The following is a 139243-nucleotide window of genomic DNA, read 5'->3' on the forward strand; positions in this document are numbered from 1 at the left end:
CCTGGGGCCTTTAGGTGACCGCCTTGGTCCCCGAGGCCATGCGCTCACCGGCGGGAGGTCGGGACGAGACACGAGGAGGCAGATTCTTGCACTCTGGCCCACGGTCCATGGTGCAGTGAAGCCCACGGGTGACACCGCACGGCCACTCTCTGGCGACAGTAAAGCGCCCCGCTGAGCCCAGCCGGCCCCTGGGACTGCGAGGGATGACGGGGCGGCCCCTGAGGGACGTCCGCTGTGCAGCGGTGCGTAAGTGGAGTCGATGGCGGTGGTCCACGCTCCGCTTCCCGCAGGGCTGAAATCTGCAAAAAAAAAAAAAAAGTCTCCCGTTAAATGTCAAGGGGAGATGACGTGCAGGAGTGTGCGTTTGAGTGTGCGCCGCTGGGGAAGGCTCCTGTGTCCAGCCACCTCTACTCCGCTGTCCCTTCTGAGCTATTTGGAACTAAGAACTATGAGCCTGCCGGAAGCAGCAGGGCCCAGAGATGCGGCAAGCTTGAGGGGCCGCAGCGTGACCCCATGGGCGGTCCTTCGCAAGGACACGGAGCTGCATCAGAACAGCAGCGAGCCTTCTCTGAGGAGAGGCAGGCGGCCCCAAGCTCGAAGCCAGCAGTGGCACAGAGAAGCCACTTAGCCCAATCACCTAGAACCACAAGGAGGGGCCCAGAGCCAACGTCCAGCCTTGGACGGTGGGAGGGGGGGCTGCAGGCAGGGTGCTCACGCCGGCACCATGGGGGCGGCCCCTCCCTACCACACAAGCATCTGCTCCCAGGGCAGCTGGAGGGCCCGGCTCAGGCGGGCCCAGAGCGGACACAGTCCTGCCTCAGTTTGCACAGCAAGCCAGTCGCATGGTCCGACCTGCTCCTGCTCCTGCTCCTGGGTCCTGGTCCCCATCCGGGGCTCCCCCTGAACCCTCGCATCCCTGCCGATGTGAGGGGTGGGCCCAGTGGGCTCAGAGGGGGGCAGGAGGGCTGCCCCCACTCAGCATCCTGTCCCCTCCGGCTGTAAGCACAGCTGGACGCGGTCTGACTGGCTGTCATGGTTGTCACCTGCCCTGGTGGCAAGCCAAGGCTGTTACCGCCAGTGCCATTGCCATGGAAACCGTGAGTCAGGGCCACGCTCGGCAGAGCCAAACATGCCAGGAGCTCTCAGGGCCTCTCGCCTGCCAAGGGGAGAGGTGACGCCTGCCACGCGGCATCTCCTTGGGACTCATTAACGGGGTGGAGTGGGGGTGACAGGGAGGGGGCGGGGGGAGCACAGGGGAGGGAAGACGAGGGGAAGAGAGAGAGGAGGAAGGTACAGTAACAGCGCAGCCTCGGGACTGGCTTGGGGGCCGCTGAGCTCAGACTGCACAGGGGGAAGGGTCTCTCCCAAATCTGCCCGAGACCAAAACCTGCAGATGCCAGTGGGGAATCGGGGAGCTTCTGGATCACAGGGTTCAGCCTGGGAGGCCACTTGTTTCCTGGGGTGCAGGATCACACAGTGGGCCCAGGGAGACTGGAGGAGAACAGCCTGTCCCAGCCCGTGAGCCTCCTCCTAACACCAGCACCTCGTGGACAAGGCGGGTGGGGGCCTGCTGGCTCCAGAGGGGGTTGGATCCACACAGGGAGCCCCCAGCCTGGCCCGGGCCCAGCAGAGGACAGCCCCCCACCCCGATCTGCCCTGGGCACCCAAGTCGTGCTGGCGGGTCAGCTGGCAGCTTCACAGCACATGGGCCGCCAGGTTCCCAGGCTAGCTCACGTAAACCCTATCACACATCCTATGGTGTGGCCCTTCCTGAAAATAGGAAGGAGCCCACCCCGGGGAGGCCCTGCTGTCTGCAGACCCACAAGCCCCTAGGTGAGCTATAGGCGAGGGCTGTTGGTACCTTCTTACCCCGGGTGACATTTCTCTCAAGTCCTTACTGATAAGGGCCAGGAGGTGGCTCACCAAAGCCTATGGCTCTCAGATGGAGAGGGAACTGGGCTTCGAACCGAAGACTCAGCGAGTCCCGAACAGCGTCGTTAGCCAGTCTGCCACCAAGCAAGGCTGGGAGGCTGGGCTGCCTGTGGGAGCCCAGAGAGCAGCCTGCACACTTCTGAGGCATGGGAGGCTGCTGGAGACTGTGCGGGTCTGTGGGCGCCCCCGGGACAGTTGTGGAATGCCATGGGGGACAGATGCCACCCCCTCTCTCTGCCACGTGGTTCCTGAGCCTCGGGCGGGGGGGGGCTGTGTCCCCTCTTTGGAGTGCGTCCACACAGCCGGAAAGAGGTGCTCCAGTCCCCGTCGCAGGTTTGCTGAGCAAGCAGCAAAAAGTTTAATGAAATGTCTGGGTTCCAGGAAAGAAAGCCGAGCCTCCGAGGCCGGCTCCCTGGGACAGAGCTCCCTGGGATCCGCCTTGCTGATGAGCCGAAGGCCCAACTCCGAAGTCGTTACGTATCTCCTAATTAGAGCCGACCCCATTCTCCGCCGCCCACCCGTGCGCGTCCCGCTAAGACCTGGCGGCGTTGTCCTCACGCGAGCGCGCTGGCCGGGCGGGACGAGCGCATCCTGAACGAGATCACATCTCATGTATGTTTAATGTGCTGGTCTCGGCGTTTAAAATGCGGCTCCATTAAAATCGCAGGGAGGGAAAATTGACTCTCAGAGCTCAGCGTGGGGAGAACAGATCGCCGGCAAAATGAATAATATATTAACAGAATAATGATGTTGCTTCTCATATTAATCGTATACATCACAGGATTCTCGGGCTGTCAGCAGAAGTTAAAAAACAAAAAACCAAAAAAAAAAAAAAAAAAAAAAAACGACTTCCAGTTTTCCAGATTGAGAAGCCTGAGGCCTGAAGGGCATGGGAGCTGGTTGTCTGGTGGCCACGCTGGTTATGAAACATGCCGATGAGGCCGCCCAGGACCCGAGGCTTCCCCCAGAGGTGGCAGTGTGTCATGGGAAGGCCGCTCCTTGGTCCCAGCTTTCTCCCCTTACTATTTTCCCAGGATAGGCGAAAGACGAATGAGAGGGGGTCCGTGGCCTACTGGCCGGCAAGGCAGAAATGTATCCAACAACGTGATACAAGCCAGGACAGGGGCCTGCCCAGGACATGGCGGCAGCCCGGGGTCAGAGCTGGGTGTCCCCTGCCCGCGTCCAGGCGTGTTTGAAGGTCCCCACCTGCAAACGTGTGTTCAGTGAGCATTTGGCGAATCAGCAATTACCGCCCAGCGCTCTTGAAAGAGAGGACGAAGGTGCTATAGAAAGGTGCAGAATCGGCCAGGTGTGGGGTGGGTGTGGTAAGGGCTGATGGGGGTGGCCTACGCCATCTGCATGTACAATTTCAGCACAAGAGCAGAGAATAGAGAACCCAGTTTTCAGAAAGTACAGACCAGAGTCAGGGTACATAGGGCTCACTGTGGGGAGGAAGTGGGAGCAGAGAACTGCCCTCACGGGGACCAGCTAGAAACTGGGGCTCAGGGCACCCCAGGAAAATTCCTCTCAATGCCCTCAGAAATGCTCGCCGTCGGGACTCGGCCACCCGAGTCCCCGTTGCAGGCCCCTGGGGACCGCCTGGGTGTGAGCTGGCCGCGCTGACATCTCATTATTTAGAACACGAAGCAGCAGAAATCAGACAAGGAGTAGAAATCCTGAGTCTGACAGAAAGCCCGACCTTACCAGCTGTGACATGCGCCCCAGGTAATCAGTCATAGTCACTCACGTAGGCGCGGGGCCAGCCCGCTCCGGGAGTTACCGCCACTCTGTGCATTTCCACGCCCGAGAGATGAGAGGGACAAGGACCTCAATGGCAGGGATGTGCCCGGGGCAACCTGCCTGCTAAGTGGCCAGGGTCATTGGGTTACCGAGCACAGGTTGACTACTCCCCACCCATCGGCGCTGGGCTCAGCCAGGTAACTGGACAGTGGGCTGGAAGCAAGTGTCAGGGGAGGAAAGACTCAAAATGCCCCCACGCAACTGGGCCGTTCCCTCCCTCTTGTGCCCTGAAGAGCACCTCCCCCAGGGGGCTGCAGCCCCATCAGCCTGAGCCCCCATGAACACACCGGGGCGGCCCTGAGCCCACCTGCAGCCTGGGGGGCTGGTTCCGGGGCCCACAGCTAACCTGCAGGCCCATCAGTGTGAGCATAGCGCTTACCACTGTGACCCGCTGGGTCCCGGGCTGGTGTCTTACCCAGCATCGCTGTGGCAATTCGTGGCTGACAGAGTGGCAGAGCCAGGACTTGGGACAGTGTTGCAAGGCCCCGAAGCCCCGGGGTCATCACCACGGGGTCCTGGTAGGAGGGTGGGGGCTCACACATACCCGCCAGCTCTTCCCGGCTCGGATCCCACGCGAGGTGTTGTTCTCACTCCCCTGTGCCAGGGGTCGGCTCAGCGTCCCCTCAGGAACAGCCAGACCCCCCACTCCTGGGGGTGGGTCTCTGAGCCCCAACCAGCGGTGGGCTGCATTTGCCCCGCCCAGGGAGGTCAGCTCCCAGCGGGCCCTGGCTGACGGTAAGGGACAAGTGTGTTGAGTCCGGAAGGGTGGGCCAGGCCGGGGGTGAGTGTGGACCAGGCAGAACCGTGAGCAGATTCTAAGGGTGCTGGTGCTCGGCCCGCTGGCTGGGGGCTCGCATTCCAACCCAGCCACCTCTGACATACCCGGTCTTTCTAACGAGCGCCAGACCATGCCCCACCTGAGACATCCCTGGCGAGGCATCACTACTGGGTCCTTGATCGTGCTTAGGGGACCTGTCCCCAGATGTCCACAGCGGGGGAGCCTGCACCCACCTCCGGGGTGGTGGGGCGGGGGGGAGGGCACTTGGGGCAGGCGTGGACGTGCTTGCAGAGCTCAGCAGGGGTGAGGACTCAGCACATCTGAGTCACCGTGACTGTGGCTGTGGGTACAAAGCCGGACCCCCTTCTGTGCCGCGTGGCCCGCCCCACCATGGTGGCAAGGACCACATCTGAGGGCGGAACTCTGCCCAGCAGGGCCAGCCCCATCCTGGGAAGAGGCAGGTGGCAGCACTCAAGCTGAGAGGTAAATGCATCCATGGCAACCAGCCCGCCCCCCAGAGGGGGGACACTGGCTTCAGTTCTCCAGGCCCCGGGAGAAACTGGGGCGTGAACCACAGCGGCTCAGCACACCGGGTCACACGCTCCCCGGTCCCCCGGGCTGCGGTGGAACCAGGGCCGGCCGGGAAAGTGGGCCAAAGCGCGAAGGCCTCTCTTTGGTCCCTGTGCACTGGAGGTCGCGGGGAGAGAGCTGTGAGCTGTGACACGGATGCCAGTCTCGGGCCGTGGGGACGGGGAGCAGGCGCGTGATCCCGGAGGTTTGGGGGCAATGCCGTCTCCACGGGGAGGAAGAAAGAATTCCTGGCAGCTCCCGCGTCAGGAACACCCAGCTCTGCTGGCCAGGGCGGGCTGACCATCGACACCTCCCGCACCCTGCACAACGCTGCGGAGAGTCTAGTCTCGCCTCCGGGTAGGAACGTTTAGGGCAACCAGGGCTCAGGACAGCAGCTGGCCTCGATGTCACCCAGCGAGGCAGGGACGAGCTGGCCACAAAACCCATCCATCCTGCTTCCGGAGTAGCCTCTCTCCACTTTGCCAGTGAAATCAGGGAGAGTTTTTAAAATCCCAACGTGCAGGCCCTGCCCCAGGCCGATGAAATCGGGGTGGCGCTGGGGTTCTTCCCAAGTCCAGGTCATTTCACTGGGCAGGCAGCCAGGATCTCTGCCGGGTCACCGGCCTGCTGCCCGGCTGTCTTCACGCGTCAGCTGCGAAGTTCTCGACACTGCTTGCAAACACGGTTCTTCTGAAACAGCTTATGAACCTCCTCCCCATGATCTTGCCCACACCATTCTCTCACTTGGCAGCCCGCCTCTTCCGAGAAGGTTCGAGGCCAAATCTAAACGGTCAGGAGTTCCAACAAGGAGAGAATGTCCTCCTTCCCTGTCTCTGGGCAGCCTTGGCTAAGTGACCGCCCTCCCTCCAGTCCATGCCCCACCCCTGGGGTGTAACCTCTGTTCTCTGCTCTCTCCCGGGCCCCCACTGGCTGTCCTGCCCGTCCTGGGCGCCGAACACCTCCATCCATGCCACCTCCACCTCCCGACTCGGCCATGAACTCCACGTCTGACATGTCCTCGAGTCCCCAGTCCCTGGCACGCCGCCCCCCAGCCGAATGTGTGAGTGCTGAGGCTTCCTCATCATGACGATGACAATCAGAGGAACTTGGGAAATGCACGTGGACCGCCGAGATTTCTCCACTGAGAGCTTCAACTCTTTCAGACGCGGCGGCCCTCGCCGATGCCATGGACGGATCTTGGAAACCCTGCATCCGGGAGGCGGCTCCGCGGCGGGGAATTGAAGCCCCGTGAATGTTTGTCCTGTGAAAACTTGTGTGTGGATAGATACCTTTGGGTCATTTTAAGACAAATCTCCACTTTCTTTCATCATAATGTACACAAATTGTGCTTTGCGGGTGCTATGTATTGAAATTGTCCCCTAAAATTCATACATCAAATCCCACCGCCCGATGCGGTGGAGCTCATTTTGGGGCCTTTAGGAGGTATTTAGATCATGATCCCTCATGAGCGGGGTTAGTGCCTCACGAAAGAGGCCGCAGGGAGCCCCCTCGCCCCCTCTGCCATGCGAGGACACAGCGAGGTGATCATCTTTGAAACAGGAAGGGTCCTCGCCAGACGCCAAATCTGTCAGCACCTTGATCTTGGCCTGTCCAGCCTCAGGACGGGGAGAAATCAGTTCCTGTTATTTACAGACCACGTGGTCTGTGGTAGTTTGTTCTAGCAGCCGGAACAGACTAAGACAGAGGGTCTGGAAAAACAGCAAACAGCCACCGCGCCCCCGGACACCACGGACTCCGTGTCGCCTTCTGAAGGCAGAGGCAGGCCGCCGCTGGTCAGACCAACTCCAAGGCGAGCAGCAGCGTGGTGGGGCGCGGGAGCCGAAGGTCAAGGTCAAGGTCGCACAGCTTCCTGTCCCCGTGGCCGTGGGCACGGCCTCCGCGAACTCACAGACTCCCGTGAGCATCCAGGGGCTGCCTGGGATTGGGGGGCGGGGTGTCCGCGTGCAGCGCCATCACAGGGTGATGGGGGGCCCCGTGGGGGTGCCTGAGGCGCCCAGGATGGGGACATTGGCAAACACCGTGTGCGGCCGGCCTGCTTCCTGTGGAGAGGAGCGAAGCGGAGGAGGAACGATGTGGGCTGGGCCGCCACGCGGGGAGCCCGGCCGCGCTGGAGGTGTGACGAGGGGGCCGGCACCCGCCTCGCCCCTGCGCACGGCGCGAGGGTCCCCTCTCCGGCAGCCTCAGCGCCGACGCCCGGCCCCGGTGGCCGTGAAGTCCGCGGCCGCGCCCACACTGTGTCCCTCAGGCCTGCGCCTTCCTCTCCAGGACGGTTTTCTCCAGCTGCCCGTCAAGGACACGTGGCCCAGCTGGGGACACGGCGGAGACGCGGGGCAGGTCTGTCGACAGAACCGCCCCTCACGGACGCAGCCCGCCCCCCTCCCCCCGTCCCCCCGTCCCTCGCCCCCCGCCTAGTCCCCGGCAGGCCCACGGCCTCGCCGGGCAGCCTGGTCAGCGGCGGCGGCGGAGGCCGCGAGTGCAGAGCGGGGCCTCTGTCCCACCAGGATGGGCAGCTCCGGGGCAGGCCGGGACAATCTGCACCCCCTCGGCCCGCTGCGTCAAAGGCAGGTGGAAGGTCAGAAGGTCAGGAGGGGTTAACGGAACATCCGGGGTCTCAGCTATGAGACCCTAGCTCCGAGGCGCACTTGAAGGAGCGCACCTGGTCGTATTAAAGGGCAGCGCGGACAGTCCTCGGCTGCTCCTGGACCCATTAAAAGCCTCATTTTCGTTCACCTATAACGTTATTGGGCTCGTTGGGGCTGCTCATCAAACAAGCCTGTCTGGAAAAGGGTGGATAGTGGATTCTATTAACATGTCTTCTGGAGGCAAAGGCGTTAGGTTTTATGGTCCCCTGAAGCGGGTAGATCTCCTGACCATCGCTGAGGTCATCAGAGGCGACCGGTGAGACCCTGGGAGACCAGCTGTCCGAACGCCCCGCCCCATGCATGGGCCTTGGGGCCTGCGGTGGGTCACTGCCCACATCTGCAGGAGTTTGGGTAAAATTTTCCATCCCAGGGAGCCGCCGGCTCACTCTCGCGTGGCGCCGGCCCCCCCAATTCCCAGCTGCCCTGCCCTTCAGCCACGCGCTGGAGCCGACGTGTATTTTTGGAAGCGTGTGTCCCGGGGCGGAGCCAGGAGAATGTGGATAAGGGGTGGACAGTGCCTGGGGACGCAGGGCTTGTCAGGTGTGAAAGGCGTGGAGATGATGGGGTGGGAGGTGCTCGGCATGGAGAGCCAGCGTCCCAGCCCCGGTAAGGAGTGCGGAGGGGCACCCGGCCTTGCCCTCGAGGTTGCGGGTCTCCTCTGCTGGATAAAGCCCTCGTGGAGACCCGTGGGAACAGGGATCAGAGTGAATCCCTTGGCATCGGGGCCGGCTCTGCACCTTCGCCGCTGAGTGTCTTGGAGCAAGTCACATAGCCTCTCTAAACCTCGGTCTCCTCATCTGCAGAATGGAGGTCACCCGCCCCCCAACCCTGCTGCGGGATGCTTGGCAGGATGAAAGCAGAAGGAAGCACAAAGCATGTAGCAACAGGCCTGGCTCGTGCAAGCCCCGAGCTCACGTCGACTGTTAGTGCCATCATCACAGTCACGGCGAGGCATGGCGTGGGGAGGCTGGGATGGCAACTCTTCCATCTTCATCCCACAACCGAGGGGCTCCCGAACCCCTGTTAACCAAACAAAGGGAGGCTTGTGTCCCACCCATGATGACGGGATGGGCATCTCCAACAAGAGAGGGCCTGGGTGACCCCTCCCGCACCCGTGACCCCCACTGTCCCCATCGAGGTCCCCTGGCTGCAGTGGAGACTCTGGAGGGAGCAGCTCAGGGACTCCGTGCAGGACTGGGGGACTCGGAGGCCTTGGGACAGGGGCAAAGTTGTAAAGGGCTGAGACCAGACAGTGAGGAGACAGGAGCATCCACAGCAGTAAACCAGGCAAGGGATGCTGGTGACTTTACTCTGGGGGGAGAAACAAGAGGATTCTGGGTAAATGAAAAGGTTGCTGATGGGATTTGTTGACAAGTAGATGTGGCATTTGAAAGAGGGAGAGAGAAAGAGAGAGAGACAGAGAGACAGAGACAGAGAGAGGTCCAGGGTGACCCCAAGGCTTGGCCTGAGGTCGGGCGGGGGAGGGGTAGGCTGAGTGGGTTTTGAGAACCGAAGCTGAAAGGAGACCAGGGGTTCGGCTGGAGCCCCTGGGAGACCCCCGGCAGCCCATTCCTGGAGACAGGAAGGGGCGTGACAGGCAGGGAGGTGGAGATCTGAGGGCCGCTGCCCACCACCCGTCTGCCTGCCGAGCGTCCCTCTCCAGGGAGGGCGCCCCTCGGATCCCCGCCACAAGGCCAGGGTCTCCCGCTCCTGCAGAGGTCCTTGTGGGTGAGCACGTTTCCCAAGGGAGAGAGAAGAAACGCCTTCGGGGAAGCGATCTGCGTGAATCCTCTTGGCCAGCAGATAACACGGCCCTGGACTTCCAGCGACCCAGCAAAGAGCTCCCTAGAAGGTGCGTTGCCACCTGGCCCTCAGTGGGCCCCGTCCCCCGGTGTGGCACCTCTCAGCTCCGAGCCTGCGTGTTCATCCTGCACGAAGCCACAGCAACCCTGGTGAGAGAATCCCTCTCCTTCAGAGATGAAAGGTGACAAGCCGCATCCGCCCGCCCGCTGGTGGCCTCGCATCTCTGCCTCTCCATCCTCAGCGTGTGGCTTGAGCTCTTTATAACTCATCGGAAAAAGGTCACCCATAATGAGCTCCGCGCTTACTCTGCAGCTGGGGCTGTCAGTGCCCCTTCACGAGGCCCGCATCCCGGACGAGGACCCTTAGATCTTGTCATCCTGAGGCTGGGGATGAATCACCTATGAGTCAGGAGTCGGGCTAAGCCTGCCCCCCCCCCCACTTCCAGAGGACCAGCTGGGTGCGAGCGGGCTGGGCCGGGGGCTTCTCTTGATCCCATCCCACATCATCCTCCCCTGATGCTGGAAAGAAGGTGCCCACATGCCCTTCTTGCAGATGTGAAAACTGAGGTCCCAGGAGGTTCAGGATCTTGTCCAAGGTCATTTTGTGGGTGTCTAGCAAAGAATCAATTTTATCCAAAGAGAGGTCTGGCCTTTGTCCTCAGCTCCTGGGAAGGGGCCGCTAAGCCCTTGGAAGGCTCGGCCTGATAAGAGTGTCTTTGTTTACCCGGGGCCTCGGGCCACCCCGAGAAGTCTAACCATGTTAGTGGGATGGAGCTCTGGGCCACACGGCGTCAGCCTGGCAGCCTGACTTCCCGAGGGGCTGTAGGCTGAGGTCAGCCACGTGAGCATCAACCATGTCCACGTGACAGAGCCCCAATAAAGATTCTGGACACCAAGGCTCAGGGGACTTCCCTGATGGGCAGTGCGCCATGGGTGTTGTCACATGTCACAGCCAGGAGCTGTTGGCGCTGTCCACGCCTCCGCTGCGTGAGGACGACCGGAAGCTCCGCCTCCGCTGGGCGAGGACAACCCGAAGCTCCGCCCCTGGAACCCTCCTGGCCCCTGGCCCATGAGCCTCTGCCCTTGGCCGACTGTGATAAACCACGACCCCAGTGAGTTCCGAGAGTCCTGGCTAATTGTTGAACCCGAAGACTGCCTTGGGGATCCCCGAATTTGCTATTGGTGTCAGAAACGAGAGTGGCGTTGGAGACCCTTCCCCCGCCGTCACCTGGCCGTCCTCCCTGTGCGTCCTTGGCCTCTCCTCTTCTTATAGGGCTTTGGCCGCTGGATTAGAGTGTTCCCGAATCCAGGATGATTTCACCTTGAGCTCCTTAACCCATTCCACCTGCTCAGACCCTATTTCCCACCAAGGTCACGGTCTCAGGTCTGGATGGATGTGAATTTTTTGGAAGAGACGCGATTCAACCCACCACCCAGACATTTCCTTAGTAAGATCCCATCCTGGCACCCGATTGCCGGTGGATGCCCTACCCCACCCTCTGTACACCGGGCACTGTGCTGGGTGCTGGCGCTACAAAGGTGAGCCACCGGACACCGGCCCTGGCCTCGCGGGACATAAGGTTTGGGGATGGGGCAGGTGGGGAGGGTCAGGAGGTGTGTGGGGGCACCAGGACACCTCCCCTCGGCCTCCGGGCAGGGGCTGTGGCCCGGCCCTTCCTGCCAGTGGGAGAGAGACCCGGTTCCTGGGCCAGGCCCTAGCGTACGTGCTCGCGGGGCTGTCATGCTGATGAGAACACAGACACCGCCTCTCGGGCACCCGAAATAAATGAAAGAGAGCCGTTCCTGGCAGGGTCTGCTGAGGAACTCCGCCGCAGGGATGAGAACTGGCTGCAGCGTCCAAGAAATCCTTGAATGGAAGGAGATTTCCAGGACAACACACCTCTAGGAAACGGAACATGTCGGTGGGGAAGCTGGGAGGGCGGGGCAGTGAGCCCGCCGAGCGTGTCTGGGCATGTCTGTGGATCCGCCCGCTGTGCGCGCACCTGCCCGAGTGTGGCACAGGCGTGTGAGTGTGCAGGCGAGTGTGGGGAACCCAGCCGGAACCGAGACATGGGCTTTTTCTTCTGCCGTTTGCCCATCCACTAGCCTCTCCCCTCACCCTCACGCCCGCCGGCCAGCTGGAGTCACCTTGTCCTGATATATTTCAACAAAATTGGCCTTGGCCCCTGTCCAGAGCCTGGGAGGGCCGCCAGCCTCAGGGCACTCCCTGGGGATTCTCCGCGGGCTGCCGTGGCTCTGGGCCCGCCTGGCGCTGCATTCCGGCTTTCGCTGAATCCTCCATCTGCCCCGCAACGCGGAGCCCGGTGCCAGCCATGCCTTCCCCAGGCGTCACACGCACAGAGCTTCAGGGACTTGCCGTGTGGGCGGCCTTCTCCCCCGCCTCCATCACAGCCTCTGACGTCCTTACCCTGAATCAAGGCAACGCCGGCCCGGGAAGTGCTGCCGACCCTGCCTCTGGGAGCTGTGCTGGACAGACGTCCTCCCTGTCCCCCGTCTGACCTCACCAAGGCTCCCGCCATCAGAATGGCCCGCTGGGGTTGGGGGGGGTTCCTAAACAGAGACAGCCCCTCCCCCCGCCCCACCCTGCATCCCTCCAGTGCCCCACCCGCACCCCACATGGAAGCTGCTTGGGCCATGACTGTGCCCCCTCCCGGGCCTGCTCTGGGGATGCTCCCGGCTCTTCTGAAGGAAGTCCCTCCCTTGGTCTTTCTAGAAACAGCCTGGAGAGACCTGCTGATATGTGCTCCGACCTTGAGCTTCAGTGGTGAGAATCCAAGAATGCATATGCTGAACCACCTGCTCTGAAACCCCTCACTTTCTGAAGGGAAACTGAGGCCAGAGAATAAATCAGCTTGCCCAAGCGACGTTGTGAGTGAGTGGTCCCAGGGAATGGGGAGCCCACATTGACTGAACTGGTCCATCTGAAAAGGGAAAGCGTGTTTTCTATAGTGGAATCTAGGCAGTCTGACACTTCATTCATTCATGATCATTCATTCATTCATTCATTCAATAGTGCTATGGAATGCCCAGTCTGTACTAGTCCTCGGACACTGGGCATAGAGTGATGGACAAGATAAACATGGCCCACGCCCTCCTGGAGCTCACCCTCTACCTGGGAAGAAAAATCAAACCATTAATTGTGACAAAAATGTCATGATTGGGACGGGGAACAAAAGAGGGTGACGGGGACCACAGAAGAGGGGCAGCGACCTAACAACGAATCGACATCTAAGACTCAGCCAAGGGGCCGGTGCGGGGAGGTCAGGCAGAGGAGGCAGCAGGTCGAGGCTGGGAGGTGAGAGGTTTGGGAAGACGGCAGTCAGTCTCCCAGGAAGGCACCCCCTGGCCACACGTGGCTGTTAAAGGACAATCAGTGAAAATTAAACAGAATCAAAGACTCAGTTCCTCAGTGCTCAAAAGCCACACTGCGTTAGATGGTGTTGGGGGGGGGCGGGGAGGCAGCGTACGGGACGTTTTCGTTACATCGGAAAGTTCGTATGTCAGCCTGGCAGGACCCCAAGTCGTGCGGTCCGTGGTGGCAGCCATCAGCCACAGGTGGCCTGTGGCCAGTGCCACTGAGGAACTGATTTCCTAACTTTATTTCATTTTAATTCATTAAAATTTAAAAACGGATCTTTAATTCAGTCATTGGACGACTTTTCATTATATTTGGAACGACTCGGGTATGTGAGTCTATTTTTCCAACTGTACATTTTATAAAATCTAAATACAGACCAAGCTAAAATATGCTGTAAGAGGAAAACACACACGCCAGATGGCAAACACGCGAAACGAAAAAGCGAAGGTGCATCGTCTCGTTAATAGGCTTCATGTTGCGTACGTGCTAAATGATAATGCTTTGGTTACATTGCGTTACGAGACATCGTTACAGTCATCTGGCCTGTTTCGTTCCATTTTTAAAACGTGAATGTTAGAAAATCATAAATGACCTGTGTGGCTTGAGCTTTTTCCCCATGGGACTGCACAGGACTAGGGCTTAGAGGAGGGGTGGGCAGCGGAGGGGGATGGGCAGCGAGCTGAGAGGCCTGCAGTGGGCAAGGAGGTTTTGTCGGCTTGCTCCAGAGTTTGAACTCCTTGCTGGGCAGTGGGGAGCCGCAGCAGGTGTTTGAGCAGGGCGATGCCTCAGACCAGCTCTGGGGAGAATGGGAGTGGCGGCCACCTGCTGGAAAGCCACTGTCATCGGGCTTATTAGACACGCTCGTAGCTTGGCTTAGGATGGTGGCTGTGAGGATGGAGAGAAGCTGTCTGTCTCCCTTTTAAGGGGAATTTATGGGCATTTCACCCAAACCTTCTGCTTTTATCTCATCGGCCTGTAGGGGGGACTTGAAAAGTTATTCAGTCAGACTCGCGCTGGTCCGGAACAGAACAGGGACCCCCATCCTGAGGACAGTGGAAAAAGCAAAGGCTGGGTGGGAAGTCAGGAAGGTTCAGGGAAGACGTGGGCTCCGAGGACCTCCGCAGGCTGCAGGTTTGGGCAGGGTGGGCTGCTGCCCAGGACCCACGGCTGCTGCGAGCCACACAAGGTGACGGCCAGAAGCTGCTGGGAACAGTGCCTGGCTCACTGGAGGTGCCTGACGGAGATTCACTGAACAGTGCGGGTTTAGCCGTGTGAGCCGTGAGCACCCGGGATAACCTTGGGAAGAGCAGTTTCGGAGGGACGTGGTAGATGGAGAGGGCAGTGAGGCCTGAGTAGACGCTGTTTTTTTCCAGAAGCTTGGCTGGTGGGGAGGCAAAGGAGAGAGGGTGGTGGGAGGAGGTGGGGTGTCCCGTTCAGCCTTGAATCCCAGGACCCAGCAACGTTGTTATCTTCCCCAACAGACAGACGAGAAGACTAAGGCTGCAAGAGGCGCACCTGCGGCCGGCTGGGATTCCACAGGGGGCTGAGACGGGCCTGACCACACCCCACCCCTCCGGCCACAGACCCCACAGGTCCCTCCGCCTTCCCACCCTTGCCCTCTCTCATTCCTTCCCGGCATCCTGTTTTTCTTTAATTAGCCAGCTCTTTGATAATCATAGTCAGCCTTTTATGAACTAGACAAACCAAAGCTGCAGGGTATTTTTTTTTTTTCTTTTAACAAAAGAGCTCATTGAATAAGCAATGGGCTTCTCTGGAACTATTTTTAAAGATGGAGCTGTTGGCTAGGCTGTGAGGAAAATCACAGACTGCGATCTCCTGAAAGTCAGCCAGCACAGAGGGACAAACAGATCCAGAGCTGGTGGGCACCTCAAGACCCCACACACTGGCCCTAACAGAAGACGGGGGGCCTGGGTGTGACCCCTAGGACACAGCTCCGCTCTGCCCCGGGGGCGCCCGGGGTGCTGTTTTCCCACAATACCCTCCCTCTTCTGCAGTGTCCCCAGCCCAGTCCCTTTGGCCGAGAGATTCTGTGATCCATCAGCCCAGGGCCCCTCGTCCAGCACATTGCTGGCCTCTGCGGTACTCCGAGCTGCACGCTTTCCAAAAGGAGGTCCCATTTCTTTGCCCACCCTGTCCACTGCTCCAGCCAGACCTTCCTTCCTCCTCCAAGTTTCCGCCTCCGATGCCCACTGGTGAGTTTTGATCAGCCCAGCCCACCCTGAGCCCCGCGTGGGCCTGGCTGTCCGTACTTGGGACATATTGGGTGTGTACACATACCCAGCTCCACCCAGGGAACGAGACCTCGGACCTGGTCCCCACCCTCTGGGAACTCCAAGATGGAGCCAACGCACCTGGGGATGCAAATTCCACACCTAATTCCCAACCACTTCCGAGGCCTTCTTTCAGGGAAACTGAGGCTCAGAGAGGTCAGTGGCCAAGCTGGGGCTCAAACCAGGGCTCTTCGTGTCTTCATGACTCCAGCCTGCTTTTCAGAGTGCAAGGAGACCTCTCTTCCCACACTAGAGACCTCCGGTTCAGGGGACTCAGGGTGTTCTGCAGCTTCGTGTGAGGACGTGCCTGGGAGGTGCTGCCAACTGGATTTTCAGTCGGCATGGGGCGGCGGTCTGGGCCTGCCTCCTCGGCCGCAGACCAGGCTGGTAACCACTGGTCCTAGAGGCAGTAGCCGTGAACGTTCACTGGGTCCTGACCGTGGGGCACGGGGCACAGGGGCCCTAGGCAGGCGCTGTTGTGTCCCCCGACAGAGACAAGGCAATGAGACTCAGAAGAGCAAAGTGACTTGTCCTAGGTCACGTGGCGTGCCCAGGTCTGAGCCCGGCTGCCCTGCCTGGCTTACGCCGCAGGGCTGTTGGGAAGATGCAAGAATGGGGGAGACAGGGCTTGAACCCTCCGTGTCTGCTCTTGGCCTTGCTGTAAGGTCTCCTCCCTCCTGATTCTTGGAGCCTGGACACCCCTGGGTGTTCAGAGCAGCCCCTGGGCTTGGCCTCTGTCTTCCTGGTCCCCCAGGACAGGTGGGCCCCTCTGTAGGCCTGAGGAGGAGGAGCCCAGGGCATCATGGGAGCCAGCAAGCCAGGAGGTCGAATCCTAGCCCGCCAGCCCATTCCCCGACTCAAGACCTTGGGCGAGCTGCTCAGGTGGGAGAACTCACTGAGCAATTAATTTATTAACTTGCGTTTCATTCCTGTTGCGTTTTTCTCCTTCCTGGTTCCAACCCGAGAGCAGGCCTCAGTGTTGCTTTGCCTCCGGGTCTTCGTATCAGGTAAGCATGGCTTCCTGGCTTCTTTGGCGAGGGCTGGATGCAAGGGGACGTCCCCTGGGATGGCTCAGCTGTGCCGTATTCCTAGGACCCATCGTCAGGTCTCGTCCGTTGAGGCAGGAAAGCACTTTCCCCCCCACGGGCGTGAGTCCTGCGTTAACCTAAGACAGGTGGGCAGCTCCACGTGGCCCGCTCCACCCTTTTCCGCTCCAGCCATGTCCGCTCAAATAAAAACAAACGTGTCAGATAAAAACCATCTGCTCTTAGGAAAGGAGACTATTCAAAAGGGAAAAGGTACTGCAGGGGAGGGAGGTGGGGACCCTGGCTGGACCGCAGGTCTGCAGGCATCTCGAGAGCCAGGCGACTAGGGTCTCTCTTCCGTGGAAGGGAGGAAGGCGTGCAGGAAGACCCTGGGGCGGGGGGTGTTGCTGGTGCCGGGGGCCCGGAGAAGGCGCCCGCTGGGATGTTTGCTGCTGCCTTCACCGCCCCCCAGCTCAGAACCCGGGAACATCGCCCTGGGGAGCCCGAGCCCAGGAAGTGGAGGGGGGCGGGGGCCGCTCCTGGTTTTCCTGTGGAAGAGCCACACGCGGCCACCAGAGCGCGGACTGCCGCCAGGAGTCGGGGCTCTGGGGCCTCTTCTGCGCCAGGCCCCAGCTGGCGGCTCTTCCTGTGGTTCTTGGCTCCACGTCGGTCATCAGGGGACTGGAAGCCGCAACACGCCGGGCCTCGCTTCGCAGGTGGCTGCGCTCCCGGCCCTTGGCACAGTGACGTCTGCTGAATGAATGAAGGGTGAGCCTGCCGGCCAGGGGCACGTGATCAGACCACGTGCGGCCGCCCAGGGGCCAGTGCCCTAGCGTGTCGCACGGGAGAGGTAAGCGGGCGTGGCTGGAGTGCCGAACCGCGGGTCTGCACGTGCTGCTAAAGGTTGGGAGACGCAGCGGGGCGCAGGGGGCGTTGAGGGTTTTGAGCCGATCCGACCTCTGTTTGGGGCCAGAGGCTGCGGCTTCTGCTGGTGAGAAGATGCGACGCGGCTCCTGCCCCAGGGTCAGGCCAGGAGTGGCCCAGCGCCTGGTCAGAGACCCACTGGGGACCTGGGGCCGAGGGTGCCAGCCAGAGACTGCAGCCGGAGCGGGGACAGTCTGGAAGGAGGCCTGGCCTTCCATTCCCCGCTCAGCGGCCGGCTTTCTCGCAGACGGGCTTGCCGCGCCCCCTGCGGGCCATTGCTGGAAGCACAGCAGGGCTTGGGCGGCGAGGAAAGAAAAAGCAAAGCCAAAGCCCCGCTGCCCTCACTGAGGGCTCTTTGCTGATCAGTCAGTCTCCAAAACGCTGGCTCAGAACCCGCCTCTCCGGACTGAAGGGCGCCCCGCACGCCTTCGCTCGCAGCGGGCCTGGCTCTTTCCGCTCCTGCTCCTGGGTCCGCCGAGCTCCTCTCACTCAGAGGCCCTGGGGTCCCCCTCACTGGTCATCGCGTTCCGGGTGATTTCCGGTTGGGCCCGTGAAGTGAGTTGAATACTGTCCCCCAGAAATCACATCCACTTGGAGCCTCGGAATGTGAGCTCGTTTGGAGATAAAGTCTCGGCAGATGCAATTAGTTGAGGATAGGGAGACGAGATCCCCCTGGATTTAGGGCGAGCCCCAAGTCCAGTGACTGGCGTCTGTCTGAGAGAGGAAGGAGTTCGGGGACAGCGGGAGAGGTGGTGTGGAGGGGGCAGTGACGCGTCTATGGAACGCGGAACGCAGAATTGCCCGCCAGCCAAGGACCAAGAGCCAGGACAGAGGCTTGGAGCTGGCTGTCCTTCCAAACCTCGGGAAGGGATGGCACCACCAACTCCTTGACCCCGGACTCCTGGCCCACAGCGCTGCGAGACAGTACATTTCCGTCCCTTTAAGCCACCTAGTGTGTGGCAGGGCGTTACAGCAGTCCTAGAGAATCCCTGCAGCCTGTTCCGAGACCTAAGGGAAGAGCTGTGGGGTGGGAAGGCGGCAGGGAGGGGCTGGGAGACCCCGTGGAGCATGAAGGGCCTGGACCTATTCTTAGAGCCACGGACCGGGACACACAGCGGTCCAGCCGATGTCGTTAGAGGCCACTGCACGGGGGAAGGGGCAGGGGAGCCAGTGAGCAGCCCCCCCCCCCAGGGGAGGAATGGTCCTGGCAGGGGAGACAGCCCAACGGGGTGGGTATGAGGCGTAGTCTAGAAAGAGAGCGGATAGGACCAGCTGACAGGTTGGATGCGAGAATCAACATCTCCCAGGTGTTTAGCTTGTGCACCCAGGGGTGGGAGGTGAGGTTTCCCATGAAGGAGAAGCTTCCGGAGGTTCCGGTCAGAGGGCAGGCCTGAGGAGGATCCTGGAGCCCAGTTCTAGATGGGGGGGTGGGGGTGGGGGTGGAAACGTCAGGTGGGCACGAAGCCGGGCCTCACTGTGGCTTTGAGTCCCATCTCCCGAATGACTCACGCTGCTGCGTAGCTTTTCATGGGCTAACTGGGCATTTACATAGCTTCTTTGGAGAAATGTCTGCTTAAGACCTTTGCCCATTTCTTAATTGGGTTGTTTGCCTTAGTTGTTGAGCTGAAAGCATTCACTCTTTATACTGATCTTGCAACATAGAAAAACTGACTGAGTCACCACCTAAGGTCTCGGGAGCCAGGCTAGGACTCACATCCCTGCTTGCTCAGCCCACGTCCCACGTCAACTGCAATTAGATGATTTTTGTGGTTGGAGCTGTTGGCTCATGCTGACCTGTGGGCACCTCAGAAAAGCAATTAGGAAAGAAGAGATGAAGAAGAACAAAGGGGATCCCCTCTTCTGAAAGGACTTCCCACGGACAAGAGCCCTGGGAAATGCCTCGTCCTCCTGGAAGGGCTGAATGTTCTGGAAACTGACTCCCAGGTGGGCTGCTCTGCTTCTGTGCAAGCAAGGACGTGCCTGTGGCATGTGCAGCATGTTCACACATGTGCACAGGTGTGTGCATGTCTGTAGATGCCACAGCGGACATGTGCACAGGTGTGTGCATGTCTGTAGATGCCACAGCGGCCAGGACCCGCGTCTTCCACGCCCTTTCTGTCTTCCTGTGGTGCCCACCAGCCACTGCTGGAAAGGGACAGTGGGGAGCATCGCCAGGCAGGGCTGCCACCTGCTGGTCACTTTGGGCACTGCAGGCAGACAGCCTGTGCGGGTCTGGCCTCTGATCTCACGGATCAGATGCCCAAGGTAGCAGCCTTCGGAGCCCCTAGAAGGATCCTTTCCTCTGGCCAGAAGAAAGCAGAGTCCTCTTTCACCCCTGTGTCCCTGAGGATCTCTCTAGGGAACAGCTACAGGGGCCCCAAAGCCTTCTTAGCACCGTGAGCCTGTCTCCAGTCGGATCAAGCCCTCGGGATAAGGTTTTTAAAAGCATAACATGAAATGATAGCATTACAAAGGAAGCCAATTATATTGAAATACTGATGCCAAAATAGTGATTGTACTATATCTGCTTAGCGATGCAGGATCTGGTTTGGAGGACTTCCTGTTGGATGGATGGGGGCTGTGATGAACGTGGGGAGGTGTATGCATGTCCTGTGGCCACCGAAACACACCACAGACCGGGGGCGGAAATCTGTTCTCAGTCCTAGAGGCCGGCAGCCTGGGATCAGTGTGTTTAGGGGTGGAACTGCATCCCTCTGAAATTCAAATGTTGGAGTTCTCACCGCCAGCCCTTCAGGACGTGGCTGTAGGTAGGGGTAGCGCCTGTAAAGAGGCGACTGAGTTAAAATAATGCCCTTAGGGTGGCCCTGACCCAGTCTGACCAGTGTGCTTATAAAAAGAGGGGCTTAGGACTCAGACACACTGAGGACACTGGGGGAAGACAGCTGTGTACACACCAAGGAGAGAGGCCTCGGGAGAAGCCAATCCTGCCGGCACCCTAGCTCTAACTTCCAGCCTCCAAGACCGTGAGAAAATAAATGTCTGTTGTCGAAGCCGCCCGGGCGGAGGGCTTCATTCCGGCAGCCCAAGCGGACTGAGTGAGGCGGGCATACCTCGGACATGTTTTGGATGTTGCCTTTGATTTGTAAAGAATGTAAAATTTGTGAAGCTCGATAAAGCAAAGTACGATGAAACGGGGTGTGTCTGTACCCGAGAATCCGCCCCAGGCCTCGTCCAGCTGCTGGTGGCAGACGGCTGACCCCTGAGTGAGGGGTCAGAGGAGAGGTCCGTGTGGCAACATCCGTCTCACACGCCAGTGACGCTTTAGTCCTGGGAGTTCCCTGGACGGCTTTGCTCACTCGCTCCCTGAGCGGCACAGTGGGGGCGGAGTCCATTCCCCCCCACGTCCATCTCGGGGTGCATTCGCTGGGCGCTGGGGGCTGGGGTGGCAGAAGAGAAGAGGCAATGAGGAAAAACTGCCAAAACTCTGGGAGAAGAAAAAGAGCTTAGGAAGGGTGCAGACCAGACGTTCGTTCGCAGCTCAAAGTGTGGTCCTCAGACCAGCAGCGTCGGCAGATCCAGAATCTGTTAGAAATGCAGAATCACGGGCCCCACCCCAGACATCCTGAGAGAGGCCGTGTCCCTGAACAAGACCGCCCGTGGTGTTCACATACGTCCACGTGTGAGAAGCCCTGCTGGAGACCAGGGGTTCTCACACTCGAGGGTGCACCGGAAGCCCGGGGCTGGGGGAGCACAGGTGGCCAACCCCCTCCGCAGGCGCTGATTCGGAGCTGGGGCGCGGCCCAAGGATCTGCATTTTCAGTAAGTGCCCAGGTACAGCCAACATCCCGCTCTGATCTAGGGTGGGCCCAGTGTCAGACTTGGCTGCACGCTGGTCACCCAGGGGCACTCAGACCCTACTCCAAGAGACCTCGTCAGAGTGTGATCAGTCTGGGATGCAGCCCCAGCAGCGGCCTAGGAACCACCGGTGCAAAGCACTGGCCAAGGCCAGCGGCCCCAGACGGCAGCTCCGGCCCGTCCACGAGGCCAGAGAGCACATCAGGGATGTCCTGCCATGGCCGAGAACCCCTCAAATGTCCAAGAACCCCTCAAATGCCCGTGCATAGAAAAAGAAAGAGCCTCGAGGCGCCTGGCGCAGGCTTGGCTACACTCAGGGCACGCAAGCTTTATTCAGCAGCAATGGCGGCTTCATGAGAATGGGATGCACAGCACAGGGAAGGCCGTTTACTGCACAAGGTCTGGGCGCGACCGATGACAGCAGCAGAGCTCCGCCCCTCAGCCCTGCTCCCCACCAAACAGGCTGGGCAGCTCCCGGCACCCCTGCGCGGGCAGACGGGGCTTTGTGGTGGTCCCCTCTGCACCCACCACTGGCCCTCTCCACCTGCTCCGCCTGCCCCGCCTGCCCCAGCCTCTGGGCTGGCAGGGAGAGGAGTGTGGGCTTGGTTCCCCGCCCTGCCTCTTCCTTCTCAAGGCCCCCCTGGGAGCAGCTGGCCGCACAAGGACACCCTCCCCTCGCCCCCCGGGGAGGCCGTGTCCCCACTGGCTCGACTCCTCTTCTGCTTCAAGGGCTTTTTCCTCAGTGGTCTCAGGAAAAAGTATCATTTATAAAGCACTTTGCACGCACCCAGCCCCCAGGAAACGGGCAGGGAACGGGATGTCCTTAGAATGGGACCCGGCAGCCACAGCGGCGGCATGCAAAGGGAGGGGCCAGGCCCGGGAGCTATTGGGGCCAAGTGCAGAAGGTCCGATTTCACCTTAGTTCTAATTCGGGGTCCGTCCCAGCAACCTACTGAACTGATACAGAGGAAATCACCTGAGACGTGCGTGACCTGTGTGCGATGCGTGTGTGGCCTGTGCGTGATGTGTGTGTGCACGTACACACCTGTCTCCATGCACGGCCTTTCGTCACATAGCCTTAACTGTCGGTGACCGTCCTCCTAGCTCTCTGACCTGGGCGGGGCAGCCTGGGGAGGAAAGCTCGGCTCCCGGATGGGCAGCAGACACCCCGAATGTGGGAGGACTGCGCCAGGGGCGGCCTGGCACACCCGTCCAGAGGAGGGACCTCGTCCAGTGCCGGGTCCCGCCTGGGGCCCCTTCACAGGCGAGGGGTGGGGCGGGGCTCACCGGGAGGCGTGGACAGCAGCGGCTGGACTCTACAGAGGGACGGCTGGCTAAGGGGCGTGACCGAGGCGGCTGGGAGCAGCAGCCAGACTGTACAGATGGATGGCTGGCCAGGACGGATGGCCCTGACTCGTGAACACCCCCTGCTGGGCGGCGGGCGCCACCTTGCCCAAAACGTTGAGTCGGCAGACAGTTAAAGCCGGGCCGGGCGCGCCGTTCACACCGTGTACGTTTTGGCGGACTTGTAGAAAGGGGGCAGCAGCCCGTGGCTCCCGCGGACGACCTCCAGGTACTCAGAGGGCGTCTCCAGAAAGAAGGGCCGGCAGCACGTCTGACAGCAGCACTTGACCCCGGTGGGCGGCTCCAGGTTCTTGTCGGACATGGGAGAAAAGTCAAAATCAGCCACCTACGGTGAACAAAACCCCCAGGGGTCAATCCCGGCGCTGGGAGCCCCTTCCGGTGGCCACACGGGCCCAGCGGCCGGCGGCGCCACGCGGCCCTCCACTGTGCCCTCGGCTTTCCGGCTCTCGGGGGCTCCCTGTTTTAGTTGCCTTCCCCCTTACCAGCTCACGGGCACGGCTACCACCAAGGGGTGAGCACGGGAGGCAGGCTGGACGGGAAGAAGCCAACTCCTGGTCCGTGGATGCCTCTTAGGCACGTTTGCCCCAGCCCTGGGGCCTCGCGCCGCTGCCCAAACCCCTCCCAGGCCCTCCATCCTGGCCCCCTTGCCCTCCCACAGACCCTCTGCGTCCTCATCCTCTCCGGGCCCAGCGGTCCAGGCCCCGCCCCCCGAGCACCCACCTCCACCATGTCCTTCTGGTGAGTGGCATGCCTCAGGGTGAGGTACATGATCAACGCCAGCACCATGGTGATGAGCGTGGCACACGGGAAAGCAAACACGGCCGGCTGCATGCCTAGGAGCGAGAGAGGGCGAGGTCACGGGCCGGGGTAGAGGGTGCTGAACGCCAGCGCTCAGGCCGCAGGGGGCGGAGAACAGTGAGCGCCCGCGTGAGCCTGTTCCGTCTGTGCGCGCGCCCCAGCTCGGCAGCCCCCCGAGGGCCAGCCGGGACTTCACAGAAACCCGGCTGGTGCACGCAGGCGCTTCAAAACATGCCCACGAGCACCGACGGCGACTCTCGAGAGGTGCAGCTCGCTCCTAGTGAGCAGCACATGCCACGGGCGACCGCGAAGGACTTCCAAGGGCGCCGCGGCTTCCGCCTCGCTCTCCCGTGGGGCACCTGCGCCAGGGATGGGAAGCCACGCAGAGAAGACACGCGAGCAGCCCCGTGGCCTCCGCCAAAGCCCTTCACCGTCTGGCAGTTCGAGGGCCACACACTGATCCCGTCCTCAGGACGCCACGTGGCAGGGCAGGAAGGGCCCAGGGTCTGGAGTCAGGCGGTCCTGGGTTCGAATCCTGACTCCGACCAGGCTGCCTAAGGCTAGTGCTGACCCACGAGGCTGCCGTGGGGATGCGGCGAGGGGAGGTATGAATGCCAGGTGCGCGGCAGGTGAGCGGCGAGGGTGAGTCCCCCTCCGCCTCCCGCTACGTTCCCTGCACACGGGCTCCACCAAATGCCATGAGGACCTGTGTCCCAAGAAGAGGTGGCATTGATTACCCGGAGCGCCTTCTTGTCCACAGAATTCAAGGGGATCACAGGCACTTAGTGCCCGGGAGGTGCTGGGGGAGGCAGGGGCCAAGCCTTCCCCCTCCCCGAGAGCACCCACAGTTCAGTCTGCCGGGCCAAGGTCGGCCAGGGCCCGGAGTGGAATGCGACGTCTGCACAACTGTTTAGAGGGACTAAGGAGACTGGAAGGGACAGTGACAGCATCTGGTGCACTTACAGGGCCAACCCTGGGGACAAGAGCCGCCGGGAGAGTTTCTCCTTTTGTACGATTCAGGTGGGACCTGGCTGGGCACCTGTCCCTTAGGGGTCTGGGATCCATCTTTCTCTACATAAGGAAGTACTTTTCCGGGGTCACAGAAGAGTCCCCCTGGAAGTGAAGGATAGAACCCGATGCCATCATCGGCTTGTGCCGTGACCGTAAGCCAGGCTGGGCCTGACCATGGCTGGAGGGTATCCCAGAGGGGCAAGGCCGGGCGTCCTTCTGAAGGACGGAGACTGTGCTGCACACTGAGCAGCTCGCGCTCTCCCTGGGGGTCCGGCCGTCACCGTGGGGGACGCTAGTTTTGGTGGTGGTGACAGCGCGGTGTTGGAGACCAGATGCTGGGGGGGCAGCGGGGGTAGTGGGGGTGGGGGAGGGTGCATCGCAATCGTGGGGCCGGTTCCGTGAGGGAGCGTTCGTTTCGTGTTGGAGACGCATGTGACATTGTCAGTGATGTGGGAGGGACATTGACAGAGATGGCGGTGGCCCTGAGAGGGCTGGCAGTGGGGTGACACTGGGGCGGCTCAGCCGTGAGGGCTTTGGTCCGGCCGGCTGGCGCGGGGGCTGGCGGGAGGGGCGTGGGGCCGGTGGGAGGGGCGTGGCGGGAGGGGTGGGGCCGGTGGGAGGGGCGTGGCGGGAGGGGTGGGGCCGGTGGGAGGGTCGTGGCGGGATGGCCTGGGTGCTGGCCGGAGGGGTGTTCACCGCAGGGCCGACGGGAAGGGCGCAGCGGCGACGGGGCCGTCTGCTGGCTCTGGACGGTGGTACGTGTGGTGCCGGCCGCGCTGGCCGGTGGCGTTTCCAGCAGTGCTGGCGTCGAGGGTGTGTTGGCAGGACGAGTGGGGCCAGGGCTGGTTGTCGAGGCGGAGGCACCAGTGGGATCTGGGGGCGGGAGGCTGTGAGTGGTTAGTCGATGGTGTCGCTTGGGGCCAGTAGGGTTGTAGATGGTGCTGGTGCTGGAGGGGCGGCTGGTGACGGCCTCGGCGGCGTTGGCGGCAGAGGGGACTGCCGCCCGCGTGACTCTGCAGCAGAAGGGCAGGTGACACTTACTGGAGGGCCACACCTGGATCCTGTGGTACTGATGCGTTTTGCTGATGACGTTCTGGGCCCGGATGCTGAAGCAGTAGTCCCCGGGTTCTCTGAAGACGTAGGTCAGGTTGTAAGCCGTGCCGGCCACGGACACGGGGTGGCACTCCCCTTCCTCCAGCGGGAGGCATTCGTGCTTGAGACGCCAGCACAGGGTCAGAGGAGGGCTGTGGGGAGACGGCAGGGCACAGAGTGTGAACGCAGGACAAGTCTGGGAGGGCCAGGTGGCCGTGAGCTTCAGCGTCCCTTCCGGGACAGCACTCCTGGCCTCTGCCTCACACCTTCCGGACCAGAGAACAGAATGGTGCCTAAGAGACGGCCTGGGATCCCGACGGGACGCCCGGCCAATGGAACCAACGGGGACGCCCGTGGCGTGCTGCGCGGGCTTTCTGGGGGACGTGGCGCTGGAGCGGGATCTGAAAGGACGAGGCGGCTTTCCACCGGCGTGGAGGGAACGGGAGCCTGTGGCGTTGTCCGCCCGCCGACTCAGAAGCTGGAGGACGCAGGTCCCTCTGCCGAACGCAGAACGAGAATTCCCATTTCACTCACCTCCCCAGGAAGTTCAAGGTCACTGTCATCTTCTGGAAGTTCTGAAGTTGGGTGGGTCCCGAGACCTGGATGCCTCGAAGGGTTTCTGAAAGGCAGAGAGGACCCTGTAACCTGGCGACTGAAGACAAGTGACCACCACCCTGTCCTCCCCAGCCCTCCCCCAAGGGCAGCTGCGAGTCGGTCCAGGGCATGCCTGGCCCCTGCCTTCCTGTCCGCAGCAGGCGCCAGAGCCCGAGTGGCTCGGAGTCCCCCAGTCCCCTACCATCCGTGCCGCGTGCGCGAAGGGCCACCCCATTAGTATCACCATAGCACAACCAAGAACTCGGCTGCGGTGCCTCAGTGGCCCCTCACCAAAGCCAGGGAGAGACGGGGTTCTGGGTCCCATCCCCGTGCAGGACCCTGGGGCACAGCCCCCTGTGCTTTGTGCCCCCGACCAGAAGCCAACATGACGGGGGGAATAAAAAGCACTCCACCTGCGCCAGCCCTGCCCCCCGACACCCACCCTGTAACTTCAGCGAGGTGGAAAAGTCGCCCGTCTTCTGCGCGACACCCTTCCCAGCAGCACCCAGCGTCGCCTGCTCCCATTCGGCCACCACTCTGAGCTTCACGGTGGCGGCTCCAATGATCGAATAGTTGTAATACACCACAGAGTCTTCCGTGATCATCTGGGTGCTGTAAGGGGACAGGGAGGGGACAGGGGACTCACGTGGCTTTTCCGAGTCGGGGTGGGGGGGGCTGTATGGCAACTCGCTCGGCCACCAACACCTCATGAGCAAACCCGTCGTCACAGCGGCAGCGCCCAGAGCACGCCGGGGCTTGAGGTGGGCCGTGCTTGGGAAGAGGGGATGCTGGTCGTTTTCGTGTATGTAAGTTACAGGTGGGAGAACTCCCAGCAACAGGTACCCATCACCTACCAGGAAGGTAGGAATCTGGGAGAGGCCGTATGTTAGAGACAGGCAGAGTCTGGGGAGGGGAGGGGCACTAAGTTTGGAGTTAAGACGCATCTGGCTTTTCTCTCGGCTCCAGATTCCTATCTAGATAACGCTAAGCCTTATTTTCTCATCTGTAAACCAGAGAGGATCATAACCCACCCCCACCCTGTCACGAATTACGATACAATGTATAAGATGTGTAACATCATGCTTTTCCCCTTCATTTACCTGAATCACTTTTTTAAGAGTCTAATAATAAAGAAAATCTTTATGTTGATTTGTGAATGCTTTTTATATATGAAGTTTACCAAACCTTTATGTATTACATATCTCCCAAATATTTTTCCCTCTTTAACCTTTGTCTTCGGTTTGACTTACTTCTTTCACACTCGAATTATAAATCTGGTGATGCCCAATCTAACAATTTTTCCTTTACAGTTTCCTCCTCTGTTTTTCTTCTTAGAAATGCCTTCCCCACTGCTAACTTATCCAATGGCATAATCACCTACATTTTGGCCTAGTCCTGGTTCATTATGTTTAATTTTTAAAATCTATCTGGAGTTGCTTTTGTTTGGGATCAAATTGTTTTTCTCCCAAAGAGTTAGCCTACTGCCCTTGCACCATTTATTAATTTACCTATATTCACTGGCTAGAAGTACCACTCTATAATTTATTAAATGAGTATATAAACTTAGGCTGTTTCTGCCTCTTCTATTCTGTTCCATTGAGCTGCCTTGCGCTGCTGCAAATTATCTGTAGACTTAAAAAAAATACATTTATGTCTGCATTTCCAGTTCCTCTCCCTATCCCCATTCATCATCATTCTGCTTTTCTGATCTTTGTGCCCCTTCTGACAACACTGAGAAATTTTCTCTTCGTTTTTTTTTTTAAGTCTTTTCAAGTTTCTAGTACAATCTGTGGTTTCATCAGGCACCTCGAAGGCAGGTCCCGTGACTGGCTCGCCACCTCGTTGCCATACACCCCGAGTTTGGCACAGGGCAGGTGCTCCGGGCATGTCGAGACTGTGAGCAGGCGAAGGTGGGGGAGTATGAAGCACCCTGCGTGGGACAACGGGGCCACTGCCGAGGGCCAAGGCATTGGGGGCATCGAGGGGAGTGAGTAAGGACGTACCCATCTCCGAAGTCCCAGCTGTAGAGAAAGGAGGCCGTCTTGAAGAAGTTGCTCGGGTCATGGAGGATGAAGGAGATTTTAAGGGCTGTCTTGGCGAGATAGTTGGGCCAGGGCAGGGACGTGTTCTGCATGATAACAATGTTCCCCGTGAGGGACTCTGGGAGAGAGAGACCAAGGGAAGGTGAGTCCACTGAGGTGGCTGGAGGGCGGAGCCAGCGGGCAGAGCGGCCTCTTCCCCACCCTGACATTCTGGCTGTCACAGCTAGGTCGTGGCAAGGGGGGACCCTGCAGGTGACTGCATCCGGAGGCGCATGCCCTCCGAGTCATCGCCCTGCTGTGTAGGCACTGTCGAAGACTCAAGGCAGGTGTGACATGCACAGCTTCACTCGGCATCCCTTTGACCAGGACCCGAAACTTTCTAGCACCAAAGATGTCCAGGACCAGAAGGAAAGGCGCAGGCTTTGGAAGAAAATTTGGAGAAATATTTCAAAGTATTTGGATGAGCCTACACAAATTAGTAGTTCTATCGATCACATCTCCACACCTAACGTGCCGAGCTGGGTGAAGACCTTCATTCTGCGGCCATTTCTCTAAAAAATATTTAAGAGCTGATTTTTCTCACTGTAAAAGCAGGGAGTAAGGCGTGCTCGATAAAGCTTATCTGGAAAATGCCGAAAAGTAGATTGAAAAGAAAGGAAACAGCCTATCGCTCAAATACAACCACCGCTGACATTTTGAAGAATGTCAATGTACATGGTGCACTAAACACAGCTGATCAAATTGGTTATAGAATTTTGTGTTTTGCTTTCTAAAATTTTACAAACGCACGTGTTCCCCCGGGACATTACAAACTCTTTGTAAAGGTCATTATTACTCATTGTACGAGTTCTATCGATATACTTATCTTCTCCCCTTACGGTTGCATAGTTAGCTTGTTTATATTTTCTATTATAAACACTGCGGTGAGATCCTTTGTGCATAAAGCATTACCCAAGTGGAGGTGTATTTCCCGAAGATAAACTCTTTAAGAGACTGGGAACTCCAAGAAAGCAGGGACTTCTTGGAAGGAGGGAAGTTGGGGGAGAGAGAGAATGAGAATGAATGGGCCAAAGAGTAAAATAATTTATAACCACTGATACATATAGATCAGCTGCTCTCCCAGGGGTTGTATTAATTTATACCCCCGTAGCAATATGTACTTAAGTGTCCATTTAAGCACAACACTGCCAGCAACAGGTATTACCATTTTCTGACATTTTCTGATCCTCCGTTAACTCCACCGCCAACAAAGAAGGAACCATGGGTCTAATTTGCATTTCTGTGATTCCTAGCCAGGCCGGCTGTTTCTTCTCTGCACCAAGAGTCTGGAGGCAAATTAGCAAACAAGGAAGGTCCTCACCTGTGATGGAGAGGACGAGGAGGCTCCTTGCCACCGGCTGGCACATCCAGCAGTTGGCGGCGGTGACCCAGACGGAGACAGGGAAGTCCCCGGGCGCGTTCCCCACCGCACGGATGGTGGAGCTGAAGGCCTCGTCGCTCTTTCCCGTGAGCAGCAGTGGGGTGTGGAGCCAGTGGAAGCGGTAGGAGTGGAAGCTGGTGGGCAGGACCAGGCTGCCATTGTCACTGGCCACCAGGCTAGCCGTGATGCTTGCCTCGACGCCCGTGATGGCGGGGCTGTCAGCGGCGAGGTGGAGCTCGTACAGGCCTAGGAGCCCAGAAACAAACGCTGCATTTCAGGAGGGGACGTGGCACCCTCTGGGCTAGCTTCTGTTATTCTCCTTTACAGGTGGAGAAACTAGCCCAGGCAGCTCAAGTGACTTGTCCAATACAGTGTGTTTTCTTGCCAAACTGGATTTAATTCAAGAGCGATTGACACCAATTTATACAATGTTCTTTCCATGTCCCCGGGTCATGTTACAGAAGATATGTGTAGCATGGGCCCAACCTGACTTACATCTTAGCTATGAAAATGACTGCTCACACATATCACGGGGACTTGAAGGCAGCTGCTGCTAAGAAATGCCTGCCATCGCTCACTCTTTGGACTAGTTCAAACATCAAGCAAAATTCCAATCGGTAACACAAAGCCGAGCCTGTTAGAGGCCCACCGCCTCGATAGTGGAAGAACCAGCCGTGGGAGGGAGAGCCAAGCCAAGCCAAGCCCCCTTGCCTCTTGATCTGAATTTCTAAATCTGTAAAGTGAGAAGTTCTAGATCCACAATGTCCAATACAGTGGCCACTAGCCACCCGCGGCTAATTAAGTCTCGAGTAAAAGCAAGCGAAACTGAAAACCCACTTTCCTCAGCCACACTAGCCACATTTCAAGGGCTCAGTGGTCACATGTGGGCACCATTTTGGACGCTGTGGATTTTGAGTATCTTCACTGTCACAGAAAGTTCCACTGGGCCTCACTGCTCTAAGTGACTTCGGGATTCCTGCCAGGGACTGCTGTAACTTCTGTGATTCCAGTTGGGTCGACTCCTTGGGGAACTTGAACTACTGGGGACACATCTCTTACAGGGAACCCCGGAATTAGTCTTGCAGGTTGCTACCAGAGAAGAGACTTCAGCATATGGGGCAGAGGCCAGGCTAGAGGTCTTTTAAATGACACTCCCTTCCCGCCCCCTCCCGACCACACCCAGGGGATGATTAATCGTAACCTGAAAACAAAGAAAAGTAGAAATATTAAAACATTTTACTAAAAAGTAAAATAATAAGTAACAACTATTGTTACCATATTTGTACATTCCCTACTATTTTTTAAAGTCATGCCCTTACTCTGAGATTATATATTCTATTGGTTTTTTTTTTTTCCCAATTCTGTATCATAGGTATTTTTCTAAGTTATTAATTCTTCAACTGCTTTAGAAGGCCACATGATGTTTTACCATACAAACAAGGTAAGATTCTAAAACTAAGGCTTGCTTTCACCATACAAGTGATCCATGTACATAAGAACATTGAAAATGTCCTATATCCTGCCTCCCAAAGACCACGCTGAGGCCACGTGGCTGTCCTCATGTCTCTTTTTCATGCATAAAACAATACTGAATTGCTTTACTTGTTTTATTTCCACTTGATAATACATCCAAAACATGTCCGTCCGTGGTTGGACTGATATGAATTTCAGCATTCGCCTGCTAATCCGGCTAGCTAACCCCATCTAGCAACGTGAGCCGTAACTCTTTTCCTGTCGTTTGTGGTTTTCCTCTGCAGGTGAGATTTCCGAAGGGCCAGCGTTTGTTCTGGGTAGACGTTGGTTCTGGGTAGAGAAGTTGAGTCAGAAGGAAGGAGGGAGAGGCTGCCAGCCCTAAGCCAACTCACTCCCATTCACCTTCAAGCGCCTTCTAAACGCTGATGGACCCCAGCGACGCAGACCTACTTTCTGGGCTCCAGACCTGTGCCGAGTAATAAATACAAGGGCCACTGACCACGTGTAATTAAGTTTAAGTCTGTCAAAATTAGTCAAATTTAATGAATACTAAAAATTCAGCTCCTCGGTTGCGCTAGCCACATTTCCAGGGCTCGATAGCCATAGGTAGTTTGGTGGCTACTCTGCTAGATGGCAGAGCTCTAGAACATCCCCTTCATCACCCCAAGTCCCGCTGGATGGCACCGCTCTAGACCCTCTGGATCTCTCTCCTCCAGGGACCGACCGTTGCCTTCACCCAGCACCTGTGTTGGGGTTAGAGGATCTGGCTGTCCCAGGAATCGACCCCCAGACCGCTGCCACCCTAACTGCTCCTTGGGCACCCTCCCCTCCTCTTCATCACGTAGTCAACGTTGCTCAGGGCCATGCCACATCCTGTCCCTGCCCTTTGGCCTCTAGTCCTGCCCTGCACTCAGCCACCCCCAACAATGGGCTTCCAGCACGGGTAATCTGATCACGGGCCACTCTCAGGGTGAAACCCAGATGCACGTGTCGGTGCACCCATACTGTAGCCGGCCACTTTACCTCTTCAGTTCCCCCCATGCTGTCCCCGTTGCCCTCCTCCATCTATCTTTCCATAGACATCACCTCTTCCAGGAAGCCTTCCCTGAATGCCTCACCTCCTTGGTGCTCACCTAACAGCCTGAGCACACGGCTGTCACAACTCCATGTTCAGATGATAGTTTCACTGTCCCCACTGCACTGCAAGCTTGTTGGGGGCTATAGTCACCTCCATCTCCCCTGTGCCTAGCAGAGTGCTTGGAACATAGTGAGTGTCCAACATTGCCTCTGAGTGGCCCCTGGAGAGAAGGGTGTGGCAGAGGCACCCGCCCCCCTGGCAATCCCCCAGGAGACTGTTCACCTCGGGGATATGGGCTGAACCCTGTCCTCGGGCCCCACCCCCACAGGGGCTGGGGGAACCCAGAAGCACAGGTCATGCCTCATGAGACCTGCTGGACTTGGCCACCGAGCGGTGAGTGTCCTCTACTTGGCCACACAGCCGATGGCAACGCTGCCTGCCCTCACTGCTCCAGCCTTTCCCCTCGCCCGTGTCCCAAAGAGAGAACTCCAGATGCTGTGGCAGAAGCTTCCCCAAGAGGAAGGTGCGTATTTTCCATTGAGGGACCCAGTCCCCTGATCCCCTGGGACCACGAGCAGATTTGCACCACCCTGACCGAATTCTATTCTATCTCCCTCTGGCCAAGAGACAGCATTTGGCCAGAAAGGTCAGAAAAAGGTGCTTGGATAAGAGGCCATGTCTTCCCTTCTCCCTCTGCTCCTGTTAACCCCGCCCCCGGGCCCCTCTCTCGCCCAAGAATGGGGGCTGATGTGAGGCTGGCAGGTGGCAAGGACATTCGGCTGGCTGCATGCTAATGGCCATCCAGCATCGGCAGCTAGACTGGCGCGTGTCAGCACGACGCAGATCGGTTGCCAGGGGAATGGAATCCGGAGGGCAGCAGGATGGGGGGCGGGGAGGAGCAAAGGGTGGGGGAGGGGCCATGGCTACTGCAGACTGCGCAGATACTGGCGCAGGTCCTGGGAGAACCCCACCTGTCCAGACACAAGAAGCCTCCAAACGCGCTTTTTCTCAAGCTTTCTTTTATCTTTTTAGAGCAGATGTTTCATAGCTTCTGGGTGACACTGGGAAGTGTCTATGTCCTGGCTGAAATGGACCGTGAAGGCTTTGCCACTTGTGGCTGGAGGAACTAAGCCCAGGTCCTGTCTACCCTACCCATCCAGATCCATCTTTCTGAGATTGGGGGCCCAGATGCCACAGCCTTGGAGTATGCAGTAGCCACGGAGGGGCTTCTGGAGTGCCACAGGTGCCGGGAAAGACCGAACGCTGGAAGGGTCACGGAAAAATGCTTCGTGGCCACTGCTGCAAAGCTTGAGCCCTGGGAGCAAAAGCCATGAGCAGGCCCGAGGGCTTCGGCTCACCGCACCCTCGTTTTCCCTGACAACACCGCATGAGGGGCCCTGAATATTCCAGAAAAGGGCTGCATCGGTCTTTCCCCACTGCACTTGTTGACAGCCCCAAACACTTCCCAAGATGCCTCTGAGGTCGGGAGAACACCACCTGGAATTAATTAATGGTCCAGGGCATGGGCTTCCGACTTCAACCCCTGGCGGAGGAAGCCCTCTGCGGGAGGTGACCCAAACCCCAGGAGGGGTGGAAGGGGCGACCCAGCCTTTATTTTTCCCCTTTGGGTTTCCCCCGACCCCATTCCCAGCAATTTGACCATATCCTGGATGCAACAAGGAGGCTGGGGACTACACATGACTTCCAAATAATTAATTCCCCCCTTTTTTTTTTTGGATAATTTAGGCCACATTGGTCATTTTAGATACATGTAACCTAATGGACAAGAGACCCCACTTCCATATGAATTTCTAGGGCAAAGTAAGTGATCCTGACCAAGCACAATTCCCACAAAATTCTCTTATTTCATCCCTGAGATGTAAGTTTTTTTATTTGACCTTCTGGCTTTTATCGCACAAAATTGCCTTCAATCTCTTCCTCTCTCTCCCATTCTTTTAAGGCGGGTAATGGAAACTGTTGGATAATATTTAACACCCCTCCCATGGCTGCCTACGTCCCAACTGTCCCCCAACAACTCTCCAATCTGGGTCCTTTTTTTTTTTTTTGTCACCAAAATAAGGCAGAAAAGTTGGTGGTGGCCTTCTGGCGGTGGGCGGTGGGGAGGGTAGATGCGCGGCGGGGGACTCGGAAGTGGGACCCGAAGGCCCATGTTCGGGGTCCATTTTGGAAATCATTCCCGGAGAGGAAATGGCAGACTGGCCTCCTGGGCTCCAAAACCGCGTCCTTCCCGAAGTCAACACAACGTGGAAAGGCCCTCCAGATACGGCGACATCTCAAGGCAAAAGTGCTGCTCCGCGGGCAACCCGGCTGCGCCTCCTGGGAGGCTGTGGCGCGGGGCCCGACCTCGCACCTTCGCGGTCTCCCCGCATCGTCCTCCCCCACTCCCGGCGGCTGCGAGGTCCCCAAGTATCGGGATGGATGCGCGGGCCACGGCGCGCGGTTCCCAGGGCAGGGCCCATCTGGAGGTGGAAGCGAGGGGCGCGGGGAACCCGAGTGGCGAGGCGACTTCTGGGGAGAGCGGTGAGGGTTGAGAGGAGAGGGTCTTGCGGCGCCCAGCTGGCCGTGTCCCCTGCGCAGGGCGGTGCCGGGGCTCGGGAGAGGAGGGAGCTGCGCGCAGGGCGCACGGGGCCAGCTCCGGAGCCCGGGCTCGCGGCGAGGCCCCGGGCGCGCCACGGCTGGGGGAGGACAGGCGGCCGGCCCGCGCGGCGCCTTACCTGCTGCCACCGCAGCCGGGGCCCAGGGCAGGAGGCAGGCGAGCCAGAGGATGCTGCCGACGCGCGGCCAGAGGGCCGGGGCCATGGCGGCTCCGCGAGCGGCCGGAGCCCGCGAGGATGCGGCTCGAGTCGGCTGCGGCGGCGGCCGGTCCTCGCTCGGGGACGCTGTGCCGCAGCCAGCGGCGCCGACCCCGGCCCACGTCAGCCGCTCGCGCCGCCTCCCTGCGCCCCTCCCGCCTCCGTTCCCGCGCCGCCCCTCCTCCCCGCACGACCCGCCCCTCCTCTCCCCACGACCCTCCCCATCCGCTTCCCGGGGTCCGCTCTGCTCCAGTCCCGCGCCCCTCCCTCCCTTTCCCGCATCCGCGCCTGTCGGCTCTGACTCAGTGTCCTCAGAGGGGCGCGAAGTGGCGCAGAGCCGCAAGAAGGCCCTCTTGGGGCTCTTCTCCAGGTGCCTTCGCCGCTCATGGCGCGCACGGCTTGGAGATGCTCTCATTACTGAAGAAGGGTTGAGCGCCTACTGAGTGCCGGGCGCGGGGCGAGCGGCCTGGAAGCACCTCACATCCCTCCTGAAAAGAGGAGCTTGAGGTCAGGGCCCCTGCGCTGGGGCTGATGTCATGCCTCAGTTTACCCTCTCTGCGCTTGCTGTACAACGGGGTCTGGGCTCATACCTGGAACTGCCATGATGTTGCTGTCACTGACGGCTTTGCGAAGCTCAGAAAACCGCGACGAGGAGTGACCAGGCAGCTTCTAGGACACTCGTTGGCCTAAAGCAGTCATTTCCATCTGCCTCACAGAGCAGAACGCGTCTTCCCTCCGGGCCAGACATGTCTGGCCTTCAAGACTGGATACTGGCAACCTGGCTCTGGTCTCAGCAATGCCCGTTTTGCTCTTTCCGGGGCGAGGGATGGCACCCCCAGCCCGCAGGCGGTACACAGATTGCACAACCCATTGGCAAAGCAGCCGTAAAGGCCCTTGTCTTTCCCACAGCTGTGGGATCTGCCATCTATCTTACTGTAGTGGAGCGGGAACAGATTTGATTGACACACTCCCTCCCCCCCCTTAGGAAAGTTAAAAGTACTAGACAGATGTCACTTCCCAGTCGCATCAGTCACCATCGTGGGAGCAAACGCCAGGCTTAGAAACCAGAAGACTTTGGACTCTCCCTGAGAGTTATATGACCTTGGGGAAGTCACTTTCCTCTGTGCCCCAATTCCTTTTTCTTTAAAACGGAATAACAAACAGTCCCCACCCCAAGAGCCTGTTGTAAGGATAAAATGAGTTAGTGCTTTGGACATAGAGTAAGTTCTCAATCGTGTAGGTAGATCAAGCCAGCACTTTGCAGCTCTGTCCAGCCACACCCGGTAACCATGGTTACAGAACCCTGTTAGCATTCACCACTCCATAAGGTCCAAAACCTGGGTGTGCCTGTTGCTTGGTTAGGCGCAATGCCCAAGGCCAAGGGGAACACCACCCAGTGACCGAAGTTTGGTTACAGTGTTAACTGGGATGCTGGATGAAAGGTCGAAGGGGCAGGGGTCAGGAGGCCGCGGGCGGGATGACGGTTCCGCGGTCTCCCTCTTTTTCCCATTATCTCCGACATCGGACATGGAGGGGACCATACCGGATAGGTGCAGCAGAACTGGCCACGATGGGGTTGGCTGTGGACCGCAACAGAAAACAGGGTGGTGCCCTCTCGTTAGAGAAAGCTGCCGGCAGGGCAGGGTCCCTGTCTCAACTCTTTTTTTTTTTTTTTTAATCTTTGAAATATCTCGCTCCGGGCCCTTGGCCTCTTAGTAGTATTTTCCAGAATTTATTTTTTTCTACCCTTAACTTTCCTAATAAGGACTCCCCAGTTTGAGATCTTTACATACTGTTCGTCCCTTACACCATCCCTCAGTCATCCAGTCTTCTTTGGTCTGAGGGTTCCCTAGGGCTAGTTTCTCCCGAATGTCCTTTTTCTGGACCACCCTTCCAAAAATAGCACCCCCTCTCACTCCATAACTTCTTCCTTGTTTTATTTTAATTCATAGCACTTGCGGATACTCGGTGGTATATATTTATTTGTTTAATCTGTGTATTGTCTGAGCCTCTAGCCCCCAACACAATCTCCTCGGGTCAAGGACTTTGTGTTTGGCTCAATCGCAGTGGCCCTGGGAATTGCTCAATAAATAATTAATCTAACGAATGGGCTTGCTGATACAATTTGTTCCATTTTTTTTTTTTTAAGGCAGGTGTCTTTTTATTTCCTCTTGCCAGAGAAAACTGGCACTTACAGTTTTCCAACAAGTGGGAAGAAGCTTCAGCTAAGCCGCTGCAGGGCTGCCCTCCCTAGATGTCTGACATCTCCCATGCACTATAAATTATAAAGCTCCGTCATGTGCATTGTTTCCTTTGATTATCTCAACAAAGCGAGGCTGACAAGGAGCATTAGGCCCATTTCACAGACAGGCACAGAAAGAGGAATTGCTTGCTTGAATCTCTTGGGAGCCATGAAGCCACCAGGGCCTTAGTTCTCCTTGTCATTTATGCCTGCCTGACCTTGTGCAGGGGTTCTTTTGGGTAATGTACTCGTATTGGGATGGGCAAGAGTCTCTTGAACTTCCCCTCATCCAGGATCCTTTGTCTACTGATCTCACTGGCTCTGTTCTCTGCAGGTCAAGGCCATGGAGGTGAACGTAGAGGTCTCGGAACTTGTGCGGAAGCCCTGTGTGCTAAATGGTGGGGGCTGGCCTCTAGGTCACCATCCTGCACTGTCAGGCCTGGAAAGGGCCCCCAGATGTCCTCATTTTACAGGTGGAGAAACCAAGGTTCAGAGGGAAGCAGTGAGCTGGTCCAGGACTCACATGTGTAAAGTGAGGTCACAGGTATTCAAGGAGAATGTAGCCGGGTGCCAGAGAGGACAGACAATAAACCATTCAGTCTCAGGCGTGTGTGTCAGCTTCTTGTGAATTTAAGGATGATCAGAATTTTAGAGATTTCTGGCATCTCGTTTAATCTTCCCAATGATCCAGTCAATTTCATGCATAGTAAGGCTACAGAGACTATTAAAACAAAAGAAGGTCAATTCTACAGGGAAGCAAAATACTCTAGAATTCTCCCATCCTTACCTGTCTGAGATTTTTAACATTCTCCGGATGGGAAAAGGATTTGAATGGCCAGACATTTGATTCAGAATTCCTTGAGTTCCTGTCTTTAATGTGTCTGATTCTCATAGGAATTATTGCACTGAATTGTATACACACAATCATGTATGCTATTATAGTCAAAGCTAATTTTAAAAAATGTTAATTCCTTAACTACAGGTTTCTGTTGTAGAAAACAGATTACTTAAGGTTTACCGTCTTAATCATTTTTAAATCTATAGCCCAGTGAAGTGTGTTCACATTGTCATATAGCAGAGCTCCAGAATTTTTTCATCTTCACAACTGAAACTCTAAGCTCATAAAACAACAGCTCCCCATTTCCCCTCCCCCTAACCCCACCGGGGCCAAGCCAAAGATAGATAGGGGCCAAGCCAAAGATAGTTCTGACTGTAAGCAATTTTAGCGTTTAACCCCTGGCTAAGACTAGATCACCTTGTTCTGTGGGCTGTTTTTCTTCCTTAATAGATAAGCAATAGGCAATATTTGCCAAGATTGACAACTTGGCTTTTTCCATCAATGGAGCAGAGGCATGTCTGGACCCAGGCTCAGGCCCTGGTTTTCGTTTACTCAGCCTTTCCGTTTCAGTATTGCAAAATAACACTTCAAGAAACACAGATTCTCAAGAGTTTTGGAGATGGAAGGGAGCTCTGCCCTGTGGGCAGGCAAGTGTCTTCATCTCTGTCCCCAGGACCTTGCACCAAGATTCTTAGTTTGGCGCCTTTCTCTTACCCACTTGAGACTCAAAAGATGACGTGCCTTTCAGGTAGTTGCTGCTAAGTGATGATCGTGTCATAGGCAGAGCATGGGCTTGTATCATAGGCTGAGGGCGAAGGTTCCAGCCCTGAACATGGGGTTGGAGAGGTAAAGCCCCTCAGATGGCCAGTGTAGCAACTCTTGCTGCTTGGGGTTGCGCAAAGGGGTGACTGGGCCGCTCAGACACTGCAGGAAGTAATGCCGCATTTCCTGTCTCCTGGCTTCTCTCTCCCCAGACCTGGAGGCAGAAGCCAGCCTCCCAGGAAGGAAATTCCCTGTCCCGGGACCTCATAGACTACTATGCTGCACGGTGGACCATGGGGAGGGCAAGGGGAGTGGCTCCCGCTGGCAGAAGGACCACCAGGCCCATCGGAAGGCGCCCTGGACCATTCGAGATCCGATCTGTTCGCCTAGGGCCTGAGACTGGACACAAAGGGAAGACAGACCCTAGGAAATGGATCCCACTGAGAGTGCATATAGTGGGATAGACTGAGTTCAGATGTGATGTCTTGCTTGCATGGTATCGTCAAAGAACTTGAACTCGTTGCCATTTTAATTATGGGAGGTTTCAAATAACCATTAATATGTTTGGCTTCTGTTAAAAATCAAAAAGATCTGGCTACATGGGACCCCTGAGCCCACAAAGGATTAGGTGGCTATGGGTGGGGCGTGAGCCACTCAGCTGGCTCCAGCTCCTGCCCGGCCCCTGCGGACGTCTGCACCCACTTCCCCACATACATCATGGCTTTTGAGGGGAGGAGTCGACCTCAGGGACAGAAAGTGATTTGCCAACAGAGCCGGCATTGGAACCTGTGCCTGTCCAGCCCACGAGTGGCCCTTCTCCCTTCTTAGACAATGGCCCAGGATGAGAATTACTATCGAGATACCCCGAAACGGATTTGGAATAAGATCAACATCTGTAAGCGTCTTCACGCAATGGAGTGGCAAGCCTCCGTTCATTCTTTACAGAATAAGATGGAGGCTGAGTGACTGGTTTATACCTGCCCCAGGCCGAGGCTTCCTCCTAGGCCCAAGAAGCTGGAGCCAGGGTTTAAGGCAAGGAGGGGCATGGGGTGACAGATGAGGCTGGCCAAACCCCAGTCGCTAGGGCCAGGCCTGCCTGACTTGGGTGACAGGAGGTGATGACTCTCCCATGGCAGGATCGCAGGCAGGGTGGGGTGGGCACTGGCAATATTCTTAGTCTCTGTACTGTTATCCTCAGTTACTGATAATACAGAAATCCTCTCATCCGTAAGATTCCTCCTACAAGCACCTAAAATGTCTCTCCTCAGTGCTTCTAAGGACTTAATGCTTTTACATATTTCACATAAAACCCTGTAAGGTGTGTGGTTTCAGCCTCCTCTTACAGGTAAAGAAAACAGGCTTGAGAGGTATCAAGAGGGGAGAGGGACTGAAGTCAGGTCTTTCCAACAACCAGTCCTAGGCCGTTACCTGTTCCACACATCGGGGCAGGATGGGAGTGTCCCGGATACCCTTCCCCTACAGGACCCAGCCTGCCCAAATTCCAGCAGACTGGTCACCAAGCCCCGTGAGCACAGCCTTTAGGATCCAGTCTGCAGGCCTCCGCCCTTGGCCTCACAGCTTTTGTCCTTCACAGCATCCCAAACTCAGGCCTTGCACTAGGCTGACTCCTTACCTTCTTTACCCAGTTCAGGTGCCGTTTTAGGAAGTTACTCCCTAGCTAGCCCCAGGCTGTTAAGTGTCCTGTGGTCCAGACTTCCTGTAGCAATACCCTTCACAGTCATAACTGACTTTTAATCTGCTTGATGTCCCCTACTAGACTGGGTGTCCACTCCACATCTTGGCTGTCCCCCAGAAGGTAGAGTTGGGCCAAAGCTGGTGTTCCTTACCACCCCACCCTCGTGTGGGCTGACGGGCCCGGGCACTGAGGCTTGCTGTTGACCAACTGTATTACAGGAAGTGTTCCGGGACCACCCTCTGTAGCTGCCCTCACCGGGAGGGCGAGTCCCCAGCGCAGTTAGAATTCAAATGAGACCACATCCGAGTTTTTGGCATTTATTGTGCAGTACCTCAGATGCCGCCAGCACAATGTCACGCAGTCTGCCCCTGGCAACCCCGAGGGCCCGGGTCTGCAAGGCCCCTGTGCTTTCTGAGCTTTAATGGGACTTCGCTGTCCCTCATGGGCCCACCTCTCAGGCAGCAGAGGAGGAAGGGCCGGAGGTCCCCTTCCGGAGCTGCCGGAAAGGAGTGAGGGGACATGTCAGTGGACAGCAGGCGTCAGGCACGGCGCTCAGGCTGCCCGCTCCGAGGTCTGGGGCAGCTGCAGGAGGAGGGCACCACGGGCACGTTTCAGCGGCTGGTGCGAAACGCCGGCCGTCACTAAGGACGCAGTGTTTTTCAGAGGCAAGTGAAAGCGGTTCTGGAGAATCTGGTGTTTCCTTTAGGGAGACGGGCCAGACCTGTGTGATTTCCATCAGCACCTGCAGAGGCCTGGGGGGCTGTGATGGACCCATTTCACGCCCCGCCCCCCCCACATACACCCCGTCTTACAGCTGGTTCCACTGCATCAGCACAAGCTTACAGTGGGCAGTTCTGGGCACCAAGAGGTACCCCAGGAGGCCTCCTGGGATGGGGAGTCAGTCCGAGGTCCCAGCGGCCTCAAGAGCCCTCCCGCCCAGACCGTCCACACATCTAAGCTCCGGGCCAGGCTGGCCTCTCCTTACTGGGATGCCAACAGGTCGTCGAATGGAACAGCAGAAGCCATGATTTCATCTGGGCGACCCTTAAGGACAGATGCCCCGCGCCAGGGTGCGTGGTCCAGGCACAGGTCCTGCCAAGCACGCAGGGCAGAGCATCCCTCTCGCCGTCTCTGTCACAACACGAGAGCCACCCAGACACTCAACCCCTATTCTCACGCTTAGCAGGGCTGGGAGCTGCAGAGGCGGGGTAGTGGGGGGCACAGTGTCGCCCAGGCGGATTCGGCAACCTCCCCTTGAGATGAACGGCTCCAGGTGACCCCCGGTTCCCAAAAGCAGTTACCTGGCTCCTCAATCACAAAGTCACAGTCCAGCACAGCTGGGAAGGGCGCAAGGTCAGGCATCCAGCTCTTAAGTAAGGCCATTCTTTGCCCCGCCCGGTCCTGGTAGGAATCGGAGCAGATGGGCACTGTGACACTCCGCGTGGCCAGCGGTCCCATTAGTCACAGCAGCGCTGAGGCACGCCCACAGGCCAACGGTACGCACGTCAGAGGCGGGGGGCGGGGGGGCCCGGCCCTCGGTGCCCCTCGGTGGCCTGCGTCTTCTCGTGCAGCCGGGACCTCTCAGGTGTGAGTGATCTTTAAAAGCAGCTCAACTAGATAAACTCTTAATTCAAGTTCACCTCCCCCCACGGGGGGCTTTAAAAACCTCTACCACGTAACAGCGCTTGACAGTCTGGAGGCAGATCTTTGTGAGAAGGGGGACCCCGTCACCAGTGCTGGTTCCTTAGGTAATTTAGGTGCTGGAAAAAGCGGGGGGTGGGGGGGGGTGTTCATAAACATGGAAGTCAGGTTTCCCAGCCTCTCAAAGGCAAAACGAAAACAGTCAGAAGTTGCAAGGCTCCTCTGAAACCCAAGTCGGTCCTTAAATTCTTAAAAGCAGACAAATCAGTTCTTCATGCAGAAAGCAAGTCAGAATTTCAGAGATGGCGATTCTGTCACGGGCACTCGCAGCCCGACCCTCGCACGCGCTCTGGACATTGGGTGCTCCCCGCCCCCCACCCCCCTCCCGCTTCCTGCACTGGCCACAGAACTGAAGCAGAATGTCACACGAAACAAAGGCACGTAATCGCCACTCTCAACGAAAAAGCACGCCGAACTGGATATCTGCTCCCCCGAAAAAGCCCCTTTGTGGCTGGCGATGATTCGGTGGCCTGACAAAAAGGCTCCTTTGTCTGCAGTGAGGAGAAGTGTCGGTGCGGAGCCCGTCCTCAGCCTGGCAGGTCACAGCACAGAGGAGAATCACACAGACTGCGTCCTGGAGAGAACACTGGGAATTCCGTCCGGCTTCGCTGGAGCCGGGGAACCGAAGGGTCTGGAAAGGCTGCGTGATGCACCCCGGCTCCCTGCTGGCCGGTCTGCTGGCTCCCATATTTCTTTACTGGATTTACAGGACTGAAATTTCCTTTCCGAGTCATCTGTCACACACGCAGGAGAGGTTCCTGTCCCCTCAGTGCACTGGGCTGAGCGGTGCAGTTACACGTGATCGATGTGAAGCACTATGTGAATTACAGTCCGGAAGGGCAGGGGGAAAGCCAGCCCTTTGTCCCGCCGCCCCTCCCCCGCCGGTAGGTCGTCGCTTTGTCATTCATGAGTCCAGCTATTTTCCTCGAAGACCCAAATTTTCCATGACGATCACCTGGCGTTTTAGTAACAGCACCTGGAAACAGCCTAAACCTATAGCCTGTTCCTTTTATACGTAAATAAATAATCGCGACACAGTTCTGAGGCTGGCACCAGCTCTGGGGGGGGAGGAGGGTGGTCTTTCCAGGAACGTGGACCCCACCCCCGTCCGACTCATGTAAACATGGATGGCACTGCCATGCTCCGTGCGAGGGCAGCAGCTTGTGTCTCCAGACTGGGGGCGAATGCCACCTCCCCTGTAGTCACGGGAGGCTGGGGGCCAGGCCTGGGCCTGGAGGAAGCAGGGAGGTTTCAGAGAGCTTGCCAGGGTCTCCAGGTTCATCCTGGTACTTCTTGAGAAGCATGTCCCAATTAGAAAAAAAAAAAAAAAACATGGAAATCACCTTCTTTTAAAAATGATGCCCGGGGCCAGAGAGGAAGAGACTGCACAAGGCCGCGGGCCAGCTGGGCAGAGCTGCTGCTGGAGGACAGTATGGGCCTGGGTGCCAGGGCCCCCCCGCCGTGCACGGCCAGAACCTGCCCGCCTGAGGGGCGAGAAGTGCCAGGAGCGAACGGTCGGGGCTGGGAGCACCTCTGGGAGCACCGAGCCTGCTGGACAGCTCACTGAATGGGTCAGAGGAGGGAGCCTTCGCTGGGGAAGGCTGGGCCCACTCCCAGCCCAGAATGAGCCAGGCAGCACCCTCGCCCACCCCTGCCTCACCCGCCTCCCTGCTCCGGCCTCACGGCCATCTCCCCGGGAAGGCTTCGGCGTGGTTCTCGGCCTTGCCCAGGCCCCGCTTGGAGGAGAGGAGGGCCGTGCCGCCACGCGGCTCCCACCCCAGGTCCGGGCTGGTGGAGCAGCAGAACCGGGGTTCCCCGGGCTGGGCAGTGAGCGAGCGCCCGCCGGCCTAGGAGAGAAGCTCCAGGAGCAGTTTCCAGATGTGCCCGGCGCCGGGGTCTGCGAAGCCGGACCCTGCAGGGGCGATGCTGGCGGCCAGGAGGAAGACCTCCCGCTGGGTGTCGACAGCCTGCAGGCCCAGCTCCTGCTGCAGCTCCGCCACACCCATGGCCTCGCTCAGGTCCTGAGGTGAAACAGAGAAGCCGGTCGGAGCAGCCCACAGTGCTTCCCAGCACCCCACCGCCCCGTCATCCAGGAAACACTCTGTTCCTGAGTTTCTTTAGGGAACAGCTGGGGCCTCAGTTCCCAGAAGCAGCCTCTGGGCCCCGTGGTCCGAACGCCCTTCCTCGTCAGCTGGGATGAAACAGCACTTCCTGTGTGTCAGGCACTGTGACAGGTACTCGGTCTTATTTAATTCTCGCAGTCTGCACTTCACTGATGAGGAAACCGGCTCCGAGAAGCTGAGGTCATTTAGCCCAGGAAATGGGGACAAGCGGCAGAGCCACTCTGAGACTCGGGTTGGTGTGATGCCCAAGCTTGGGACCCTTAGAGGAATCCTAGCTCGGTGTCCTAAACCCTAGTGGGGTCTTACAGTAGCGTCCCTTGCAAACAAGAGCCTTACTTCCACCGCTCTGCGACACCGGCTAAGGGAAAAAAGGGGCCACTGCGGAGCACGGCGGGTGAGGGTACGTTTTCACTTCAACCCTGGCGCAAGATTAAAATGATTCCTCTTGGAGCGATTCATGGAATGCTGGGACCTCAGCTGCTGTCTCCTGTAGGTTCTAAATTGCTATACACAGGATGGTGCCGTCGCTCATTGTCCAACCTGGGGTAGTTCCGAGACTCAAAGTGGCCACTATTAATAATTACACCAGAAAAACAGGACTGTCCCAGGCGGACCAGGACACATGATCACGTATTTACAAATGATTGTCAAGTTAATTTCCCACTAGGCAGGGGGAATCTGAGGTCAAAGGCGCACAGCTTCCATCTGGCCAGGTTTGGAAACACGTCCCATGGCTCTTGGACACACGGGCATAGGCCACGGAAAATGACAGGCCTCCGCGCTGTGGCAGCTCCACCTGGCATTGAGGGGGGCACCGCAGGCGTGAGGGTGGCTGGGCCCGAGGCGGCCCTCTGGCGCCCAGCGTGGTGGTTAAGAGTGGGAACTTCGAGGATGATCTGAGTTCCCGGGTCCTGACTTTGTTCCTTTGGGCACAGAAGGGTCAGGGCAAGGCCTCTGGTGAGGGTTTGGTAGGACCGAAGTGAGGCCGTGATCGTCAGGTGCTCAGCCCTGAGCCTGGCATACCGTAAGCAGTGAATGTTAGTTACTATTTAATCTGTTAAAGTCTTAGCATTTCCCAGTGTTAGCTCTTCGATCTAGAACCAGAAGTCACAAGGACAGCGGAATGAAAAAGGCACAGGGTTTGGGGTTAGACATCCCAATTCCACTATTTTCAAGGTGTACAACTCTGGGGAGATTACACAGTCCCAGCGTCAGATTACCCATCTGTAAAATGGGACTGGTGTCCCATACCTTTGAGGGTCAATGGAAGCATAATATCAAATGTCATTCAAAACCACACCTGGCATCTAGTGGATACTTAAAAAGATTATTTTTCTCATTTCTCCAGGATGACAAATGACGGGGAGGCAGAAGGCAAGGCAGATAGGATGAGGACAGAGCATAGGCAGAAAAGGTGGGGACAGCCTCTCCGTCAAGCGCTCCAGGTCACGGCCTGGGCCCTCCCCAGGGCAGCTGCTCCTGCCCAGGCCTCTGTGGATCAAGCCCGACCGGCCTGAGCCGGCCTCCTGTGGCCCTCACCTGCTTGTTGGCCACCACGACGACGGGCAGGTCAGGGTCCTTGTCCAGCAGCTTGTGCAGCTCCTGCCGGGCCCAGGGCAGCCGTAGCCGGTCAGCCGAGTCCACCAGGAACACCAGCACGTCCACCTCATTCACAAACTCCTTCCAGTAGAAGCGCAGGTTCTGGCTGCCGCCGACTAAGGAGAGGCCAGGGGTCAGCTCAGAGCCTCCCCGGGCCTTGGCACCCAACTCACAGCCCCACTCCAGCCTGCCTTCCAGCTGCTCAAGGACCCACCGGCCAGGAACCAGGAGCCGGGAGCCAGGGAAAGATGGTGGATCCTGGGTTTGGCTCCAGCTGACAGCTGGGGCTCCCCGAGCAGTCGCTACCTTCCAATATCGGTCTCCCCCTCACTGAATTTACCTAACAGGTCGCAACAAAACCCAAAGGTACCAAATGCTATGCACCTTCCAGAGGACTGGTGTACAGCAGGTGCTTACCAAACAGTACTCTCCAGTTCTGCCTGCTGCCAGTTCCTAGCTTCCTCCTGGGTCACGAAGGCTGTGGTCAGGCCAGGGCCGCCTGCCCCGCCTGTGCCCAGCTGTTCTCCGTTCTCTTCCTCTTGTTCAGCCTGGTCGCCCCATTTCCTTTCCCTAGAAACGCCATACTCGAGCCTGCCACCACAGAGCTGCCCACGGAGCGTCCCCAACGTGGACTGTGTTCCCCTCTGTCCCTCTGCTCAGCCCCCACTGGTCACTGTGCATCCTGGTGTCTCTGGTTATACTTCTGACACTTGCAGACTCTGAGCTCTTTGAGAGTTAGAGCTGTTTACCTCTGGGTCCCCCCAAAGCCCTCAGCACAATGCCTGGCACATAGCAGGCACTCAACAGGTATTTACTGAGTGCTTACCAGGTGCCAAGCACTGACCTGGGTGCCGGGGAGACGGAGGGGAACAAGGCAGGCAGGGGCCCTGCGTGCGAGGAGTGCCCCCCACGCCCCCCACGGCCAGGAAGGACACTGCCACACCACAAGCTCGTTTCAGAAAGGAAGGATGCAAAGCAAAAGGGGCTGAGGGGCGGCTTTGGATGGAATGGTCCAGGAAAGTCTCTCTAAGGAGGTGGCATGTGAGCCGAGTCTGGAATGAGAAGAAGGAACTAGCCATGGGGAGAGGCAGAGAAGAGCAGAGCGAGCGCCACGTGTTTGAGAAACAAGTGGCCGGGGTGGCGGAGGCACCACCAGAGAGGGGGCGGCGGGGAGCTATGACCGGTAAGGGTGGCCAGGGCTGGACCACGCAGGGCCGGTAAGGCCACAGTGAAGCTGCGGGGAGCCCCTTACAGGGTTTTCATCAACGGTGACATGATCTGAGAGATAACACTGGCTGACACCGGGGACAGGAGTGGAGGCAAGAAGACCCGCTGTAGTACTGAGAGGTGACGGCGGCTTGGACCAAGCAGGCGGTGGTGGAGGTGGGGACAAGTGGACAGACCAGAACGTACTGCAGGATAAGGCGGACGGGACTAGCTAACGAAACGGATGTAGATGGGGGGAGGGAGGCGTTATCAGACATCCGCAAAGGCCCGTTCTCGGCTGGGCGAGCTCCAGCACTGACGCTGCAGGAGACCACAGCAGAGTGGGGGTGTGGGGAGGGAAGGCCCCCCCAGGACGTGAATGGGAGAACCGGGCTCGGATCCCGGCTGAGTGGCCCTGTGGAAGCTGGACTGGTACTGGTCAGACCCTCGGTGAACATGAAAACACCAGACCCCTCCTCCCAGGGCTGGAGGAGGGGGCACCATCCCTGCCAGAAGAGTGGGCCTCAAGTGCAGGACCCCCAGCTGACCCTTTGTGTGTCCCTGGGGAAGTCTGTTGAAGGACTGAACCCCAGATGAATATCAGTTTGCTATAAGCCAGGAGGAAACATGCAGCCAGGACACACCAGCAAGCAAGCGCCCGAAATCAGAGGAACAGTGCCCATTCAAGCCAACAGGCCCTCGGAGTCTGACCCCCTGCCTAGCGCTTAACCAAACCCGCCCAGTGTTTATGGGCTGAGTTCTCTGGCTGTCGGGAAGTCCACCTGTCCCTCCTCACTGAGTCTGGCTGGACACAGGCGGCTAAGTACTGCTGTCCTCTCTCCGAATCCCAAGCCTAACACCAAGGGCAGGGGGCTGCTCGGACCATCTCTGATGACTCCCTCAACAAGCTCTCCCAGGTACTGGCTTGGTCCTACCCGTCTGTATCCCAGGAGCCTAGTCAGGGGTACAGGCTGGTACGTGGCAAATACCGCAGCAGGAGAGAAGCCCTGACTTAGCGCGGGAGTCAAAGAAGACGTCACAGGGACGTCATGCTCAGCCTAAACCTTGAAGGATCAGTTTTAGTTTATCAAGGGAAGAAGGGCTTTTCAGACAGAGGGAACTGCTTGCAAAAGACAGAAAACAGCACGTGTCCTTCAGAAACAAGCGCCGTAGCACGGAGCTTGCCCTCAAGAGCCGGGTCCCCATTAGCTGGGTGAGCTTAGATAAATTACTTAACTTGCTGGGCCTCGGTTTCCCCGTGTATATAATGAGGGTAATAACTCTCCAGGTGTGCGGAGTTGCTGGGAGGGTCTCATTAAGGACAGTCATGGGCCGCATAATGTTGCAGTCAATGTCAGACCACATATATGACAGTGATCCCAGAAGATTATTAGGGAGCTCAGTGATGTCACAGAGCGATGCATTACAATTGCCTACGGTGTTCAGAACAGTAGCATAATGCACAGGCAGGTGGCCTGGGAGCAACAGGCTACGCAGCACAGCCTAGGTGTACAGGGCGCTGGACCACCCAGGTGTAAGTGCAGTGATGTTCCGATAAGGATCAGATCCCCTTCTGTATTTCTGACTGTATCCCTGTCCTTAAGCAAGGCGGGACTGGAATGCCTGCCAAACTGGCATATGGGAAACTTTAGCTACTGGTATCTGTGTTAGGAAGGTGGGCTTCAGCAGGGCTGAGGGACATCAGGACCAAGCTGGAGCTGCCTGTTCATGAAGGGCCTCCCACGTCAAAACACGGAGCTTGGACTTCGCGCTGTGCCCCAGGGAGGCGGGGGAAGGATTTCATGCAGGTGCGTGCCCTGCAGATACATGTATTTTGGAGCGACGCCCAGGCAGAGGTCCAACTTGGGTCCAACTCAGTTGATAGGTGAACTGTGTGTGTGTGTGTGTGTGTGTGTGTGTGTGTGTGTGTGTCGGGAGTCTGCTCACTCTCTAGCAGGTCCACCTCGAAGTCTTTGGTGGGCAGCCGCACGGAGTTGAAGCCCCAGGTGGGGACGTGGCCTTCCAGCGGTGGCTTCCCAGACAGCACGCGCAGGAACGTGCTTTTCCCAGAGCCGTCCAGCCCCAGCACCAGCACCTCACGCTGCTCCAACTCCTCCAGCGCCGGCTCCTCGTCGTCCTCGTCCTCGGGCTGCGGGGCACAGGTCAGGCTGTGTGGCCTCACTCACCCTCCTGGCCCTGTCCGAGGGCGGGCTGCAGGCCACAAAGCGCCCGTCCCTGCCCTCCAACCGTTAAGGGTAGGCAGGCACCGCCTGGTGCAATGGGACGAACGCGGCCTTGGAGTCCTGAACCCCCAACCCCGTTTTCCACGCTTTCCCTGAGTGACCTCGGCAAATTCCTCGTGTCCGTACCCCAGGGCCCTAGGTTCCACGCAATCGGGGGACAGAACCTCTCCGCGCCGCGTGGCCACGGACTTGCGGAGGGGGCGGGCGGGCTCTCCCGGCACCCGGCGCGCACTGCGCAGGCGCCGGACGGGGCGGGCTGCATCTCGCGCGGGCCCGCGGCCTCGCCCTCCGAGCTTCGCCGCCGGGGAGGATGCCCGATCCCGCGGCGGCGCCGCGCCCCATTCCTCGAACGCCCACCCGGCCCTCAGTTCCGGGGCTCACAACGGCCCGGCTGCCCGCGCGGGGCTGCGGGCACGCCCTGCACCTAGGCGCGGTCCGCCCCTCGGCCCCCGCGCCCCGCGCCCCGCACTCACCTCCCACTCGTCCCAGTCGGGGAAGCGGGCGGGCTCCGCGCCCCACCAGGCCTCGCCGCGGTCCCAGCGCCGCTCCCGTCCGCGGCCGAAGTAGGCTTTCCAGAGGATGAAGAGCAGCGAGCCGAGCACGGCCGCGGCGCCGCCCAGTGCCAGCACCAAGGGGCTCAGCGGCCGCGGCGCCATCGGGCCGGGCGCGGCGCGCGGGTGCGGGCAGCGCAGGGCGGGCCGGCCGGCTCGCCGAAGATGGCCCCGCTGCGACTGCCGCGGCCGCGCCCACCCACCCAGCCAGCCCGCCCAGCCCAGCCCAGCCCAGCCCAGCCCCGCACTACAAGCCCCACAATGCACCGGCACCGGGCCGGAGTGCGGGGACCTCCCGCCGGCTCGGCAACATGCGGCAGGGAGCGGTGGGCGCAGGACTGGAGACGGGGGTACGGGCATCCACCGAGCACTTGCTATGTGCTGAGGGGCTGGCTCACGGCTGTTCTCGGTTATCCCTTAAAACACTGCGTCGTAGGAGGGAAAACTGAGTTTCAGGTCGCACCGTAGGGCATCGGTGTAGGCTGCATTCAAACCCAAGCGACCTGTTTCCCGAGCATCCCGCACGAGCTCGGGGAGGATATGGCTGCAGTAACTTATCTAATTTGTGATTGTGGGGCTTTTTTTCTTCTTCTTCTCTTTTTTGAGCACCAAGTGCTCATTGGAGATTTATTTCAAGGTGAGAAATATAACTCCAAAATTGTTTTCGGATGTCATCTTTATGAAAATCATATCTTGCCATAAAAGAAATTGACAATCTGTGGTGCAGACATTTAAACATACTAATATTGATTGTACAGTGTTTTTTTTTTTTTTAATTTTGGAGCCAATTATTTTAGGACTCAGTTTTTTTTTTTTTCGGGGGGAGAGGTGTCCCTGAAAGACTGTGGACTATTACATTTTGAGGTATGGGGGGCTGGGACGTCAGTATGTGAATTTTGGTAGGACACAATTCAGTCAGGGACTGTCCCTACCTCCCATGTATCCCAAACACCCAGCATAGTGCTTGATAAAAGTAAGACACAAGAACACGTTTTCTATCTAACCAACTGCCCCACATCAGCTGCGTGGCGTTGGCCTGGTTCCTTCTGTCCTTTGCATCTTAGTTGCGCCATCTGTAATATCAGATTGGATAAGTGGGTTTCTAAGGACGGTTTGACAATTGATTCTCCTTAGTTTCATCAATGAAGTCTTCCTCTTCACCACTAGAGGGAGTTGCTGCTTCCAGGTGTTTTTCGGGATTGTGCCTTCAACTCTCCTGTCCCAGGGATATTGAAAATGAAGGAGATGAGGCTGAAGACAGCCAACAACCAAACTATGAGCCAGACACACTCTGTTTGGGGCTTGAATTTTAACTCTGCTGCTCTCTAACTGAGGTACCTTTGCCAAGGTCCAAATGGGCAATGGAAATGGACAATTCCTGAGCACTGCTAGGTAGAATGCCTCATCTATGATGACTAAGGGGCGGTGAGAACACTGGCAAGTCTGGTTAGGGAGTGAATCTTTCTGGGGGCTTGGACTGACCAGAGATGGCAGATGTCTGCAGGAAGTGAGGTGCCTCCTCTCCCATGAAGTAGGAATCCAGGATGATATGGGCATCCAGAGTGGATGCATGAGAGATCCTGGTCAATTCCAATTTTTGAGGCTCCAAGTTTATTAAAGTATGAAATGCTCAAGGAAGTGCAAAAGGACAATTCGGGAGTCAAAAACATTTAGAAAATTAGTTTCCTGGTAAGTGTATGTTATAAACAACAATACATACCAAGACAGCCAGATCTCCTGGTCAGCCACACACAGGGTCCCTTGACGGTTGTCTGCCCCCAGGCAAGAGCTACACAGACTTCAAGGAAGAACTTCCTAATGGTGCTGCCGCTCTTAGGGAAATAAAGTGACTGCACAGAACTGGAAGCAGGCTTGGCTAAGAACCAAAACCAGAGTCAGAAAAAAAAGCACAGAAAAGAGGTGGAGCACAATCTCTGTTACCACAAGAGATCTGCCCGAGGAGCTGAGAAAGATGGGCTGAGCTCAAGCAGCTGAGAAGCTTCGGTCTTGTGGATTGGATTCCATTGTGACTGACTGAACCCTCCTCAGTTATGCAGCCAAATCATTTAGAAAACTAGTTTACTTGCAAAGAAGGCTTCTAAGAGAGTCTAGGCTTCAAACAAATAAGCTCCCCGATAAAAAACCAAATACAATATCCATTTAAAGGGGAAACCCCCATAAAATCAGGAAGGTTAAGAGTTTACAGTTAGTCTGTCCTTTGTGCAAAATAGCACTTTTCTCACATGGCTACCCTCTGTCTCAATCATGACCTCGCTTCGGACATCAGTGCCACAAAAGGCACAGGTAAAGTTTGTCGGAAAGTCCATAACTTCCAGAAAGTCTTGAGTTTTCCATTATTTGGAGATAAGAGTGAAACAAGGTGATCCCGTCTTCTGGTTTACATAAGGGTGCAAAGTGCCGTTTTCTCTCCTGCTGACTAAAGTGCGATGTGTAACCCTTCCTCCTGATGGAGGAGGGGAAGGCAAGGTGTCAGTTTTGCTTCCACAGAGGGTAAAAAATCATGGCATACAGTATTCTAAAATTTCCAGATTAACAAAGTAACACCTAACAACAACAACAAAATCACACTGCAGTGTAATCGTGATAGTCATAAGCTAATTATAGAATTTAGGAAAGACTTTAATTCGTAGCACACTCACGAGTGGTGGCCTGTTAACGGCACTCAGGTTTACAATTGCCTGAGGAAAGTCTCTCAGTCCTGCCAGTGGGCCAGACAAGTGTCAAATGCTGAAACCTCAGTGTGACACCCACCCCTCAGGCCCCATCTCCCTCTGGAGATGAGCTGTGATGGCAAGCTTGGGGCGTGGGGTTGAAAGGAACATGGGTAGATTAGTTAAAATATTCTTTTACTTCCTAAGCTTTGACGCTTTATCGTATTTGTAAACCCTATAGAAAAAAAACGAGCCTGCCTTCAGGATGCGACATTTGAGCTGGCACCTCTTCCAGCATCACTTTCCTTAGTGTAAAAGGAGAATGACATTAGGCCCGCCTCGCCTAGGGGAGGCAGATGGGGTTTGCTCCTTTTTTTACTTCTGTATGAACTACGCCTAACCCAGCTATTTCTGGAAAAGGGTCCCCTCTCTTTTCATCTCTAACTAGCTTACGTGCTGCTAAGATCCTGGGGCCTTTCCGATCATGGACTACAACTCCCAGCATGCTCTGAGGGTTTTTCCGGGCCAAGTCTCGCGGGACATGACGCGATCTTGAGAGGCTTTATCACCGAGGCCGCCGGCCAGCTGGCCGCTGTCGTTTTCTAGTCCGTACCCGAGGCCTTCGGTGTCGCCACGGGTACAGCACCGCTCACACCATGGCTTGGGGCCAGACCGCGCCACAGGTTCTCGGGGGACGTGGGTGCTCGGAGCCCCATTAGTGCCGGAGCTCGGGCTGCAGGCAGCTGCGCGGCGGCGAAACAGGTAACTAGATGGGCCGGGCCTGGCGGTCCCCGGGGCTGCGTCCTCTGCTCATCCTGAGCGGCGCGCCCCTGGCCGCCCACCACAGCCCTGGCCCGGAGCCTCTCCCCTCCCCTTTTCCAGGCTCTTACCTTGGCCGGTCTGCCCTTGCGTCTGTCGCTCCACATTCCGGGGTCCCCAGTGGGCCTTCTTTCTGATGATGCCCCTGCAGCCCAGCCAGGCACTGGGCCTCGTCTGTACTTGATCAAACTGGCCTAGCCCGGGACCCCCGTACTCCTCGCCCTCCCCGTCACCTCTTAAGCCTCCTACTTGCCCTGCCCTCGGGGAACCTTGGGCTCCTGCGCGGCTCCGACCCTCATCTCATTCTTTCCCTGCCTCGTAGGGTGGGACAGGAGGTTGAGTCAGACTCGGCCTTTCAAATCCTGGTGGCCTTGTCTTTTATTATCCCGTGTGGGAGATGCTTGAGGTCTGCGAGGGAGGGGAATGGGAAGTGGGAGTGGAAAGGGATTGTCTGGGTCGGAATGCTCCCTTGATCCAGAGGATGGCTGAACTTTGGATTCTGCGGTACTCTTTAAATGAAGAACTAACTAGCGTGCCTTCTGTGCTCCGTCAGGGTAGGAGAGCAGTGTCGCAAGCTGGAATGCAAGTAATGTGGCTTTCTCAGGGCTTCATTTGAACGCCCCTGTAAAACAGGGGTAGAGCTCCCTGTCTTGCACATGGGCCACTTATCCTGTGATCCTGGACAAATCACTTATCTCCTGACTTAGTTTCCTTGTCATTATTAAATTGGGGATAAATAATGCCTGCTCTGCAGGGTTGCTGCAAGGGTTCAAACACAAAATAAGAGTTGTATAAAACCCCTATAAATATTAGTCAAGTGTTAGCAACAAAGAATGCATTTACCTTGCTGTGGTACCTAGCCCCTTGCTGCGGGTTAAGTTGTTTGGACCATGAGCCCTAGCTTAAACACGAAAACACAAACAAACTTGTAATCCCTCTTGTACGACTGTGTTACGGGGAAAATACCTGACTGCACAGGGAGGTGTTTGGCAGACCGCGAAGGGCTGTACCGATGCGGGTCGTTTGTTCTTCGTAGAACCTCTGGGATGGACGGACTCTTCCTTGGCACCTTGGCTAATGTGCTGCACCTGGACGATGCTCCTCATTAATATCTGCCTCTCAGCATAGTCGTCACATTCCACTCCGGTAAGGTGACCTTTTCGCCAGGTGTATCGTCTTTGTCATGTCATAGGTGTTGACATCAGCCACAGGTGTGGCGAGACCTTTGACTTTATCCTTTTTTTTTTTTTTTTTCCCTTCCATCATGTTTCTTACCCGTTGGCTCTTTTACGTGTGATTCAACCTTGTAAATAAGCCATAAAACTGTGTGTGCCTGTCAAAAGAACAGCATTGGAGCTATTCTTTGGTGTTCACTGTAAGAAAATGCTTTTTGTTATTTTTATTAGGTGGCAGGGACTCAGCTCTGAAATCTATATAGAAAAAGCACCTGGATCCCAGTCTTTCAATGGCTTCGAGACAATCAGAAGTGCCTGGTAAACTTAATTCTTTTTGGTCAAGTCATGTTTTGCCCTTAAACCATATGTCGATGGTTATTCTCTGTTACCAGGAGAGTATTTAGATTTAATGGATTGGCATCATTTAAATATTTCCAGCCAGGGTATGAACCCAAAATCTAACTGAAAAGAGACCAGTCATTTCCCTCAAGGGTGTAATAAATTTATCACTTTTCTAGGGCATCAGATAAGAATTCAGAAGAAATTGGGTTGTTCTCGTAGTATGTACCAAAATGATTAAACTCACTTCGTTTCTTAGGAGATATGGGGGACAGGTGGAATGGAGGTCTAGGCAAAAAGGCGCCAGCCTGGTTTAAAGGCAACGAATTGAACTTGGCCATGAAAATGCTCACAGCAGCATTTAATGAGTCTGGGTCTGTATAGAGCAATCATTTTTGGGTTACTGAAGTCATTGATCCCACCTTGGACTTTTTAGTGGGAAGGGCAGTGATTTTTAATCTAATCTGAATCACTCAATTTTAGATAATCAGTGAAATACAGAGGATAGTGCCTATTTCTCGGGGCTGTGGTAAAGATTAAATATGTGAAAATGTGAGTTAAAAGGTAGTAGTGAATAAGCACATACTGCCCAGAAAATTTCGGGGTCTCTGTTTGTAGGAATGTATATCCTAGTAAATATATTAGCTGACTTCATTTTAAGAAGGCTGTTGGGATGGCACTTGGGAGCCTTTAAGATGTTTTTGAAATTGCTCCCAAATTAACCGGCGTGATCGGCGTCTCCCCGTCTCCCAGTATCGATCCCTCTCCAGTGTCTGACTTCATCAGCTGGTGTTCTAGTTTGTCTTTCGTTGTCGCGTGGTCACCATCAACTCCTGTGTCTGGCCCAGACCTTAGCGTGGCACTCGTCCTGTTAACACCTGTCGCGTGGGGAGCATGGGGCAGTGCCCGTCGCGGGTGACGCTGGCTGAGACGCCTTCTAGCCCCCACCACGCATACCGGTTGGGTGTCGCTTGAGATCTGTGCCTCAGGTTTCTAAGCTGGAGAATGGGAAGGATATCTGCTTTATGAGGATGAGGTAAGATGACGGATGTACTTACTTGGCAAGGAAGAGCACTTGGCAGTTATTATTTGCTCGTGTGTTTGTTTTGAGATAATTCACATACTATGAAATTCATCTATTTAAAATGAATAATTTAGTGGTTTTTACTATACACAAGGTTGTGTGGCAATGACCACTGTCTCATTCCAGAACACGTTCATCACCCTAAAAAGAAAACCTCATACCCACGTGTGGTCACTTTCCACCCCGCAGCGTCTCCCCCAGCTTTGGCAGCCACTGATCCTCATTCTGTTTTTATGGATTTATTAGTAATTATTAATAATAGTAATAATCCTGGTAGCTGCTTGGTCCCTTTGCTGTTTAAACAAAGTGTCTTTGCTGGTTTTGGACTTACTGCCCCTCAAGTCGGTGTCTTGGAGAGTGATTGTATAATTTTAGCAAAAGGCAAATGTCATGCCGAAGGCAGGATCTGGACATTATTAGTTCTGTTATGAAAGGCTTAGTAAACAGAACGAACTCTGCTCCCTAGTCTGGCAGAGCCGAGTGCCCTTGAGGTGGGGTGCCCGCCCCACCGCGGGACATTCCAGTCAGTTCCAGCCGACGGGACTGGCAGGACCAGCTGGCAGGGCTTTCTGAGAGCAGTTTCTGCGCTGGCGATCGGCTCTGTTGTTTGTCATCCAGAACATGTGAAACAAGTGATAACCCTGGACAGCATAGTGTTTTAAATATTTCTTGTTCGTCGCGCTTTGTTTGCCTTGGTGAGGTAGGGAGGCAGAGGATTGGCTGCTGTCCTTATGAACTCGGGCAAATCAGTTCACCTCTAGGACTGTTTTCCTCATCTAAAAACAGGAACAAGAACTTCAAGTCTTCAGTCTTGCATAAGTTGAGAGCGTTGGCATTGCGTAGGGGCAGAGTCCATGGCATAAAGAACACAAGCTTTGAAAGCTCTGAAAGGATTGGGTTTTGACCTTACTGCACTTTGAAGTTGTGTGACCTTGCTCAGGTAAATTTACATTGAACTTCGGTTTTCTAATCCATGTAAGTGGTTTAGGGCTACTAAATGGGTTCAGAGGAGAATCCAAAGAAGGAATTAGCACTACGGATTACCTTTCCTCAAATGGGTTCTGGGTTCGCTATTCCAGAATAGGAGTGTTTCATCAGAGCTTTCCTGCCGACAGGTCAGTTTAGAGCTCTTAGTGTGTTCACCCGCTGAACCCATCCTGAGAGGTGTCTCTGTTCTTAGCTCTTGAGCCCAGTGGGCCTCTGGGCAAGATGTCCCTGCCCATCGGGATGTGCCGCCGGGCATTCAGCTATGATGACGCCCTGGAGGACCCTGCGCCCATGACTCCTCCTCCCGCGGACATGGGCAGCATCCCCTGGAAGCCAGTGATGCCAGAGCGCAAATACCAGCACCTCGCCCAGGTACCTGCCCCCACGGACTGCCCCCCACCCCGGCAAGGCCTGCCCCCTCGCTCTCCTCCACAGCCCCGGGAGCTGCCCCGGGAGCCGAGGCGGCTCCAGGCCGCCGCCAGTCCCTGTATGCGTTTTCCGTGCCTCAGCTGGAGTCGGTGGGCCTTTTTTACTTTTTAATTCAAACTGGAATGGCCACGTCTTCTACCTGAGTCTCCTCTGTCCTTCCCCCTCCTCACCCCACCTCCCAGCGTCAAACGCGGGCTCCTTGGTCTGGCTCTGCGCGATCCCGGGCCGGCCCGCGCGCCTGCACTGGTCCAGCCTTGCGCGTTGCCTCATTTTGAGCGCTTCACAGGGAGTTTGGTGCCTCGAGGTCTGGGCTTCAACTGCTCCATTGCCTGGAGCGTTTACAGCCCGCGTCCTGGCCTCCTACGCCTCCCTGACAAATGGTCCCGATAGGCCGTAGCACAAACATCTCTCCTGTAAGGATTTTCCTCCATCCTCCCAATGAGATGGTCGCCTCTCCCTCTGAGCTGTCCACTGCAGCGTGGGCCTGTCACAGGCCCCGTGTTACCTCGTGACCTTCCATTAGCGTCTTGCAGGCAGGAGCTGTGGCCAGTGTTGAACCCTAGCTTTAGTATCGAGCAGCGGACCTGGCATAAAGCAGGTTCCAGAAAAACACTCGTCCTGAGTGGGGGAAGTCGGCTCTCTCCGACGTCTCACGCGGCCCGCCCCTTGCCGCGGCCGCCTCCCGGGGCCTTCTCTGTGAGGGCCGCCCCCTCCTCCGGCTCCTCGCCCGCCCACGACACCCAGACCGCCACGCGCCGCGTTGCGCCCGCACCTGCTCCCGCGGCCCTTGCGTGCAGTCCAGCTGCACGGGACCGCACCCGCTCGTCGCAGGCGTCACTGCTGCCTGCAGGGACTGTGCCTCTGTCACCTTTGACTCCAGTCACCAAAGATGCGGGAAAGGGGGTACCGTCACCTGAGTAAACTCGGCCTGCCTAGTTCACATGCGGCCATTTAACCTGCAGATGCAGTTTCACTGAACTTTGAGCTGAGGGACAGCTCCGGGCGGGACAGGAAGTCCACAGGCAGACCTGGGTGTGAATCCCCTGATGGTCTACGTGTTGGCAGTGACCTTGGGCAGACAGCTTCGCCCCTGAGCCACAGTTCTCCATCTGAGAGATGGGAATCCTTTTGGTGGAGATGTCGTGGGGGTAAAATAAAGGATTTGACACATACTAGGTGTGTCCCTGACATATCAGGACTCCTGGCTCCCAGCGAAACTGTGACTCAGTAGAGCCGTGTCATTCTTCCTTTCTAATGGGTCCCCCACACCCCTCCCCTTAAGCTCTCAGGACAGGGACCTCCTGTCTACAAAAGCGTCCCCTACAGCCCTGCGGGAAATTCCCGAGGCCCGCCGTCTCATGAGATCTGACCCAGTCAGCTCTCGAGTAGCGAGCATTTTGTGTAAAGGGGACTGGCCGAGCTGGGGGAGCAGGACCCTGGCGGCCTGCCCGCAGCGCCCAGCCGGTGGCCTCGGAGGCGGCGGCAGGGAACGAGCAGGCACGGCGCCTGACAGTGCTTCGCAGGGCCACCGCCCGCCTCACGAGGCACAGACCGGGCCTCCCGTTGGCCCGTGCCCGGCCGGGGCAGCTGACGGCGCTCGAAGGACAGCCCGGCCTGCCGGTCGGCGCCCTCTTGCCTTTGCCCTGACGTCTGCTGCCTTCCGAGGAAGGGGGCGGAGACGCGCGTCTTGCTCCGGCAAGGTCACCGTCGAACAGCACACATCCCGGTTTGTGTGGGGCCACAACCTTCCGCACTGTGCTCCCCGCTTTCTCACTTCCTTCGGCGACGCGGAGGCAAAGAGCGAACCCCGTTCTCGCCTCCCTGCCAGTCCTGAGCGCGGATGACTAGGTGGCGAGCTTGGCTCTCGTGGAACATTGGGAGCCACGTAGACTTAGTATTATTATTTTTTTAAAGATCATTCCTTGAACCTTTAGAACCGTGGTCCTCAAAACGTGGTGGGGGGGGGGCAGCAGCATCAGCACCACCTGGGATTTTGTTAGAGATGTAAATTCGGGAGCCCCACCCAAGCCTACTGAATCCGCTCTGGCCCAGCAGTCTGTGTGACAGGCCCTCTCGGGGATTCTCATGGCCTGGAGGCAGGAGCTGCCTAGTGAATGCCGTGATGGGTTGAGCAAAAGCCAGCCTCGGGCCTGGACGAGGTTGGTGCTTAGCAGAAGGTTGTAGTGTTGTCTTTTGGGACAGATGGGCTGGGAAGGTCCCTCCGAGTTTCAGATTCTGGCTTTCCCACTTGTATAAATTTGAGATGTTCATGTAATGTCTTTATCTCTTGTCACTCTGGATGGTACAAACCCTCCCTTCAGGTAGTTCCTTAGTATCACATTCAAGGGATTTTAGTAGCTTCTTCCCCCAAGGCTGGGTGTGTGATTCCCCAGCTCTGCTCAGTGCCTCCTTGCCTCTCTCCTCTCGAACAGGTGGAGGAAGGAGAGGCCAGTGTCTCCTCCCCTGCCGTGACCCTGTCATCGGCCACTGACAGTACGGACAAAGTCCCCGTGGTGAAGGCTAAAGCGACCCATGTCATCATGAATTCTCTGATCACAAGTAAGCGCTCTGCACCCTCGGAACAGAGTGGAGACGGGGCAGCAAGAGTTTAGGGGTTTCCGCAGGCCCGCCTCGTTAGCCTGTCCGGCACGCGCCTGGCGGGTGTCAGCGTGGCCGCCGAGTCACCAGCACCGGAGCTCCGCTGACGTGGAAGCTTTGTCTCGGTCTCGGTCACGGTCGTGCAGTTCTGCCCGGCCGACAGGGCCTTCATTCCCCGCGTCTGTGCGGCCCGGGGCAAGTTTCTTAGTGAAGGAGACTGGCCAGCAGCTGGAGGGAGGGTTAGATGACCCGGGGCGCGCTCAGTGGCCAGGAGCTGCTGCTGAGGGGGGACACTCGGAGCCATCCGTCACCTGCCTGTTATCATTTTTTAGTTAAATGTCTCAAAGTTGTTCTCCTTCCTGGACCTTGATGCAGGTTTGGTGTGTCAGGCTTCCTTAGTCTGACTGATGTGTGATTTGTAGTCCTAAGGAGACCAGAAGTGAGAGCCTGTATTTCTTTTAGAGCCGTGGTTCTGGAGGGCCCCTCCAGTCGCTGTGGGACACTAACGGTTATTAGACACACAGCTCCGCTTGTCAGCAGCAGCCTCTGCCAGGGACAGGGCATGTAGCGGCACAGTTTCGAAATCGGACGCCCTTGTTTATCTGCTCTCGGGGGCATCAGTTTGTCTTAGGCAGTTCCTGGAAAACTCGCCCAAGAACCAAAAGTCCAGACTCTTACTTGGACTTTCTCTTAATCACATGGAAACACACCGTTTGAATCAGCAACTGCTGCTTGTCCCTTGCAAGCTGGAGCCCATGCTCGGGCAGAGCGAGAGGCCGTCGTTCTGCAGGGCGCCTCTTCCCCATGGAGAGTCGCGTACAGCGCGCAGAAGGTTCTGACTCCCCGAGTGCTCTTGGTACTCTGACACTTACGTGGCTACTCACTTCCCCACACATGCGTGTTGTTTTAGAACTGCAGATGTTGTAGACATGCCTTTTTTTTCAGTTAATACTGCCATGAGCTTTTGATGTCGCTATAATCTTAAAATTTAAAAAAATACCTGCATTTAAAATCTTTGTAATGGGGGGACCGTGATGCATTAAACCCTTTCCTGCCTTTTAAGTTTTTAGTTTTTAGTAGCTGGAAAACATCTTTATATTTATTTTTTTCCCCTCTATGGTTCTATTTCTGATGGAAATAAAGTCCCTCAAAGGGAATGACTAAGTTGTAAAGGAAATAAAATGTCCCTTCGAAGGGAGTGACTTCATAAAGAACATCTGTCATGTGGACCAGTCCACAGGTGTCACATTCCTGTGTGTAGGGGTGTGTTAATGTGTGTGCAGATGAAGCTAAAAGTTCAGCTGTCAGTCATTCCACAGTATAACGACTGATTACGAGCTGAGCCGGTCAGGCTGAACTGGTCAGGCTGAGCTGACGCTGAGTGGCCCGTGGGCCACACCGGGAGAAGCACGTTCGGTAGAGATACTAGCTCGGTAGACCTTGGCTAGCTCAAGGCACGTTCTCTGCGGTTTGGATCCCATTGGTACCTGGGTGCCATCCTGCTGAAATGTGGCCCGCTTCTCTTCGGTGAAGTCTTTGGGTGGGTCTCCTGGGAAACTGTATTTGGAGAACTTCCATTGTTTCCAAATGTCAGCTGGCTTCTCCATGCTGCGTTTCTAAGTACAAAGAGAGTGTCAGTGCTCAAAGAGGAGGAAGACAAGGAGTGTGCCCCTTCGGGAGTGACCTCCTGGCTAGAGGACCTTCGCGCGAGCCCCATCACCACTGCTCTGGGGAGCCCTGCTCAGGTGCTCCGTGTGGCCACCTGCTTCTGGGGCGGGCGGCGGGTACCTGCGTTGTCCTCCGCCAGCCTGCAATGGGAGTGACTGTCGTCTCCTGTTCCCAGAACAGACCCAGGAGAGCATTCAGCGTTTCGAGCAGCAGGCGGGGCTGAGAGAGGCCGGCTACACCCCCCACAAGGGCCTCACTACCGAGGAGACCAAGTACCTGCGGGTGGCAGAGGCGCTCCACGTGAGTCTGCTTCTCGGGGACCTAAAAAAGCCAAACCCTCGTCATGCGTAGTTTGAGATGTGGCTGTGGTTTAGCAGTTGCCAGCTCAGCCGGTTGGGGCTGAGTGACGTGGGGCGACCCGGGCAAGGAACCAGGACTGCCGCCCCCACCCCGCTGCGGTGGCACCGCCTGCTTGTCCGTCACAGAGCCAGGGCGTCTGGCAGGAGGGTGAAGCGAGCTTCTGCACCTAGGCGTGTGACGGGTGTGAGCCCGGTCGGAACAGCGGAGCCGGCGTGGGTCACTTCGTGTCCCAGTGTTCGACCCTGAGGGGGAGAGAGGAGGGTCGGGCAGTCCGGACAGAGGTGACACTTGAGCTGGCAAGGAACGCCATGCTCTGTGTTTGCTCTTTAAAAAAGTTAAAAGCAAATGTAGAATCGGAATGTTTTTGCTCTTTTATTTGTAAAATTGCAATAAATGAAGAATAATTTTTGGTAAGGTTAACGGTGACCAAATAGTTGTATGAATAAAATAATCCCAGACGACTGTTCCAGGGACTACCACTTCATACTTAGTGCTGCAGAGTTTGTGCGGCACTCGCGTTCACTTAACCTTCATCTTCATCCCGTGGGGTGGATACAATTTTTTGTGTTTTATAAACGAAGACCGAGGTCCACGTTCATACGTTTAGCTAGTCACAGCACCTGAACTCAAGTTTCCTGTTGCCCTTTTCTGTCTTGGTCCCCCCGCGCTCCGGCGTTGTCCCTGGAGTGGGGGAGAGGCGGGTGGGAGGGGGCGTGCAGCCGGCGGCCCGTGGGGGGCCGCGCGGGGTCGTCGCCGCCGGTCGCACTTCGTAGTGAGCATCCCAGAGGATGTGTGCACACTGAGTTTAAGAACCAGTGCTGTGGGGAGTCAGGGTGCCAGTTTAAGCTCTCGGACAGCACAGGTGCTTCTAGAGAGGTCCCTGGCACTGACAGCTTCCCAGGATAGGTGCGAGAATTCCTGTTGAGTAATTCCCCGCGTAACAGTAGGATTGACTTTTGCCTGTTACCGTATCTCGGCCTCAGGAACAGAGCATGCGGCTGGCTGAAATGCCAGCTTCCGTAAACCGATGTGTTGAGTGTTTGAGAAAATTTGGTCACGGTTGTTTGTTTGGAATGTAGCTGGGCTAAACGTGGGCACACTGGACGTGGTGCACAGACAGTGCGGGACCGTGATCTAGGCGTGGGAAGTAAATTTGTCTCCCCCCCAGCGGACCGCTGGTCCGTAGTCAGAGGTAGGTGTACAGCGGAGGAAACCCTGAGCCATGGCGACGGCGATGGGAGGGGAGGGTGGGCGTGGGGCAGGCGAGGCGGGGGAGGAGCGGCCTGCTGACCGCGGCAGCAGAGGCAGGGAGGGGACCGGCCAGGCCCCGCGTCCCGGCCCTTCCGCTTGCTGGCTGGGCGAGCGAGGGAGAATTAAAAGCTCTCGTGTGGTGTTCAGTACAGAGATGCGGGAGAGGCACTGCGGGATGAGTGTGGTGTTTTGAGAGAGGGAAGCTAGCACGGCAAGCTCAAGGGAACGTCTGTCCTGTCATCCAAAATCGTTCCGCCTGTTAGCGTTTTCCTTTTGCCCGGACTTGGTGTGAACCGGGGTGTTTCTACCCAAACTCTGCCATTTTGCATTGGCTCCGATTTTTAAAAAGTCTCTCTTCTCACCCACCTGAACAGAAGCTAACATTACAGAGTGGAGAGCGAACGAGAGAAGAGAAACAGCCGGCCTCGGCCCAGTCCAGCCCCGGCGGCACCCCGCACTCTTCCCCTAAGCAGAAGTCCAGGTGAGCCCTTCGCGGGGCCGTGCGGGACAGGCACCTGAGCCTGTGTGCCCAGAGTGAAAGGGGGAGTCGGCGCGAGACACCCCTGGAGGGGCGGGAGGAGGCTGTACTAGGACGAGTCTCATTCTTTCTCTGCAGAGGCTGGTTCCCTTCTGGGCCCCCTGCAGCCTTACCTGGCCCGTACCTTAGCACCATGGATTCTGGAAGTGGGGATAAAGACAGAACCTCGGCAGATAAATGGAGCCTCTTTGGACCGAGGGCCCTCCAGAAGTTCGACTCGGGTAAGGCGGCGCCTTCGGAGAGAGCAGTGTGGCGGGCGTTTTACCGCGTGCTGGGAGCTGCCTCCTGATTTTGAAATCCTTTGCTCTGGTGTATTTTTGCAGGAGGCTTTGCCACCCAGGCCTACAGAGGGGCCCAGAAGCCTTCGCCCATAGATCTGATCCGCACGCAGGCCACCCGAACAGCTGAAGACCCCGCTGCCTTCAAGCCGCCCAAGCTGGACGTCCCAGTGGTGGAAGGCAAGAAACCAGCACCACGCACCCATAACCTCAAACCCCGCGACTTGAATGTGCTCACGCCCACCGGCTTCTAGAGCTCTCTCTCCCAGGGACTCGGGGTAGAGGGTGTCTGGCACCCGTTTCCTTTTTACCTTGGCTCTGACATGAGAGAGGTTTGGGGGCTTTGTCTGTCTTTTAAACCACTTAAACCGAGGCTGGAGCCGGAGACAGAGTGGGTTGTTGAGAAACAGCAGTGTGAAGCGTGTCCTGTGCGGGGGGCCATCGAGTGTCGTGTTAGTTTAGACTGAATACTCCCGGCAGTGAGGTCTGGGGCCTCGTTGCTATGTTCGTGTCATTTAGCCTAGACGAGACTGACCGCTGCTTACTAGGTGAACGCTTGAGTCGCTCCCAGAGCGAGGCCTGGCCCGCTCCACCGCGAGCCGGTGAGCGTGGCCGGCTGCGGCGCACAGGTGTTCGCTGGCCCGCTGGGCGGTGCCGCTCTGCGCTCCAGCCCCGGCAGCCGGGGGACCTGCCGTCTGTTTGAGATCGGGCACGTGCAGAAGCCAGCCGCGGTGAGGACCCTCTCCCTGGGCCCAGGAGGAGCCGCTCTCCGGCGGGGCTGGTCTTCCCTGCGGGGCCTGAGCAAACGTGGGTCCCGCTCGTCCTTTGTAGCACTTGAAAATGAGATTAATTTAACTCCAGTTTGGTTGAAAACTTGCTAAGGGAGTACATTCGGCCTGCTGGTGCAGTGTAGGTAAATGGACTGGAGCTTTTTTAAAGTGAGGAAGGCGGGAACGGCACGTAGGTGATAGCCTTGAGGTTCCCGTGAGGGGCCAGGACGCGAGAGGCGGGAGAATGAGAACACTTTGGCAAGCAGTCGCGCCCCCCAGATTCACTTCCCCAGGGGGGCCTCGTCCTGCATGAGCACGGAGCTCCCTCCTCCCCGTGGGTGTGGTCGGTCTCAAGTCCCGGCGGACTTGGCTTTGGACGGGAGCACGTCCACCGCAGGAGCTGAGCTGGCCTTCGGTAGCGAGGCCCCGCAGCCTCGGACGACCAGACCGTTAACTAACTTATTTGTCTTCTGTTAGGCTTGCACTCTACTTGTTTTGACAATAAAAGTCCGTTCTGCTTTCCAGGGTGGACGACTGTTTTTTTTGCCCTGTTAAGAAGTCACTCCATCCTGCCCACTCACAGTCATGAAGCCCGAGTGTTGAACTTGGTATTTTGAAAAACGATTGCCTCTTTATTATGTCCTTTTAGTGTCGTTCGTATTTGTTTTGTAACACACTCATCTCTTTGTTTCTGACCTCCCCTCCTCTCCCCCATTACATTAGATCTTAATACACTGGCCACAGAGCCAAGTTCGTGGGCAGTACAGCAGGTCTTACATCGACATTTGTGTTCCGTTAGGGAGAAGTGAATACGTCTCTTTTTCGAAACAGGTCGTCAGTACCTTGAGTAACAACATTGATGTCTAGAATGTGTTCAGCAGAGGGATTCTTTTTCACATCTTGAATGGAAATGTGAAACGTATAAGTGCATGTAGTATTACCTGTTTCAAAAAAAGTATAGATAAATAATTTATTAAAAAATATATACACCTTGTATATACTTAAGCCATATTAGAGAATAGGCTAAGATAGGATTATAAAAAGTATTTACTGAAGAGAAAGTTGTTATAACCTACAGATAAATAAGATAGGTTTGGTCCTATAAGATTTCTACTTTTTTCTACATTTAGAACTTCCCAGTAGTCGCAGGTGGAGTTCAGGAGGTATTCTTGGTGTTGAGGGCGTAGAAGGACCTCAGGGGCTGCTTCAGGTCCTGGGGGGAGGGCTCCGCGTCGGGGTTCAAGTCCGCGGCGTAGAAGAGCAGGAGCTTCAGCAGGTGCACTTTGTCTTGGAGCTGGGGGACGAGGGGCTCCCCCAGCATCTGGACCAGGCGGCCGCGGAAGGCCTCGATCTGCTGTTCCACGTCGAGCACCGTGATGTCGTCGCCTTGCTGGGGCTTGGGCTTAATCCGTTTGATGATTAAGTCTTTTCGGTCGATCACTGAGCTCCGTAAGTGCTCTGCAAGAGGGAAAGAGTCAGGTGACTGTGCCGAATGGCTTTTTAGTCCTTTCTCATTTAAGACGATGAAGTCCCACTTTGGTAGGTAGGGTCTGGGCAAAGACTTGATTAATTATGGGGATACAGGGCAAAGGCCACGTGAGGACCCGTGGTCATTCCGTGTTCAAAAGGTCCATGGTTCTTGGTTCTCTCTGGTCCTCAAGCTTTTCATATTAAAAAAAATTTATATTACATTTTAGTTTTTCCCTTTGTTGACTTAAATAGTGAATCTCTATTAAACAATGAAACTATTTAAAATGAACATAACCACTTGAAAAATATTCATGTGAATTTTGGATATCTTCAGGGAGATTAATCCTAAATATGGAAGAATTGCAAAGAAATGTTGAACATTTACTTATTAAATATGTGGGTTTTGGTTTATTGTAGTAATTCCGTTTTAAAGGAACCATTTGGTAGGTATGATAAGATAGACCAAAAGAGTAAATACATTTCTGTTGAGAACAAGGGTTCTTATCATGGGAGAAGGGATTCAGTTATAGAATAGGAGAAGAATTATTATTCTCTGGGAGCCGAAACAGGTATCAGTATTAACTCACATACTTTTTAAAGTGAATGATTTGCCAGCTCTTGCCAGAAAGGGCCTAGAAGCAGACACCCCAGTAGCAATCAGCATACTTAACACTCAGATCTTGGTTTCTTATACTATTCCTCACTCCCCACTGAGAAATGAGAAATTTTGGGTAGAAAAAGCTGATTCCAGGACCATGGCAAGGAAATTACAAGGTGAACCTAGAACACCTTTACATGGAAGTAAGGCAGTGCTTACCAACTGAGGGGGGCGCGTCAAAAGGACGAGGGAGCCAGCCTGAAGGGGGCTCCTGTTGGCCAGTTTGGGGACAGTGTGATCATAAGAAATGACAGAAAACGGATTATAACATTGAATTTTAAAAAGCCCTGAGTCCACAGTTAAAAACAAAGGAGAGGGAGAAGGGAAAGGCCCTTTTTCCAGAAGGCCAGTTAAGAAATGTAATAGAAATGTATAACCAAAGTAACCAACCACCTTTCAATCTAACATAATGATTGATTTAGGTAGGAACCATCAATGGATGCTACATCTTTGAGTGAAAGGCTGAAGAGGATATTCAGTCTCAAAAGTTTTACCCTCCGAATACTGACTAATAAATAAGAACAACGGCGAAGTCTGATAGACACTACCTTAACCAAGTGATCAAACTCAGCGTCACCAGTAACGGGACGTCAGGCGCCCAGGGAGGAAGGAACGTCTCCATCTAGCCATCTAGTCAGTGTCTTTGGCAATAGGATTTACGTGAATCCGATCATGAGGAAATAATTAGACAACCCCAATTATGGGACGTTTTACGACATAACTGGCTTGGGCTCTTCAATAATGTCTGTATTATGAAAGACAAAGGCTGGAGCTGTGCTAGATCAAAGGAGACCAAATAGTTCACCGCCACCACCACCACCACATCACATCATCATCACCATCGTCACCATGGTACCGCATCACCATCGTCGCTATTGGACTCCCCACCCTAGGAAGTCACACTGAGCTCCTGTCTTCTCTGCAGATCTCTTTCTCCATTTCTCTGCACGTGAGTAACGGAGGACCCCTGGGAGTCATCCTTCAGGCTTGGCCACCCAGGTCCTGTCCAACTGATCTTCACGGCTCTGTGGTTCCCTCCTATTCCACCCACACCCTTGGCACCAGACCGTCCGCCCCACATCGGGGAGAGCAACCTGACTGATTGAAAACCACGTCGATGGTCTGTCTTCACTCCTGGAGTCAAGCTGACGTTCCCTAACCTGGCCCGAGGCCCCTCGCGCCCCGTCCTGTCCCTTCCTCCAGCCTCGTCTCTGGCTGTTCTTCCCTTGCTCACTACGTCCCAGTCCTGCTTAGCTTGTTCTGTGTTCCTTGGACTCACTAAGCAACTTCCCGCCTCAGGGACCTTGAACCTACTGTTTTTTCCTTCTGGAAAACTGCCGTCCTATTTGCCAGGCTAACCCCGGAACTTCATATTTCAGCTGAAGGACCACTTCTTCAGAAGGCCTTCCCAGGTCCCTCCAAAAATAGATTCGGTCCTGATACTTTGTGCGCTTGTATTTCCCTTTATAGCATTTAACTGTAACTATGGTACCTGTGGGATTCTTTAAGGGCCATCCCTTCAGTCGGCAGTAAGCCCCAGGAGGGCAGGGGCGGCGTGGGGCTTACCGATGCCCAGCGAGCCAGGCGGAGAGGCAGGCAGGCAGTAAATATCAGTTGCCTGGGGGAATGTCTGCAGTCAGCTGACCTTGCGAGTGCCTGCTTTTCTCCCCTCTGTGGACTGGGCTCACTGCGGGAAGGCTGTGTGTGTGACTCTCCTCGGAGCACACTGATGCTGGACATCCGTGGGCCCATCTGGCTAAGCAGTCCAGCGGAGTGGAATTCAGGAGAGGCGTGCATTTTGTTCATTTACAAACATTACGTTTATGTCCCTAGAATTCATAGTTTCAAGATACGAGGACTATTCACAAGTATCAGGAAACCTGGCGTATAGCAATTTGTGATTTTGCTCATGCTCCAACTTGAGTTGCACACGGCTGTGGAACGGGGGTGGCGGGGTGGGGGGTAGCTGCTCGCAGCCAGAGAGCGGGAGCTCAGCAGCTGGCCCAGCGTCCACACCTCGGAGGCACTGCGCTGCCGTCAGTGGGAACATTTGTAAAATGTGGAGGTTTGGGATACACTTCTGCCCAAGGTCAAGGGTCTAAACAGAAGTGATTTAACCGTGTATACAGTTGAGGACATGGAAATTCCTAAGACTCTCACCCAGTGATTTCATAGAAAAGTCATTCCTTCTAGTGCGTTTTCACTGCACACAGACTTTGGCGACAGGCCTGAGTGACTCCTGGCTCTGCGTTTACTTTTCTCTCGGCCTTTGCTTTCCCGTCTGTAAAAGGGGACGATACCTTCCTGAGGTCAGAGGATGACAGAAACCAGTGTATGTGAATTCACCCAGTCTTTCTTCTCTCCCAACACGCGACAAGGCCAAACCTCATCCCTCGTCCCCCGACTGTCGGGGCCGCACAGTGCAGGCTGCCCGACCTCAGTGCCTTCAACAACGTCCTCAGACCCCTGGAAGAGGCAGAGTCCTCACTGTCAAATACCCACTGACGAGAACACGGAGGGCCATTTCAGGCCACCACAGCTGTGTCTTTTGTAAGACACTGTAGGACACTGTTTCAGAGTACAGTGTTCTTTGTAGGACACTTTTTAAACCTCTGGTTCTAAATATTTTTGTCTCCTCCTTGACTCTTGGTCTCTAAAGAAGCCAGAGAGGATACGAAAGATACAACAGCACTGGGCACAGCCGCTTATTCCGTGTGCTGGTCCGAGGCCTTCCTCACCCTGATTCGAAGCAGAAGGATATTCTGAAATAAAACCCTATCGCCCTTGACCCCAGTGTAGTCCCCGGGAAACAAAACAAATGAACGGCAAGTGTTACAGGTGAACTTGAAACCAAACCAAGCTGCTTTCCCATTAAACGTTCTGCTAGATCGCCAAAAGAAACCGACGTAAACCTCAGTGGGGCCGAGGCTGGGGCTTTGTGCTAAGGACACATACTGTGGACAGTGTGAAAACCGCACAGACTACGCAACCACGTGTCGTGGCCTTGACGGTGCACGTTGTTGAGTTTTAGTGCCGAGAGCCTGCAGCACAGTCTCCTCACAGCCTCCTCCCGGCTGGGCAGAGGTCCACTCCTGCTGACCACTAGCTTTGTCTCACAACCATGTGCAGTCGGCCTTGGCAGGTTACATATCACTGTCCCCACTCGACAGAAGGGAGAAACAGGTCGAGAGACCTGAGGTTAGCTGCCCAACACGGGCCGTGCCGGGACGAGGACTTAAACCCCGGCCTTGTGCCCACGTCTGCAGCAGCTTCCTCAGCTCTGGCCCGCGGGTTTAAGCACTGTCTTACCTCCCCAAGGGCCGGTACGGAGCTAAACCTGCCTCGACAAGGTCACGGCCGGTCACTTTTACATACGCGCCGTTCCGCTTTCCTGCCTGAGAAGGAGCCGCAGACGCTCTGCCTCTCTGCCCCCCAGTGATCCAGTACGGGCTCCCCAAGATCGAGAACATTTACTTTTATAATTATCAAAAGTTAGAAATTTACTATTAACACAATTCTATTTAATCTATTTAAATTTTGCCAATCGTCCCAGTAATGTCCTTTGTAGCTTCTTTCTGATCAACGTCCCCTCTAGGCTCGGGTTTTGCATTTCGTGTTCCTGTGCTGGGGCTTCTTTCTAACGGGGACCAGCTCCTCCGTCCTCCTTCGTTTTTAAGAAATGGGCACTTTTGAAGAGTGCAGGTCAGTTATTCGCAAAAGGGCCCTCAGAACGGGTCTGTCTGACCTTTCTGGTGATTGGATTTAGGTCTGGATTTCTGGCAAGAACAGTACGGGCATCACGTCAACGGGAATGTGCTTTCTTGCCTCTAAAGTTACCGTCTTTCCTCCTGTAATTAACAATCACATCGGTTTTCCCAGGGGCCTCGTTAATCCTTGGCCAGTAAACCATTCTCACTTGAAGCAGCTCCTGCACCATTGTCCTCGTGACTAGCTGTCTCCTGGGTGTTAAGGAGCCTGGCTGTCCCCAGCTTCGCCTATGATTTGAGCAGAGCCACTGACAGACGCTACCTTCCCCCTTGCCACAGATTTGCTCTGTATTTGCACCCTACAGACGGATGCTGACAATGTCTGTGGTCACTGCGTAACTGACCCAACAAAGACATCGCGGTGACGGGCCAGGCCGGCAGTGACCACGTCTCACATCGCGATGACTCCTGCTCACCAGCACGGCCTAATACTTGGGAGGGCCACAGTGTAACCTGCCGTAGCCAGCGTCTGTGAATTCTTCTATTTCACAGCTGTGGTTCCAGCTGCGTCACCCCTGGTTCCTTATAGGTTCAGCCAAGGAACGATGTTTTGTGTGGGTTCGCAAACGAGAACCCTCTGTACCTCCCGTTCATAGCGACCCCCGCCGTCCGCTCCCACACCTCTCGCCGTGAACGGCGCTCCTTACCTCTTAAGACGTGCTGGTAGCTGGATAACAGAAACTGCAGGTGCTCGACCAGCTCATCCCACGTCTGCCACTGCGTTTTATCCGACTGCGGAGACAGCGAAAGCACGCGCTAATCAGTGCCTTCCTCAGGGATCAGGACAGGGGTGTTCGAGGCAGGGACACGCGTACCTGACACTTGAGCAGTGACGTGGAATTGTTCAGAAAATACAGGGCCTGGGCCAGGGACAAGGGCAGGCGGGTGGGCCTCTCGCAGCTGTGCAGGAAGATGATCTCCAGCACTTTGCAGCGCAGAAGGTGGCTCTCCATGGTGGTGAAGAACATCTCCCTACGTGGGGAAGAGGGAGGGGGAGCTAAGCATCACCGCTGCTATTTCGGGGAGCACATCCCACAACTCCCCCGAACACTCCAACGTTTGCCCTAAAACAGAGGCGGCTGAGGAGGAATACGGTGGATGCCTACAAAATCACGAGGCTTGTGGGCGAGGCACAAACAGACCTGTTGATGAACGAACGACTCCTGGCTGGGGGAGTCTTTGACATTTGGAACAGACACGTTTAGGACATGTTAAAAAGAATCGCTTTATATCGTGACTAAGAGAATTACTACCAAGAATAAACGTTTCCGATGTCCGCAGGGTAAATGACAGTGCTGAGCTCAAAAAAGGCGACAGCTGAACAGGGCCGAGAGGTACCAGCCGGAACCTAAAAACAGCGCGGGGCCAGTGTCCCCATGGGGGTGCTGTGGTGCTCTAGCGATACAAGAAGATAGCACATCTGGCCAGGGGACTGGAAGTGGCCCTTTTACGGAGGAGCAGGCACTGGTGGCCGAGGAGGACCAGAGAAGACTCCAGGCAGGAGGCATTTCAATGGAGGGAAAAACAGGTTAAAAACAAAGACATAAAAAATACACAAGTATGGCATTGCAGAGTCTTAAATTCAAGTCTAGGACCTGAGACTCCCTGTGGGACTCTCGCCCTTGACTTTGTCCCTCCAGCGGTGCAGGGCTTGACCAGCAGGGGCGGGCTGGAGCACACGCGGAGGCTTAGAGCAGGGGAGCAGGGGAGCCAGCTGTGCTCTAGGGAGGAGAAGCCGCTCGCTGGGCTGGGCTCCCCAAGCCAGAAGCAACCCACCAGGGGCCTCAGGCCCAGGGCCCCCTGCGAGCTGCCCACAGCTGTCTGCCCGGGGGCTGGTCTGGCAGCGCCTGCCCGTCTGCTACTCGCAGCAGTCCCGTCTGCTACTCGCAGCAGTCCCGGAAGCAGACGGCTCGAGGGCAGAGGAGGCGATGGCAGCAGAGGGACAGGAGGGACAGGACGGCAGGACTTGCCTGTGCCTGGCCAGCCGCAGCGTGCTGCCCCCGCACCCGCCACACCCTGCCCCTGTGCGGCTTTGCAACAACTGGAAAAACAGGGGCCTCTTTGTGCCACTGTCGCTTATAAAAATGAGAAATAACAAACTATCCGGTTTTTTTTTTTAGCCATTTCCCTTTGTTTTTCCACCAGGCACATATATAATTTGTATAAAAGCAAAGTTTAAAAAGCAGAATGAGTATTTTTAAAACTTTGCTTCTTACTATTCAAACTTTTTTAAAAGTATAAAATTTGTGGAAATCCATTTTATCTCTTTAATGTTTGAAAAATCATTTTCTATATCCTCTCTGACAAATTTTCTTCTTTAATGCAAAGAATTCCAAATGATTACAGTTGCGAGATATCCCCTAATTCTTTCAAAGTCTAATTTCTGCTTTGTATTTGGCCTGTTAGTCTCACAGGGCAGTTTTCCTGTTCAATCACTTTTTATTTCAAACTGTATTTTTTCTTTTAATTTTTATTCCAGGGCCTGCATTTGTCCTCATTTGATACTTCACAGATGCCAAACTCAGAGATATATAGAGAACAAGAAAGTAATTTGTAGTGGACACCGTAGGAAATGGAGGTACAATTATCTATAGCAATTCAAATTCAAATTTAAAAAACAAGACATGGAAGGCCAAAGTCCAGATTCAGCCTTAACAGAGTAGCTGGTATTCAATTTACCCTCCTGTCATACACAATTATAAGACTGGACAAAATACATGAAGGAACTATTTTCAGGCATTGGACTAGCTGCTATAAAAGACTTGTCCTTAAGAGAAGGGAAAGAAAGGTGGTGAACTTTAACCTTTACCCCACATTTCTTTTTATTTATGTATTTATTATTATTATTTATGCCTACAACACCTGGACGTCCTAGGTGGTCTCCCATCCAAGTACTAACCAGGCCCGACCCTGCTTAGCTTCCGAGCTCAGACGGGATCGGGCTTGTTCAGGGTGGCATGGCCGTAGACCGTGGACTGTGGCTCCACTGGGACGTGAACCCAGGACCTTCTGCATGTAAAGCAGACGTGCTAACCATTATACTATGGAACCACATCCCCCAAATTTCTTGCTGATGGTATTTTTGAACTAAGCCAGAGGATAGTGTGGGTCCCAAACAGAAAGCGGTGGACTTGCTGGACAGAGTAAACAGAGATTGGAGTTCAGGACGGCTGAGGTGGCTGCAATTTGTGTCAGAGAAGAGGGAGGTTGAGAAATGTGAGTCAGGGGTCCCCTTGGCCCAGGTGCAGGGATTCTGGAGCTCTCCCAGGGCTAAGACCTTGGGGCTTCAATGAGCTGGAGTGAAGGGGTCTCACTACACACCTGGGCTGTCGGCTGAGACCCCAGAAGGACTAAGCCTCAAGACTCCAGCCCTTTGGTGACTCCAGCCCTTACAACCCCTAGAAACAAGCCTCGCTAGGAGAGAGCTAATCGCCAGCAAATCCAATGCCTACCAGAACAGAACTCGACACCCTTTAAAGGAAGACAGCACATTTCAGACTCTCAACAACGCATCACTCGCAATGTCCAGCACATGATTAGAGAAGAGAAAACGCAAGAAAATGTGATCCATAACCAGGAGCAAAATGCCAGAAAAACAGACTAAGAGGTGGCACAGGTGTTAGAATTATTAGACTTTAGAACAGCTGTTACAAATATGTTCGAGGTTAAAAAACCAACCAACCAACCAACACACTAACCAGCCACGGTGTCTGTAGTGAGTGACTAGAAGGGGACTATTGGTGGAGAGAAACGGAAACCGTAAGGGACCTCGTGGGAAGTCTAGCGAAGGCTGCCGGGCCGCAGAGGAGCCACGTCGCCCACACGGTGCTGGTGGGGACGTAAAATGGTGCAGCCGGGAAAACAGTTTGGCAGTTCCTTCAAAAACTAAGCAGGTAACTACTGTCTGAGGCAAAAATTGTACTCTTTGGGATTTATTCCAGAGAAATGGACTAATGGTCACATGAAAGTGTGTACGTGAATGTTCGGAGCAGCTTAATTCACAAAAGTGCCAAAGTGGAAACAACACAGATCTCCTTCAATGGGTAAATGGTTAAATAAATAATAATAATAATAAATCCACAGTACACACACACCATGCAACAAACACTATTCTGCAAAAAAAAAAAAAAGGAATGAACTACCGACTACCGATGCACACAGTAAGCTGATTGGCTCTCCAGAGAATTATGCTGAGTGAAAACAGCCAATCCCAGAGGCTTACACACCGTATGACTCTATTTATACAAAATTCTTGACATGACAAAATAATAAAAATGGAGATCAGATTGGTCAGTGGAAGCCCTTTAAGCTGGCTCCGGCGTCGTCTGCCACGTTCTGAGCCTTTGAACACTTCTCACTCCCGGGCACAAGCTGTTCCGGGCCCGTCTTGCTTACTTCTCCCTGCGTCAGCTCCAGAATCTGCCACTTCTTCACGGAGCTCTGCGTCCTGTTAGCGTAAACCGGGTGGTCGCCAGTCTGCCCCCCTCTGAGAGAGTTTTAAAGTCGGGCCAGGTTTTATTTACATTATTTTTGTCTGTGTTAAGTCTAACTTTGTTCATAGTTACCCATTCCTTAGCTTGCCCATCTCTCGCCAGCATCTGGGCTTCAGCGAATGAAGGCGTGAGACGCTCCTGAGACGGGAGGGGCGAGCGCGGCTCTGCGCATGCGTCCTTCGCCCTGGCCGCCTAACCCACGGCCTCCTTCAGACGCTGAACTTGCGGTTGAGCTGTCCTGGGTTGAAGTTTGGATTCCGAATCTGATTAGCTGGGTAACCCTGGGCTAGTTATTTCATCACTTTTTCTCAGTCATTAAATAGGAATAATGTTATCAAGTTTCATGGAAATATGAGATAATGAATGTGACAATGACTGGCACACTGTAGGGACCTAAGAAATGTCCGTCTTAATCTTAGCGGGGTATTTTAATTAAATCTTCATTACGGTGCCATTTGGCATGACATTTTCTTTTACTAAGAGGAAGCGGACCTGTACGAGAATAGTCTGGCCGATGGCTGGGAGCAGAGCATGGGGTTGAGAAGCAGACAAGGAGCTGACAGAGGGGACTTCCCCAAGGGCCACCACGGCACAGTGGCCCTCTCAAAGGAACTGCCCGCGCCAGCAACTATCCGTGCTTTCGCATTCGCTCCCGTGTTTTCCTTCCTCTGGATTCTAAAATTACTGGTTCAAAGATGGAATCATTAGTTCTAGCCAAGAACTCTTATTTCTTTATCTCCTCCTGATAGATGCTTTAATATTTTGTGCTGAAAGAAATGAAATTCTATATTCTTACTATTTGGGCTCATTCTACAGGTCCAACCCTGAGCCTTCCTGGGTCACCTCTTCTTCCCCTGATATAGGACATGCCTATTTCATTCATTTCTCAAGCCTTCTGTGAACATTCACACCAGGCCCTATGGCCGAGAGTCAGGGAAGGTCACGATTAACAGCTGAACCTTGAAGAATGAGTAAAATTGTTAGCCAGATGGACAAAGTGGAAAATTTAGGCTCCATTTAAGATATCCTAGCTCTTCCCCCCAAAACTGTGCCCCAGTGGCAAACAGTAACAATTAATAGAGAACTTTAACAACTGTTTAGATCTTTTGAAATTATGTTCCTAGAATAAAAAAAAAAACGAAACTAAGACTTACCTCTGACTCCTCTCAGGAATGTCCAGCACAAACCCAAACATCATCTCGGCGATTTTATTGGAGCTGCAGGTGGGGGTCCTGTCCACCTCCACGGCTATGGACAGCATCCTCTGCAGCTGGCACACGATCCTGGGCCCAGAACACAGAACACAAGTGAGTGGCAGGTCTGGCGAGGGAGGAGCCACCTGCTGGCTGGGAGGAGGTCCCCACCAGTGGGACGCACACAATAGGTCGGGGGAGGACTACTCAAGCCATCAGCATGTTTTGATTTAGCGATGTCACCTACCTGAGTCCCTTTTGCCAGATCATACTATCTGAACCTCTCAGAACCTGGGGTTGAGCTGCAAAAGCAAGCTGCTTTTACATTCGAAAAGAGAAACATACGATCTTAAGGAGCTAGAGACTTTAAAGATCATCTAACCTTTGACTTCTCAGTTTTTAAGGTGAAGAAACAGATGCAGAATGGCTAACAATTATTCGAATTTCTTTGATACAGGACAGGGAAAAATAGATAATTACTGCATAGTTTTCTCCTGTTACTGGCTCCTTTACACCAATCTTTTACTAAGTCTGGTCTCAGAACTCCGACTGGTGGAACGTGACCCCCTCTCCCATGAGACCTCAGCAGGTTGATGTGGCAGAAGGAATTGGGCCGCCCCTCAGAAATGTGGGCCTGGCCACAAGTCAGCCTTTTCTAGCGTGCGGCAGGGATTATCTGCAAGGGGAGGAAGGGCTCCGTTTCCAGAACATCTGCAGACCGGGGCCTTGGCAGATTCTGGGTCTGCAATGACAAACTGTTCGACTTCTGACGAATTACTAATGCCACCCATTTCGTAAAGTTGTGCTTCGTAGGGCATCTGGCAGATGGGCACTCATCAATGGAAGATGGTAGCGCCTATTATTGTTGTTAAGATCATAATAAACCGACTTTGAGAGGATCCTATTTTTGTTCCTACTAATATTTATTTACAACAAATCATTATTATTATTATTATCATTAATGGATTAGCTTCCACTGGAGGAACGGTGTCTGCCTCTCTCTCTTGGACTCCCCAATCTGCCCAAGTAAATGCTTCATTGTTCCAAACATTCCCCCTTTAGAAACAAGATTATCTCTAAATTAGTTAAAACCCATAGGTCTTATATGAAAATCAGCTTGGTGCAATGAGCTTATAATACAGCATTGTGAATTTAGGCACAAATGCTGTGTTTGAAATGTCAGTGCGACAGCTTTTAACAGTATGATTGACAAGGAGGGTGAGTTACTACTTGTGCAAGGGCAGCTCCAGCCCCTAAAATCCTGGCATCTCTCAAAAAATGCCAAGACCACCCTTGACCCCAGAGAAGAAAGATCAGGACTATTTCCGGTGTGCCCTGAGGTGCTGGGACCTGTCCTGGCCTGAGCCAGTGCAGTTAGAACCTGTTGGAACCTGCCAGACTCGGGAGAGAGACGGAGGTCTTTGAGGACCAGAGACTGCAGGACACCACTGCCCACGGCTCCTTCTCTTCTGTCAGCCGACGGCTGAAGGGACGAGCAGCTCTAACCCCTACTGACCCTTGGAATCCAGGAAAGGGAGTGCAAGTCCCTCTGTCTGTCACACTCCAGCCAGTCTATATTCACTGAGTGCAGTCTTATCCATGTACGGGGCAGGGGCCTGCTTTTGAGCTACCTTTGGGATTAGAAAGTCAGCCTTTGGGCAAACAGGATGGTCCTTAGTCAGAAAATGGCTGGGTCATTTGGGGGAAACCACTCTTAGGGGGGGGCGCTGTTCCGGCCACGGCCAAGGGCCCCAGGAAGGACGGCAAGCTCCGCCCCTTACAGCTGAGCGGCGTTCTTCGCCAGGTCGGGTCGGAGGGGATGCTGGCTACTGCTGGCCTTCAGCACTCCGGCCCCTGAAGAGGTCTGACTCCCATTCGGCGGCTGAGTCCATCCGTCCTCGGTTACCACTTTCACCAGCCACTTGATGACGTCCCTGCGATGGAGAAGGGATGAGAAGGGAACTTTAACCGTCTGTTTTATCGCGTGGTGCTCAGAACCGCAGCCTTGACCTGGGCTCCGAGACCCCTAGACTTCCCCGATGGCAACGACGAGGACCCTTAGCTATTTGCAATATTTAAATGAGTCTAACGGAAACCACACATTTAACTGCAGTAAGACTACAAATGCTAACTAAAACAGCCATGTTTTTCTTTGAGTTATAATTCTTGAAAGCTATCTCCAAGGTAAAGAATACTACCTGTGGCTTCCTGACCAGGAACATTCCTTGACAAGGTTGTAGGTTGGACTGGATGTGCACAGAAGCCCCTGCCAGCTTTCTTTTTTTAGGTGTTATCTATTAATGCTAATAACTGAAGTTTAGAGTATTACAGTGGAGTCATATTTTATACAGGGTGTAGGCTCTAAAAGTTAGGACAGTAAAGACATCTCATATAGTTGAATTACTTTTGACAGTCACTTAGGTAACTCAGGTAAAAATGGTAGCTTGAACACACAGATCTAATTTCGTTCTTTCCTAAAATCCCGCTTGTACTACAGTAAATAATTTTTTAAAATCTACGAGCAAGGGGGGAAAAGGAGGAAAGACAATAACCGTGAAATTTTGGAAGCTAGAAGAAAAATGAAGTCTATTTACAAAACAATATTACATAGTAGTGAGAATGGATAAGCTACAGTGACAGCTAATAACATGGACAAATCTTAGTACTTCGTAATAGTAAGTGAACAATAAAAGATTTTTCTATATACTAGATTACATACAGAATGATACCCTTTTATATACAGCTAAAAGGAACCGAAATAAAAATATATACTTGATAGGAACACATGCAGATGCGATAAAATTACTTAAGAAGGAAAAGAAACGACAGACATTCAGGATGCTGATTATATTGGGTGCAGGAAGGTACAAAAGTGGGTGACAGGGGTGGAAATGTGGTTAGATGGAGATTAATTCTCAAGGTCCCAGCCTTTTACTTGGGAGGGTGGCTAAGAGATGCGGATTACGAAATCAAAAGTAACCAATAACAAAAGTAACCAATTAAGTAAATAAGGCAAGTGAGCCATGTCCAAGATAATGTTTAATCTAAGTCTACGACTTTGGCAAAGGGATACATTTTAACTGACAGAATTGAGAAAGCTGAATCCTAAACCAGCAGTAGAGAAGAGCAATCTTATTTAATCCTATTTTAAAAAATAGAAAAAACAAAACGAATCTGCAATAAGCTTGAAAATGGCAGTATGAGGTTCCTCTGTAGTGAAGGTGGAAGGGTAAGTTAAAATAGGTATGATGAATTATAAGATGTCTAAGAAACTTTCAGACCCCTAGATCTTCTTCCCCGACCCTGTGAACTGCAGGGTAAGTCTGTGAAGGGGTAAAACAGAGGGTCCCTGGACTGGGACACCAGGCAGAGATGGGAGCAGAAACGGGCCGCTATGTGGACCGGCGCGCGCTGAATGCAGAGACCCTCGCCATCATCCCACACCTGTCTTCCAAACCCTGCATCCCAGCCTTTATCATTCACGTTGGAGGCTGGAAGCTCCTATGGGAAATGCACCCGGCCCAACAGGAAAGACCTGAAGACCCGGATAGGGTCCCGTCTAGCCAACGGGCAGCCAGTTCCGCCTACAAGGAAGTTCAGAAATGACGGGTCCTCCCGAGCTTCCAGAAGCTTTTGAGTCTGTCGCCCTTACACGTGGACAGAACACCGAGGTTTGCCGGACATCTGCGGAAGTACTCGAACACGAGAGGTGAAGACCAAAACAGCCGACCTGGCCCCAAAGCAACTCGGAGGAAATAGACATCAGGCGGAGAAGAAACGCAAAAGCTATCGTTAGTATCATCGAAGTATGAGAGGATATGGATCCATGAAGGACGAAAACAAGAACAGAATACTCTTCATTCATTTTAAAGAGGAACATTTACAGAAGTAAAAGAGCTCTTAGAAGTTAAAACCATGAAAATGGAAATGAAACTATTTTCCAGGAATGAAGGACATGTTTCTAGACTAAAGTGGCCCACGCAATGCCCTGCACAGTGGATGAATATAGACCTAGGACAAGCATACTGGGCAAAAGGAGAATTCCAGAAACTTCCAGAGATCAAAATTAGGGCACAGAACAAGAATCAATAATCAAAGTAGCTTATGACCTAACAGCGATTCTGGAAGCGAGAAGATAATGGAAGATTTTCTTCAATGCTCTTTCTAGAAAAGTTATTTCCAACCTAAATATCTATGCTCAGTTATCAATCAATGTGTGGGAAGAAAAAGGTATTTTCGGGTATAAATGATCTCAAACATTTTACTTCCCACGCACTTTATAAGAAGCTTCTGGAGACTGATCCATCAAAACAAGGAAGTAAACGAAGAAAGAGAAGATGAGGGACAAACAAACAAGAGACCCAGCGCTGGGCACAGGCGAAGGGACTTCTCACTCACACGCAAGGCAAAGTCTGGCTGAGAGGACCCGCCATCCAGACCGAAGGAGTGTTCGTCACAGACCCTCACGATGAAGAAATTAGTAAGAGTCCAGTGCCAATCGACATCTCGAGGGGAGATTCAGACCAAATAGCAGAGAATTTAGGGTTGACTTCTGACAGGCGCAAAGAATACAAGGAAGCTAAAAATAAGACAATTATTAATTCGGTCTATGGAGAACAAAAAGGTATGTGTGAAAGGAAAAGTACTCAGCATTTAGTGCGTGGCTCAGCTCTGACTTTCACACATAGTCACCGCAAGGGAAACACAGCATCTGACCTACGCAAAATGATGACCTAACTGTATTCATGGTATGGGGGCTGGAAAATGCAGGGGGGCGGGGGGACGGAGGGAGGAAAAGGAGCTATTTCCTCATCTTTCATATGGGAAATCAGTAGATAATAGCTAATGATGAAAAATCAAGAATTAGCAAAATGAGCAGGTTATTTAGCTATACAGAGGTAAATATCCAGAGAATCATTTAAATAAAAGACTTGAGAGTCATTACCCCCGGAAAAAGGATATGCAAGTGCCACGGCCTGGGAACTGGCATATTTCTTACATCTTGTAGAACTAGTTTACTCTGTATGCACAGTTAAAAGAGAAAATGAAGTCCCTTACGAAGGGGGCTTATGGGGACTGACTGACCATCTCTCTTTTTTAAGTTATCTGTGGGGTATAATTTATATGCCATAAATTATGCAAAGGTCTTTGAGTTCTGACAAACACATGCACACATCCGGGTAACCACAGCCTCATTCTCATTCATATCCATCCCTTACTGAATCAAAGACAGCTGGGTTTCCTTCCATCTGGAACAGACGATATTTTTCACTGATAACACATAAAATGGAGGACCTGGCCTGCATTTCGAGGCCACCAGTGCCTTTCTTGAAACCCAAGGGCCACACTCCGCCCGGTGGGAGGCCCACAGCCGGACAGGTGGAACCGAGGCAGCTGATGACACCGGTCGGGGTGGGACGGTGCCTCCCGTCGCCCACCCAACCCAGAGCCTGCGCTCGCATGGCAGAGTGGCCGACAGCCGCCCTCACTGTCCAAACTGTCACTTTTCCATTGAAAACCCACCTATGCTATCCTATGCTCTTTGTAAGATTTCCTACTTACTGATTTTCTACCCCTTTACGGGTGAATGTTTCAACTTTGTATGAAATGGCACTAGGGAAATGACACGGCATGAAAACTAAGGGGAAGAAGCTGCCTCCTTCTGTCATTAAAGCAGTTATAACAGCATCCCACGCTGGCCCGTAAAACTATTCTCGGCACATACGCGAGAACATACGGGAAAAGCGAGTGGAAGTTCACTAATGCTCCGCAAAAAGAGATGCTGGTGTTAGCCTGGTGAGAACCATTTTCCAAAGAAGCAGGATCACATAGTTCCAGGAGGAAGATGCCGGCAGGAGGGCCCTCCCCCGGAAGTCACATTTCCCCCTGACACATGGATATGGTGGTTGCCCTCTCTGAAGCTGCCCTGATTCTAGAAAAAAAAGAGAACACGCTTGCAGCCCTATTATACCTCATTGTCAGCCAGCCACACGACTGATTATTATAATATTACTTTTCGGAAAGTTATGCAGCAGGATGGAGATAAATCTGCATTTATAAAAGCTGTGAAAAGTTTTACATGAGTTAAGGTTTCTCTTTGAATCTCGAGGTTATTTGGACAATAGTGAAATAGGCCAAAGGAAGTCTGATGGCCTCGAGAGAAGAGCACACAGCTCGGTGCCCGATGTACGCTTGGGACAGCCAGGGAATGTGTTAGGACTGCCCACAGTTCCGACAAGGATCCCTGTCACACTATCCCGACTAGAATATCTCATCCACCTGATGTTCTCTGGCCCGCCTACAGCCCCCGCCTCTTGTCACCCCAGGGCGCAGGTGCCCGGTTACCTGACATTGTGGGGCTGCTTGTCACAGGACAGCACGGTGCTTGCGATGGATTGCTGCAGGTGCTGCCGCTGCTTCCTCAGGATCTGCTGGAAGTCATCTTCCAGGGTCTGCACGACGTAACGCAGAAACAGCAGCCGCCCGGGCAGGTTCTGGCCCTACGGCAGAAAAGACGAGAAGTCGTTCCTGTTTCCCGAAGGCCAGCGGGCAGTGCTCTCAGAGATACCAAGTCCAAAGGAAGGCCACGAGTCAACAAGTGTGTCTGTCCCTAAACGGCAGAGAGCGGGCAGTCCAGGTCATTATGGAAGAGGACACATGGGGCAATGCTACAGCCTGAAGACTGAGGACTTTCTGATTTTAAGAGACGGCCAGAGGACCTCACTCTCACTCTCATTAACCCTATCGGTCTCAGAAGAAACCCTGAGTTGTGGCTATCAGACCAGAAAGACAGGAACTGGTTGACTAAGCGACACTACTGGGCTGCTAGACTGAGCAACTGCCTCCCCCACCCCCTTACCCCCCTCCACCGCTGAACTTTTAGGAGTGCAAGCTGATGCATATCCTTAACTGGTCGGCAAGCCCCCGGGCTGGATTTTGGGTTACAGGTGAGACGATCCTAACTGATGAAGCCCAGGTACAGATTACACAGGAATTTTAGGATGGGTTTTTCTACTTCTGCAAAAAACGCTGTTAGGATTTTAACAGGGATTGTGCTGAATCCGTGGATCGCTTTGGATAGTCTGGCATCTGAACAACATATAGTCTTCCAATCCATGAATATAAGACATTTTACCATTTACCTAAGTCTTCTTTATTTTCTTTCCATGATGTTTTATAGTTTTCAGTGTGTAAGTTGTTCACCTTTGATTAGGCTTACTCTTAAGCATTTTATTATTCTTGATGCTATTTTAATGGAATTATTTTCTTAATTTCCTTTTCAGATTGTTCATCGTTAGTATATAGAAATGCAACTGAGTTTTGCAAGTCGATTCTGTATCCTGTAACTTTGTTCAGTTTGTAAGTTCTAGGCTGTCCTGTGTGGAATCTCTAGGGTTTTCTACATAAAAGAGCATGTCTTTTGTGAATAGAGATAATGTTACTTCCTTTCCTTTTCCTATTTGCTCTGGCTAGAACCTCCGGCGCTATGATGACTAGATGAAAACAGGCATTCTTGCCCGGCTCCACGCCTTAGAGGAAAAGCGGTCAGCACCCCACCACCGAGGGCTTTTCACATAGGGCTTTGACGACGCAGTTCCCTTCCACTCCTCCTTTGTTCAGTGTTTATCACGAAAGGGTGTTGGATACTCGGCATCAGTTGAAATGATCACGTGGTTTTGGTCCTTTTTTCTGTTAACGTGATGTAGTGCACTGATTGATTTTTCGATGTCGAACTGTCCTGGTATTCCCGGATAAATCCCACTTGGTTACCGTGTATAATCCTCGTGACGTGCTGCGGAGTGTTTCGCATTGCTGTTCACAAAGGGTTTTGGTCTGTAGTATCCTTGTAGTGTCTTTGTCTGGCTTTGATATCAGGGTGACGCTGGCTTCCTAGAATGACGAGACCTTGTATGACATCTACTAAAATCTATTAAGACAACGTGTGGCCTAACACGTGGTCTGTCCTGGAATATGTCCCAGATGTGCTGAGAAGCATGTGTATACCGTTGTTTTGGGGAGAACATTCTGTATATAGCTGTTAGATCTTGTTGGTCTACTGTCTTGAGTTCTCTCCCTTCTTATCTTCCGTCTGTTCTATCCACTACCGAGAGCGTGGTACTGAAGTCTCCAACTATGAACACAGAACAATTTCTCCTTTCAATTGTCAATGTTCATGTCACAGCTTGATGGTCTGTCATTAGATGCAAAAATGTTTGTAATTATTAGCTATACTGAAATTTTAATTAATGTATAATGCCCTCCTTTGTCTCCTGCAACATTTTCCGATTTAAAGTCTATTTTGTCTCATGTGACTACGGCCACCGGGCCCTTTTGGTCACTATTTGCACGGAGTATCGTTTCCCACCCTTTTACTTTCAATCTACTTGTGTCTTTGCATCTAAAGTGAGTTTCTGGTAAACGGCATGCGGTTGGATCACGTGTTCTCATCCAGTCTGCTCATCTCTTTTGATTGGAGAGTTTAATCTACTTGCATTGAAAGCGGCCACAGTAAGAAAGGACTGACTTCTGTCCTCGCACTATTTGTTTTCTAAACGCCTTACACTTTTTTGTCCCCAATTTCCTGCATTAGTATTTTTTCTTTAGTTAACTCTTTGTAGTGAAATGTTTAAATTCCTCTCTCATTTCCTTTTGGGTATATTCTACTGTTTTCATGGTTGCCATGAGAATCGTTACATTTAACATTCTCAAGTTACAATACTCTAATTTGACTTTATACCAGATTAACTTCAATAATATACAAAAACAAACGACATACTAACATACCAAAACTCTGCTCCTTTATAGTTCTGTTTCCACCCCTTTTGGTTGTTAATGTCACAAAACTACATCTTCACCCCTTGTGTGCCCCAAAACAAATGAGTCCTTCTTTTAAATGCATCAGTTACTTATGGGCAGGGCTGGTGGTACGAACTCCCTTGGCTTTCGTTTACCTGGGAAGGAATTTATTTCTCCCTCGCTGCGTCCACTGAGTCCATGCCAGCTTTCAGCAGTCAGCCTGGCTAGAGGCCCTGGGCCGCTCGGACCTTTTCTGGGTCTTGTGCATGCTCTGATCTGTCTTGCTGTCCTGAGTGTCTTGGCCCTTTCTTCCCAGGAGCCTGCAGTCTCTTCCTCCCTCGGTATCTGCCTGGGGAACTGTACACTCTGCGGCTCTAATGTGTCACAGTGCTCACCTCTCTTTTCAGCAGCTTCTAATGACGCCCCTGTTCCCCTCAGCGCCCTGAGTCAGGCGAGACAGACACCATCCCTCGGGCAGCCCCCCAACAAGCCTAAACGCTGGACTCAAAGTCCGCTCTTTGGTGTCCATGCAGAGGAAGGAGCCGGGCTGCGGGACAGCTCCTCCCAGCTGCCCTGTGCTGTGCCACGTGGAGTGACGGCCGTGGACACAAACATCACAGACTTTCCTACTCCTTCCTGTGGAGTCCCTTCTCGGTGACGCATTGGCCTGGGTACTGCTGCTTCTCAACCAATCTCTACAGTTGTCACAAAGGTGTTCTGGTCCATATATGGTTGTTAACTTGGTGTCTCCTCGGGGCAACAAGGGCCCGGAGCTTCCTCGTCTACCATCTAAGTGATGTCTCCCAGATCGACCTTCTTCAAGCTTTCCATTTCGCTCCAGTCTGGACTGGTCACTCTCTAGTTCTACCATCCACTGTAACCTTACTCTCCTGGATGAGGACAGTGTTCCCTGGATCCTGTGTCTCCTTTTTTGATTATGTCCCCATTCTTTCGATGCATCTCTTCAACGAACCTCCTAAGAAATAAGGTGTGGGGATATTTTTCACCTACATGTCTGGAAATGTCTTTATGTTCCCTTCACACTTGACTAATAGTTTAGTTGAGTATAGAATTCTAAGCCGAAAATAATGTGTTCCATCCAAGGGCTTTGGGGTGAGCAGACAGAAGAGCTGGCAAGTGTAGGGACGCCTAAAGGTCGGAATGCAGAAGAGTTTTTTTCTGGAGTACCAGCTCTACACCAGCTGCCTTCACGTATGACAGATGGTTCATTCAGTGTCTGCAGACAATGAATCCTCTGGCTTTTTGCCTGAGGGGTAGATAACCTGGTTACCTGGCAACTGAACCTTCTGTACTCAAGAACGGAAAGGTTGTCATCTACAAATCTTCAACGAATTTACAGCCCATATTTGACTCCAACCCTCTTCCGTATCGAGTTTCTGAGTCCCAAAGCTCTCTGCTCCAGTGGGCAGATTTCCTCCCGCCCTGGCTCAGCCCCTTCCACGTGTACTCTGGCCTCTCTGGCTCCCCCTGCCGGGCTCCCTCCGTCCTCACTGTTACACAGCCTAGAGACCTTCCAATCTTCATTCACACATATATTGTCCATCCCTTATTTTCATTGCCACAGATTTATAACTTTCTCTACTCATTTACTGTTATTTTTAATGAGCCCTCAAGAAGGAGAGGGATATGCGAATGTATTCAATCTTGAACTGGAAGACAGCACATACCATTTCAATGGGAATTTTTTGGTGGGGAGGAGAGTATAAGGAGAGAATAATGCCAAAGACCTTACTACCAGATTCGCTCTTACTTGTTTCTAGTTAAAACTTCCTTTGCAAAAGACACCTCCTCCTCGTTGTCACGTTACCTCTTCCTCCATGACGTAAGTGAGCAGCTTCCAGTCCCACTCCACTGTCTTGGCATTAGCTGGATGAAGCCTGGAAGTCAAGCGACATCAATTAGCAATCTGGAGAGTTTAGTGGAAGAAGGGACGGGATCCGGAAGATGACAGGAGAGAGGACCCTCCTCTTATCCTCAGTGCTCTGGCCCACCCTTTGATAAAATGCGTCGTTGAGGAGAGCGGGACTTTTTTATTTTTTGCTGCCCAGTAGTCACCTTTCTTTTGGGGGGTACTGTACCCCAATTTTACCTTGAAGAAAGAGACTCTGGATTATATAGCCCATGACCTTCCCTACCAGGACCCGGGTACGAAGCCTACGGAGCACGCTGAGCCAATCACGAAATTCTAGACCAGTTCAGCGTTGGCTCTAAGGTGGGCCCATGTCTCATATTATGCCATTAAAACCTTCAAGACTCATGTGATTATAATGGAAGCGGACTTTCTCTTCCCACTGAGAATATCATAAAAGCTAGAGGCCGAGAAGGCTACCACGTGGAGCAAAGCAGAGCTGAAACATGGATCCTTTTAACTGTTTTTGAACTGAATTAAATCACGTCTCATTCCTAGGTTTCCAGTAACATGAGTCATGAAATTCTCTTTTACTAGCTGTTACAGGCAGTTTGGATTGGGCTTCCTGTCGCTTGCAACCCAAATAACAATAATATGCTATGTCACCCTCTCTAACGGTTAGCTGAATAAAATGCAGGCAAGAGAAAGCAGGCCCCGAGTCCAGGCCCCCGGGAGGTCTGGCAGCATCTAAGGTTCGTACTGTTGAATTTTCATGAGCAGCATGTAGGCGTCTTTCAGGACATCCACGGTCTCAGAGTCACTGAGCAGAATTTTCTGGATGATGTGAGACACGATTTCTCTGGGTGGGTAATGCTGGGGTGACACAAAGTCCATCAAAAACTGCACAGTCCCCAGGGGGAAATTTTCTTCAATGGTGTTTGTTACCATTCTTAGCCTTCGATGAGGGATGGGTTCTAGTTTTTGACCTTTGCTCTGTAGAGATAAAAAGAAATGAATTAGGATGGGTTTCTATGGACAAACATGACAAACACAAGAGGTTCTGGAAACAGGCTCAAGACAGTGAAGTTTTCTACGCACTTGAAATATTCATAAGAAAGGAGAGTCTGGAAAGCCCTAGCTAAAACACTTTTAGTGACATGGAAAAATCACGCTTATATTAAGTTAAAAAACAAGCATTCGAAGATCTACATATGACGTGATATCATTTGCGTTAAAATATAGCACAGAAAGAAACCTACAAGAGTCAAGAGGTAGCTGAAATTGATTTTGGAGTAAAGGTGATAAGATATTTAGAAGTAGTCATAATATTATATCAGATACCAAAATAAAGAAATGAAGAAAAATGTTCTGAACACGTTTGACCGTTAGTTGAAGTATCTCACGTTGCTGATTTTGGAGTCAACGGTAAATGTTAAATCGCCTTCTTCCCTCCGAAAGTATGTATGTAAAGACCGGGAGAGAATATGTGTGAAGCACTTTTCTATTATCCGAGTGGCAGAATTATGGATGATTTTTTTGTCTATACACATTTTTCCTATTTTTCAATTTTTCCATAACAGACATATATTGCTTTCATAATCAGAAGGAAAACAAACATCAAAAAATCTGTTTGATACAGGAATGTAATAACAATTATAAAACAATAATTTCTGAATGTTTAACTTATCCTCAATTCTCACAACCCTAGGAGATTCATACTGTTCGTATTCCTATTTTACAGATGAGGAAACCGAGATTTAGAGAGTAAGCATTTGTCACGCAACTAATGGCAGAAGCCGGCATACATCGGATCCATCCTGTAAACCTGTACTCTCCATAAACAACACCAAATCCCAATTATTAAAAAATTTTAATATGTATGAAAGGCCAGCAGGATGGAAAAACACCGAGTTATTAATAATAATAAATGCTGACTGATAACAGCAGGGGTAACTACATTTATATTTCATAGTTTAAAATGTTTTCTATTAAGCAAGCATGATTTTTAAAATCTGAGACGTATTAATTTTAAACCAAACAGAGACTTGACAGCTTATATGTAACAGGAAGGGCTAGAATCGCCCTTTCAGAAGGTCCGTTCTGCGTGCCTCAGATCACCTGGGGCAGAGCCCTGATGTCGCCGATGAGAGACCACTTCTGTAAGTGGCCTGTAATGAAGAGCAAGAGAAGGCGAGAGAACAAAAGTCTTGCGTTGGTGACTACTTCACGGGTGGTGCATTTTACAGTCTCGAACCTGTACTATTTGTTTCCTGCCGGGGACATCCGCAAACAGATACAGTTCATAAATTGTTCTGGTGCCTGGACCTTTAAAAGGAACTGATATTTACCGAGCACCTTTCCAAGCCCTGAAAGGTGGCTTCGTGCTTTATGCGCTTATGTTTAGGTCAAACAACTCTGTGATCTGGGCATTGCGACTTAGTTTAGAGCTACGCAAAGAGACTCAGAGGATTCAGGGCCAGTGGCTGGTAAGTGGCAGTGTGGGGACTGGCTAAGAAGTTCTGGGGGGGAAAGTGACCCAGTGAAAAAATATTTATTAAAGGCCCCGAAGAAATGATAAGAGAGACAGAAACGGTGTACAGAGAGATGTCTTCCAGATGGCTGAGGTAACAAAGAGAAATGAAGAAGAAGCCACTGTGCGTCGCCTAACTGCCACCTTATAATCTGAGCTACGTGTACGGAGACGGGGGACACGGTCTCTCCACCTACATCTCCCGATGGCTTCTCCAGTCGTGCACTACAGCCTTGCTGAGGGAAACAGACTCTTTCAAGGCCCCCAAGCACCCTTGATAATGAGCACCCATATCACCAACATGAGCCGAACCCAGGGGAAACAAAAGAATGGGCTAGCGATTGGAAGTCATTCGGAAGACGACATTAACGTGTCAGAAGTCATGACAACCATTAAAACAAGAGAAAACCACTTACTGGCCAAGGCCAAATCAAGCGGAATGCCAGATGTGCCCGGCTGGATCACCGATGGCTCCGACCAGGAGCATGCCCCTTGTGATCCTGAGCTACCTCTAGCCAGTCTTCTCGACGTTGAGAACGTGATTACCGATAATGAGAAAATTGCTTCATATCGTGGGACGTGGCCATAATTGTTTTTTTCTTACACATCTGGTTTAGTTCTCAGAGAGCAAAGAAGACCAACAGGAAGCAGCATTCCCACTAAAATCTTAAAATGGAATTTCCTCCCCAAAAGTCGGAGTGATAACTTTGGAGGCACTGAAGGGTCAAGGGTATTACTACTTCCGTACAGGGGGGCTGTAACGAGGGCGTGGTGGAGGCGCGGGGCTTGAAGAGAAGCGTGTGACGAAGGCCCGCGACGAGCCAGACACCGCAGGCACTTCCCGAACGTTAGCTCACGCTCCTCTCTCCACCGTGCGGGGGGGAAGCTGGGCTCAGAAAGGTAAACCGACGTCTCCAGAGCCGGTTTTTAAGAGTGGGGCTGAAATCTAAACCCAGATCTGACTCTACACTGGTTCCACAAGTAGGGGAAAGAGGTAAAGATCAAGTTCATAAGGGACCTGTTCTCCCACCCGTACTAACCTTACGCTAGCCCTGTGAAAAGGACCTCTAATCCCTAGGGGAAGATAGGTTAGCTCACCTCTCTTAGGTCTTTATCAGGTATTAGTGTCTGGAAGAAGAGGTGATGCACTGGAGGTCGTAAGAAGTACTTCAGCCTGTGCAGGCAAGGTCTGCTGTACAACCCGCCTTCTGGCGTTCGTGCCTGTACCTGGGCAGGCCCGGGCTTGGCAGGCTCTGATGGGGATACCTCTTTTCTGGCTGGAGGTGCGGTGACAGAGAGCCAGGGAACTTTCTCTAAGGAAGTTTCAGACTCTAGGGACTCTGGGCTAGGTGAGCAGCTTGGAGAGGATGGAGCGGAGATGTCCATAGGAGTGTCGCCGTTCTGCAGGTCATGCTGGGGAGAGTCAGGCCTGTCGTGTGCTAAGTGAGGCGAGTGTCCAGGGAAGGGTGGCATGTCTCCGTGTGAATGCAGCACATCTCCCGGTAAGTGTGGGACTTCTCTAGGTGGATGCGGCATGCCTCTTGGTGACTGTGGAACGTCTCCTGATGACAGCTGCATGCCTTCTGGCGACTGTGGCACGTCTCCTGATGATTGTTGCATGTTTTCTGGTGACTGTGACATGTCTCCTGGTGACCGTAGCATGTCTTGCAGGTGTGCCACATCTTGTGGATATGATATGTTTTGAGGTGGGCCTGGGACACCTTGAGGTAAGCCCAGAGAGTCATGAGGAGGGTGGAGTGAGTGCTGAGTTGGGCAGAGTGAGTGTCGAGATGGGCCTGGTAAATGTTGAGGTGGGCAGAGTGGGTGTTGAGGTGGGCTTGGTAAATGTTGAGGTGGGCAGAGTGGGTGTTGAGGTGGGCCTGGTAAATGTTGAGGTGGGCAGAGTGGGTGTTGAGGTGGGTTTGGTAAATGTTGAGGTGGGCAGAGTGGGTGTTGAGGTGGGCTTGGTAAATGTTGAGGTGGGCAGAGCGGGTGTTGAGGTGGGCCTGGTAAATGTTGAGGTGGGCCTGGTAAGTGTTGAGGTGGGCAGACTGAGTGCCGAGGTGGGGTTGGTAAGTGTCGAGGTTGCCCTGATGAGTCTTGGGGTGGGCTTGGCATATTCTGCTGAAGGCGTGGCACATCCTGAGTGGCTGGCACATCTTGAGGACGTGGTGCTTCTTGAGGCAGGCGAGGCAAAGCCTGCAGGTGGCACTGTGCGGTTTGTGATGGGCAGGACAAGGCTCGCGGTGGGCATGAGGAAGCTCGTGGTGGACTCGGTGAGGCTCGCGGCGGGCATGGCAGGGCTCGCGGTGGGCACGGCAAGGCTTGTGGGGGACAAGGCACATCTTGCTGTGGGCATGGCAAGGGTGCCCTTTGATTGCTGCTGCTAGCTTTATTGCTTTTTGGGGAGAGGGAGTGAACATCTGACGACAGCTGTGGGCTGGCCAGGGAGCCGAGGTCACCTTTGAATGTGGCTGAGCTACAGTTTGGCTCTGCTGGATAAACAGAGTCCCCATGGATGGACGGAGGGGGTTGGGGACCTTCCAATACAGTTTCTTCCAAAAGTTCCAGGTCCACAGGATCGCTGTTAATGATTCTCCGGGCCGCGGGCCGAGCGCTTCTGTCCACCCACCTCTCAGTCACCTCTTTGCTGGACAGGCTGGCACCTGTCTCAAGACTGGCTGGCTCCTTCTGGGAGGGAGCGACAGGTTCTAGAGTCAAGTCAAGGGTGGCGATAGGTCTGTTTTCTTCCTCAGTTCTCGTCAGGTCGATCACACAGAGCTCGCTGCGCTCCTTTGCCCTCGGTCTGGCTTCTCTGGTTAAGTCAATGAAGTCCTGTAGGAGAGTCGTGAGAAGATAAGGGGTCAAGGAGGGAATCTCAGCTTTATCTAAGAAGACTTAAGCCTTAGCTTTTAAGGATAAGCACATCTTACCTTTTCTGACGATTTATATGTCTTATATAACATAAACATTAGTTTATTTCCTTGGGTTGAAATTTTACTACTGTCAATTTCTATACTTTCTTAAATTATCCAATGCCACATGCGTATAACTGAGGGCACAATGGTGAGAAATGTTTCCTGACTCAAGGTAGACGGGGAGGTCCTAGGGGACATTTCAACCTTAAGTCACAAAGTAAAAAGTAACCTTTGTCTGGAGAAGCAAATACCCAGGACAACCTAAGACACAAGCTGAAGAATAAGGGAAGCTAATATGAGACTCTACTATGCGCCAAGATCATGCCGAGTGCTTCCGCATTTCTTTAATTTTCACAGTGACCCTGTCAGGTAAGCATTATTACCTCCATGGATGAGGAAACTGGAGTTCAGAGACACTAGATTATTTACCCAAGGATTATACAGCTACGGAGCAGACAGACATGCAAAGCCAGGTCTGCTCCCTCTTTCCCTGTTAGGGCCCATATTAGCCTACGGTCAGAGACGGAGGATAATACGATCAGAGCTATGAAGCCGGCAGGGTGAGTCTGAGCTCTGACTGCATGAATCGCTGGAAAGCCTCCTATCTCCATCTCACATTCCTGGGCATAATGATGGGACGGTTCACAAAGCCCGAGGACGCTGGCCAGAGGCACTGCAATCAACCTCTGCGCCACGAGCCTGGATCCACAGTGCTCTCCCTTCCCGGGGTCTCCTCGCCTGGTTGGGGACCTTGCCACTGGTATGTTAGGTATCAACTGCTTGCTGGGCTACCACAGCTATCATGCTGATTTTCTTAATAGATGTGACAGTCGCCACTGTCAACAGCGCCAAAGCAGGGCGCAGGGTTCTAGGTGGGTCTAGTGAGAATCGGCATGCGCCTCACGCTGGACCGGGACTGCCTGATGAAACCCAACACCCCCTTCCGCACAGCATCGCTGCCTTCGGTGGCTCTCCACCGCTAGCAGGGCTCGACATGGAGAGCTGCAAGGCCGCCGGGCATCTGAATTCACCTCTTCTTCCACTGCCAACTGCTGAAACACAGCATGAAAATGGGATCCAAAGAAAAATTGATAGGATGATCTCTCTTTGCCCTGGACCATCCTGGTTTATGCCTATTATCCTAGTGCAATTTATCAGCATTCCCTTTCACTCTCAAAATCATCTCAGTGTGTATTATAAATAATGTCATCTTAATTGTTGACCAATATCACTCACGAATATGAATGCTACTATCCTGTATAAATTATTAGCAAATCGACTCCACTATTCCTTTTTTTAAAGTTCCATTTCTGATTGTAAAGATGTAAATAGATATTCTGATCAACCAACCTAGTAAAAGCTAGATTGATAGATATATATAAAAACATGGGAAAAGATATAACAAGGAAAAACCCACTAAAAGAAAGCCAGTGTAGGTATGAGACAGAATAGACTTTAATGAAAATAAAGAGGGCCACTGCGCAATAAAAGATTTATTTCATCGAGATGTAATAATTTAAAAACTGTGTGCCTAATAACATAGTCTCCCCAAAGCAAACACAGACAAAAGTCAAAGGAGGAACAGGAATGTCCACAGTTGTGAGAAATTTTTGCAAGTCTTTCTTGGTCAATAGATTATGAAAACAAAAACTTATTAAGGCTACAATAGACTTGAACACACTTAACAAGCTTCATCTAAAGGACTCAGATAAAATAATTATTCGCCATTACAAAGTACATCTCGGTCAATGGCAAAAGAATGACATTACTCAGACCAAAATACTCTTAGTTAGAAATCAATACAAAAAAAAAATAATTAGGGAAAATTCCACACAACTGCACATTAAGAAGTATGACCAAATAACTCAGAGATCGAAGAAGAAATAGGAATTAGAAAAATTGTAGGACTTAACAATAGCAAAAATACTAGGTACTAACATAGACGACATGCAGAAATTTAGAAGAAAATGTCAAGACTTAGACACTTAATTAAAAAGAAGAATGAAAGGAAATTAATGTGCTAAACAAACACCTTCAGACAACAGAAAAAGAACAGAACAGGCCCAAAGAAAGTAGAAGAGAGGCGGTAATAATAAAAATAACAGAAATGGAGGAAACAGAGAAAACTCAGCAGAGAAGAGCAGCAATGTCAAAGGTTTGTTCCCTAAAAAGGCCACTAATGCTGTCAAACACCTGATAAGAAAATTAAGAAAACAAAGAGAAGGCACAGTAACCAGGATCAAAAATGAAAAGGAACAAAATGACAGATATTTTCAAGATTAGATGAGAAGACATTATGAATAACTTAATGTCAAAAAAACTTGGGAACTTGGATGAAATAGCTACATTCCTAGAAAAATAAAGCTTAGCAAAACTGAGTTAATTGGGTGCTAGGCATATGGCGGATCATTATGATTTGGTCCATTTTTCATGTTTGAAATTTTCCATGTTAAAAAGATATTTTTAAGTTGACTCAAGAAGAAAGGGAAAATCAAAATAGTCCTTTAACCGATGAAGAAAGAAAGTCAGTAGTTAAAATTTTTCCTTCAAAAAAAAAATGCCAGATCCAGTTGATTTTAAAAGGAGAGTTCTGCTAAAAATTCAAGGGAAAAACGATTCCAATTTTACACAAGCTATTTAAAAGTACAAAGAACATTTAGAAACACCAGCATGATACCATTAAAAGATCATAAATATAATCATAAATCTGTAAAATAAAATACATTAAAAATACTGGTGACGACATATATGTATTGATGTTGAAAGAGATAAAAGGTACATTAATAGAAAAGGGCAAGCTAAAAAAACCACATATATAGCAAGACTTCATTTTTGCAAAAACGCATGGGGAGACACAGGGCATGTGCGTACGTGTGCATCATGGATGAAAATTTAGACAGACATCACACATTGGTCATCTTTGGATAACAAAATTAAGGGCAATTTAAATTTTCTTCTTTATACATTTCTAAATTTTTTATAATAGGTCAACCAAAATTAACTGACCATCTGAACATGTTCTTCTTTTATAAGTGGAAAAGAAAAAGAAATAGGTCACGAAAGCAGACATACTTCATCAACTTCATGAAGACTAAACCCAGGTTAAGAACCAGTTCAGAAATGTGAACTATAGAACTGAATTCTGATTTCTTGACTTCAAGCAAGTTGCTTGACCTTAGTTAATATTCATACAAAAGAAAAAAAAATGATAAAACTGTGTATTTCATTTCCTGTCAAGCTCTGAGGTCAGGCGTGGCTGAGAACGCGAAGTATGGCAAAAGCTCTCATTTCTGCTGGGCATTGTCCTCGCATTGCTTCATTATGAACCTTCTAATGGTCCTGCCAGGTAGGTATTAATGTTCCCAAGAGCAAAAGCTGACAGAGGTGACGGAACTGGCCAAGCTCACGCAGCCGCTGTGTGGGGGAGGTCCTGACCCACCCAGGACCTTGAGGAAAAGCTAAACAAAGTCACTCAAGGCTTTATAAACTTGAAAGACTCTCAATGCTTCTGAACTTTTACATAGTTATCCTACTACCCTTATCTAATTTGCAAGAAAGGTAAAAGGAGAAAAGCTTGGGGTTTTTAGAAAGCTGGAGTAAAAATATCTGGAGAAGCAAGATTTAAATTGGTTGTTACCCTCTTTGGAATTTGTCCTTCATTTGTCATTAAATCGAAAGGCTCAAGATCAAAAGGCCTGGGTGGGTGGTCATGGGGAGGGGAGCAGTGTGAGCCACAACAGACTGGGGATAAGGGAAGAGGGACGGTACCTGGGGCGAAAGGAGGCAGATAGGAAGGACCAAGTTCAAGGGGGAATGAAAGAAGGGGCAGCAGGAAAGAGGAGCGACCAGGAGGAGAAGCAGCTGTGAGTTATTCTGCAGTGATTTTTCCTTCTACCTTTTTCCTCTCTATGTTCTTTTCCTTGATGATCTCAATCACGATGAGGCCTTGGATGCTTTCAGTTTGGATGATCACCAAACCTCTCTAGTCCCGACTTTTCTCTGGAGATCAAATTCTCTGGGCTGGCCACACTATGTACATCTCCCATCAGCACTTTAAACCCAGTAGGTCCGGTCCGAACGCGGCATCCAAGCCTGCGCCTACTCTCGCGCTCGCTCTCACTTACCAAACGTTCGCAGGAACTGCTTGCTCTCTCCCCGCCATTCCTTCAATCGCTCTTTCATCCGACAAATATTTATTTTGGATCTACTCTGTTACACGTACCGCCGCGGGATGAGGTGCCTCCGTTCACTTACCGAGTCGGATCACTTCTACCTTGAAAGTCTCTTGTCTGCCCATCTCCTCTAAGGTCTTTACTGAGATTTATTGAGAACCCCCCCTGCTTGAACCATGGCGACACACTGTGTTAATTGGTTTTGCATGCCATTCATTCCGTAGGGACCACCTCGCACTATACCTGGGACACAGAAGGGGCTCACGGTGGAGGCTTAGGGACCAAAATGGCGGGCAAGGGGACTGGAGGAGCAGAAGCAGAAGCTAGATTTGTCTTGAAGGAGTACTTGCATATGAATAAAGGCGTTTTCCTTAAACTATATGTTACAGATCTACAAAATAACATAAGCATGATCATTTTTTTTTTTTATTTCTGGGGTGTGGCTTCGGGTGGCGGGGAAGGTTGTTGGAAGTCTGATGCTGAGAGTCTTCTCATAGAAGCCTGTCCATTGAGAACTCAATAGCCACTTGTTGAACGTGTCACCTTCTAGAACCAGGAGTGTTGTGTTCTCCACTCTATCCCCAGCCTCTAAAACATCTGGCCCATAGTAGGGGTCCGATAAATATCTGTGGAGGATTCTAGACAGGCAAGGACCAGAGACGTTTTATCTACCATCTCAGGAAGGACAAAGACCTGGAGCCCCAGGGAAAAAGAAATAGTGCGAGATGTTCCCCCTCCCTCTTCCTTCAGAGCTTGGTGAATGTTTGCTAAGCGATATAAATCGCCTCCTGCACAACTCCAAAGTCGGGCCCCTCGCTCGGCTGCCAGGCCCTGGACCGCGGCCACCATCTGGCCCAGGCCCGCAATGCCCTCCCCTCGTACCCTCCCGCCCAGCCTGGGCTCCCGTTACCTCCCTGCACACATCTGTACCCAGCACAAGCCAAACAATTGCACGTTCCCGCGTCCGGGCCTCGAGGTCGGGGGCTCCCCACCAGAACCCCTTGTCCCCCTAGACCTCCAGCCCCCACCGCCGCCGAGGCCCGGGCAAGCCCGCGGCCGGGCCTGAGACCGCCGCTTGCTGTGGGCTCTAGCGCCCCCCGCACCGGGCGCGCCTGGACGTCGCCCATGTGTCCGGCCACCGCTCTCCAGCCCCCGCGGGATCCGAAGGCCTGGGGGCCCCGCTCCCGGCCCGCAGCGCTGCTCCGAGGCGGGAAGCGGCTGCAGCCGTGGGGCGCCACCCGGTGGGCGGCCGGGACGCTGGGGACAGCGGACTGGGCCGAAGATCGTGAGGCTGCGCGGCCGCGGCGGCGCTCACTCACCACGGGCCGGCGGGACAGCGCGCCGGGGGTCCGGGACAGGGCCCGGCGGAGCCTCCGCGCCCGGCTCGAGCGGGTGCCCTCGGAGCTCTCCGAGCCGCTGTCGTCCGAGATCACGATGAAGTCCTCCATGGCTGCGGGCCCCGGCCGAGCCAGCGCGAGGGTGGCCGGGTGGCCGGCGACCCTGGCGGCGGCGGCGACTTCGGTTCCTGCTGCTGAGGCGGCGGCGGCGGCAACAAACCTGGCCATCACCCTGCCGGCCCCGCCCCTTCCCGCCCCGGGCTCCGCCCCTTCCCGCCCCGGGCCCCGCCCCTTCGCCTCGAGTCCCCGCCCCTCCTGGGCCCCGCCCCCGGGCCGCGGGCTGCGCCCGCGCGGTGAAGGCCGTGGTAACTGATCTTGGCCGTGGCACCTCGTCCTCCCTTCCCAAGATAAGAGAACAGAGAGAAAACCAAGTCGCAACCGGTTTGAGCCGCTGTTGGGGGGGACGTGCGACACGCTGCGGCTGCGAGGGATTCTCCAGCTGTTTCCCACTGACGCAAGTGTGAAGTGAGGTGTGAACAGGCCTCTGATGGAGACGGCGCCCCTGACTCACTCGGAGGGGGCCCTGGATGGTGGGGGTCCCGGCATTGGCCTGAGACGGGGCGGGGGGAGAGGCCCCGCTTCTTTGTGCACATATGCAAGTACATCTGTAGGTTAAACCCCTAGCAGCGGAGTTACTGGGTCAAAGGTGATGTTTTCGTTGTTGTTTCGATCAATGATGCCCAGTTACTCTCCTAAATTGTACCAGTTTGCAGTTTCACCAACAATCCATGTCACGAAGAGATTTAAACTGCGAGACTGAGACTTACTCAGTTGGTAGCAGAATCAAAAACTGAAAAAAATGCGCAAAGAGTAGCCACCAGGTAGCAGACACTGTGGATAATTAGCTGTTACGAATGAGCACAGTTGCAAAGATGGAAAAAGATACCCCCAGTAGAGGGGAAGTGGTAGGTCTTGGTTGGTTGTAGGGCAGGAGCATTAAAATCAAGATAGGATCTCCATGACAATAAATGTTGGGTATTGACAAAATCCTGCTTCTCAGGCTCCAACAACTTGGTAAAATGTATCGACAAATCTAACGGAAAAGGTGTTTAGTAGAACGGGAATTGCTTCCTAAAAGGATGGTTTACCAAGTGCTCCCTGAGCCTCGTCTAGTGCTGGGATTCTCGAACTTCAGTGAGCATCACAATCACCCTCGAAGGCCTGTTAAAACACAGATTGCGCCCATTCTGGGGACCACACACTGAAAACCATTGGTCGGCAGACAGGGAGTGTATGGCCAACAGAGTTCAGATGTTCTGACGGAATGGCCGAAATCACATCCTCATTGTGAAGCGGTTTGTGATGTCTTCACCAAGTGCCGTTAAACATTTATTTTGTTTAACTCCCTGCTTCTTGAAACATCGTCTTCTCTAGGCTTCCATGAATCGGTGTTGCTCGTGATGCTTCTTTTCAGGCTCCGTAGCTGATTCCTGCTCTTTTCCCCAGTCCTTTTAAACCTTTGATGCTCCTCAGAGTTCTGACATGGGCCACCTTCACCTGCTTCTCCCTGCGCAATCTTAACTGTTCCCATGGCTTTAACGATAATTTTTATGCTGGTGACTCCCACAGGTTTATCTCCAGCCCGCCCCATCCTCACAGTACCAGATGCATGTATCCAAATGTCTGTTGACTCTCACAGGCATCTCAAGTTGAATATGTCTAAAACTGAACTCACCCCACCCCCATCAAAAAAAAAAAAAAAGCCTAAAAAGCCTGCTTTTCCTTCTGTGTTCCCTATGTCAGTGAGTGGCATTACCAGTAGCCAGCAATTGTTGCTATATTTTTCTTGTCAACGAGTCCTGTCTCTTTTAACTCCTAAATATTTCCTGCATCTATTCACTTCTTTTGGCCTCCATTGTTACGCGTCTAGATACACTAAGATCATCTCTGGCCTTGCCAACTGCAGTCTCCTATCCAGTCTTCCTGTATCTATTCTTTACCTTTTTCATTTCTTCCTCCACCTTCAGCCAGTGATCTTTAAGAAAGTATGCAATCAAGCCCCCTTCGGTGGTTCCCAATAACACTATGTCTTAGTCTGCCCAGGCTGCCATAACGAAATATCACAGACTGGTGGCTTAAACAACAGAGAGCCATTTTCTCACAGTTCCAGAGGCTGGGAAGTCCAAGATCAAGGTGCTGGCCAGTTCGGTTCTTGGTGAGGGCTCTCTTCTTGGATTGCAGATTTCTTGCTATGTCCTCACATGGCCTTTCCCCAGTAGGGGTGAGGGGGAGGGAGAGAGAGATGTCCTCTTCTTACGAAGCCACTAATCCCATAATGAAGGACCCATCCTTATGTCCTAATCTAACCCTAATTACCTCCCAGAGGCCCCAACTCCAAATACATGGGGGCTTAGAGCTTCAACATATGAATTTTGGGAAAACACAACATACTGTAAACTTCAGAATATAAAGACAAACGGTAAGTGTATATATATATATATACGTTTTTGTAGATTATATAGATAAAAGCTATATATAGTAAATACATAATATATGTATATATAGGAAATATATGATTTCTCTGTAAGTAAATTTTACCTTAAAAAATGGAAGAATTTTGAACTCTATGATATACTGTATTGTTGAGGAGTGGAAAGTGCTGCTGTGTGCAAATTCCTTCAAAATGCATCAGAAATAGATGGATAAACGTGTAGATGGATTTAACACCGCAAATCTCCATGGTAGATATATAAGTGTTCACTTTAGACTTTTATGTATATTTGAATGTTTTCATACTATGTTGAGAGAAATTTTAAATTAAGAAAGTTAATTATGGTTTTATGACAATTTTTCAAAGTTTTAAAAAGAGAGAGAGAGAGAATATAATGAACTCCGTGTGCCCATTATCCAGCTTTAAGAATTATCAATCCTGTTCTATTTATATCTCCACCCACTCTCTCACCCCTGCCTTCCTGATTTATTTTAAAGTAAATCCTAGACATCACATTGTTTATTCTGTAGACATTTTCATTTGTATCTTTAGAAGATAAGAATTGTTGTTTAACGAATGTTGAACACATATGCTCTCCTCTCAAGGGATAAAATAGTAAACAATATAGACACGGTCTCTGGTCCATGGTCCTTATAGTTTATGAGAGACAAACAATTCACTATTAAATAATTATGTTACGAAAATATATAATCAGCCTGAAAAGCCTGAACTTGTGAGATATGAATATGAAACCATTTTTTTTTTCCCCCAATAACCGTTACCACTGTCTCTAGCAAACCTCTTGTTCCCTAAGTAGCAGGTTACCTGAAGACTATCCTACTCTGGTCCCATAACTGTGCAGTCACTCTCAGTAACTAATGCAGTCTTGTTCCAAGTGTTAGGACTTAGGCCTGCCGGTTTTAGATCTTTAGTCTCATATTTAATTCACAGCTCTTGCCATCCTCCCGATATAGGTGGGCTTGAGGCTCTAACGGAACAGCTCTTAGTGGAGCCGGTGGTAATGCATCTCCTTTGTCTCTGCTTGGCTTCTGCTCCTCCCAGAGAGAGGTGAGGAGGAGGAGGGGGAAGGAACGTTCTTTGCAAGACACAGTCCATAAGGGGTTGTCTGTTCTCCTTCTGCTGATCCTTGCTACTTCAGTTACAGTTTTCCCAGTGTGGCAGGCGTATCGATGCCAGCTCTCCTACTTCGTCTGGGCACATCGTTACTCTCTGGGGCCTCCTCCGTGCACTCCCTAACCTGGGAAAGGTCAGCCTCAATCCCTTTCTCCCAGACATCTCCACCAGTTCCTGCCTGGGGCAATCTAACATATAGCCTTTGTCGTGGGGGTGTTGTCTGGAGGGCCTTCTCGAGGGGTGCCAGCAAAAGCTATCAGCCTCAGCCACCTTGTGTGCGCTCCAGCTGACTCACACGCGAAGCATTTAAATGCACAATTCAAGGAAGAAGGGAATGAAGGCAGCTCCCATTGGGCGCCCCTCTCTCGCACCAACTACCTCTCTCCTCCCTTCCTTCCCGCCAAGGGCAGCAGGGGCTTGTGCAGGTCAATGGCAGTGACTTTCAAACAAGTTTTCAGCTTGGGGAGTGGGGAGAGGAATAGTGTACTGCCCTTTAAACTCGTGGGAAGGGAATGGGGGAACAAGCTGAATGGCCCCCATCTTCTCCAGCTGGGGCGAAGTAATGGACGGTTGCCATCCACAATAAATAATGTTCATCCATGGATAAGTGGACTAATTGGGAAAAAATTCAAATATCTACTATTGTTTCGGAATTTATGATAAAGTGATTAATATTAGTAACTGACTTCCAAGCATAAAAATAGTGACGTGACTCCAGGCGGTACAATAGTTTTATTGCATATATCTTTCTCATCAGCCACCCCGCCTGCAACTCAGAAACACAGGGTTCCTGGTTGCGTAATATGAGTACACTTGAAAAATACCTTGTCCTTATCTGGCAATGCGGATGGATGAATATTGGCCCCGAAATTGCTTTTCTTAAAACTGTAAGTAGTGTCACTTCTCTTGGCTATCCTAGATCTGTCTTGAAATATGCTCTTTACCGAAGACTTCCAAAACAATGGTGTCTTTTTCAGAAATTAGTATGTTTTGTGTATTTTTCTTTCCTTTTTTTTCTGCGTGAAGTCTCATTTCCACCCCCATCCCCAGATTTATTGAGATATAATTAACACAGAACGCTGTGTAAGTTTAAGGTATGCGATGTGACAATGTGATGTTTTGATACACATATATATTGCAAAATGTTACCACAATAAGGTTAGCTAACGTGGCCTTCGCCTCACCTAATTACTGTTTTATTCTTGTATTAAACACAGTATTAACTATAGCCGCCCTGCTGTACATTGCATTCCTGGAAGTTATTAATCTTAGATCTGAAAGTTTGTGCTGTTTGACCAACATCTTCCCCATGTCTCCCCTGGAAACTGGCAGTCACCATTCTACTCTGTTTCTATGAGTTCAAGGTTTTTAGGTCCCACATGTAAGTGAGGTTGTAAAGTGTTTGTCTTTCTCTGTCTGAATTATTTCACTTAGCGTAAAGGCCTCGAGGTCTGTCCACATTGTTGCAAATGGTCGGATTTCTTTCTTTTTTATGGCTGGGTAAATATGCATGTGTGTGTGTATTTCTCAAGGCGACACTTCTTCATAGACTCATCCCCCTCAGAGCATACATTAATCTCATGTAAACTGAGAGACTAATGCAGTTATTTATTCATCCAATGAATGCTGGATTTATTGAGTGCCTACTAGGTACCAGGCACCTTGGTAGGAGCTGGGGCCTCTGTCCTCATAGAACTTCTCAGTGAAGGAGGTGTCCCTAGTTTGTGAATCAAGAAAACAAACCCTAATCCCTTTAGTTTTTTTTACAAATAATTTCTAATTAAAAGTTTATACATGAAAAAAAATTATGTGTGAAAATGCAAACCAAAACCACAATGAGCTACCGCCCATTAGGATGGTTATTTAAAAAAACAGAAAACAAGTGTTGGTGATGATGTGGAGAAATTGGAAGCCTCATGCATTATTGGTAGGAATATAAAATGGTATAGCCGCTGTGGAGAAGAGTTTGGCAGTTCCTCAAAAAGTTAGACCTTGAATTACCGTAGGATTCAGCAATTCTCCTCGTAGGTATTTGCCTAAAAGCATTGAAAGCAGGGACTCAGACACTTATCCACCAATTGTCATAGCAGCATTATTGATAATAGCCAAAAAGTAGAAATAAGCTAAGTGTCCATCGGCAGATGAACAGATCAGGAAATGTGGTTCATCCACACAGTGGGATTCTATTCAGCTGTAAAAAGGCAGGAAATTCTGACACGTGCTACAACATGGATGGAACCTGAGGACATGATCCTGAATGAAATATGCCAAAAATATAAATATTGTATGATTTGATTTATATGAAGTTCCTAGATTAGGCGAGTTCATAGAAACAGGAAATAGAAAAGAGGTCACTAGGAATTGGAGGAAGAGAGACTTGGGAGTTATTTAATGGGCAGAGTTTCCATTTGGGATGATGCAAAGCTCTGAAAATGGATAGTCATGATGGATGTACAATATCGTGACTATTCATGCCACTGAATTGTACACTTAAAATGATTATAATGGTAAATTTTATGTATATTTTACCACAATAAAATATGTGACTATTTTCCTTTCATCAATAAATCAAAACACTATAGACTAGGTTAAAGATCCCTTTGACCACCGTCTCCATCCTGACCTCAATTCTCTCTCTTCAGCACTTCCGTTTACTCCTCTAGACCCTTCTACACATTTACCTATGTTCATATGTACTTACCAAAATGATGTATATTTTTAGCCTTATCCAAAGAGTAAGTGCTTTAGCATAGAGATTTAACACCATCATTTCCTGTAAAAATGTTCTAAGCAATCAGGCTTCCTGCCTTATTAATGGGGATTTTCTAGGTGGATATACATCTTTAAAAGGTTTTTTCCCCCTCTCATTTCTCTTTTTTTTTCATTATATGGCAGGGTTGGTACCTGCAGACCTGCTTTTGTTTATGCTAAAGCTGGCCAGCTCAGGTTTCTCCCCTACACTAGGAGTACTGTCTCCCCACTGCTGGATTCCAGGTACAATCTCAGGTCACTCCTAGCCTTTCTGGACTGCTCTCGTAGGGAGCCTCTCAGTGTACACAACTCCATTTAAATCGCTTTCTTATCCTTTCCCTCTTCAACTCCCAGCTTCTACTTTGCTGAGATACCAAGTAGATGTCAAAGCTTTTGTAGAAATTTTATTTTATCCTCCACATTCAAAGATGACACATCCTCTTTTTGAGAAAATTAAAGCAGTTCAGAATGGTTAACAAAGCAAAATGTGTAAGTATGTCACACTTAGATAACCACTTTGCAGACATCTCTCAATGCTTAATACCCACAGGTACAAATGCACACGTAATTTTATATAAGTGGGATCAAACTATGTACATTGTATTGCAATTGGCCTCTCTTAAATTAAGAAGTATGTTTGTACAGTTTTCTGTGTCAGCGAATATAGATCTATATTATCTACATTATCCATTTTATTGGCTCATAATAATGTTCTCAAAATAGTATGACATTGCCCTTTTTATTTTATAAAAAAGCACAAAGAAGCAAACAAAAGAATATTACATTCTCTCATCCCTGATTCATTCAATGAACAGTCTGTAAGATTAAAAGTAATGTATCTATGAGATTAGAAAATTCATGCTACCAAAAGTTACAAAGTGCTCGCTTCAGCAGCACATATACTAAAAAAAAGTTGGAATGATACAAAAAGTTACAAAAAGATAAGAAAATTAGCCTTCCCAAGTCTAAATACCCAAATACCTAAATAGAGTTTCTTATGAATCATTTAAAACGTACAAAATTAATTGTATACCATGTATACATATTTCTACCTATTTCCTATACACTATACAGTTATTTACTTTTTTAAATTTAATATATTTTGGGAAATCGTTCTATAACTGCAAAATAAAAATATCTTTTATCTAAAAATATTTTTTAATTCCTGCATAAAAAAGTCATTTGTTAGGATATGCTACAATTTAACCACTTCCCCATGATGGATACTTCGGTTATTTCTAGGGTTTTATTTGTTTGTTGTGTGGTTTTTATTTTATTATTACCAATAATGTTATAAGAACATCTTTGTACTTAACAAATCTGGCCAGCAGAGGAATTCTTAAGCACCGGGGAATGAGTTTAAGAGTTTATGTGTTTTACATGCTGATAGAAATGACCAAATTGTCATCCAGAAAGGTCGCACCAAAAAAACATTCCAACGAAAGTGTCGAGAGTGCTTGTTTTCTGAAAATCTGCAATCATTGGTTGCTCGATGCCAATCAAATAAGTTAAAATTGACATCTTGTTCTGATTTGCATTTACTTTATTCATGAAGTTGAGATACTTTTAAAATGCTCATTGGCCATTTGTAGCATTTTTCTTTTTTAAACTGTTCATAAAACATTTACCATTTCTTTCCTCCTAGGCTGTTCATCTTTTTCAATAGCTATTACCAGAATCTGTATGAATAGCTAACATTTATTGAGCAGAGTATTATGTTTCTTGGATGATTTATTCAACTAGTTAACCAAATACTGAGCGCAGGATGTTTACGATATTATACGGCCATTTCAGGCATCCTTGTACTGGGATCTTCATCTTCGTCTTCTGGACCAAATATCTCTTTAAGTTAGATTTCTAGAAGTGGAATTGCTGATTTAAAGCCTAATTCTTTGTCAAATTTTTCAAAATAGCATCGTGTGATGGGGGAATGGTCCAAGTGGGAAAGTGAGAGGGAAAAAGAAGCAGGAACTAATAGTCGCTCCTGATTATAAGGTGTCCAACTTCTTCGTGGACATGTGCACAGGTGGCTCAACTCGTTCCCTAAGGCCAAGCCAGGACGAGCGTTGGAGAGCACTTCGTCTGAGATACGTGTATATAACGAGCGCAGCGAGTAACCAGCTAAGCAAGGACGACACACACAAATAGTTGCCAAAGCATCACAAGTTTAATCATACCAGATCCTGATGGATTTCAGTCCTAGCAGACCACCCGGCAGTGCTGGTGGAGACAAGACACGTATTAAGCGGTGACCGGTCATGCTGGCTCGGATGCTGTTGATCTGCGAGGGTCAATCAGCGGAGGCTTCTTCTTCAAAGCAGAGCAGTCAGGAAACCAAGAGACGGAGGAACGTAGTCCCGGGAGGATAGGGACCACGCTTTCTGAGTCCGCATTAGAGTCTCTTTCAATTTATGCTCTATGATGACGTCTTCAGGGTCTTATCAGCCAGCCGCATGGTGTCTGTTTATTTTACTGAGTCAAAACAAGTTTCACACTTCGGGTGATCAAAACATGTTTACATTTTCTGGGTTAGATAGATCACTGCAATAGTACCAACAGGGAGAAATACAACTTTTAAATTCTTTTATTCTTATATCACACACACACACACACACAAGAAATCATATTATGTTTGCCACTTGGATTACTGTAACACAAGGCCAATCAGCTCGAAATTAAGAGTTGAGCTGTCAGGCTCATCGATGATGTTATTTATCGCCCTCGCTGCTCTCATCAATAAGCTGCTTAAAACTCTAAATTTCCTTCTCTATTTGGGTGCCTGTGGGAGTCTGCGAATTCTGTGGGGTAAAAAAGGAAAACAATTTACTTTGTGATTTTCAAGTGAATAATAATATTAAAAATAATTCTAAGCACATTCTGAATCATTTTATGGCTGTGCAATTTTAAAGTTGGCTTTATATTTCTATTTACAGCTGTCTTGAGTCAGTGTGTACTGTTTGAAGAAACTGTGGCATTATGGTACTTTACGAATTTAAATTGAATGCAGGGAAGTAGTGGGAAAATTGAGTCAGCTTATCTGTGGGACTGGTGGACTCCTGGGGAAGCAGAGTTGAAAAGAACCTGTGCACAAAGCAATCCATTCAATGAGAAGAATGTAGGAAAAGACTTGGGGGAGTGTGAGCTGCATAAATCCTATCTTTGTACCTAACAGCTTGTTCCCTTAGCAGTAAGTGTAGTAGAAAATACAGAGTGAAAGGTTTACATTTCTGATTTGCGTAATTGGTTTAAAACACCCATTCGGGCCAAACTGCATTAATGACCACAATGCCAGCCTTTGTTTTACAAGTGTTATCCGGGGATGCTACACCAAACCAGGTGTTCCGGGATCGCTTGGGGCAGTTGTGACCAAGCGTGAGGTCTGCCTCGAGTCAGCGAAGAACTAGAACTATTAACACTGTTTTGCACAACATAATTATCTGAACGGACATTTTCTATATTAGTGTTATTGATAAACAAAATGAACTAGACAAAATGGTTTGCTCTATTTATTGTTCTAATAAGCACTTATTCAATTACTGTGAATATATACACACATAATATTAATTTATTTTTCTTTTTTTCTGTTACTTTCTCATGGAAAAAAAAGAATCTAAGACAAAAATCGACTCCTTAAATCCAGTTTTCCTTTATCCTTGTTACTGCTACATGAAAATTCGGTTTTATATATTTGCAGCAATATTATGGCTAGAGATTTTTTAAAATTATAGTTGACATACAATATTCTATTTGAGGAATTTTGATTTCTGTGTTTCATTGAACATATACCACAGATATTTTCCCACTTTGCTAATCAGTTTTTATTCTCATTTCCTCTTGCCTTATGCACTCCCCTTGAATACTATCATGTAACCAATGCCATTTGTGGAGGTATGTAAGCCCACACAGTTTTCTCCATAATGACGTAAACCTCTACAAAGATATACAGATACACGTACGGACCCATATAAATAAATGTATACAATTTATATAAAATTTTGTGAATTTATCATTTGACTTCACAAAGGTGAGATCATACATTATATATATTTCTTGGTTACTATATTCTTTCTTGCTTAATTCACCAGGACAACCTACCAGGTCAGTAGCTACAGATCCAACTTCACTTTTCAATGGCAACGGAGTTATCCATAATATCAAATACACACTTATTCACCCTTCTTCCATTGATAGACATTCAAATTGGTCAGTGGACTTTTAAAAAATCTTTTCAAAGTTGAATTTCCTCTTCTTTGGGACATTTTCCCAGATCAGTGGGTAGTTCTGGAATTTCCCTTTTTGAGAGTCAGTCCCATCGCTTACCTTCCCCATTCTTCTTTAGGAACCATATATACTTGTTCTTAGAAGAGGTCAATGGTGAGGATTCTCATTCAGGTTGGATCACTTCAGGTCCTATCGCATTAGCAAGAATTTTCAGGATCTTATCAGTTCACCAATAAGGCTACTGGGAGGTGAGGTCGAAGGTAGGAGCTGAGCTAATTTGGACTTCTCCGTTTGCTCCAGACAAATTAGGTTATTTTCTTAGGCACCAGTCTGGTTTGGCTGATGTTGATGATGATGATGATGATGATGATGATGATGATGTGTGTGTGAGTATGTTTGTATGTATACCATTTATTGCTCATCTCATTAGGTATTGAAAGAGAAAATTCACCATCTTAACTCAGAAGTCTGATATTTATTTTAATTTTGCTTTACATATTTAGAAGCTCTGATGTGAGATATATAATCCAGTACTTCTTTGTTAATTGTCCTTTTATTCATATGAAATATCACTATTTGTGTCTTTTAGTGCTTTTCATCTTGAAGTGTTTGTTACATTAACATTGTAACATAGACAGCATAATCTTTTGTTTGGTGTGCTGGGAAAATATTTTAATGTTTAAACCCATGTATTTTTACTTGGTATGTAACCTTTTCTCCATTCAGATGGCCAGATTCTGAGTCATCCTTTACCGAAAACTGTCACAATAGAACCAGAATATAAAAGAGGCAAATTTTTAGTTTGTGAATATCAAAGCTGAGGCTCAGGTGTGAGACATTCTGAGCCAGTTTCATCATCCTCACTCAGAGGAGAGAACTGTGTCATCTTATGTTTGCTCCATTAGTTCTATTTTCTTAGGTGTTACTTCCCTCTTTTATGGAATTGTGGTGTTTCTCCATTCTTGATGTTAGAGTTTTCCTCAGATGTTTTGGCAGTCTTGGGTTGGGTCCTCACCTTAATTTTTGAAGTTCCCCTTTAGCTCACATGTGAGTGCTGGGTCTGTTTATCGCCACTCTTTGCCAGTAATTTCAGGAAAGAGACTTGCTGCCGGATTAGGGAGGTACATTAGTATCTGGTCTTCTGGACCTGGGACAACCACATCATTGCCATGGGCACCGCAACGCCCCGCCTGCCTGTCTCAGGTGCTTACACTCACTCTCACTGCTCTTACTTGGAGGCAGAAGCCTCTGCCTGGCAGTTGCTTGGCAAAAATTGGGCAAGATTACCTTATCAGGTGCCCTAGCCAGGTACCATTGCTATTTCACCGTGTCCACTGCCTCTAAGTTTGGAGAACCTTCAAGGTGTTCTTACCTTTTGTTTCAATGTTCATTCTGTCTGAACACAAAGATCTATTTTTTCTTCTATTCACTACCTGTCAATATTTGAGGTTATGATTTTCTCTTTGAATCATTTATACATATATATTATTAAAGACTACATCCGATAGGAATGAGGCATATGCATATACTGATAAGAAATGATTTCTTACATGTGTTTATGATAGAAAGCAAACTGTGTAAGGAATGCTACCTTTTCTTGGGGGAAAAGGATATACACTCACCTATGTACCTCTCCCAAGGTGTGTGTTTACACTCACACTATCTTTGGAAGGCCACACAAGTAATTTAACAATATTTTTCTTCGGGGGAATTTGGAGACATACGAGGGAGGGAAACTTCATTCTTTTTTTGTACTTTTTATATTTGTCGCCAAGTGTATTACCTTTAAATTTTGTTTTTAAACTTTTTGAGATAATTGTAAATTCATGAAAAGATTCATTTTTAAGCATATTTCCAGCCACCTCTTCACCACCCAAAACCTCCCCCAGCCCCCAGCCCTTCTCCAGACTCTTGGCTGTAGCTGACAGCTCACCACTGGTTTCTTCAGCACGGGGCTGCTGGACGTGTGGTTAAAGTTTGAAGGGTGGGGAATAAGGACATTTACTTTTTACTCTTTCGATTTCTCTTTTTTCTTTCTTTGCATATAATCACGTACACAGTGTTGGCAGGAAATTACTGCTTGGCTATTGCCATGGGAACATGGGCTATCACCCATGGGAACATAACATTCTAACATTAAGCTTTCTGCTTCTGTACCCTGGCTTGCACACCTGACCTGTAGGTTGACAGGTAGTGAATAGAAGAAAAATAGACCTTTGTGTTCAGACAGAATGAAGAATGGGGTTTTGGGCTTAAAAACCCTGTACCTCTCTACATTTCCGGGCTGCTTAATTTGGGGTCTGTGTACCCCTGGCAGACCCAGCTGGCTGAATAAAGAGTGTGTTTCCTATAACTCTGAGTTCTAGTGGTCCGTGTGTCTTTCGGGGGCTGGCAGCTACAATAATAGTATCCTTTAAAAACAAAGAATTTGCATGTTAAAAAAAATCTTAATCTTCTCAACACCCCGCTCTCTCTAATCCTCTAGCCCTTTGCTCCGGATGAACTCACCAGCTGGCCCTTCTCCAGCAAGAGGTGACTCGCCGTGAGCACCAAAGGCGGGGTGAGGGACGGGCAGCAGCCCTAGGAAAAAGGTGTTTTGCTGACCGGGAACTGAAGTTCAGAAGGACAGCGTTAGTTTCCGTCTTCGACTAAACGGAGGTAAAAATATACCTGCCAGGCAGCAGGTTAGGGGTAAACAGGAACCCGAAATACCTTGGGACTGTTAAGGGCGATGTAAATTTAAAGCGGGCGGTCACTGCACTGGAAGGCGAAGGCGCGCGCGCGGCACGCCGGGACTTGCGTGCCCCAAGGGCGGGCCGCACTGCGGCTGCGCGGAGACGCCGCTCCTCGGCGCGCATGCGCGCGGCGCCGGCGGCGGGCCCCACGGCGCTGAGGCGGCGCTGAATGAGCTGAGGCGACTTCGGCGGCGCTGACCGAGCCGAGGCGGCGGCGTCCGCGCGGACCGCCGCGAGCGCGGCATGGCAGTCCCCGCGGCCACCATGGGGCCCTCGGCGCTGGGCCAGAGCGGCCCCGGCTCCATGGCCCCCTGGTGCTCAGTGAGCAGCGGCCCGACGCGCTACGTGCTCGGGATGCAGGAGCTGTTTCGCGGCCACAGCAAGACGCGCGAGTTCCCGGCGCACAGCGCCAAGGTGCACTCGGTGGCCTGGAGCTGCGACGGGCGTCGCCTGGCCTCGGGGTCCTTTGACAAGACGGCCAGCGTCTTCTTGCTGGAGAAGGACCGGCTGGTGAGCTGCCAGGGCCCGGCCAAGGCCAGGGGCAAGGGCTGGGGTGGAGCGACGTGTGGTGAGGCGAGAATGGCGGTGAGGGACGCGGCGGGTCCGGGGGAGCGGTCGGGGGTGTGGAAGAGGGGGTGTCGGGGAGAGGTTTGGGGGTGCGGATGAGGGGGTGTCGGGAGAGGTCAGGGGGTATGGAAGAGGGGGTGTCGGGGAGAGGTTTGGGGGTGTGGAAGAGGGGGTGTCGGGGAGAGGTTTGGGGGCGTGGATGAGGGGGTGTCGGGAGAGGTTTGGGAGCGTGGAAGAGGGGGTGTCGGGGAGAGGTTTGGGGGCGTGGATGAGGGGGTGTCGGGAGAGGTTTGGGGGCGTGGAAGAGGGGGTGTCGGGGAGAGGTTTGGGGTCGTGGATGAGGGGGTGTCGGGGAGAGGTTTGGGGGCGCGGATGAGGGGGTGTTGGGGAGGTTAGGGGGTGTGGATGAGGGGATGTGGGGGGCGCGAACGGGCTTCGGTGGTCAGGCGAGGGGGCGTGGTGGGAGGAAGATGAGGTGGTCAGGGCGACATGGGGATGGGACAGGGGCGAGGCTGGGCGTGGGAGAATGGTCGGAGTGACCCGGGGCTGTCCTGGGGCCCCTGTCATAGGGAGCAGAGCCCCTTCGACGATGACAGAGCCCCCCGTGGGAATGAGCAGGTGAGCTGGGAACCTCGGTAGCACAGTAAGCGTTGAAAACCAGGAAGGAGGAGGAAAGCCAGGGAGGGCAAAAGAGCAAGGGCCCTGATCGAGGAACCCCGCCTCAGGTGGGTCGCAGTGACAGGGGAGGAAGGGAGGGAGGGTATTGGGAAGAATTTTGGGGAAGAGACTTAGAAGGACTGAACTTTTCTTTCTTATCCACATTTTTGTTGATCACAAGATACCTTGGTTTGAATGAGATTAAGAAAGTTACATGTGGCGACAGGTACATACGTGTGAAGTGACATCTGGATTCTGTACTTTTAGGTCAAAGAAAACAATTATCGGGGACATGGAGATAGTGTGGACCAGCTTTGTTGGCATCCGAGTAATCCTGACCTCTTTGTCACTGCATCTGGAGACAAAACTATTCGCATCTGGGATGTGAGGACTACCAAATGCATTGCTACCGTGAACACCAAAGGTGACTTCAGAGAGAGACAATAGGAAGATAAGCAGTATACTTATACTCATTCGACGTAGATTTCCCAAATATCTTTTTTGGGTCTGGCCTTGTGCTAGTTATGGAACATCCTGAGCTGAATAGATAATCTCCAGCTCCAAGGACCTCACAGTTTAGTGCAGAGAGTGAGACATATACATAAAAAAAAATATAACGTGGTGTGGTTCATCTTATAGCGGAGATGTGCTTAAGGTGGATCCCCAGAGTGGAAATGCTTAAGGCTGCCCTAAGGGAGGCAGTGAAGGCCTCATAGAATTTTAGTGAACTCGTGGAGTCGCCATAGGAGTTTGGTGGTCAGGGTACGGTAGGGGTGGGGAGCAGCTCTAAGGGGGAACAGCATGGAGCGTTTGGGAAATTGCTGATTGGCAGAAGGCTGGAACTTGATGGCCTTGGTGGTCTGGGAGAAAGTGACCTGCAAGTTGTGAAGTACATTTATAAACTGTTCTTCACCAGGTATTGTTCTGTAAACCTTGAGGTCATTTGTCATATTTTTTTGACTAAGATATCATTGATTATAATTTGCAATATTTTAAGTGCTATTATAAAAGAAAGCTTCCAGATAATCATGTACACCAAAAATTTTGAGACACGTTTGAAGATACATTGTAGATGATCAAATATGAAAATATATACATCTTAGAGTCAGTTAAGTTGATGAGATTTTTAATCGATGTGTTCAGTGCGAGCCACTGGACTTTAGTGACAAGACTTGCGTCTGTGGGTAGAATGACACAGTACTTTCCCCAGATATGCAGTGAGTGATGCATGAGTGATTTAGGTGGTTTATGGATGAACGTTAAAAAACGGTTATGTATACGTTTTAATGTCTATTAGAGAAAAACCAGCTCATAGAATTTATTAAAAAACTGAAGCTAATTTATTTAAGTAATTTTTTAAGTCAATTTATTTAAGTAATTTTTTAAGTCAATTTAAAGAGAACTGTTCAATAAAGAAAATTATAGCTGTTATGTGACTAGGACACAAATTGTGAAAGCGGCATGTGAATGACTAGTTTGGGAAATGCTAGCATGAGAGACAGAATAAGACTTGGAGCCAAACCTAGGTTTAGAGCTTGGCTTTGTTGCTTCAGAGCTTTGATGTTTGGCTCATTTCTCTTTCATTTCTTCATCTGTAAAATGGGGATAATAAAGTGATAATAATAGAGTATTGTGAGGACCAAGTGGGGAAATCTGTAGATTAATGTTCTGGACTCAGTTGACTTCTTGGTGGTAGTTGCCTTCCACTGACCAGGACATTGAACGAGCTCTGGAGATAGCTCTGGTCTTCCCTGCAGGATGACAGAAGAAACTTCTGGAGCATAATGGGCAAACAGATTATCTTATTGATCGTATCTGGTTTCCTAGGAGAGAACATTAATATTTGCTGGAGTCCCGATGGGCAGACCATCGCCGTAGGCAACAAGGATGACGTGGTGACCTTTATTGATGCCAAGACACACCGTTCCAAAGCAGAGGAACAGTTCAAGTTTGAGGTCAATGAAATCTCCTGGAACAATGACAATAACATGTTCTTCCTGACAAATGGCAACGGTTGTATCAACATCCTCAGGTGAGGGGGTCCTAGCTTAGAGGACTGTCATATCTTTGGATACAGAGATGAATTAGATGTGAGTCTATCTTAAAGGAGCTTTAAGGATAGATAGTAATAACCCTAACTTCTGCTGAGCACTTTTGAGCCAGATGCCTTATATTTTGCTGAGTCCTCACAGAAATTCTAGGGGATTCATGATGTGCTTCCCTTTTGATAAGTAATTAGGATCCGAGATTCAGAGAGGTTAAGTAATTAGTCAGCAGGTGAGCACTAGAACTAGATGCACCTTGAACTATAGCTGACTTGCACCCTTAAAGTCTCAGCCTAAATATTACATTCCCTCCAGGAATGTAAAAAATAAAAAAAATAAGGGATTGTAAGATGACAAGGTCCTTGCAATCTGTGAGGTCAACCAACGGTTGCTTCGCCTAAAAAAAATTTCAGGACTACAGGAATTTTACTAAACTTCTTCTATATTACAAATATATCTCTTTCCTTCCAAACCAAGTATTCTGGTTTTCAAAGATGCATGGATTTATGGAATTAGAATATCCCATGGTTATTATCTTTATTCCATGTTACACATACAGTTTTTGTAGAATAACTACCTCCCCCCCACCACTAGTGTAATTACTTAAAATAGTAAGTTTTGCTCTCAGTATCTTCATTCTTCCTCCATGTAAAAAAAATAGTAATACTATATATTGTCAGAGTTTATAGCCATTTTGTTTTATATCTTTCCTTTTAACCTCACATAGTTTATACAAGAAACTATTTGCACTGTTCATCACCAGCCCTATGCTGATAAGTCTGTAGTCATTTTGGTAGTCAAAGCTCATTCTCTAGATTCCTCAGGAAGGGTTCATAGGAACAGTATTCCTCAGGTTCATACTTACTATAACTTACATATTTACACAACTTATAGGTGCTTTATTATATTGTGTTTATTACTTGGCCCTTTTAATTGATTTGCTAGATATAAAAATCCTCGATTTATATTTTTTGGCTTGTGTATCTTAAATATTTTATTCTAACTTCTTTTGGCATAAAGTGGTACTGTCAAAGTTAATGATAATCTAATTTTCTTTAAATCTAGTAATTTTACTTCTGTGTGTTTTCATGTCCGGGTTCATATTCTTAGGAGTATAGTGTGGTGTTTCAGTATGTTGTTTGAAATCTTTATTTCAGCAAAGTTTTCTTGAATGGCAGTCTTTGTTTTGCTTTACTTCGATTTTCTTTAGTGTCTCCTATTATTGTCTGAGCATCACAATCCTCTTCCCATAGTTTGATTGCTGTCTGTCTTGTTTCTCAGCTACCCAGAGCTGAAGCCAGTGCAGTCCATCAATGCCCATCCTTCTAACTGCATCTGTATCAAGTTCGATCCCATGGGGAAGTACTTTGCCACAGGAAGTGCAGATGCTTTGGTCAGCCTCTGGGATGTGGATGAATTAGTGTGTGTTCGGTGCTTTTCTAGGTAAGCGACTCTGCCAGCACTTTCCTTGTTGGGAAAATTTATTTCATTTGGGATGAAATCGTGCCCTCTTATTGGGTAATTCTTATGTCTCCTCTGTCTACTGTGTGTTACAGGCTGGACTGGCCTGTGAGGACCCTCAGTTTTAGCCACGATGGGAAAATGCTAGCGTCAGCATCGGAAGATCATTTTATTGACATTGCCGAAGTAGAGACAGGTAACTAAAACCCTCCCTACTTTACCGAGAATCTTCTTTCATCTCTGGTCATCGGGACTTTTCTTGTCATGTGGTCTCATCTCTGCTCGTTACTACTTCACCAGCATTAGCATAAATGAATTTGTCTTCATAGTATGACTGTTATAGTCAGGTAATGAGGGTGCAAAGGGGAGAGACAGGCAGGTCTGAAGGAAAGCGATTTAGGAAAATATTTTGCATTTCATTAACTTTTTTCTTTCGTTATAATGAAAAAATTAAAACATAGAAAGTAGGAAGAAAAAAGTGTCAGCCATGGTCCCACCATCTAACTACAACCTCTTTGTAGCATTGCGATATATTTCTTTATCTTTTGCCTATATGTGAAAAAAATATATATGTAAATATATATATAAATACATATGTAAAATATATATATATAATTTAAGTAGATGTGATTTGCTTTAAAAGCAACAAAACTTGCAAATAGAAAGATGGGAGGAGAGTATTCATTTTATAAAAGAATTTCCTCAGATTTTTTAAATGTAGCTATATTGTTTTTGAAAATATGTGATACTTTAGTAAAAATTCAATCTGTATAGAAAACGTCAAGGAAGATGTAAAAAACTTGAAATTCCACAATTTAAAGAGTGCCAGTTTTGATAACATTGTGGTGAGAAGGGTCCAGCCATCCCGACACGCAGCTCCTGTGTGTCACCCTCACTCCTGTGATGCTGGGCTGCACGCCTGCTGCTCTGGGTCCCCCGCCCCACCCTCAGTGTGACAGCTTCTTACATGATGGCGGCTGCGGAGCTTACTGCCACTTGTAATGGGGTTAGAATTCCATTGACTGCATCAGAGTATACTTAACCATATCCTACTGCATGGCTCCTAATTTTTGCACCATTATAAGTAGTGCTTTGATGAGTGTCCTTTCTGTACTTCATTTTACTTGTGTGGTCGTCATTTTGGATAAAGCTTTGAGCCCAAAGTGGAGGACTAAACCACCTTACAGGGTGCTTACTACAGCGTTTGCTTCCAGAACAGTGCATGCCTAGACGTGTTTGTCCCATTCCATCTTGTGCAAGTTTCTTTTTATTTGCTATCTTACCTAATGCATATGAAATGTGATTTAATTCACATGTAATCTTTCAGGAATATATCAGATATGGCCTAATTACTTCTTCTAAATAGTTTAGATAAATACGTTATTTTATATCATTTTTTTAAAAATTCTACTTTTCAGTTTTATTTGACATAGAGTATTATTTAGACAAATATTTTTAATGTATTGTGTTAAAAAAATTTTTTTCTCTATAACCTGGGTTAAAAATTAAAAGCCAGATGATTATTAAAGCACAATAATATACAGCATTGTTTTATACATAAATGAGAAAGTCTAAATTTTCATCATAATGGACTAATGAAATAAGTTGTGATACATCCATGTTGCAGTGTGCCAAGAGAAAGACATAGTTCTATGTGCGCTAAAATGGAAGATGCACAAGGCATAATACCTACCGAATGAGTGAAGCAGGTAGCCAGTCATGTATGTGATGTGTTCCCATTTAGGTAAAGAAACTAAAGGGAAATTGGTAGAAAAACATTTGGAGGAATTTATATCAGACTTATAAGATTGGGGGGAAGACTGCAATAGGGAAAAAGAATAAATTTAAATGATCAATTATTACTAAAAGCAATTAAACAAAATTAAAAATTCAGTTCCTCAGTTGCCCGAGGCACATTTCAAGGACTCAGTGGCCCTAGGTGGTCAGTGGGAACTGTATTGGATAGTGCAAATGCAGAACATTTCTATCACAGATGAGTCTGTTGTACAGTGCTGCTGTACTCTCGACCTGTTTGAATTTTATGCATGTCTTCACGTAGTGGTTTGTAAAATAAGAGTCATACACGTTTATTATAGAAAATTTGGAAAATGCTTGCAAATATACAGGCACACACAGGTCCATAAGTTAGAGAGGATCATTGCTACCATTTTAGTATATTTTGTTCCATTTTTTTCCTCCTACAAATAACACACACACACACATACACATATATGTCGTTGAATCATATATTATATACAATTTTGTACCTTATAAGAATTCATTATATATTCCTGATAGCATATATAACAGAACCTCATTTTAATACAGTCCATTTAATTGTCAGCTTTTTGGACACACCCATACATGCTGTATAAGTTGTTGGAGCTTTGATGGTCTGGAATAGCAATGTCATTCTCACACAGCACTCTGTTTCTCATTCAAAGACTAAACTTTCTAATAAACAAGATGTTAAATTTTATGAAGCCACATAGTTTTTTGGGAAACATTTTAGGCCTCTTTATGTCTGCTCTGGTTTTCTTGAACTATGTAAATATGTTGACCAATCCTATAATGAGTGACATGAAGTTAAAGGCCCAAAGAGAAATGAAGGAGGAGTAGCACACTGTGACACCATTCTTTGTGTCACTCAGAACTTTGCTCAGACATAGAGCTATAGCCTGCCAGATCCCAGCACCAGGAAGAATGGTTAACTGTCCTTGAAGTAGAATTACTTCAAAAGCAAAAAACCCCTCTCTCTCCCCTCTTTACACACACACACACACGCACACACGCACACACGCACATGCACGCACGCACGCACGAATGTGCAACATATAAATTCACATACCTTAGCTGACTAGTTTGAAGTATATAATTGAGTGTATCCTGCATTTTTAAATTGGCACCAAACTGTAAATGTTTTACTACATTAATCTTAACTCTAAAATTGAAAGTAAGTTACACAGGACTAATGGAATAATAGCTTTAGAAGATCGTGTTTAACTTCAGCAAGGGGGAGGTGTAAAATGTTGGGAAGAAGCAGAGATTACTCTTATTACAGGGCATTGAGGATTAGTGGGTAGATCTGTGGTTTTAGAAACAGACTTCTTGTGTTGACTTTTGCTTCCTTGAGGTGTGACTTACCTTTTAAGTCACCTGTTTCTTTATAAAATTGGGTTTAAAATCATTGCCTGTCTTGCTGGGTTGTCATTATACTTTATGGAAATAAATGGATGTGATATATCCCATCTGATTAATAGGGGGTGCATGGTAGACATCAGCTGCCGTTTACTGTTTTTCCAGGGAGTATAGAATAGGGGTTCAAAGCATAGGCTCCTAAGTTAACTGGCCCAAATTCAGATCCTGCTCTGCTGCCTGCTGGCTATGACTTCTCTGTGCCTCAGTGTTCTCTATCGAAAGGGGGAGAGGGGTGGAGGATGATTGTTCCTATCTCATGGGGCTCCTAAGTGGGTTAAAGGAGTTACTATAGCTAAGTACTTAATGAGTGTGGTCTCTTATTATTCATGTATTGATTGGTTTCTCTATATTGATTTTTATAGGAGACAAGCTATGGGAGGTGCAGTGTGAGTCCCCGACCTTCACTGTGGCTTGGCACCCCAAAAGGCCTCTGCTGGCATTTGCCTGTGATGACAAAGATGGCAAATATGACAGTAGTCGGGAAACAGGAACTGTGAAGCTGTTTGGGCTTCCTAATGACTCCTGATGGGAGGGCCTGATGGAGGCAGCGGTGGGCCGGGTGGGTGGGCTCGCTTCCTCTGTGCGATTAGCTCCGATTAGCTCCGTCTGTTCTCTTGAGTTGGTGGGCACCTACAGTGTCTGTAAATTGGTATAAATTATAAGTCTTCTGTCAGCTCGCCCATTCCATTTCTCCTCCTGTTTGTTTTGTTAGCTGTTCCCATTCTAACCCCCACATGTGGGCTTTGCAGTGTGGGTGGTAACAGCAGCATGCCTCGGCCTCTGGGGACCTCCTGTCTTCCTGCCTGGGGTGTAGGTGGACGTCGTTGGGCTTGCCTCTGCTTGGATAGTACCTAATTTGGAGGGGCGGGTGAAGAGGGATGAGTTGGGGTTGGAGATTTTTTAATAATTAAAAAAGGAGTATTTGTAATTTCGAGAATGAGCATTTAATAAAACTGACTTTTATTATGAGACTTTAGGATTTTGCAGTTTTGGTATTTTATTATAGGGAGATGTTGCAGTTTTGCATTTTTAAAAAATCTCAAATGGAATATAAAGGTGGTAATTCTGTCATTTAATGTCCTAACACAAGAACTCTGAAATGCAAGGACAAAATGTGAAGTGCGTTGGCGATAACAGTCCTTTAAATCATCGGTTGTTTGCATGTTTGTGTATGTTTGCTGGGCCTCATTTTTCAAAGGATTTGTAGATAACAAATTTATGATAAACCTGGGAAAGTAGTAAAATATAAACAGCTACAAAATTGGGATGAGAAACACAAATTAGGATAGAAATTCAAGCCTGGGGAAATTAATATAGAAATGTGGAAGGAATAAGAACCTAATTAAATGACTGAACTAAAATATGACTGTACTCCCTGGTGGCACAGTGAAGAAGGGGATAAGTCTTATTAAAAAGAAAAGCACATGCCAGCAGAGCAGAGCTTTTGTTAGCCCTTACCTCCGAAAGAAATGGCTCACGTGGGGGTTCTTGTGAGCAGTGTCTTGATTTTTATTGTATTTTAATGTATTTTAGCATAAAAAAATAGGACTACGCCTTACTAAGGGACGTTTGTAGAAAATTTTAGAAAAAGCAGGTAAGCAAAAAAATCATATTCCTAGCACCAAGAGATAAACCACCATTAGTATTTTAGTGTATATCCTTCTGGGAACTTTCCTGTGTTCATATTTACACATTAGAACATGTTTATAATAACCTTGAAGGGCAGACATCAAGTGTGCCAAGATAAATCATGCAGGGGCTCAGAACCTCGCCGGATAGTGTCATGAACAGTAAGTCTTAGGCATTTTGGTTACGGGACACTCCCTGTGTGTCTGGTGCTGTGATGAGCACTTGACATCAGCTGTTACTCAGTTCCGCCATCTCCTCCTGACATTGGGTATTGTCACCATTTTCCTGCCTCAGGAAGTGTAACTCTGTTACTCGTTAAGTGACAGTATTCAGATCTAGGTGCTTTTTGTTGCAATGGCTATTCTGTTTCTGTTCTTCCCATTTTACAGATGAGTAAGCCATGGCTCTGAGCAGTGACTTGGCTCAGGTGAGTGTCTGATGAATTGAGCCCAGTTTCCAGGCCTCGTAGGGTTTCCTCCAGCCCCCAGAACAGCCTTTGCCCCATCCTTTTTTGAGAAATGGGCTTTTCATTTGCAAACCAACATGCCACCTCCTGTCAGAAGTCCAGTGTTCATGTCACTGGGAGTAAACTTTAGTGCATCGTTTCTTGTTTCACAATTACTTGTCATTCCTGTGGTTGTTGCCATGTTTATGTACCCCCCTTAGCGTTTGAACCAGATGCTAAAGGTTTTGGTATTTGATCCACCTCCTCCCAGCTATGTGGACTTTTTCTCTGGATTTGTGTGAGGTAGTGATTCATGCCACCTCAATGAGAGATTTGTTGCTTTAAGCTAGTGGGACACTTGTAGCAACAGGAAAACACATCCACGAGGAGCTCCAACTTGTGACGGCATTCACCGACTCAGGGTCTTGCTGACATCTCTGTGTTTTGGCTTCAGAGTCCTGGAGAAATGACATGACCCTGGGACCCTGTGGTCTGAGCGAGTTTTCTAGTTCAGAGCAGGAAGGATGCCTTTCAGAATCACACGTGGCTACTTACTATTCGGTAAGTCTAGGCGTGTTGTACAGTCACAACCCCAAACACTAGTGAGACAGAAGTGGGCAGTGAGGCCAGCTCTGATCTAGACTTGAGGCAGCAGGGAAAGTCGGATTTGCAGTGCCAGTGACCCATTTCTGCATTGACCAGAGTTACAAGACAGGCTAAGACTTCGGCAGGTAAGAAAGATATGGTATCTCTTGCTGAGATCCTGGATTCTCTGTGGCTTGAGATCCAGGGAAGGATGAACCCCGCCAAATGGTAAGCTTGTGTGAGGCGTGTGTGTCTTAAGGGTGTTCCCTGCGCCCTAACCTGTGTTCGGGCGAGGCTGTGCGGCAGGTGAGTGTGGGGTGGGAGGGTTCCTGGTGGAGTGTATTGGAAGGCTAGCGCAGGCCATCCTGGGCAGAGGCTGTTTGGCCTGAGGAGCAGGCCAAGTCAGCAGCAGGCTACGGCCTCCATGTCAGGCCACTGCGGTGTGGCGTACCAGCAGGCCAGTCAGGAGGGGGCCCGTCCTGGGGGGTCCCAGAGTGAAGTGGTGTGTGAGTGTGTGAGGCGTGGGTTGGGGTGTGCTCATGGGTGGGTTCAGTTTCGAATGGACAGGAATGGGTGGGTACACTCTTACCCCCTTTCCTGTGTTAAAGATGTACTCCACTCCTTAAGGATTTAAGTCATTAAAAGGGCTAAGAACCGTCTACCCTCCTGGGAAGGAAAAAAGCCTATAGACAGAGTTAACAGGTCCGCTTTGTCCAGAAGGGAATAGAGAGCGTACACAGAGAAATGCAGCCCCAGAAATACCTGCATGTGGGTAAGGTATTGCCTTCTCTCCGTCTTACGCTGGTGCAGTGGAGACGAGGCTGGCTTCCCACCTGAGCAGAACTGGATTTGAATCCCAGCTCCAGTAGTGATTGCGCTGACCCACTTTCCTCATCCATTAAGTGGGGGTGATGAATCCTCTTGTCTCCGGGTTGTTAGAAGTGAACAAGATAAAGTATTTGTGACGTGCCTAGCACGGCACCTGGCACACGGGAGATGCTTAATAAATGCCTCCTGTTCGCCTGTGGGAGCAGCTTCTAATGAGGACATGGGCCGGCCGCAGAGACATGTCATCGGTCCATCAGCTTTCTCGGTGCTAAATGCCAGAGCTGAGGGAGCCACGTTAATCATTGCAGGAGCAAGTGCCGTGAAAGGCGGGGACCTATCCATCACGCCCCGGGCCTGGCGGGAGGTCAGACGTGAAATATTAGATCTGCTCTCTGCTGCAGTCTGTCTGGGGCTGTGATGGATGTGTGTGCACGTGAACAGTGGAGTGTAAGTCAGAGCCGTGCAGACCAAAGGTGGAGATAGTGTGGGGCGGAGCATAAGGCTCCTGTTGGCCGGGGTGGCCGGGAAGGGGTGAAGGGGGTGAACACCTGGCAGAGGACACGTGAGAAGGGGCTGCGGCTCGGAGCAAAGCTGAGGTGGCGGCAGGGAGGTGGGCAGTGGAGAGGACGGAGGGAGGGAGGGCGCCAGGCCTGGCATCTTCCGTCGCACACTGGCTGGCGGTGTGGCCTGGTGAGTAGGGACGAGTAGGCTGGACCCCGGCTCAGATCCTCGTTCCGCCACCACTGACGGGGAGACCGGCCACAGCACTTCGCTTCCATGAGCTGCTGTTCGCTTGTTTTTTATTGTCCATAATAACAGTGTCGCTTATGTGGATTAAACGTGTCGACACATGTTAAGTGCCTGGTAGACTGTGGATGTTCAATAGATAGCTATTGTCATACAGGCGTCGATACCGTATCTGTGTGCAATCTAAGCCTTCTAACGAACGAGACTTTCACTGTCACCTAAGATTATCTCATTTTGTGCAATGAGCAGGGGAGAGGGAGGATGTGGTGAGATGGGGTGAAGTTTAAAGAAAATGAGCATTTAACACTTTTTTAAAAAGTGTTAAATACCCATTGATAGAGCTAAGTCCCTTTGTTTTCATTTAGGGACACTAAATTGAGAACTAGTCAGCAATAATTACCAAATTACTAGCAGTTTGCACGTTCGAAACTGTTGCCGCCATGGAACCGGCAGCTGTTGCGCTTCGAGGCAGCCGGCATCTGTCTGTCACCCCTTTGGAGAAGCAGGCGAGTGGAAAAGCACGCCTTCCTGACCGGCGGCGTCAGCGGCAAGTCACCGGGTGCAACTCGCCGTGGCCGGAACGGCATCGGGCACCGCCGGGGCCACCACGGACTTGCCAAGAACAAATTGCTAAACTCACCCGGTTTCCTTTTGCTCTCTTGGTAAGGCGACTAGGACACAGGTCAGACAGTGGTGCACAGACAGCAGAGAATCTTCCAGAAGACCTCAGGGTGTCCCTGAGGACCGAGGGGAACCTGGCCTGGGCACAGGCCACTTCGTACCTGCTCGTCAGCTGTGCCCAGAGCGGGATTACAGCCGACTTGGAGCAGTCTCTCCTGATGTGGGCTCTCACCGTGGAGGTCGGGTCGAAGACGATCAGGCCTGTGACCACTTGCCGGCATCTGCCATGCTGCATCTCCACAGTGGCGGCCATAGGGCCAGCTCCGCTGAGTGGGCAGAGGCCCTCTCACCCTCTTCGGGGAGGGGAGCATTGCTGGTCCACCAAGCGTCTGAGCCGCCTCTGAGTGCCGGGCGTCGTCCGAGAGAGAAATCAGACCACTGGACCCATTTTACAGATGAAAACTCACGTTCTGGGGAGTTAGGGAACGTCCCAGGGTCACATGGTCAGTGCATCAGTTTGCAGCCCATGGTCTTCCTTTGTGTTATGTCCTGCACGTGGGTTCAAAATGCCAACTGTTGAGGTTCAGTCTGGTCCCGATGTGGCTTATCAATCGCAGAGATGTAACAGGAGTCTCAGGATTGGTCCCGGCAACACTGGGGTTCATCTGGTGCTTTCTGGCAAAGCTATCCCGCTGAGCAGAAACCAGAGAGCTGAAGTTTAGCTTGGTGAACGGAAGGGAAATAACACACGAAAGGCCAGAAGATTCGACTAGCCACTCAACGCCTACCCTGTGCCAGGCCCGGGCTGAGCGCTGGGGACAGACGTGAAGATGAGCCAGCCTCTGGCCCAGGAACGCACAGCCTTGTGCGGAGACGGCGACAATACCGCATGATGGTGGTTTCATAAAAGAGTAAGTCAGAGCGTGTCCCTCGTTGCAGACACCGCAGTGGCTTCCCACTGGACTGTCCCCACATCTGATCCTCGGGGCCGTGTGCTCTTCAGCGTTTCGCTTTTAACTTTCTCCTTTTGTGCTGCCTCTCGTTGCTCGATCTCTTCTCCCTCTAAGTTCGTCGAGAGCACTTCTTACCGTCAGAAGTTACTCATCGGCTTGCTGGTGTTGTGACCATCTCCCCACCTAAAACGGCCAACATCTCGGGACCTTTTCTGACATGTCCGCTGCATATCCCTAGTCTCTAGCACAGTGACTGCTACTACCAGGGGCTTGATAAATACTAATAAAATTTGTGAATGGCTGGGAGAGTTTGGGCAGAGTGCTAACCAGGCTGTTAATCCTTGCCTTGGAGGGGAGGGCTGTGGGGAGAGCCGACGGGAAGAAGCAGGTGGTAGGGGGCTGAGGAGGGGGAAGCCCTCGCTGAACCCTCACAGCGTGCGCCCTCCCCCCACCCACACTCAGGATGGGAGGCGGGCTTGGGAGTCTCGGTTCCAGTACACAGTTTTCCTGGGCCCCGGCTGTGCACGGGGACCACCCAGCGCAACCACGCTCCCCAGGGGCTTCTAGCATCCAACTCCGCCCAGAACCACCACCCTGGCCCTGCTGTTTCTTTGGTCTGTGCAAAGGCAGGTGGTGTCACAGTGATGGGCAGGAGTCCCGGGGAGTGTGGGAGGCTTCCCGGAGGAGGCGTTCCAGCTGATCCCAGAAGCGTGGGCAGGAATCGTCCCGCAGCCCTTGGGAGAGGTTAGAGGCAGAGGGCCGGTCTCGGCCACGGCGTGGAGGCCCAGACCGTCGCGACCTGGTGTGGCGGCAGCGGCGGGCAGTGGTGTGCTGGGCTTTGACAGTCGGTCCTCGCATCGAGGAGCGTGTCGGACGCTTCCGCCTTGGCCGCATGGTCTAACCCTGCTTCGCCTTTGGGTGTGGTCACCCGGGGATCCCTCAGGGCTGCGGCCTGGCCGCGCTTCTGTCCCACTGTTACTAGGGTCACGGAGAAGGAGGTTAACACTGGGATTTGCCCACGAAGCCTCTTTGGGTGGAATCAGCTGGACTTGGCCCGGTGGCTCCATTAAATAAAGACCAGAGCTTGTACGGGAAGCCCGTGCCCACGCAGACACCAGAGGCCGCGGGCGTGGCGCAGCCTCGCAGCCAGCTGGGTCCCGTCTGGTCCGTCAGTGCTCAGGCCGTGGTGTCGGACGGTCGCAGGCTCTGACCTGGGCCTTGCCACCCGCCGGCTGCAGGAGCGCGGCACATCTCGTCACTTCCCCGAGCTTCAGGTTCCCCCTCTGGGCAGTTCGGTTTCCCCACAGCGAGGAGTGAGCACCGTTCTGTGCGCTCAGTCCCGGGGGAGCCCCATCAGAGCTAGGTCGTCCCCCCTTCCGTCTCCCGCTTCCCTGGCTTTAAGGCAGCGGTGACAGGAGTGGGGCTCGTCGCGAAGGGCCCTGACCGCCCTGCTTCGGAGTTGGACCCAGTGCCTGTTGGCAGGGGCTTTCAAGGGCTCCAAGCAGTTGTGAGCCGTGTGTCAGGAAGGGCCCCTGGGTGGGCGAGTTCTCAGCAGTGTGGTGTAACGCAGAGCTGCTCAAGCTGGGGCCTCGGTTCCGGGGTGGGGGTTTGGGGGTGTGGAGGCGCCCGTCCCCCACCCCACCGCCAGCTGTCAGTTCCCTGCGGTTGGGTCGGGGCTCTGACGGTTCCTGGGGGACTCTGCTCCTGCGGGTGAAGCTGTCAGGCCCTTGTGCTGTTAGGCTAAGTTTAAACTTCGATCTTCCATGTGTAGGTAGCCACATGGCCCCGGCCAAGTCTTCTCACCCATGCGAGCCTCAGTTTCCCCATCGGTAAATGAGATACCACCCAATTCCAAAGAATGTGGTAAGAATTCGGTGAGATCGTGCGCGTGAGCGCAACGCCTGCCTCGGCATGCCATGCAGTAGTCATTTCGTTACGTTGGTTAATACCGGCGAGGAGGCTGTTACAGCCGTGCTGGGGCACGGTGAAGGCGAGGCCGACTAGGCGGGTGGCCGAGGGCTGCACCCGAGGGCTGGACCGCAGGGTGTCTGGTTTCGCTGACCCTTCCCGCGCTTGGCGAACACCTGCCTGCTTTTCCCTGTGTGGCCACTGGAGGGCAGTGGAGCCAAGGCTGCAGAAGGCAGGCTGTGCTCGGCGGCGGGCGCCGGTCTGCGCGATCCGCTTTCATTCCTGTTCCGAAGGCTGATTGTGTCTGCACTGCGCCGTCCCCTCCCTCTTCGCGCTGTGTACTCGCTGGCGTTTTCGGAAAACACGCCGCGTCGCGGGGCCCCTCCGAGTCCCTGCTCATCTGGTTAGCCACGGCCGACGCGCCTGGCAGCTGTGTTTATTTCTCAAGGGCACAGGCAGGGCAGGACACGGGGGCCCGCGCCCCAAAGCTCGGCAGAGTCTGTGGTTGGAACCACAGTTGCTCTTCTGCCAGTTCAAAACTTGGGGCCTGTTCCATCTTGCATTCCTCCCCCGCTCCCCAGCCCTCGCCTGCACCCTGGGATGCTGTGGGTGGAGAAACACGGGGAATTCCAAATCTTTAATCCATCTCGAAGGCTGCCGGGAAGCAGGGCTGTCCAGGGGCCTGGTAAACAGCGCTGGGTGAATCATTTCAGAGTAGCGCAGGCACCCTTTCAAGGTCATAGGATGTGGCGAAGGCAGGAAAAAACCGGAAGCATGTTTATGACATCTGACGGTGTGCCTCCTTCCCAGCCCTGCACGTGATGACGAGTCGCTTTATCCTGTAAGAACAACAGAAGGCACCAGCGACCCCAGCCTGCACTTGCCCATCATGTGGTACGGGCCAGACGGACCCTGGGCTAAGTGATTTCCACGTCTTCCTTCTTTCGACCCTAATAAGTGCCCCGAGGTATTATTAATCCTGAAGAAATGGAGACTTGGAGAGGCTCCAGTAGGGTACACAGGGCCAAGGAATGGCGCGGGTAGAGATTCGGACCAGAATCCAAGCTTTCAGTTAGCAGTGCCGGGCATGGCCAGTTCTTCTTTAGCCCAGCTCTTCCTGGAAGCAGAGTACACGGCATTAGGGGGCAGAAGGTCAGGCTTCTGACAGGACAGCCCGGTTGGTGCTCATGACCCCGCTAGTCGGCCAGGTACGAGCATGGATTTGGGACCAGATTGCCCGGGTTCAATCTCCGTGACCATCTTCGTGACCCTGGGCAAATTCTTTGACATCCAAGCCTTAGTTTTCTCATTGGTGAAATGAGGGTAACTATCTCACTAGTTTGCTCTGAGGGTTAATACAGGTGAGATGCTTGGGTCAGTGCCTGGCACAAAGTAGTAACTCAGGCAATGTTGCCGTCATTATTTTTAACCATCGTGCCGTATTCACCTCTGTATTCTCAGTGCCTGACACATACTGGGGGTTGGTGAATGTGTCTTGAATGAAACGAGCCTTCAGATTCTGAAAATGTTTGCTGAGCCCTGGAAGTGCCCAATGCTGGCATGAGACATGAATGACTCCTTGCTCGGGGCTTCTCGGTCTGGCAGGAGAGGTCGGGCGTGGGCGCTGATTACCACCCAGGGCAGAAACCCTCTGCAGAGGTCCAGATGTGTGTGAGAGCACTTTTGGAGTGGGTAGGGCCATGGGCCAGTCTCCGAAGAGAAGCCTTGGAATTAGGCCTTGAAATGTGAGAGGAGGAGGAGGGAAGGGCAGGCTGGGCTAGAGAATCCAGCCTGCCTCCACCTTCCCAAAGGATCATCGTGTCAAGTTGGATTCCTATTCGTTCAACAGACATTCATCAGGCATGGTCGAAGTAAGGCACTGAGTGGTGGCTGTGACCCAATCCCTGCCCTCAAGCGACCTGGGTCTAATGGCGCAACAGCCAGACACAGGAGATGGTAAGGGGCAGTACTGGCTCGGAGCCTCTCAGGTGCAGGCGACAGACACTCGTGTACCTGGACCGTATTCAGGTGGGGCTGGATCCAGGGGCTCGAAATAGGCCCTTGGGAAATCGTCTCTCTCCGTCTCTTGTCCCTGCTTTTCTCTGTGTCGGTTTCACTCCCTGGCAGCCCGTCTCTTTGAGGCGTCACAGGCGGCCCCCAGCAGCTCCCGGCTTCCATCGTGCCAGCTCCGAAAACCCAGCAGAGAGAGGCTTCCTCTTTCTCAGTGGTCTCCTCTAGTGTCAAGGGACGGAGTGTCGTCGGACGTCTTTGGTCACATGCGTTCACCGTGGCCATGAGGATCATCTCTCCAGCCTGCACAGGGTGGGGCGAGAGAGCACAGGGCCTCAGCTGTGCCCAAACCACGTGGACTGCAGTGGCAGGGGGCGGAGTGTGCTGGACTGGAGCCCCCCAGGAAGATTCAGATGCGGGCACCAGAGGAAGGAAGAATGGGCGTTTAGGCCAAATCCACAGATGTCCACGACAGCGACCACGCGGGGACAGACTCGCTCGCCGGTTAAGAGCCCTGGCTTGGGACCCCAGTTCCCAGGGGTGGAGTCTCGGTTCCGTCATCGCGTGAGCACTTCGCCTGTCAGTCTGAGCCTCCGCATCCCCATCTGGGGAATGGGAGCAGCGGCCCAGTGCTGTCGGCCTGACCAGGGTGCGAACACACTGCCGAGGGGTCAGGCGAGCCCTGCGGGTGTCCCCGCTCTTGGGTGGGGCGCGAAGTCTGGCCTCTGGACTGTTCCCTGACCGGTTCCAGGACGGCGGTGCGCAGGCAGGCAGCCGACGTGCTCTGGGTCCAGACCCTCAGGCCCACCCAGCCGGACGCGCGTTCCTCCTCCACGGAGCGAGGAGCCTCCTGCCGGCCTCCCAGGGCCGTCGGGATGCGATGAGGCGCCTGTCACACATCGGCCTGTGCGTGACGACAATACAGCCGTTACCGCAGAGCCGGGGGCCGGGTGCGGCTCCGGCCGGACGGACCCCCTGTTCTGTGAACATCGACCGTCCTTCTGGATAAAGGGTGCCTTTGGCCCGCAGCCAAGGGTCCCGGAAGGCTTTGGGGAGCCCGGCTCTTCCCTCCTTTCATTCGGCTCGGGGTGGGCACAGCCTCACCGAGGTTTATGTTTCGCTCTTAATTACCCCTCAGGCTCCACCATCCGCCTGTCGTTCATTTCCACCGCGAGGCTTTCAGCCAGACAGTTTGAGCAGAGTCTCATCTGGAGCGTGTTAACTCTTCTCCCCCGTCGCTGGCAGCGATCTGGGATCGGCTCTGCATTAGGATTAGTTGTCAGTAAACACACATTTGCTCAAACGCGGCCCCTCCCCCAGCCCGTAGCCTTATCTGACATCTGAGCAGCTTCAAATCAGGGAACACAGACCTGTTTGGAAAAGACTGTAGGAATCATTTAATTCCATCAACCCATTTTACAGACGTTTGGTTAAGTTGTTCAGGTTCATGTAGAGATTTTGAGGATATGGGTAGAGCTAGAATTCAGGTCTTTGGATTTTCAGTCCAAAACTTTTACTACAATAATGTGGTCCTTCAGTCATTTTTTCACTCCTTCAGCAACATATATTGACCATCAATTACTATATTCTAGGCACCGTGAAAACAGAGTTGAATAAGAAACAGTCTATGTCCTTGAAGTGTTTGTGATCTCTCCACCCACTCATCCATCCATCCACCCACCCATCCACCCATCCATCCATCCACCCATCCACCCACCCATCCATCCATCCACCCATCCATCCACCCACCCATCCATCCATCCACCCATCCATCCATCTACCCACCCATCCATCCATCTACCCACCCATCCATCCATCCACCCACCCATCCATCCATCTACCCACCCATCCACCCATCCACCCATCCATCCATCTACCCATCCATCCACCCATCCATCCATCCATCCATCCATCCACCCATCCATCCATCTACCCACCCATCCACCATCCATCCATCCATCCATCCATCCATCCATCCATCCATCCACCCACCCATCCATCCATCCACCCATCCATCCACCCACCCATCCATCCATCCACCCATCCATCCATCTACCCACCCATCCATCCATCTACCCACTCATCCATCCATCCACCCATCCATCCATCTACCCACCCATCCATCCATCCACCCATCCATCCATCTACCCACCTATCCACCCATCCATCCATCCATCCACCCATCCATCCATCCATCCATCCATCAACCCATCCATCCACCCACCCATCCATCCATCCACCCATCCGTCCATCCATCATCTGTTCATCATTCCATCAGCTTACTTCTCTCTACCCATTCATGAATACATCTACTTGTGTCTTTATTTATTCATTGAGCCATCGATGTGTCTGTAAGGCCCCAGGTCTTTGGCTGGTGCTGGGGGTGAAGATAAGTGAAGAGCTGTCTTTCCCTTTGGGCTTTCCACAGCTGGGGCAGGGAACACAGGAAGCTGCCGCCAAGGTATGGCTGAAGGGCTCAGGTCGTGCGTACACCAAGGGGACTCGCACTCTGCCTGTTGTTTCTGAGAAGGCTTCACTCTGAGAGTGAAGATAGAGCAGCACCCTGGGTAGGATTCCCTGTGTGGGGGACAGGAAGGAACCTTCTAGGCTGAGAGAACAAGGGGCGGGTGGCAAAGGCATGAGAACGCCTGGGGGTATGGGAGGGAGAGAAATTCCATTCCATTTGATGGCTCCTTCAAGGAGTGAGCCGGCTGGGAGTGAGCAGGAGGGGGCGTCAAGGCTCGTTTACAAGGCACCTGCCTGCCATACTCAGAGCCAGGGTGTCGCCTTCTGGGCATTTGGAAACTATCCCGGAGTTTTCAGTGGGCAGCGACTGAGCTCAGTGAGCATTCTAGAAAGATCGCTGCAGGTGGCTGGTCAGAGGGGAGAGGCTTTCCTGTGATGGGGTTGCAGGGCAGCCAATTCTCCCCTCCTCTCCCTCCTCATCTGAGTGTCCCCTCTCCTCGTCCTCCTCGGAGTGGCAGCAGTGGGGAATTAAATAACGAAGCCATGAGTGGACGAGGTGTTAGGGAGACGGCTTGCCAGGGCGGGCAGCACGGATGGCCGAGGGAGGGAGGGAGGTGGTGGCGGGCGAGCACGCAGATCCGAGCTCTGAGAGGCTGGGCCGGGGGGCTCGGCCGTGGGGCGTGGAGTTGCCGGTGGGGCACTCACGGTTGACACCCTGGGGACAGGTGCTCCCTGGGGAGAAGGTGACGTCCTACCTTGACCGTAGGGGAAGCTTTGAAATGTTCTTGGAGAATTTCTTTGAAGTAAGATTCTTTTAAGACTTCTAAAAAAAGTGCGTAATGGAGTTGAGCGCAATACTTACTTAGCATTTATTGAGTGCCCACTGTGTGCCATTGTGCCTGAGGTAGGGACCGTTACTAACCCCAGTGACAGGTGACAGCATAGCTATCATCTGACATTCTTCACCTTGGGGAGGCACTGACCTGAAAGAATTAAACTCCCCCAGCTCCCTGACGCCAGAGGGGACCACTGGGCCCGGGCTGGGACACTCGGCGCAGTCCATTTCCCTCCCGCAGAAATCGCCAGAGGTGGGCGGTACCGCAGACGGTCCAGTCAGGGTGGATCAACGACTTTTACTGAAGGCGGGCCGTAGGCTCTCCTTCCTGTTGGATGAGAACTAGGAAGCACGTAGCTGCCCCGTGGGTGTCCATTTTGGGCTCGTCAAGTACGCCAGTCTTGGGGCGAGGCTGACAATCAGAGAGGAGAGACCAGCAGGGCCCTGGGCCTAGCGGTGCATTGCTTCTTCCCTGACGCCCACTCTACCTAGGGACCCTCCAGATCTGGGAGCCGTAAGTCTCCTCTGTGATTTCAGGTGTCACCACAAGCTTCTCAGCTGACAAGTCACTCTTGGTGCTGTTGAGGCCTGGTCAGTGAGCTCAGAAGCTGGTTCCGTGGAGCCTTCCCTGGCCATCGTCTTGTTATGTGGACAATTATACTTACTTTGGTTCTTTCTTAAAAAATTAAATTATTCGAAAGCATTTAAATAGAAACTTAAAAACATACAAAAGTAGAATAGCATAATGTATGCATTCTCACTCAGGATGGAGAAAGGGGTCAAAAGGCAGTAAACATTGGTTACTTTGGAGTGGTTAACTGTTAGAATGGTTGTGATCATAGTCCAAGGTCATATACACCGTATGCATATCCTTGATACTGGAATTTCAGGGGCTGGGGGAGTGATTACAAAATAATGTCCAGAAAGGCTCTTGGGGTGATGGTAATGAAAAACTAGGTCGAGAAACACCGGCATGTCGAGCCCTCTGTATCATTATTCAGCTTTGACAGTTGTCAACTCGTGGCTCACCCCGTTTCAATTATATCCCCTCCCATGTTATTTTGAAGCAAATCACAGACATCATCTAATTTTATCCACAAGTTTTCAGTATGAATCTCTAAGTGAGACTCTAAAACATGTAACCACATTATTACTTTCCTAATATCATAAAATATCCAGTCAGCGTTGAAATTTCTCACTGGATGTCTACATCAGATCCAAGTCAGGGTCACTGCCATTGTTCGATAGACCTCTTTGGTCTATTTAACATAAGGTTCCCCGTGGTTCTCATTCTTTTTCTTCTTACAATTTATTAGTTGAAGAAACTGGGACATTTGCCTGTAGAGTTTTTTGTAGTCTGGGATTTGTGGATTGGACTCTTGTGTCATTTAACATGTTTCTCTGTGCTTTAATTTGTTAGTGAGCTTGAGGTATGATTGACATACAGTAAACCACTCAATTTAAAGCATACAATTTTGTAAGCTTCGACATATGCATGCACCCATGAAACCATTACCACAATTAAGACAGTGAACAGGTCCATTGTCTCCAAATGTGTCCTCTTGGTCATTTACAGTCACTCCCTCATGGATGTCTCCCTTCCCTAAGCAAACGCCGTTCTGATTTGTGTCGCTGTAATTTAGCTCGCGTATCCTAGAGGTTCAAGTAGAATCACATTGTATGTATTCTTTTGCCTGGCTTCTTTCAGCATAATTATTTTGAGATTTAAACATGTTGTTGTTTATATAGACAGTTTGTTTCTTTTTATTTACTGAATAATATGCTATTAAAATGAGTGTATCACAATTTGTTTGTTGATGGCCATTTGCATTGTTTCCAGTTTCGATCTGTTACAAGCAAAGCTGCTGTGAACATTTGTGGATAGGTCTCTGTATGACACACATTTTCTTCTCTCCTAGGTAAACATCCAGGAGTGCGATGGCGGGCTCATGAGGTAAGTGCACGTTTAACTCCAACGGCATGGAAGTTCCAGTTCCTCCACCTCTCTACCAGCCCTTGCCAAGGTCAAGGTCAGTCTTTTCCAATTCGAGTCATTCTAGCGGATGTGCACTGTGGTGTTCATTCCCATTTCTCTCGTGGCCAGTGAGAAATGACGTAGAGCATCTCTTTATGTCTTGTTCGCCATCTGTTCATCTTTTTTGGTTGAGAGTCTGTTCACACGTTTTGCCCATTTTTAAAACTGGCTCGTTTGTTTTCTTATCGTGAAGTTCTGTGCATTCTTTATTTGTTCCGGATATATCCTTTGTCAGATATAAGCTTCACAAATATTTTCTCCCCGTGTGTGGTTTGTTGGTTTATTTTCTTAAAGGTGTATTTTAAAGAGCAGAGGTGTTTACTTGTGGTGAAGTCCAGTTTATTCATTGATTTGCTCTTTTACGGATTGTGCTTTTGTTGTCAGGCCTAAGAAGTCTTCGTGCAGTCCAAGGCTACCAAGGTCTTTTCCTATGTTTTCTTAGAGGTGTTTTGTAGTTTTAGGTTTACATCGATCCCGTTTTGAATTAATTTTTGTAGATGGCGACAAGTGTGGCTCCACGTTTGTGTTTTGCCTGTGATAGCCAGTTGTTCCAGGACCATATGTTGAGAAGGCTATGTTTGCTTCATTCATTGCGTGTCCTTTACAGCTTTGTCAAAAACGTACGTGTGAGGGTCGATTTATTGACTCTCTATTCTTCTCCGCTTACCCGTGGGGCTGCTTTGATGCTGACACTACACCGTCCTGATTTATGGAGCTTTATGATAATTCTTGAGATCAGATGGTCTCCCACATTTCGTATGTTGAAGCTCTAACCCCTAGTGAAATAATTCCCCCTTGTCTGTGGTTTTGCTCTCTGTGGATTCAGTTACCGATGGTCATCAATGGTCCGAAAATATTAAATGGAAAATTCTAGAAACAAACAACGCATAAGTTTTAAATTGCGCACCGTTCTGAGTAATGTGATGAAAGCTCACGCCATCTCACTCCATTCCTCCCAGGATGTGAATCGTCCCTTTGTCCAGAGTCTCCACGCCTTGCTCACTACCTGCCCGCCGGTCACTTAGTACCCGTCTCTGCTATCAGATCAACTACCTGGTGTCACAGTCCTCGTGTGCGAGTGACCCTCGTTTTACTTAATAATGGCCCCAAAGTGCAGGAGTAGTGATGTGGGTGATTCAGATATGCCTGAGGGAAGCCATAAAGTGCTTCCTTTAAATGAAAAGGTGAAAGTTCTTAGTAAGGAAATAAAAAAATTATGTGCTGAGGTGGCTAAGATTTACAGTAAGAATGAATCTTCTGCCCAGGAAATTGTGAAGAAAGAAAAAGAAATCTGTGCTATTTTTGCTGTTAGATTTCAAACTGCAAAGATTACGGCCATAGCGCTTATTTAAGATGGAAAAGGCGTTAAGCCGTACCATAGTGTATATGTACGTATAGAAAAAACATGGTGCGTATGTATAGGGTTTGGTACTGGGCTTCAGGTATTCCGCAGGCGGTCTTGGAGTGTACCCCCACGGATAAGGGGAGGGGGCACTCTTGTACCTTGGAATGGGACCGTATTTGGAGATGTGGCTCTGAAGAGGTAAATGAGGTAAAATGAAGCCCCGCGCGTGGGCCCTGATCCACTACGACTAGTGTTTTTTTAAGAAGAGGGAATGACACAGACCGTGACAGGCACCGGACACACGCGCAAACACAGGGAACCCCTCCCTGAGGACACGGTCAGGTGGCCATCCACAAGCCCGGGAGAGAGGCCCAGAAGTCATCCAAGCCTGTCAGTACCTCGATCTTGGGCTTTTAGCTCCCAGAACTGTGAGGACACACGTTTCTGTTGGGTAAGCCACACGGTCTGTGGTACTTGGTGACGGTGGGCCCGACGAACTGATGCATAGGGCAGTTGTGGGCTTCTTAGCTTCCTTTCTTCATAACAGAAATATTGATGTCGTTAGTTTATGTCCTTACTAGCTTCTATAACAAATGTCCCTCCCCCTCCCCCCAAATAATGGGTCAAATAAAATCAAAGTTTATTTTTGTTCGAAACCGATGTTTCTGAATGGTGGGTATTTCTTCTGTCGGTGACCTGGGGACTCCGGGTCTTGCCATCTTGTGGTTCCACCATCCTTCAAAGCTCGACCTCTGAGATGCCCTTCTGCCCCAACCCCCAGAAAAGGACGCGCACGGAGGAGAAGGCCCGGAAGGGTCTCGCGGGCAGCCCCGGAAGTGACGGTGTGGCATCCCTTCCGTTCACATTCCTTTGGCCGGAACTCGGTTGCCGGGCTTCCCAGGACTGCCAGGGGGATGTACCTAGTTGCGTGACCGGGAGGAAGAAGACAAGGTCTGGGGAGAGCCAACGAGTGTTCGCCATCAGCCTGAGTCGCAGAGAATGTCCCTTGCCCCATCATTTTATTCCAATCAGATAGGATACTCCGATAGGATACTTGAATTCTAGATTCACTTGGTCAAGATCTGAGCAGGCTCAGCCAATAACGCTGTGAGGAAGGTGCTTTAGGCTCCATTTCCGAGATGTGGAAATAGGTGAGGGCAGTCGTATAGTCGCACGCGGCAGAGTTCGGGTTCGGAACCAGGTCCGTCGAGCCAGTGTCTCTGCATCAGTGTCGTTGCCGTGACTCTCACCTTAGGCACGTGGAAACATCGCCCGAGGGTTTCACCTGCCTCCAAACGACAGGACTTTGCGGCTGAGCCTCAGCTCTGTCTCTTATAGCTTTGCAGTCTTGAATGGGTTTCTTTGCCTCTCGGGGCCTCGCTTTTTTCATCGATGATATTGGGACACTAATACCTAAGTCGCAGGGGGTTCTGGGGGCTGCAGGACATGGTGCCTGTGAACGGGCTTTCTGCAGTGGCCCCCCACACGCCCGTTGATTCCAGGCTGGAGAGGGTCATAAATGCAGTGTGGGAGTAGGGCCTTGGGGCCCCTGGGAGCTCCAGGACACGCGAACGGTGCCACCGAAAGGGACAAGGGGCAACGACAATTCATTCCCAGCCGAGCACCTCCACCTGTGGGAGCTCGACCTCTGGGTGTAAATCATCTGCTTTTCCAAAAGAAGCCCTAAACCTCAATTTGGTTTTGAACTTTCTCAGTTTTTAAACATTGGCATCTAGTTAAAACAGAAATCATGTCAACCAAAGGGGAAGCTTCTGACTGCAGACGAGGGCGGCTTTGGTAACCGAGCTCCTGCAGTGTGCCAGGGCTCGCGCCAGGCGGCGGGGACAGCCCGGAGGCCGTACTCCAGCGGCGAGAGGGACCTGTCTGCACCGGGAAGCGGAGCTGGAGCGGGGTTTGGTAATGCGCTTTGACGGGTTTTCGCCTTGAACTCCGTGGGCGGGGGTGTGCAGGGTGCTTTCAGAGGAGCTGAAATTGAAACAGTGAAGCGGTTTGCGGTGCTCGGAGGGGGTGTCTCGGGAAATGTGTCGCGGCCTTCGTTCTCCCCAGGGCTTGCCCCGCCTCGTTCGCTGCCTTCTGCTCCACGCGCAGCACTCTCGTTTTCCTGTGGAATCGCACGGGCCGGCCGGGACCCAGGTCTCAGGAGTCTGTTCCCCTCCTTCGCACACCGTGTCTCCAGTGGGGCAGGGGACCCGGACTGGCGTGTCGGGGCAGCGGAAGTTCACATTGCGCTGGGCGGATCTCCCTCCGCCCTGTGAGTCAGTCTCTTCGTCCTGCTCTAGAGCAGTGGCTGAGGGTCAAGGGCACTTGAGAGCACCCAATGGCGACCTCGAGCACCTCGAAGTCAGCTGTGAGATGCTTTACGGGGGCACCTCCCTCCACTTCTTAGGGCAAAGGGCCTAAAACATCCACAGATCCTCAACGGTCAGTGATTCCATGTGAGAGAGAGCCGCTAATTTAAGCCGAGGTCTTCCCGACCCCGAGGCCTGGGCTCCGAGTTCCCCTGCGGTAGGACAGTGTTCTTTAAAAGTCACACGGGAGCAGGGGGTGGGTGTGCGTCCCGGCTCCGCCGCCTGCCAGCTGCGAAGTCTCATCTCCTCCTGTCTAATACTGGGATTCATTCATTTGACAAATATTTTATCAAGCCCCGGCTCTGGCTCGGCTGCTGTCGTTGGCACCAAACACGCGGCTGTGAGCTGTGACCCGCTGTCACGGATCCGAGGTTGCAGGGAGGGGACAGAGACAGGGAGCAGAGGGGGGTGGGGAGTGGGTAAGTCCCGAGGAGGAAAACGCAGTGTGCGGTGGGGATGGGGCAGCCCGCTGTTTTGTACGGGGACATGGACAGTCCTCTGATGGCCATTTAAGCTGACACCTGAGTGAAGGGGAGCATGGCATGGCTGCCGGGAGGGACAGCCCCCGAGGCAAAGCGGGGAAAGTGACTTGCCGTGTGTGGTGCAAGGTGTAACCTCCCGGTGGCCCACGAGATAAAGGTCTGAATTCCTTAAATGTCTACGGCCGCGCCACCCTGCACGCACCCGGTCCCGTCCGATCTCGGAAGCTGAGCAGGGTTGGGCCTGGTTAGTACTTGGATGGGAGGCCACCTAGGAAGACCAGGTGCTGTAGGTGTGAAAAAAAGAAAAGAAAAGAAAAAGAAAAAAGAAACCGAAATCCTTGAATTGGCATTCCAAGCTTTCCTCGGTCCAGTTCCAGATTATCTTCCGATCCTGCTCTGGGTGTCTGTGCTCACCCTTTGGGCTTGCGAGACCCTTTTTCTTGTTAGCTCATAAACCACACACTTGTCAGCGGCCACTGTGTGCCAGGCCAGTACTGACGCGAGGACCTCCCCGTCTGGGGAGGGAGGATGGGGAGGATGTGGCTGATTCCATGGTAGGCGACAGGAGATAAGGCCACCCAGGGGCTGCAGGAGCTCAGAAGAGGGGGTGTCTGACCACCCAACAGGGAGGGAAGGGCTGCGTAAGACTTCAGCGAGGAGGGGATATTTCAAAGGGTCTGTAGAATGAGGAGGCATCCACGTTTTTTATCTGGAAATACTTACTACAGAGGGTCTCCTAGCCAGAAAATCACCACTTTTTAGCATTTACATATGCTTTGCTATTTTATACTTATCCTGAGATGAACAGAGGTAATAAACACCTGTCTCTAGGAACAGAGTTGACAAACTCCTGTCCCCAGGGTCCAGGCAGGTGAGTGAGTCCAGCTGACTCAGCAGGGATTAAAGAGTCTGAACAGTGTACACCC

At 51.7% G+C, this 139243-nt stretch overlaps 5 protein-coding genes, 1 non-coding gene and 1 pseudogene across 11 annotated transcripts; 3 read left to right on the plus strand and 4 right to left on the minus strand.

Moving 5' to 3' along the window:
• Positions 1-21283: 21283 nt before the first annotated feature.
• On the minus strand, positions 21284-34716 carry TMEM130 (transmembrane protein 130). 2 transcript variants are annotated; one of them, XM_016155227.2, is made up of 8 exons: positions 34589-34716; positions 29243-29548; positions 27844-28000; positions 26283-26452; positions 25781-25865; positions 25196-25398; positions 23066-23178; positions 21284-22634 (listed from the first exon to the last, which is right to left on the minus strand). In XM_016155227.2, the coding sequence occupies exons 1-8, from the start codon at positions 34671-34673 to the stop codon at positions 22482-22484; spliced, it is 1272 nt and encodes a 423-aa protein (XP_016010713.2). In that variant the 5' UTR covers positions 34674-34716; the 3' UTR covers positions 21284-22481. The 2 variants fall into 2 exon arrangements, with proteins under 2 accessions (XP_016010713.2, XP_016010711.2); XM_016155225.2 differs by having other exon boundaries at positions 21284-22670.
• A 5789-nt stretch (positions 34717-40505) lies between these two features.
• On the minus strand, positions 40506-49802 carry ARL10 (ADP ribosylation factor like GTPase 10). Its single transcript, XM_036224748.1, has 4 exons — positions 49550-49802; positions 48781-48982; positions 45568-45743; positions 40506-43926 (listed from the first exon to the last, which is right to left on the minus strand). Exons 1-4 carry the CDS (start codon positions 49730-49732, stop codon positions 43753-43755), a joined length of 735 nt encoding a protein of 244 aa, XP_036080641.1. The 5' UTR covers positions 49733-49802; the 3' UTR covers positions 40506-43752.
• A 3050-nt stretch (positions 49803-52852) lies between these two features.
• Positions 52853-65117, plus strand: KIAA1191 (KIAA1191 ortholog). Of its 4 annotated transcripts, XM_036224249.1 has the most exons (10): positions 52854-53061; positions 54155-54264; positions 54525-54611; positions 56503-56656; positions 56897-57075; positions 59565-59691; positions 61574-61698; positions 63384-63490; positions 63626-63768; positions 63871-65117. In XM_036224249.1, the coding sequence occupies exons 5-10, from the start codon at positions 56926-56928 to the stop codon at positions 64077-64079; spliced, it is 861 nt and encodes a 286-aa protein (XP_036080142.1). In that variant the 5' UTR covers positions 52854-53061; positions 54155-54264; positions 54525-54611; positions 56503-56656; positions 56897-56925; the 3' UTR covers positions 64080-65117. The 4 variants fall into 4 exon arrangements, with proteins under 4 accessions (XP_016010630.2, XP_036080142.1, XP_016010635.2 ...); XM_016155144.2 differs by lacking the exon at positions 56503-56656 and having other exon boundaries at positions 52853-53061; XM_016155149.2 differs by lacking the exons at positions 54525-54611; positions 56503-56656.
• On the minus strand, positions 62107-98017 carry SIMC1 (SUMO interacting motifs containing 1). Of its 2 annotated transcripts, XM_016155143.2 has the most exons (11): positions 97782-98017; positions 90471-92207; positions 87603-87835; positions 86801-86870; positions 82522-82676; positions 77958-78110; positions 76138-76266; positions 71306-71462; positions 71138-71222; positions 65733-66053; positions 62107-65536 (listed from the first exon to the last, which is right to left on the minus strand). In XM_016155143.2, exons 1-10 carry the CDS (start codon positions 97908-97910, stop codon positions 65752-65754), a joined length of 3150 nt encoding a protein of 1049 aa, XP_016010629.2. In that variant the 5' UTR covers positions 97911-98017; the 3' UTR covers positions 62107-65536; positions 65733-65751. The 2 variants fall into 2 exon arrangements, with proteins under 2 accessions (XP_016010629.2, XP_016010628.2); XM_016155142.2 differs by having other exon boundaries at positions 65201-66053.
• On the minus strand, positions 73341-73459 carry LOC118606170. The gene has a single exon (XR_004952311.1). It is a non-coding gene; the product is annotated as a 5S ribosomal RNA (ribosomal RNA).
• A 13252-nt stretch (positions 98018-111269) lies between the features above and the next one.
• Positions 111270-120035, plus strand: THOC3 (THO complex 3). The gene is made up of 6 exons (XM_016155221.2): positions 111270-111641; positions 112623-112779; positions 114183-114387; positions 115682-115843; positions 115957-116057; positions 119422-120035. Exons 1-6 carry the CDS (start codon positions 111375-111377, stop codon positions 119583-119585), a joined length of 1056 nt encoding a protein of 351 aa, XP_016010707.1. The 5' UTR covers positions 111270-111374; the 3' UTR covers positions 119586-120035.
• Positions 120036-138491: 18456 nt separating this feature from the next.
• Positions 138492-138610, plus strand: LOC118605648 (annotated as a pseudogene).
• The last annotated feature ends 633 nt before the right edge of the window (positions 138611-139243 follow it).

This window comes from Rousettus aegyptiacus, unplaced genomic scaffold, assembly GCF_014176215.1.
Source record: "Rousettus aegyptiacus isolate mRouAeg1 unplaced genomic scaffold, mRouAeg1.p scaffold_m13_p_7, whole genome shotgun sequence".
In the NCBI taxonomy this organism is placed as follows: Eukaryota; Metazoa; Chordata; class Mammalia; order Chiroptera; family Pteropodidae; genus Rousettus; species Rousettus aegyptiacus.

What these genes read in the sequence shown, in the direction of transcription:
- TMEM130 (XM_016155225.2), bottom strand. Translation starts at nt 34,673, where the DNA reads ATGGCCCCGGCCCTCTGGCCGCGCGTCGGCAGCATCCTCTGGCTCGCC. An exon ending in CACCTCGCTGAAGTTACAGG is followed by an intron (nt 25,866 to 26,282) that starts GTGGGTGTCGGG and finishes TCTGCCTTTCAG; the next exon opens with AAACCCTTCGAGGCATCCAG. An exon ending in GATCCAGGTGTGGCCCTCCA is followed by an intron (nt 23,179 to 25,195) that starts GTAAGTGTCACC and finishes TCTCGCTCCTAG; the next exon opens with GCATGCAGCCGGCCGTGTTT.
- ARL10 (XM_036224748.1), bottom strand. Translation starts at nt 49,732, where the DNA reads ATGGCGCCGCGGCCGCTGAGCCCCTTGGTGCTGGCACTGGGCGGCGCC. An exon ending in CGAGGTGGACCTGCTAGAGA is followed by an intron (nt 45,744 to 48,780) that starts GTGAGCAGACTC and finishes GCCTCTCCTTAG; the next exon opens with TCGGCGGCAGCCAGAACCTG. An exon ending in TCGTGGTGGCCAACAAGCAG is followed by an intron (nt 43,927 to 45,567) that starts GTGAGGGCCACA and finishes GTTTCACCTCAG; the next exon opens with GACCTGAGCGAGGCCATGGG.
- KIAA1191 (XM_016155144.2), top strand. Translation starts at nt 54,584, where the DNA reads ATGGCTTCGAGACAATCAGAAGTGCCTG. An exon ending in GAGACAATCAGAAGTGCCTG is followed by an intron (nt 54,612 to 56,896) that starts GTAAACTTAATT and finishes CTCTGTTCTTAG; the next exon opens with CTCTTGAGCCCAGTGGGCCT. An exon ending in CATGAATTCTCTGATCACAA is followed by an intron (nt 59,692 to 61,573) that starts GTAAGCGCTCTG and finishes TCCTGTTCCCAG; the next exon opens with AACAGACCCAGGAGAGCATT.
- SIMC1 (XM_016155143.2), bottom strand. Translation starts at nt 97,910, where the DNA reads ATGGAGGACTTCATCGTGATCTCGGACGACAGCGGCTCGGAGAGCTCC. An exon ending in CTTACGTCATGGAGGAAGAG is followed by an intron (nt 82,677 to 86,800) that starts GTAACGTGACAA and finishes TTTCTGCCGTAG; the next exon opens with GGCCAGAACCTGCCCGGGCG. An exon ending in CTACCAGCACGTCTTAAGAG is followed by an intron (nt 66,054 to 71,137) that starts GTAAGGAGCGCC and finishes TCCCTCTTGCAG; the next exon opens with AGCACTTACGGAGCTCAGTG.
- THOC3 (XM_016155221.2), top strand. Translation starts at nt 111,375, where the DNA reads ATGGCAGTCCCCGCGGCCACCATGGGGCCCTCGGCGCTGGGCCAGAGC. An exon ending in TGTGTTCGGTGCTTTTCTAG is followed by an intron (nt 115,844 to 115,956) that starts GTAAGCGACTCT and finishes TGTGTGTTACAG; the next exon opens with GCTGGACTGGCCTGTGAGGA. An exon ending in CATTGCCGAAGTAGAGACAG is followed by an intron (nt 116,058 to 119,421) that starts GTAACTAAAACC and finishes TGATTTTTATAG; the next exon opens with GAGACAAGCTATGGGAGGTG.